This window comes from Neofelis nebulosa, chromosome 18 (genome assembly GCF_028018385.1).
Source record: "Neofelis nebulosa isolate mNeoNeb1 chromosome 18, mNeoNeb1.pri, whole genome shotgun sequence".
NCBI classification, from domain to species: domain Eukaryota; kingdom Metazoa; phylum Chordata; class Mammalia; order Carnivora; family Felidae; genus Neofelis; species Neofelis nebulosa.
This window is the reverse complement of record NC_080799.1, coordinates 4,696,012-4,805,291: the sequence shown is the minus strand read 5'-3', so window position 1 is coordinate 4,805,291 and position 109,280 is coordinate 4,696,012. Positions and strand designations below refer to the sequence as shown.

At 46.7% G+C, this 109,280-nt stretch overlaps 3 protein-coding genes and 2 long non-coding RNA genes across 8 annotated transcripts; 2 read left to right on the top strand and 3 right to left on the bottom strand.

The window, feature by feature from the left end:
- The first annotated feature begins 9,266 nt into the window (after positions 1 to 9,266).
- Positions 9,267 to 31,826, top strand: RAC1 (Rac family small GTPase 1). 2 transcript variants are annotated; one of them, XM_058711093.1, is made up of 7 exons: positions 9,267 to 9,531; positions 19,714 to 19,785; positions 22,461 to 22,578; positions 28,796 to 28,852; positions 30,321 to 30,383; positions 31,151 to 31,310; positions 31,564 to 31,826. In XM_058711093.1, the coding sequence occupies exons 1-7, from the start codon at positions 9,497 to 9,499 to the stop codon at positions 31,692 to 31,694; spliced, it is 636 nt and encodes a 211-aa protein (XP_058567076.1). In that variant the 5' UTR covers positions 9,267 to 9,496; the 3' UTR covers positions 31,695 to 31,826. The 2 variants fall into 2 exon arrangements, with proteins under 2 accessions (XP_058567076.1, XP_058567077.1); XM_058711094.1 differs by lacking the exon at positions 28,796 to 28,852 and having other exon boundaries at positions 9,278 to 9,531.
- Positions 31,827 to 32,143: 317 nt separating this feature from the next.
- On the bottom strand, positions 32,144 to 71,355 carry DAGLB (diacylglycerol lipase beta). 3 transcript variants are annotated; one of them, XR_009256707.1, is made up of 17 exons: positions 71,155 to 71,355; positions 69,258 to 69,409; positions 60,653 to 60,824; positions 59,189 to 59,447; positions 57,416 to 57,538; positions 56,711 to 56,838; positions 55,133 to 55,259; positions 54,278 to 54,361; positions 52,751 to 52,828; positions 49,517 to 49,597; positions 49,299 to 49,426; positions 38,346 to 38,414; positions 38,191 to 38,263; positions 36,551 to 36,801; positions 36,269 to 36,460; positions 34,077 to 35,867; positions 32,144 to 33,405 (listed from the first exon to the last, which is right to left on the bottom strand). XR_009256707.1 is itself a non-coding variant. In XM_058711085.1 (16 exons), the coding sequence occupies exons 1-16, from the start codon at positions 71,247 to 71,249 to the stop codon at positions 33,315 to 33,317; spliced, it is 2,103 nt and encodes a 700-aa protein (XP_058567068.1). In that variant the 5' UTR covers positions 71,250 to 71,355; the 3' UTR covers positions 32,144 to 33,314. The 3 variants fall into 3 exon arrangements, 2 of the variants coding, with proteins under 2 accessions (XP_058567068.1, XP_058567069.1); XM_058711085.1 differs by lacking the exon at positions 34,077 to 35,867; XM_058711086.1 differs by lacking the exon at positions 32,144 to 33,405 and having other exon boundaries at positions 33,492 to 35,867.
- On the bottom strand, positions 49,604 to 52,744 carry LOC131501249 (uncharacterized). Its single transcript, XR_009256708.1, has 3 exons — positions 51,688 to 52,744; positions 51,264 to 51,428; positions 49,604 to 50,994 (listed from the first exon to the last, which is right to left on the bottom strand). It is a non-coding gene; the product is annotated as an uncharacterized LOC131501249 (long non-coding RNA).
- Positions 71,356 to 75,892: 4,537 nt separating the features above from the next.
- On the bottom strand, positions 75,893 to 93,972 carry KDELR2 (KDEL endoplasmic reticulum protein retention receptor 2). The gene is made up of 5 exons (XM_058711092.1): positions 93,765 to 93,972; positions 84,170 to 84,270; positions 80,484 to 80,642; positions 79,157 to 79,409; positions 75,893 to 77,981 (listed from the first exon to the last, which is right to left on the bottom strand). The coding sequence occupies exons 1-5, from the start codon at positions 93,853 to 93,855 to the stop codon at positions 77,947 to 77,949; spliced, it is 639 nt and encodes a 212-aa protein (XP_058567075.1). The 5' UTR covers positions 93,856 to 93,972; the 3' UTR covers positions 75,893 to 77,946.
- On the top strand, positions 80,951 to 85,153 carry LOC131501251 (uncharacterized). Its single transcript, XR_009256710.1, has 3 exons — positions 80,951 to 81,178; positions 84,465 to 84,527; positions 84,905 to 85,153. It is a non-coding gene; the product is annotated as an uncharacterized LOC131501251 (long non-coding RNA).
- Positions 93,973 to 109,280: the final 15,308 nt, after the last annotated feature.

Below are 109,280 nucleotides of genomic sequence, written 5' to 3'. Positions count from 1 at the left end.
GCCTGGAGCCTGTTTCCGATTCTGTGTCTCCCTCTCTCTCTGCCCCTCCCCCGTTCATGCTCTGTCTCTCTCTGTCCCAAAAATAAATAAAAAAAAATGTTGAAAAAAAAAAAATTCCAATAACAAAGTAATGAGTTGGTACAGCTTATTTCTCCTCGTGTTTACAGTCTTTGCTGGACTTGTGGAACACAAAACTGAGAGCACAAGCTTCATGTCATTGTGCAGATGAGCAGAGAAGTTTGGTGACTTAGCAAATCCATAGTCCATTGGTGACAAAGCAGGGGCATTCCTGGGCTCCTACGCTAGAGTTCCTTCCCCTGCCACACTTCCGGCATAAGATGGAAGCGAGGCTAACATGATTAAGACAAGTTGTCTGTTGGAGCGCCTGGGTGGCTCAGTCGGTTGAGTGTCCGGCCTTTGGCTCAGGTCATGATCTCACGGTTTGTGGGTTCGAGCCCCATGTTGGACTTTGCACTGACAGCACAGAGCCTGCTTCAGATTCTCTGTCTTCCCCCTTCTCTCTGCCCCTCCCCTACTCTCTTTCTCTCTAAAATAAATAAACATTAAAAAGACACCCTTATTAGCAAAGATATGGAATTTATCTTTAGTTTTTTTTTTTTTTTTAAGTAGGCACTACACCCAGCATGGAGCCCAACACAGGGCTTGAACTCAGGACCCTGAGATCAAGACCTGCCCTGAGATCAAGAGTGGAATGCTTAATCACTGAGCCAGGCTCTCCAAGAGATATGGATTTTAAACCAGACAGAGCTGTAGAAACAACCCTTGTTAGTTTTTTTCTATCTACTACCTTAGCTTAGAATTCCCTATTTACTAGGGAATTATTATAATTATTAATTCATTAACAATTGTCTCTGTCTAAAATGTATAAAAACTGTCTGCCCTGGTCATTTCATTTGGTCTTTATTTCAGTATTAGGCCTCCGTGCACATGCACATGTAATAAAACAATGTTTATTTGTTTTTTCTCCTGTTTACTTGTCTCATGTAAATTTAATTCTTTTTTTTTTATTTTTTTAAACATTTTTTATTTATTTTTGAGACAGGGAGAGACAGAGCATGAACAGGGGAGAGTCAGAGAGAGGGAGACACAGAATCCGAAACAGGCTCCAGGCTCTGAGCTGTCAGCACAGAGCCCGACGCGGGGCTCGAACTCACGGACCGCGAGATCATGACCTGAGCCGAAGTCGGCCACTTAACTGACTGAGCCACCCAGGTGCCCCAATGTAAATTTAATTCTGAGTCAGCTGGAAGACCCTGAGGGGTAGAGGGAGAATTTTTTCCTTCCCTACTGAGCAGGGGAACAGAACATGTCCCTCATACTCCTTTCCCAGGTACCCAGGCCCCTCCCCAAAGTCAGCACTGTTCCCAGTTGCTGTGTCCTCCTGCAGAGAATGTCAATGCATCGATAAGCATGTATATATAATAATTTTTCTTATTTGGAAGGATCTGTGTTTTTGTCTGCAGTGTAGCCCAGGGCTATTAGAAGACTCTTGCACATTGTTAGTTCAAAGAGGGCCTGGTGGAAAGCCCACACACAAAAGTGGGCTATACCAACAGCTACCAGGGAAATGCACATTAGAGAGATCACTAGAAATCCACCAGAATGACTAAACTCTAAAAGACTGATTAGATAGGGGTGCGTGGGTGGCTCGGTCCGTTAAGCTTCTGACTTCAACTCATGATCTCACAGTTTGTGAGTTTGAGCCCTGTGTGTTGGGCCCTGTGCTGACAGCTCAGAGCCTGGAGCCTGCTTCAGAGTCTGTGTCTCCCTCTCTCTCTGCCCCTCCCCCGCTTGCTCTCTCTCTCTCTCTCTCTCTCTCTCTCTCTGTCTCTCTCTCTCAAAAATAAATAAAGGTTAAAAATAAATAAAAGACTGATTAGATGTAAAGACTGATAACACTATGTGTTCATGGGGATACAGCGTGATGGGAATGTGAAATGGAACCATGAGTTTGGAATAAAGTCTCAGTTTCTAATAAAATGAAACACATCTACTCTATTGACCTGGCAATTCCACTTTTGGGTACTTACACTCAAACAAGTGAAAATGCATGTCTAAAAAGATCTGTACAAGAATGTTCTTCTCAGCTTTATTTTAAATGTTCTTCGCAGAGAGTGAGGGGGACGGAGGAGCTGAAGCAGGCTCCGCACTGACAGCAATGAGCCTGATGCGGGGCTCGAACTTATGAACTGTGAGATCATGACCTGAGTGAAGTGGGATGCTTAACCAACTCAGCCACCCAGCTGCCGCAAGGTTTTCGGTCTTGATGGAGTTTTGCATTACAGCTGCGTAGATTTGTCAAAAGTCAGTGAATGGTAAACCTAAGGTTTGTGCATTTTATTGTATATAGTTTTACCTTAAAAAAAGATAATTACATGTGTGCTAAAGTGTTTAAAGGTGAAAAGTACTGATTTCTCTAACTTCTTTTGAAATGCGGCCAAAAATTGATGAATTGATTGCTTTAAAGTTTATCCATTTATTTTGAGAGATAGAGAGAAAGCAGGGTGGGGGGCAGAGAGAGAGAGGAAGACAGAGAGAATCCCAAGCAGGCCTCGCACTGTCAGTGCAGAGCACAATGCTGGGCTCGAACTTGCCAACTGTGAGAACATGAGCTGAGCTGAAGTCAAGAGTCGAACACTTAACCAACTGAGCCACCCAGGCGCCTCTTGATGAATTGTTAAACGGATAAATAGATATGTGATAAAGCATAAATAGGAAAATGCTAATTGGAGAATTTAGATGGATATGTGGACATTCACTGTACATTCCTTTCAACTTTTCTGTGTCAAAATTTGTATAATAAAATGTAGGGGGAAAGCAAAGAGAAAAAGAGAAGTACAGGGGTAGTGTGACCATTCACATCAAGAACTACTTCTCTATTGTCTCCTCGTTACTTTTTCAGTGTTGTCACATCCTCGTTCTGTCACCAGAGCCCAGCTGGTCGACAACAGTGCTGGTTTGTCTTTCACTATCCCTGGCTGTCCACGCTGGGGGAAGTAGGAGGAAGTGGCCAGGAATACAGACAGCATGTGGTTTATGGCCACAAAATTTCCCCGCTCCCAAGTGGGCCGGTCGTAAAACAGTCACCATCCCCAGGGTGGGGGTGGGGGCCCTTCTCCCCTCTGCTGTGTTGCATCTCTGGCTTCTGCGCTCCAGCTTCTTTTGGTTTATTTCCTCCTCGTGGAGGAACACATGTTCCAGAAGCTTCCTGGGATATGGTGTGTGGGAGATAAAACTTTTTTAAGAACTGACTTGTCTGAAAATGTTCTCATTTCACCCACCCACTTGATCAATAGGTTGGCCGTGAATAGAATTCTCAGTAAAAAATCATCTTTCTTCAGCATCTGGAAGGCATACTGCTCCATCAGGGCAACTGTTGGGAAATCTGAAGCCATTCTATTTCCTGTTTCCTTGGGTTTTCTCTTTGGAAACTTGTAGAATCTTATCTGTTCCCATTGTTCTCAAGTTTTCACAATGATGAACTCAAGGGCGGGTCTATTTTTTATTCACGGGGCTGGCACTTTCTGTCTCTGAACTCAAGTCTGGGAAATTTCCCTGAATATTTTTGTGGATATTTTCCTCCTTTGCTTTTTCTTTGTTCTTTGTTTTCTATTACAGGATATTATTAGGATGACAGTTGGACCTCATCAGCTAGTTCCCTAATGTTCTCACCGTTTCCTATTTTCTATCTCTCCATGTCTTCTGGGTCCTCTGAGAGATTTTCTCATCTTTCTGTTGTTTTTCCTGCTAGTTTTTTTTTTTTGGGGGGGGGGGGTTAATTATCTAAATGCTTCTTTTTTTGTTTTTTGGGGTTTTTTTAAAATTTTTTTTTACTTTTTTTTAACGTTTTATTTATTTTTGAGACAGACAGAGACAGAGCATGAATGGGGGAGGGGCAGAGAGAGAGGGAGACACAGAATCGGAAGCAGGCTCCAGGCTCTGAGCCATCAGCCCAGAGCCCGACGCGGGGCTTGAACTCACGGACCGCGAGATCATGACCTGAGCTGAAGTCGGACGCTTAACCGACTGAGCCACCCAGGCGCCCCTTTTTTGTTTTTTTTTTTAATACCACTTCCGGGGCGCCTGGATGGCTCAGTCGGTTGAGCGTCCAACTTTGGCTCAGGTCATGATCTTGCAGCTGGTGGGTTTGAGCCCCATGTCGGGCTCTGTGCTGACAGCTCAGAGCCTGGAGCCTGCTTCAGATTCTGTGTCTCCCTCTCTCTCTGCCCCTCCCCTCCTTGTACTCTGTCTCTCTGTCAAAAATAAATAAACATTAAAAAAAAAAAAAACAACTTAAAAAAAATAAAAAAAGATTCAGCCTAGGCTACTAGATCCCTTTGTTTTTGTTTTGTTTTCCCAGGCACTGTGCCTGGACTCCCTGCCTATCCCCCCCCACCCAGCCCCAAACCACCCCCCAATCCAAATACTCTCAGTTTATGCTCTCTGGAGGGGAACCTCCAGTCTTTTGTAGGGGAGGAAGAGGGCAGCCACCTTGCCCAGTGGAAGATGGCAAGGGATGTAGACGGCCTGTTGCTGCGTATGAGCTTTTGTGCCATTTCCGTGCCCCGCTCTCCCTCTACCCCAGTTCTGTAGGTGCCTGCTGCTGTCAGTTCCCAGCTCTTTGGTGATCCTCTGGTGTTGATCTGGTGTCCCTTAGCTTTTCCCACTGCTAATCTAGGAGACTAAATCAGTTACAAGCAGTCTGTCTCCTCATCCCAATCTGTTCTAAGATTATGTCTTTTTTTTAAATCCCTTTTCTGAAGTTCTAGTGGGGTTTTGGGTAGAAATTAAATTAGATACTTGTATTAACCCATCATGTAATCTGGAAATGAATACTATATGTTAATTTGCTTACTAAGCATCTCTCCTACTAGGATGTAGGTTTCCTGATGCCAGGAATCTGTTTTGCTCATTTCACACTTCCAACACCTTGACAGTAACTGGAACAGGATAACCGATTGACCTTGAATGAAGGACCTCAGTAGGAGATATGATTGTGTTAACCTTAAACCTAAAACTGCCAGGGGGGCACCTGGCTGGCTCAGTCAGTGGAGCATGTGACTCATGAGCTCAGGGTTGTGAGTTTAAGCCCCATGGTGGGTGTAGAAGTTACTTGAAAACAAAATCTTTAAAAAAATTTTTTTTAAACATTTATTTTTGAGAGAGACAGAGCATGAGCAGGGGACGGGCAGAGAGATAGAGGGAGACATAAAATCTGAAGCAGGCTCCAGGCTCTGAGCTGTCAGCACAGGGTCTGATCCAGGGCTCCAACCCACTAACTAGAGAGATCATGACCTGAGCCCAAGTCGGTCGCCCAACCGACTGAACCACCCAGGTGCCCCTAAAAACCGTATCTTTAAAACACACACAATAAAACTGCCAGTCAAAATGAGTTTATTTGGGAATAGCAGAGAATTGCAATTGAGGACAAGGAGGCTACAGCAAAACCACGGGACAGTCTGATAAACAAAGGAGAGGAACATTATTTTATGGGGAAGGAGGAAGTTGGGAGGTTGTTTTTTTTTTTTTTTTTTTGAGAGAGAGAGAGAGAGAGAGAGAGAGAGAGAGAGAGCACACACCTGCACTTGGGGGTGAGGCAAAGAGAAGGAAGGGTACAGAGGATCGAGGATCCAAAGCAGGCTCTGGGCTGACAACAGTGAGCCTGGAACTCAGGAACCGTGAGATCGTGACCTGAGCTAAAGTCGATGCTCAACCAACTGAGCCACCCAGGTTCTCCAGGGAGAGGTTGTTTTGAATAAAAGCCCACTGGAGAGAAGCAAGAGTTGCCAGTGATGACGATTTCCCATTGGCTGAGTGGCAGGGGTAGTTGATGTCTTTTTTTTTTTTTTTTTTTTTTTAACGTTTATTTATTTTTTAGACAGGGAGAGACAGCATGAATGGGGGAGGGGCAGAGAGAGAGGGAGACACAGAATCTGAAACAGGCTCCAGGCTCCGAGCTGTCAGCACAGAGCCCGACGCGGGGCTTGAACTCACGGACCGCGAGATCATGACCTGAGCTGAAGTCGGATGCCCAACCGACTGAGCCACCCAGGCGTCCCAGGGGTGGTTGATGTCTTATAGGAGATGCAATGTATGTGTCTCCCCATTGGGCCCTGTAATGAGTGGTTCTTTTCTGTTGGGACTCTTCTGTTAGGTGTCCCTAATTGACAATTTTTCCTGTAATTGCCATTCAGTGCTGGGGTTCCCTCTACCAGCCTCCCCTTCTAGCATCTTTTTTTTTTTAAGTCTTTAAAATGTTTATTTATTTTTGAGAAAAAAAGGGGGAACGGTGGAGGGGCAGAGAGAGAGGGTGACAGAGAATCTGAAGCAGGCTCTGCACTGACAAGAGAGAGCCTGATGTAGGGCTCGAACTCACAAACTGGAAGATCATGACCTGAGCCAAAGTCAGACGTTCAACTGATTGAGCCACCCAGGTGTCACTAGTTTTAATTTTAATTTTTTTTTTTTTGGCCCATTTGTTGCCATGGAGAACATTACTCAAGGTCAAACATGGAGAAGTTTTAAATTAAGTTTTATTATTCTTTTTAAAGTTTATTAAATTCAGATTTATTTATTTATTTATTTATTTATTTATTTATTTAGAATAAGCAGAGGAGGGGCAGAGAGAGACAGGGACAGAGGATCCAAAGCAGCTCTGAGCCAACAGACAGAAGAGAGCCTGATGCAGGGCTTGATCTCATCAACTGTGAGATCATGATCTGAGATGAAGTCAGACGCTTAACCGACTGAGCCACCCAGGCGCCCCTTAAACTTTTAAATAAACTCAGTTTTGAATCAGTGTATTTTCATATGTGAGTTGTATGCTGATTTTGTTATTGTATAGACACAGTCAAACCTCTTGGACAGTGGACTCTCACTTTACCAATCTAGAGAAATCATGATCTGAATGTGGGCTGTGTTGCCTGTTGGCTCAGAAACACATGTATCAGAATCAAGTCCGTCCTCAAGGCAGCCTTTGATGACCTCTCTGGATTCCAGACCCAGAGCAGCTCAAAGGCGTGGCTCCTTTGGAGTCACATGTGAGGATGGCTTCTAATGCCCAGGCCTTTGTTCTCACTATGGAAAATTCTTCTTATTCCATCAAGACCCACCAGAAATCCTACCCAGTGCCTCCTTTCCACTCTTATCTTTTTGATGAAAGCCCTTTTTATTAGTGTGAATACAGTTTTTGGTCCCTGATGTCAGCACTATGTTTATACTCCACTTAACAGGGAGAAGAGTGGGCCCGGTATCCTGGCAACTATGTCTCTGTTTCATTTACTATCAGTCCATTAGGCAAGTGCAGCCCTCCACTATTTGTTCAATTGAAGTAAATTATTGACCTGAGGCCCCACCCTTTTATTTGCTCCTGTATTTAGACTGCGTAGTTTACGTTGGTCATAGATTCCCTGGATATTTTGGGGGCACCTGGGTGGTTCAGTCGGCTGAGCGTCCAACTTCAGCTCAGGCCATGATCTTGCAGTCTGTGAGCTCCAGCCCTGTGTCAGGCTCTGTGCTGACAGCTCAGAGCCTGGAGTCTGCTTCGGATTCTGTGTCTCCCTCTCTCCCTGCCCCTCCCCTACTTATGCTCTGTCTCTCTGTCAAAAACAAACATTAAAAAAAAAATTTTTTTTAAAGATTCCCTGGATATTTTTACCAGCAAAGGGGACACTGTTGCTCTAGTACCCTTAAAATTTTGACTCCTCTTTAAGGGAGAGCTTTAGGAACAGCGAAAAGATGTCCTTTGCCCCAGGACCATGTTTGTTTTGAAATAACTGCAAGACAAAGATACTTTTAAAGAAAGAAAAGAAAAAACCCATGTAGAGAAGGTCTGATTTCAGAACACTGTTACTTCAACAGAGTGAATTCTAGAAAAAGAAGATATCCAGGTAAAAATGTCATTGGAAATCAACTCCCCTGGAGGGTCTGTTCTCAAACAGAGCTGATGGGAGGTGAACCAGTTACCACTTTGCGGGAGGGCAATGCAACAACAGGCATGGAAGTTTTAAAAACTCCATTTTGGGGCGTGTAGTCTAAAGAAATCAAACTGTGAAGATTCTGGCACAAACATGCCCAGCTCAGCACTGTTTCTTAAATAGGGACAATTCCACTGTCCAGTGATACGTGGTTAAGGGACATGTGCATAATGGGACTGAATAGCAACGGGCCATTGAAAATGTCCCAACGGTTCAGTGTTTCTACATTCTGTTTAAAACATGTTGTTACAGGGGCGCCTGGGTGGCTGGTCGGTTAAGCGGCCGACTTCGGCTCAGGTCATGATCTCGCAGTCCTTGGGTTTGAGCCCCGCGTCGGGCTCTGTGCTGACAGCTCAGAGCCTGGAGCCTGCTTCAGATTCTGTGTCTCCTTCTCTCTGACCCTCCCCCATTCATGCTCTGTCTCTCTCTGTCTCAAAAATAAATAAACGTTAAAAATAAATAAATAAATAAATAAATAAATAAACGTTAAAAAAAATTAAAAAAATAAATAAAACATGTCATTACAGGTGCACCCGGCTCTCTCAGCTGGAGGAGCGTACAACTCTTGATCATGGAATTTTGAGTTCGAGCTCCACCTTAGGTGTAGATTACATACATGCATACATACATACATACGTACAACATGCTGTTGCATACATAAGTAACCAAGAGGGACTCCTGGCTGGCTCAGTTGGTAGAGCAGGCGACTCTTGATCTCAGGGTCATGAGTTCAAGCCCCACGGTGGACATGGAGCCTGCAAAAGGAAGGAAGGGAGAACTGAAAGCAAATATCCCAAATATTGGCACCTTAATGGTCTGCCTACAGAACATTATCTCCAGAACTCGTACAAAGCATAAGGCATAGTAAACGCTCAGCATGCTGGAAACAAAATGCATACGTGAGCGAACAAATTTCAACACATCTTTGACCTAATGAACAGGAGTTTTCTTTGAAAAATGGTAGTGTGGTATTTCCTTCTTTAGAGTTTCAGGTTCCGAATTTTCAGGCGGAACCTCCTCCTCTCCTAAGTTAAGGATATCACAGAAGAAGGCTAGACTTAGGCCAATCATCAGGCGGCACGAAGATGGCGGCCGGCCGGCCCCGCGCCCCGCCCCCGAGCCGAGCGCGCTCGAATTGAGCCGAGCGCTCCCGAGCGTCTCCCGAGCATCCCCGAAGCCAGCAGGAAGCTCGGGAGGCGCGCGGGCAGGAGCGACCCCGCCCCGGAGCCTGGGAGCGGCGCGCCCGCGCGGGGGGGAGGGGAGACCGGATGTGAGTGGAGCGGCCATTTCCTGTTTCTCCGCAGTTTTCCCCAGCTTTGGGTGGTGGCCGCTGCTGGGCTCCGGCTTCCCGTTGGCGGAGGGCGAGGCGGCGTGGACAGCGGCCCCGGCACTCCGCGCCCCGCCGCCCGCAGCCGCGCGCCCGCCCGCCCGCCGCGCCCCGAGTGCGCCGCTTCTCGCCTCAGCGCCCGGCCGCCGCCGCGGCCCAGCGAGCGGCCCAGATGCAGGCCATCAAGTGTGTGGTGGTGGGAGACGGGTGAGTGCGCGGGCCGGGGCCGGGCGGGTTCGCCCGGGGTCCGAGCCGGCCTCTCTGCCGCGCGTGGCGTGGGTCGCGGGCCGCCACTCACTACCCCCGGGACCGGACGGCACGGGCCTGGTTCCGGCTCCCCCCCCACCTTTTTTTTTTTTTTTTTGGTGGGGGAGGGGGTCGCCGACCCGCGGCCGGAGGGAAAAGTGAACTCCACCCTCCCGCCTTCTGTCGGGCCCGCCGATCGCCGGGTGGGACCCCCCCAGCCGCGCCGCCACCCTCCCTCGTCCGCCTGGACACCGGTGGGCTTGGAGTTGCCTTTCTCAGAAAACGACCCTTTCTGGGCTTTTACATCAACCTCTCGAGCCCGGTTGAGAGCTTCCGTGTGTCCCGGCGGTCAGGTCGATAATACCGGACGAATGTTTGCCTGGGCGGGTTTGGTGGCCCTAAACTGATTTACCACGGGCTATCTTCCGCTTGCACTTGGCCACTTGTTAAGATTTTTTTTTTTTTTTTAGGTGATTATTTTTGCTCTTAACGTGGAGAAACTTCTGAGATTCTAGCTGCGAGGAGTCGGGTGTGATTAAGACTGTTCTTTTCTCTGAACGTGGTGTGGTCATAAAAAAAAAAAAAAAATTGGCTTTCGCTTCTTGCATTAGGTATGGGATGTAGCAGAACAGGCTCCCTGAGCGGAGCTGCCCTGTGACTCAAGGCATTTCTTTTCATTACTGTCTGTGGTGGTTACAGGCCCTAGAGGAAGACAAGACTTGGCTTATGCAGTTTTTTTTTTTTCCCCTCCCATAGAAACAAGAATCTCAGTGTAATCCGAGCAAAATTGTGTGTCTCAGCAGGCCTAGAGTAGTTGAGTGTTAACAAGGAAGCTCCAAGAATTACTACCAGTTTCATGACATTCAGAAGGCAGTGGGTGCATTTTTCAAGTTTTGTAAAGTCGAAGGAAGCGTTCTGGCATCGCTCTATCTTTTGATTAATATTCCCCAAACTTGTCATTAGGACTGATGTGGCTTTTATGCCTCTCCAGTTGTGAATTGGCTTTGTTTAGATTGTTGCAAATTAGACATTCGAAATTGTTTCCACAGCTAATTCAGATGTGGGTACAGTTGAACTGATTTTTAAAAGATGCCCGTCTGGGATTTGTCAGAGTCAACATGCGAAACATTAACACTTCATGGTTCTATGTATATAGCCAACAATTACACCTCCCACCTATTTGGGAATATGTATGGTACCTTTTTTTTTTTTTTTAAACCCTTCAGAAGAAAGTTTTATTTTCATCAGGGTCGGGGGGAATGTTCAGTTATTTAATAGGGAAGTCAGTAAACTGTTTAAGTGAAGTTTAAATTTAAACGTTTATCAAGTTGTCTTAACGCTTTAAGTGAATTTCTCTTAACAATTACAAATGTTGGGACGTCTGGGTGGCTCGGTTGGTTGAGCGTCCAACTTCAGCTCAGGTCATGATCTCGTGGTTCATGAGTTCAAGCCCCTCGTCAGGCTCTGTGCTGACAGCTCGGAGCCTGGATCTTGCTTCAGATTCTGTCCCTCTCTCTGCCCCTCCCCCTGCTCATGTTCTGTCTCTCAAAAATGAATAAACGTTAAAAAATATACCAGAAAATATTAAAAATTAAAAATGTTCAATCAGTAATGCTTAGAATATGAAATAATGCTAGTTTTTAAAAACGCCAAATTGCTGATAATTCAATAACCCTAGTAATATCCTATGTAATATCCTTAATTGAAAATTTCTGGAACTAAAACATAAGCACAGCAGATATATTTAACGCCTACAGATTATGGACCTCTGCTGTTTGTATTGGCTTGTTTATCTAGTCGCATACTTGTTGAACGCCTACTGTGGGATCTGGATCCTTCCTTCAAGTCTCTACCCCGCTGCTTAGGGGGAAACCCTGGGCATATCAGTCATCCCCCACAAGACAGGTGCCTCAAGTTGAATTCGTGAGGATTAAACCAGATGCTGGATACGAAGTGCCTCCCAGGTGTCTGCCCTGTGTGGAGTACGTGCTGTTTCTCTTACTCCGAGGCACTGAGGGACTCTGAGGGGAGTGGTAGGCATAAGACAGTTCTTGGCTTGGCTTAAAGTTTTCAGTTAGTTTTTTTCGTATTTGACATTGATGTAGACTGGGGGGCTAAGAATCCTGTTAGAAGTGGATTAAAAAAATGTAAGGTATTTATTTATTTTTAAAGATTTATTCATTTATTCAGGTAATCTCTACACCCAGTGTGGAGCTCGAACTCACGACCCCATGACCAAGAGTCGCATGCTCTGCCAACTGAGCCAGCCATGTGCTCCCTCTATTACTTTAAGGGACGGCATATAGCAAACGTTACTTCAGTGAAAAATTTAGACACATAATTTTCCATACCAAAAATATTTTCTGCTTTTACCCAAACAAAACATCAGCCTGATGATATGGTTGGAATGTTCTTTCAAAAGTTGTTAAAGCTGTAAATGTAGGTCTACATTTTGTGGGGCAGAGAACTCCATGGTGGGGAATCTGAGGCAATTAAGGGCAGTTTAAGCAGTAAAGGCAAATTGAAATTGCACAAATTGCAAGCTTCCTTATTTAAAAAAATATTCTTGGGAACTACAGTTAGAAGCTATGTCATAATCATATTATAACTAGGATCAATTAGCCTATATTCTTCTTATGAATTATTTTCTATATAGCAATTCGGTTGGCATTGAGTACAAAATGTGAGTTGAAATTTTGACACTTTTTATGCTATTAATCCTTCTCTTGGTCCTAATTCTGTTAGTACTTCTTGAACACGGGGTCTGTCATTCTTATTTAATGGACATCTGACCCCAAGATTCTCTCAGTTTTACTTAGGTAAGACAGCATCTCACATTCAGATATTGCTAAGCCATTCAAAAAAAAAAGTTTTTAATGTTTTTAAATTTTATTTTGAGAGAGAGAATCCCAATCAGGCTCTGCACTGTTAGCACAGAGGCTGATGTGGGGCTTGAACCCACGAACCGTGAGATCATGACCTGAGTTAAATCAAGAGTTGGGAGGCTTGGGGCGCCTGGGTGGCACAGTCGGTTAAGCGTCCGACTTCAGCCAGGTCACGATCTCGCGGTCCGTGAGTTCGAGCCCCGCGTCAGGCTCCGGGCTGATGGCTCAGAGCCTGGAGCCTGTTTCCGCTTCTGTGTCTCCCTCTCTCTCTGCCCCTCCCCCGTTCATGCTCTGTCTCTCTCTGTCCCAAAAATAAATAAAAAACGTTGAAAAAAAAAAAATTAAAAGAGTTGGGAGGCTTAACTGACTGAGTCCCCCAGGTGTCTCTCCCTAAACCATTTTTTTTTAGTGTTTATTTTATTTATTTTGAGAGAGAAGGCATGAGTGAGCAGGGGAGGGACAGAGAGAGGGAGAGAGGATCCTAAGAGGCTCTACACTATCCAGAGCCTGACATGGGGCTCATACTCATGAACCGAGAGATCACCACCTGAGCCAAAATCAAGATTTGGATGCCACCCAGGCACCCCTAAACCATTTTTAATAGTGTTGTTTTGGCTTTGGTTGACCAGGAGGCTGGGAGTGAATGAAGCCCCTCTTAGTTCACTCCAGATTGGGCTAGTGGTCTCTCCAGCCCGGTGTCTAATTTAGGCATTGCTGTCCAGGAATGTTTTTAGTTGAGCATAAAAAATACCTTCCATGATGATGTCATCTTTTTAGGAATGCACCAGTTCCTCTCTACTTGTTTCCATTGAACAATCACTGATGGTCCGATCCATGAATTTAAGTGCTTTGTGAATTGTCTGTGTGTTTTGCCTTCAGCATGGGGTTCCATATGTTTGTGTTTGACCTGTTGTAAAGGTGTTTGAATTCTGCACTGGCTTCTAAGTTTAGATTTGTTTAAAATAATTTTTTTTTAAAATATTTATTTATTTTTGAGAGAGAGAGTGTGAGCAGGGGAGGGGCAGAGAGGGAGGGCTACACAGAATCCAAAGCAGGTTCCAGGCTCTGAGCTGTCAGCACAGGGCCTGATGTGGGGCTAGAACTCATGATTTGTGAGATCATGACCTGAGCCACCCAGGCGCCCCTAAGTTTAGATTTGTTGTTTGACTCCGATCTTGGTGGTTAAAATTATACTTACGCCTTTTTTTTTTTTAACTTTCAAATGATAATCCCAGTAAAAGTTTGGGGTTGGATTCATTAGAGGAGTATCAGGAATCCATTTTTAGAGAACTTAAAGCCACTTTTTATGATGTTCTTTCTTTTGCATTAATCATCTAATGTATTAGTGCCTCCTACTTTTTCACCTCTGTATCACCAGGTAGTTCTTGTAATTTTTAGTCTTCCTAAAAAGGAGATGTTTTATCAGGAATCCTGCTCCCGGGGCAATTACCGCATGTCATCAGAGGAATATTTTTCCTTCCACATCTAAATATGAAAAACTTCAGAGATACAGAAAAGTTGAAAGAATTGTGTAGTGAACACCTGCCACTTAGATTTTGTAATCAATATTTTGCTATATTGATATTGACCTATCTTCCCATTATCAGGGCATATTTTAAGAGGATTTGATTTTGAAGAAGAATGAGGCTATGCAGTTAGATAAAAAGTCTTTTTTGAACTTTTTTGTATCTTCCACAGATCCAGATAATAACTATTCTAGGGTTAGGTTTGGTGTTTCTAGAAGGGGGAGGGGTTCCTCTGTAGCTTAAAGGCTACTTCAGAATTGGACTCTCTTAGGGGTAGCATCTTCAGCCTTGAGGGTTCTAGAAGCTACACAGTTTTTGAATTTTTTGAAGCCTCCAATGGTGATAATGGCTGGTTTTCCTAAGTTGGTTGTGATGTCCCTGTTAGTGACAATATCAAAATTTCACATTAGATTTTGTGTTTTTGTGCGCTAAACTACTCTATTCATGTATTTCCTGAATTTATTCTTTGCATGGTTATGCATTTACTGAAGGCCTACAATTGGAGCGTTTCCAAACCCCATTTCACAGGGTAAATTGAGGACTTTCATTCAGGGTCTTTCATTGATGCAACAAATATGAATATATATTTAATACTTTCACATTCCACTGTGTTCTGTTAATATATCGTTAAGAACTAGGTACCTTTTTAAATTTTTATTGTTTTTTAAAGTTTATTAGAAAGTGTGTGCAAGTGGTGGGAGTTGCGGGAAGGGTTGGGGGGGAGACCATCCCAACCATCAGGCCCCATGCTGTGGGCGCAGAGCCTGATGCGGGGCTTGCACTCATGAGCATGAGATCATGACCTGAGCTGAATTCCGCCGCTTAACTGAGCCACCCAGGTGCCCCAGGATCTAGGTACTTTTAGACAGTAATACAGGCTCCTTATTTTCTCATTGAAGAAATCTGGTCTTTGAGTCCTAAGATCAGTGTATCTTTTTTTTTTTTTTAAACGTTTATTGATTTTTGAGAGAGTGCGAGTGGGGGAGGAGCAGGGAGAGAGGGATATAGGATCCGAAGCGGGGCTCTGCACTGACAGCAGCAAGCCTGATGCGGGAGAACTCATGAACCATGAAATCATGAGCTGAGTCAAACTCAGAGACACTCAGCCTATTGAGCCACCCAATAGGTAGGCGCCCCTACCCTCCAAATTTTAAACGTTTCCTTGAAGTTCTCCTAATGGGAAAATGAAGAACATAATAGGAACATGAGTTACTGGCTTTAATCTTTGTAATTTCTACTAGAGCAGGAGAGGCACAGATAGGCTTAAAAAAATGTTACTCACATGAACTTTCTTTCAGTAGATTCATGTTCATTTTCTACAGTTGTGGCAGCTTTCAAGGATTAAAAAGAGGTTGAACTCAGTGGTAGCATATATAAAAGTGGAAATTCCAAACCAGATAGTAACTTTCAGAGGTTCTTGGCCGCATCAGTCAAGGTTGTGACCAAATGCAGCTTCCATTCGTCGTGTGGGAGCTGTGTTGACTTTGGCCTCTAGAGTTTATTTGTGGAGTGTTTTTAAAAGGAGTGGACAGATAACACTAATGGGAGGTAAATCACCATTATTTTTTTCTTTTTATCTGTTTTTTTTAAAACTAAGTAAATATTTAAATCATCGTTTGGACATGTAGTTAATTAAGTCGGAATTTTATAATTTAATAATTTCTTACAGATTAGTTTATAGCTGTAATGGTTGGTAATAAAATTTCAGCCTATCAGGGTATGCCAATACCTTGAATTCCTTTGCAGTTAAACCTTTCAAAAGATGATGCCTCGGCTAAAGGTGAAGTTTCAGGAAAAGAGATCTTAGAGCTTTTGGTTTATTATTATTATTATTATCATCATTATTAAAAACTGGTTGAGTTTTGGGGCGCCCGATGGCACCATCCGTTAGGCGTCCACCTCTTTTTAAAAAAAAAATTTTTTTTAACGTTTATTTATTTTTGAGACAGAGAGAGACAGAGCATGAACAGGGGAGGGTCAGAGAGGGAGACACAGAATCCAAAACAGGCTCCAGGCTCTGAGCTGTCAGCACAGAGCCTGACGTTGACGTGGGGCTCGAACTCACGGACCATGAGATCATGACCTGAGCCGAAGTTGGACGCTTAACCGACTGAGCCACCCAGGCGCCCCAAGATCTTAGAGCTTTTGAAACAGAGTGGGTCATATTTATAGTAATGGCTTTGTTCCTGTACACATGGAAGAGATTTGGGACAGTATTGTTAAAGGAAGTACTACCATGACGTTTTATCATAACCGTTAAAACCTTTATAGCCTCTTATCCTTGATATTAAGAGGCAGTAACTATTACATTTTCACTCATTTGTAATTTTGAAAAGAGGCTCAGCAATGATGGCCTTAGACTCCATTCTCTTCCTTAGCTACCACATCCAGCCCATGGCTGGGCCATCTTGTTCTGCCGCACGCCTAGGAAGCTCTAGAAATGGCCCACTTCTTTTTATCCTGAATCTCCCTCGTTGGTTCAAACCACTCTCGTTTTTCTGTCTCCAGTCCCAGCTTCCTTCCTCAGTCCTCCTTTCCACACTGCAGTTGGAGGCTGCTTCTGAAAATGCAAATTTAATGGTTTCTTGGCAACTAAAAACTTTCTGGGACTTCCCGAGTAGGATCAAGTCCCATGTCCTTAACAAGAAGAGATGACAGCCTCCTCAGAGTTTCCTTTGCTGCTTCCCCCTTAGTTCTTGGTTCTTCAGTTGTGCTGGGCTTCTGGGCCTCCCCATCAATGCTGCTGTTTTTGCCTAGAATGTTCCTCCTGTCATGTCCCCATTCCTCCTAGGTTTCAGCGTACATTGCGACCTCTATCAGCTCCAAGACTAGGTTAGATCCCTTTGCTGTACATTTCCAGAGCATCTTAAAAATTTTTTCTTTTAATGTTTATGTTTGAGAGAGACAGAGTACGAGCAGGGGAGGGGCAGAGAAAGAGGGCGACACAGAATCCAAAGCAAGCTCCAGGCTCTGAGCTGTTAGCACAAAACCCGACGTGGGGCTTGAGCTCACGAGCTGTGAGATCATGATCTGAGCTGAAGTCGGATGCTGAACCAACTAAGCCACCCAGGCCCCCCCCCCCCCCCCCCGCCTATCCCCCCTCACCTTTTTTAAAGTAGGCTTCACACCCAGTGTGGAACCAAATGCAAGGCTTGAACTCCTGACACCGAGATCAAGACCTGAGCTGAAATTAAGTCTGTTGCTTAACCCACTGAGCCACCCAGATGCCCAAAAAGATTTTTTTTTTTAAAGTAGGCTCTACACCCAACGTGGGGCTCAAACTCAGGACCCTGAGATCAAGAGCTAGAGGCTTTAGGGACTGAGCCAGCCAGGCATCCCCCAGACCATCTTTAGTAACACTTGTCACACCTATAATTTTATGTAATGACTGCACTCTTCATTTTTTCTTCCAGTTTTTTAAAAATGTTTACTTATTTTTGAGAGAGACAGAGCGTGGGGGTGGGGGAGCAAAGAAAGAGGGAGACATAGAATCTGAAGCAGGCTCCAGGCTCTGAGCCGTCAACACAGAGCCTGACACGGGGGTTGAACTCACAAACCGTGAGATCATGACCTGAGCCGAAGTCGGATGCTTAACCGATTGAGCCACCCACGCGCCCCTATTTCTTTTTTTTTAAGTTTTATTTATTTATTTTGAGAGAGAGTGTGAGTGGGGCAGAGAGAGGGAGAGGGAGAATCCCAATCAGGCTCTGTGCTGTCAGTGTAGGGCTTGGTCCCTCGAACCGTGAGATCTTGACCTGAGCCAAGATCAATAGTCTCATGCTTAACAGACCGAGCCACCCAGGTGCCCCATGCACTCTTCTTTTTTTTACTTTAATAACTGCACAAATGGGGCACCTGGGTGGCTCAGTCTGTTGGGCATCTGACCTCGACTCAGGTCATGATCTTGCATCCGTGAGTTCTAGCCCTGTGTCAGGCTCTGTGCTATCAGCTCAGAGCCTGGGGAGCCTGCTTCAGTTTCTGGGTCTCCCTCTCTCTCTGTCCCTCCTCCGCTCACACTCTATCTCACTCTCTCTCAAAAAATGAACAAACAAACATTAAAAAAAAATAACTGCACAAATTCCATGAAGTTTTGTTCCTTGGAATATCTTCAGTACCTGGTATACTTCCTTGCATAGCACATACTTTGTTGGTATAGATTGAAATAGAATTCATGCTTTCAGTAGTTTTGTGATGGAGTTGGTAGTTTCACATCCATTTTATAGTTGAAAAAACTGAGGCATAAGGGAGTTGAAACTTACAAAAAAGTCCAGCCTAGTAAGTGATACAGAGGTGGTCCCGGGTCTCAAATCTAGGCTAATGACTATGCATCTCCACCTCCTGCTTATATAGGTTTGACATTGTAAGCTTTTCACAAAATGTATGGTCAATGAGTCATTTTTGTTGAGAAAGCCTTTAGGAGTTGGGAGCTACTTCCTGATGATGTAATGTAATGTTTGAGTCTGTGAGGTCTTCAGGGTGGGGGAGTTCTAATTTTTAAGCCCTTAATAATGTTATGAGTAAAACAAGTATTGGCAGACCGGGTGGGCCTGTAATCTGTCTTTGCAGAGAGGTTTTTGCCTTAAGCTAAGAGTGCTAAGAAAATAGAAAAGCACTTAACTTCTTTATAGTGAATCCTAATTCATAGTAGTTGCGATTGGACAACAAATTCTTACAGCTCAGAGCTTCATTGTGTGAGGAGAGCATTTATATCGCTTCTCAGCCTTCTGGCTAAGATCAAGGGTAGTAAGGAGAGCATTAGTGAAAACTTAGGCCGGGGACCCAGGCTCTCAGAAGCCCCTGAAGTCACCCTGAGAATGTCACATTTGGAACTCATTTTTTGGCTAAGGGCACAGTGATCTTAATTTGTAGGTGATATATTCTCATGAAAATTTCAAGTGGTTGGAAGACTCCAAGCCACCAGTCTGACCTCTGTCCCGTGGTACACTGTATCCCCCACTAGTGGTGCGGGAGGGCCTTCTGTCTCTGGAGAATTTCTACACGATTCTTTTTTACTTTCTCCTCTTTGCAGCTTTGCGAAGTTTATGCCAGCGTCCCTGAGCCGTTAGTTAATATGTCTGGAATACACTGTGTTAGCCGCTCTAAAGGCTTATGGTGATGTGTGAGGATGGGGTTGCGGAGTGGCAAATGAATACAGATGAGTTAAAGTGAGTTCTGTATGGCTCTTTGTGGCTCACAGTTCTGTGTGCGGTGGTTAGTGACTAAGCACTCTGTTAAGAGAACAGTCATTACTGGTGCCAGAGGGAAGGCTTTAAAAGGTGGTGGGTTTGAGCTACCACTCTGAGGCTGCAAAATGTATTAGCAGCCAAGTGGAAGTTGCAGAGGAAGGCTGTGTTTGCATATTAGGATGCATCAAAGTGATTTGAGGATAGAACTGAAGATGCTCAGATGAGAGACTCCTACACATAGTCGCAGAAGAGACTTTCCATTTTAAACTATCGTTCCTCTTCAACCTGTGCTTAATTAACAGCTGGTTCTGTGAATGCTAATTCCTAAGCAGAGCAGGAAGAAGGCTCCTTTTTGAGAAATTCGAGTTTGTTTACTTTAAATTTCAGGATAGAAAATGTGTAGGCTTCAGTAGAAGGTTACAGAAACTGTTTAATGCTAAGTACTTGGTGTATACTTCTTGATTTTTTCCTGTAAGTTTAACAGAATAATGAAAGAATTACATGCATGTTGACTAAGCAACTTATATCGCTTTTCTCTTTCCTTAGAGCCGTAGGTAAAACGTGCCTACTGATCAGTTACACAACCAATGCGTTTCCTGGAGAATATATCCCCACTGTGTAAGTATCTGGAGTTAAATAAGCAATTTACTTGTGATGTGTTTTTTTAATTCTTTTGACCTTTGTTTTGCTGTAAAGGCATTCTTAATTCTTACGTGAACAGATCTGATCAGTTTTCCACTTAAACGTGAACATTGACCAAAGTCTGATTAATAAGAGAATCGGGCTTTTAAAAACTACTTAATCTGATGTAAAGTTTCTGCGTTGTGATGAAACACACAGCTTTCCTAATTGGTTTTTAGACATTCAGGAAACAAAGTTAACAAACCGAAGCGTGAAGACTGGATACAGTAAGAGTTTCATATAAATTTGGCACTTGAGCATCTGTGTGTGAAGGATCAAGGAGGCAGAACATGAAATAGTCTGTTCTATTGTGATTGGCCTTTTCTGGCAAGTGATCCCAATGGTTCCATGTCACTGTTGAGTTATCAGGCTGTGGAACGGAAACAGGGTGGTGCTGGGGGCGGTTACCGGAGGACGGAATTGGCCACCGAGCTGTTGATTCCCTCTCCGCAGCAGAATTGGGCGGAGATGGAAGTGTTTTTCCGATGATAGGATTACTAGGGAGCCCCGTGTAGCACGTCACCCTGCTCTGTCCTCACAGCTGCCATCCTAGTAGAGGAAGCACCTCAAGTCCCACCCATGCTGACCTTGTCGAGCACAACATGTGCGCTGCAGTGTTGCCCAAAGTTTTGCAGAAGTGGGCTCATACTCTCCGTGTTGTTCTGGTTTTATGGTGGGGACTTTCCTTTTCTACACATGTAGGTAGAACTAAATCATGATCACTGTAGGTGACTTTGAACTACTGTAGCTGATACAGTACACTGGTCATGGGGTTTGTTTGGGGTTTTTTTGCCGTGTTGAACATCATTGCACACGTCTTTGTGCACATGTGATAGATGATGACAAGTGGAGGTGTGCCAAATCCAGAGGGAATGGATATTTCGATTTCTGATAGGTTAACTACCCATGTGCTGCCCAAAGGCTGTACTTGGACCAGCTGTGACTGAAGCCGGCTCCTCTGGTTGGACTGTGGGTGACAGGAGTTGAAAAAGTTACTTTCTCATTTGCATTTCTGATCCCCGGTGGGGTTGAAATCCCTCAAATGTTCACCGGCCATTTGTAGTCTTGTGTGGATGGACTGTTGAAATCCTTTGCTTATTTTTTTTTTGAGATTTTTTTCTTACTGATGGAACTTCTGTGTACAAGAAATATCAATTCCTCTGTCTCTCCTTTGTCCTCTGTCTTTTTGAACTTCATTATGAGGTCTTCTGCCGTAAAAAAGTTTGACTTTTTTTTGTTTTAAAATTTTTTTTTAGTATTTATTTTCGAGAACAAGCATGAACAGGGGAGGGGCAGAGAGAGCGGGAGGGACAGAGGATCCGAAGCAGGCTCCGCACTGGTAGCACAGAGCCCGATGCAGGACTTGAACCCGTGAACTGTGAGATCATGACCTGAACCAAAGTCGGATGCTCAACAGACTAAGCCCCCCCACGCGCCCTAAGAAGTTTGATGTGTTTATGTAAATATGCCACTCTACCTGCATGGAGTTTTATGTCCTGCTTAGGAAGACCATTCCTACTTCAGTGATGCAAAAGTATGTTTTCTAGATTTTTGTGGCTAACGCTTTAATCTTTAATTCATTTAGAATTTATTTTTTGGTACAATAGGCGGGGCACGTGATTCTTTTTCCCAGATAAAAAAAAGTCATGATCTTGTTCATTTGAATAACCTGTCCTTTTCTCACAGAAGCAGAATTAGGATACCCCAGACCTTGTCTTCATGGGAGCTAGTGTGGTCGTTACGTTCGTTAAGCCACATCGGAGCCTTACTCAGACTTCGGCTTTGCCGTCGCAGTTTAGGAAGTCCCTGAGTTTCAGTGTCGAGAGTGTGTGAAGGTGGCTTCTGAAATTGTATCTTACGGGCTGCTGTATGGGGTCCTGTTTGGTACTTGCCCTGGTTTGAATGGCAATGCCAGGTTTTCTTTTTAATGAAGTACTTGGTGGTACTTGTGGTTTGCTTTGGTTTTGTGGAAGTCCACCTTACTTTCTGCCTGTCAGCCAGGCTTTCCTGGGCCTCTGCTTATCGTTAAGTAATCACTGGGGTGACTTGGTATGCATGTAACCCAGTACACTCACTCTGAAACGGTCCACGACAGCCTCTCACATCAGGTTCATTTCGTGTTCCCTTCGCGCTTGGGTCGCAGGCCTGGCTGGATGACCACGACCTGACTAATTGTTGCCCTGACTCAGTGCGGTGGCCGTGCCGCGCCACCTTGCTGAAGATGAGCCACATGTGGATGTGAAAAATCTCAGCAAGTGGGATTTGAAAGAGGAGAGGGACTGATTTTATACTCTGTTTCTCTGGGGCAGAAGAATCTTAATGTCCTGTTGAAGAGGCAGAGGTTCCTGTTGCTGCCACTGCTTTGTTTCGGGTACATTGAGGAGCTTGTCCTTTGTTTCTTGGGCGAGTTTCTCCAGGTGTTGGTTTGTTTCCCTTTCACTCGTCCCAGTTTCCCTCCAACATTAGCTCCGCCTGCTGGCCCGGCAACCCCCAGACCGCACCTGGCCTTGGTGCATCTCCTCTGGGGCCCTCGCTGGGACAGTCACTCGAGTCCCTGATCTGTGCCCAATGCTCCATGGCTAAAGACTAACCGTTTTTACTCCATTCTGCAGCTTTGACAACTACTCTGCCAATGTTATGGTGGATGGAAAACCGGTGAATCTGGGCTTATGGGATACAGCTGGACAAGAAGATTATGACAGATTACGTCCCTTATCCTATCCGCAAACAGTAAGGATCGTGACTGATTTTTAATGTGTCCTTTAGAATATATGATTTCTGAATATGAAATTGCACATCACCTGTGGGTTTGCTTGCACAGTTGGCCCGTGAACAACACATTTGAACTCCACATGTCTGCTTAGATAAGGCCTGTTGGTACATTTCAGTGAGTATGTTTCTTCCTCCAGATCTGAGGGAAATTTTTTCTCTGGCTTATTTTAGTGTAAGAGCGCAGTACCTAATGCACTTAACATACGACTGTTGATGTTACTGGTAAAACATACGACTGTTGATGTTACTGGTAAGGCTTCCAGTCAGTAGCAGGCCATTAAATTTGGGGGAACTTTTGATTGCATGGGGGGGGTCAGCACCCCTCACGCTCCCCCCCCCCCCCCCCCCCATGTTGTTCAGGGGTCTACTGTATCGCCATCTTTGGGGCATCCTGAGTAGTAGCAAGCTCCTGTTAGTTCAGTAGCGTGTGTCCCCTACATGGGAACCCAGAGTTGGCTTGTTCTCATTTCTCTGGTCTTACATGGTATAGAATATGGTGCTGTGCAGTTCACATGCTTCCATTGTTGCAATTTGTTTATTTATGTATTTATTAGAATTTTTTTAATGTTTATTTTTTGAGAGCTAGAGTGTGAGCAGGGGAGGGGCAGAGAGAGAGGGAGACACAGAATCCCAAGCAGGCTCCAGGCTCTGAGCTGTCAGCAACAGAGCCTGATGCGGGGCTTGAACTCATGAACCATGAGATCATGACCTGAGCCAAAGTCAGACTCTTAACCGACTGAGCCACCCAGGTGCCCCCCCCTCTTTTTAAATATTTATTTTGAGAGTGAGAGTGTGTACAGGGGAGGGGCAGAGAGAATTCCAAGCAGGGTCTGCTCCCTCAATGCAGAGCCCAGTGAGGGGCTCGACCTCCTGAACTGGGAGATCATGACCTGAGCCAAAATCAAGAGTCGGATGCTTAACTGACTGAACCACCCAGGTGCCCTGTTAGGATTAAGGTTTTTGAAAATCAAGTTAGTGACTTGTCTTTTGGGTTTAATATTATTTTTCTTTCTTTTTATTTTTTTAATTTTATTTGGACTCCATGCTCATGAATCTGAGATCAAGAGCCATACGTTCCACCGACTGACCCAGCCAGATGCTCTTTAATATTATTTTTCTATGTTACTCATGCTCCTTTTTCTATGGCTTTATTATTATCATTTGTTTTAATGTTTATTTTTGCGAGCGTGGGTGGGGGGCGGCAGATGCAAGGGCAGAGAGAGAAGGGAGACCAAGGATTTGAAGCAGGTTCTGTGCTGACAGAGCCACATGCAGGGCTCGAACTCACAAACCATGAGATCATGGTCTGAGCCGAAGTCAGACGCTTAACCGTCTGAGCCACCTTTGGCTTTAGCACTTACATCTTCTCAGTGTAGAGTCAGGTTTCGGTTTTGTAAAATTATGTCCACAGTGTCCAGTCAGAAAAACTTCTAGATTGTTTTGCATCCATTTCAGACGATTAAATGATCCGTGTACCAAAAGCTAATGCGAGTTGGTGGAAATATGCTTAGAGGCCACTTTTCTTTAAATTAGGAATTGTCTTATTTGCATCGTGTGCTTCTCTCATTACACATTTGTTCTTCGTCTTAAAAGTATTTGAAAATAACTCTGGAGACTCAAGTGGCTAACCAGCCAGAGGAATATGCACTAGCACAGACTCGTTAGGTTTCCACCCTGCGCCCTTGCTTCCCAGCTCTGTGACCCTGGCAGATTTTCTCAGGGCTCTCGTTGTCACCTGTCTCGTCATAGGATTAGACGAGCAGTATGTATAAAGCTAACGGAAGGGTCCAGGTACGTCACAGACACTCCAGTGTTGCTGTGGTGAAGACGCACATCTGGAGAGCTCTTCACATCCCAGCTGGCTGGGCCCGAATGACTAGAAGTTGCTGTGCGTGCTCTCAGCAAGCCCGGATGACCAGAGGGGTCAGGGTCAAGGAGACACCCTGGAGAAGGCAGGTGTCAACCCTTGGATGGACCTGACCGTCACCGTCTTGGGGGCATAGTGTGGGTGAACATAACCATAGTTCTAGTCTTCCCAAATCTTTTGTTTTTAAATTTAACTTCCTGTTTTTAGTAATGATAGTTTTTTATACTTTTGAGTACAGTTTTAGAATGCAACAGTCATTGTCTTCTGTATTTATTTTCTCCTGGAGGAATTGCCAAATCCAGTTGCTTTGAGCTGTAGATTTTTGCTGGTTGTCCTTCAATTGAATTGTAACCAGAACTATAAAATGGGAGGTTTGAATGAGTGATTGCTCAGTTAACCTCCAGCTAAAAATTAACTGATTAAGGTTTGAAAATCAGTTCATAATCACCAAATGGTTTGAGTTCTTCAACCAACATGTTTAGGAAACTCTTCTGTCCTCAGTGGGTGCTTGATAATTCCAGATTTTAAATGGATTTGCTAACCTATTGACAGACAGAGTAGGAGTCTTTAACCCACTGGATCCATCTGGAAGGGTGGGGTGTCACTTCTGAGAAGTGAGAGCCACCTCCTGTGACTCACGGGTCCAGGCAGGGTGTGGCCTTTCTCTCTGAGGGAGTGGCTCACAGTAAGTCAAAGGTGACTTGGCAAGGCCCCTGCTCTGTATGCCAGAACACACGCAGGTAAAGTGACAGATTGAATCAAGCCGCAGGGTGTTGTCCTTCTGGGGCAGGACTTAAACTTTCTGTGTCCCTTCTGTGTAAGGTGCTCTTTTCCTGCCAGACACTTGAACAGCTAAGGGGGTGAGGCACGACTCTAGCCCTCAGATGGCTCACACGTGCTGTGTGACACATCACGCGCCAGCAGACGGGTGTCCTGGGCACTTCGAGCAGAGAGGAGAGCGGCTGTGTAGCAGTTAAAGATGCTCCCGCTGGCCTCCTGCGGATGAGGACGTTTCATTGGCTCCCGCGGGGGCGGCCCCAAATGCGGAGATTGGTGCCTGGGAGGTCTCCTTCCTTTGGGCCGCACTGTCCCCGCAGGGGGAGCAGGCCCGGTGGCTGCCGGCTGGCACCTTGGCAGCGGGGGTGCCTCTGAACTTTGTACTGACTGGAACGTGGTCTCTGGTTGTTGGCTCTACAAGACCTGTTTATGTGGCTTGTCCGTGACCGTGCTCAGACCTCCCCTGAAGGGCCGGTAGACGATTTTGTATCCACATGTCACCCTTAGGGCTTGGTGACTCCCCAAAATAGATGTCATGTTTCCTGTGGGCATTTAATGCTGCTGTCCTCTGTTGGGCAGCTTGGGTGGCGAAGTTAGGTCTGTTGAGGGCATTCGTTTCTGCGTTGTCCAGAAGATGGCAAGCAGGTAGTCCTGTTCAGTAGAGATTGCCCTTGAAAGTTTCATTTTTCTAAATTAAGTAATCCTTAGGGCTTTCCTGTCCTTTAATAAGTCTTAATCTTTATATTCTCTTTTTAAAAACGTGCCGTAATAGGGGCTCATGATGGTTTGGTGGGATAAATGTTGGGCTCTTGATCTCAGCTCAGGCCTTGATCTCATGGTTGGGAGTTTGAGCCCTGCATTTGAAGTAGGCCCGACGTGGAGCCCGCTCTCCTGCATGTTCTGTGTGTGTGTCTTGAGTTGACTTGTCACCGTGGCAGCGTGACCCGTGTAGTGCTCGGGCCCAGCGTCGTGCGTCGTGTCCAGTCAGCTGCATTTGCCTTTTTGTCCAGGACGTGGTGTGAGTGGGAACCTGTGTGCCTCGCTGGGGTGACGAGGCCTGAGCTCCGTGTGGGTCCGGAGAGGCCTGCGCTGCCCGAGGTGCCGGGCCTCTTGTGTCCGGGCCTGCGGGGACCTGCGGTGTGTGTGCGCTCAGCTCGGGAGCCGGGTGGTGGCGCGGAGGCAAGGAGAATGGCTGTGTTTGGCTTGGCCGTTTGGATTTTCACCTGGGTTTTTCTGCTTTGTTCAGGTGGCCGCCTCTACCTGTGGCCGGACACACCTGTGGCTTGAACAAAGTCGGGTTTGTTCCTGTGCCCCAAACGAGACCTGCACCTCGGGGACTGCGGGGTGTGTGATTTGGGTGAGGGCTTGCTCTGGATTGGGTGCTGGCAGGAAGCAGGGTAGTTCTGGGGCCAAATCTGTGACTGGTGCAGACACCGTCACACAGTCTCGTTGGCTGCGAGAGGGGGGCGTTTGGGGTTTTTGTAGTTTGCACGGTGACCTTGTGTTTGTGGTTAGACAAGATTGTTAAGTGGTCTTCTATTCGTTTCTTTACTTTTGGTCTCGTGTCAGCATGGTTGCGTGGTCTGACGTGGGCGCTCTGGGAGATGGTCACATTCGGTGGGAACCCGCTGTAGCCTGGCTCCTGGGGGTTCGGTGCTGTCCTGCTCTTTCTCCTGAGCAGCTTCCCGTGGATGCCACACACACAGCATCTTTGCTCTGTCCTGTTTGCGCCCTGGTCCTTTGCCCAGTTCCTAGAATGTCTGTAGGAAGAACTATTCCAGGCCTGGAAGTAAAAGCCGGGCGGAAGGCCTTAAGAAGAGAAGGAAATGAGAGGGAGAGACAGAGCGCGCACGTGCAAGAGCAGCGCTAGGGTGTTTGGAGTTGGGAGATCCCAGCCACCCCCGAGTCCCCTCCCGTTCTGCCAGGAACCTCTCTGTGGTGCCCTCCGCATGCCTGGTGGAGGCGGTGGACCTGGCCAGTGAGGGAGCGGTGTTTGCGACCCGGAGCAGTCGCTGAAGGCCTGGCGGGAGCCTGTATGGTCGGGAGTCGGTTGCGGGTGAGAGAACAGCGTCCGGGCCAGAGGGAAGGGCAGCCCGTGGCCTGGGGAGGCCCGGGCAGAATAAAGAGGCTCCAGGACACACTGGGAGGAAGGCTGGGCCAGTCCTGCTGCAGGCGGCCCTGCCATGGAGCTCCGGCCTCCGGGGACCCCCGTGGACATTGAGACACCTGCCAAGGTCGAGCAGCAGGAGTCTGTGCGGGTGTTTGGTTGGGAGGCCAAGGCTGCAATGAATCCCTCCTGGAAGAGCGAAGTGTCAGAAGGACTAGACGTTTTATGATTTCCATGTTATTGTTTTAGAAGAATTACCACGTTATTCTTTATACCTTTTTAAAGCCTTATTTAGGCTGGGGGAAGAAGAAGAAGGGAATGGGCAGATGGTGGAATGTTAATGTAGGATGGAAAAGCATGTTTCTTGATCAAAAAATAGGTTTTAAAAATTGAAAAAGGTAGAACAGATGTGGTTGGAGGATATTTTGGAGCTGCGTTTTTGTGGCCAATCCCCAGGGGTCCCTGTGTCACCATAAAGAGTCGGGAGCACAAATCTTCAAAAGTAGCCCATAGATGAAAGTGGCAACTTTAATATTCTCAGAATCGTGGGTCAGAGAAGCTGGAGAGAGAGGAAATTAAAATAATTCTCTTGTTCATCTGTTAAAAGACGTGTGGGGTTCTGTGTTGCTTGAAGAGCAAGTCTTTCTTTCGATTTTTGTTGCAACAGGGGCGAATTGAAAGCCCTGTGGTGGCCGCTGGAGATGCCGTCCCCTCTGGGTGGCCGTCCCGTCCAGAGCTGCTGGGGGGGGGGGGGGGCGCAGTTCAAGGTCTCAGTGCATTGACACCGTTCACTCAGGTCCTCTAGCTCCCTGAATTCGATCCGCACTTGCGGAATTTGGGGGGAGAGTGAGCGCCAGCCTTGTCACCGTCACAGCGCAGACCCAGCAGTGCTTCTTGGGGCCTTTTCCTCCCAGAGGCCCGGTCCTACGGACAGGTGTGCCTCCCGTTGGTGGCTGCTGCCACTGGGCCCGTGTCTCGGAACATGGACAGAGATCTTTGACCCGTGTGTCTCTTGCTAATGGACGCACGGACACGCCTTTGCTAAGGAGGAACGCACGCTTTCTGCACGTTTCCTGAGTGGACAGAGCCCGTGCGCTTCCTCGGGCGGGCGGGCATTTGTGTCATCAGGCATGGTGGCGCTGCTGCCGGAACAGGAACCTTCTGTGTGCTCCTGTGGGTAGCGCCCCCCCCCCCCCCCCCCCCCCCCCGCCAGAGTGTGCCTGACCTCTGTCTTCATCATGGCCTTCACAGGTGTGATGGAGTTTCGGTGGGGTTTGGCGTCACAGATGCTAGACAGTCCTCTGCTTTTGGATCCTTTGGGAGGGTTGAGACAGAATTCTGATGAAGAAGAAATAATGGATTGTGTTGACTTTTACTTTCCTCAGTTTTTACTAAACTCAAACACAGTTCTCATGCATTACTAGGTTGGAGAAACGTATGGTAAGGATATAACCTCCAGGGGCAAAGACAAGCCGATTGCCGTATGTAAAACTTTCAGTCGACTTCAGTTTCAAGCTTTATCTGTTCTCTCGTTTCACTTAGTTCCCCAGGATTTCCTCTCGAGCCCCACGTTCCTTGAGTGCTTTGTATTCACTTCACTCGAGGTTGGGTTTTGCTTGATGAAATGTGCTTTCAGTGGAGCGAGACAGTTTACCTACTAGCTCGAATTAAAGCGGTTTGTGAACTGCTTGCTTCCCTCCTCCCGTGTGGAAGGAGGGACCTTCGTGAGGGGCCTCCCAGGCCGTCGAGGCTCCACGTGACACCCACCCACCGTGGAGCGGGACTGAGCATGGCTGCGGGCGCCTCCTCCTCCGCTTTGGTGTCCCCTGGTGTCTCTGGTGTCCGGGGCGCGGCTCTGCGGCTGAGCTAACCTCCCCCTGCTTCCAAATGATGTAACCCGGTGCCGACCTGCCGCGGTGATTCTCCGACGAGCCTGTGCATGCGCTAGCGTTTGTTAAATGTCATTTATAAAAAGCTGTTTTGTGGGATGTTTCTTTCCCTTTCCAGGTACAAGGGATCAGCTGGATGATTGAAAGTGCTAGCTTGGGAATTGTGTTAGCTTGGGAGATACATTTCACAAAGTAGCAGAATTGCCTTTCTCTAGGAAAGGGATTTATAAACCTAGCATTTTAGAAACTCTTAGGCATTTTTAATACAGCTAAATATTTAAATTTGACTCTTGACACAATAGAGTGGGGCAGAGGTTTTACGTTTAGTCGGAAATGCTTCCCGGTATTTATTCTGCACGGACTTTTCCTCTGAATCTTTATTTCGGCTACGACTGCCCAGCGTCGAGTCCTCCAGAGCTCTGCTCGGGGCTGAGAACCGACAGCCGGGAAGATGCCGCTTACACCCGGGAACCTCCGTCACGGCGGAAGGTGCTCAGCGAACAGCCGGACCCCACTCTGTGCCGGGGACCCCGGTGGCAGTTCTTAAAGCAGTTTAATTGCAACCCAGCGGCCAACTGAAAGTGTACTTAATGTGCACCCGGGGAGCTTAATGAAAAGCGTACCGTTTGTACATGTTTTTTAAAATCGACTCTGCTTTTGAAAAACAGACCACGTTTTACAGAAACGAGTGGCACCTTGACCCTGGTTTGGTCCCTGTATATAAATAAGAGCATTAAAGTTGCCAGTGGGAGTTGGGAATGTGAAGGAAGAAGCCTCCTGGGGGTCTGATTGGAGGCCTCTTCAGCCTCTAGGAAACGCTAGCACATTCTAGTAAATCCTCTCCCCTCTTCTCATAAGTAGCTGGCTGCTTCACGTGCTGGTTCTGGTCTGGGAGCTTCTGACAGAACTGAAGGGTTGTAACCAGGGGGTGAGCTTTAGACACGGACTGCTGGTGCATAACATGCACTTCGTCTCGTGAATCGTCCCCACAGTGTTTACGAAGCAAAGCACGCTCGTCACCGTGAGATCATTTCTAAATGCCTCTCTTTCCTCTTTATAGGATGTATTCTTAATTTGCTTTTCTCTTGTGAGTCCTGCGTCATTTGAAAATGTTCGAGCAAAGGTAAGCGGGGATGTTTTAGACCAATGTTTTGTTACATAGTGTCATCTTTGGGAGGTAAAACTACCATTTAGTGATAGAAATTTTAATGATTTTGTAATTCTACTTTAGGTAGATCAATTTTTGAAATCATTGATTTTATTATGTAGAATTCTAAAGTCCAAGGTCTGATTCAGGAACGCTGCGTCCCTTGTTAAAATAACACTTTCGAGTCCGTCTGATGGAGTCATCTGCTAAAACAGCGGCCATGACTTTCCACTCCTGCGTCTTTCACACACTTCCAGTGAAAAGTGCCATGCGCGGGATGTTCTGTTGTGATCAGGGATGTGTCCAGTGAGAGTAGTGGTGGCAGGGCTGAGACCTCAGTCCACATAATTCATGCTCACTGCTGAATATATGTAGGTAGGATTCTCAGAGTTCATGTAAGAGCTTGACCCATTTTACCAAAAGATAGTTTTTTGGGGAAGGAAGACCTTCCCTTCCTACCACCACCCCCCCCCCCCCCCCCCCCCCCGACAAGTAGAGCCTGTTCTGTTGGGTCTTTAGTCTTGGAATCCTGGTTTGCTGATCAAACACCCACAGGTAGGCAGGCCTGTGGTTCTTGAAAGTATTGAGGCGGGGGGGGGGGGGGGGGGTGGTTCCTGCCAAGAGCGCTGAGGGACTAAGGTGGGGTGGTGGGGTCAGTTGGGCACCCGGATGGGTATCGTTTAGGCAAAGAAAGTTCATGAGGGAGGGGAACGTGTCATGACTTTGTTCTCTCTTGCATCTAGTGGTACCCTGAAGTGCGACACCACTGTCCCAACACCCCCATCATCTTAGTGGGAACTAAACTTGACCTCAGGGACGACAAAGACACGATTGAGAAACTGAAGGAGAAAAAGCTGACTCCCATCACCTACCCGCAGGGTTTGGCCATGGCGAAGGAGATCGGTAGGAAATCCTTGCATTTTCACGTCTGCCTTCTTTGCACGGGATTTATTTTCTTGACAGACTGGACTCCAGTCTGGGGAAGTAGAGAGCGTGTTTTCCGACTCAGGGTCGTGATGACGCTCACCAGGTGGGTGCAGGGTCGGGGCTGCTCCGCTGGGCCACACGTGCCGGCAGGTGGCGGGGCCCGGGGAGCTGCTTCTTCGTCCTTGTCCGGGTGAGAAGAGCGGGGCTGAAAGAGGCTGTCTCCCGGCAGGTGCTGTAAAATACCTGGAGTGCTCGGCGCTCACGCAGCGAGGCCTCAAGACAGTGTTTGATGAAGCTATTCGAGCGGTTCTCTGCCCCCCTCCCGTCAAGAAGAGGAAGAGAAAATGCCTGCTGTTGTAAATGTCCGGGCCCCTCTCCTGCCCTGCCCCCCTCAGAACCTTTGTACGCTTTGCTCAAAAATGGTGGAGCCTTCGCACTCAATGCCAAGTTTTTGTTACAGATTAGTTTTTCCATAAAACCATTTTGAACCAATCAGTAATTTTTTAGGTTTTGTTTGTTTAAAGTGTAAGACTTCAAACTTTCACATTATATTAAAGTTTAGCCCTAAAATGGCAAGCTTTTTTAAAGCCTTATTTTTCAGAAGCCCCTATTCTTGCTCAGATTAAGAGTTGCCAAAATACCTTGTGAACTAAATTGCATTATTGTGCTGAGAACACTAAGCACTAAACCGTTTAAGACCTTTGTCTTCAGAAGAGACCGCAGCCAGCCTCTCAAGTTCGGACAACAGACCCCCTGCTGGCTGGTCTCTGCCGGGAGAGCACCGAGCTGTGTGTCCTCCTGGAACGAGCGTAATGACTCAGCTCTCTGATCAATCTTTTTGATTTTGTAGTGAGATTTTTTTTTTTTTTTTTAAAGTAGTGTATTCGCTTTTGCTGAGATTTGGAACCGCCCTCTGGCTCCCGCCCCTGTGATGAAAGGGTCCGCTGTGGCCGTGGGCACCTGGGGCGGGTGTGCGGGCCACGGGACGCGATCAGAGGACAAAGACAGTATTCTGACAAAACACTACACTGTGCACGTCATTACTAAACTGAAAGTGTCACGGGTAAAATCTTAAAAGGTTAATTTCTGTCAGATGCAGTAAATGATGAAAGGTCGGTACCATCACTAAGTGTTTTAAGCTTTTTTTCTTAGACTCCATCCCTCCTGAGATCGGGCATTTAATTCATCTTTGAACTGGTCGTTCCCATAGTTGCTGACTTAGTGCTTTTCTTATAGAACCCCTTCTTAATGAGCAATATGCCTCCTTGTATTATAAAATCTTTCTGATAATGCATTAGACTTTTTTTTTTTTTGTAGATTAGTGAAAGTGCATTCCTGTTCCCTTGTTACTTTATTCAGAGCTAATAAGCGCTTTCCTTAGTTTTCTAGTAACTAGGTGTAAAAATCATGTGTTGCAGCTTTACAGTTTTTGAAATATTTTAGATATTCCTAAACTATGAACTTTCGTAACATCACTGTCTTGCCAGATCACCAGTACTGTACCTTGACTAATGCTGACCCTCCTCCTCGCCGCCTTCCCCCGGACACACGCTTCCTGTCGCTCTGCCTAATCAACCACGTTCCTTTGGGTCTGTGAGGTTCTGTAAGCCCGTGCTCGTGCTAACCAAGTTCTGTACAACTTACCCGCTGGCAAGAATACAAGGTTGGACCTTTCAACCACTAGAACAAAGTTTTTTAAATTGACCGTTGCAGACTTGTGGAGTGTTTTTACATTGATCTTTTGCTAATGCAATTAGCAGTTATGTTTTGCATGTGTGACTTAATAAATCCTTGAATCATATGACTGTAATACTTGAATTCTTGAGAGCTCGAACAACCTCCTGGGGTGTGTGTTCGTTTGCCTCACCTGAAAATCCTAGGCGCTTGGAAACACATTTCCAGTGCAGGTTTTCATGCTGGGGGACGGGGAGGGGCCCCTCCAGGGGAGAAGCTGAAGAGTCACCAGGGACCGGTGGGGAGTCAGGCTGGGTTTGGGACCTTCGGATGCGGGTGGGACGTCCACACGGGTGCCCGAGCAACTGGGGCCAGAGCTCTGGGCTGAAGCTGGCGGCTGTTGGGAGCCCGAAAAGGGGGGGAAGGAGGCCGATTATGACTTTAAGCCTGAAACTGTACTTCAATGAACAGGTCATGTCAGAATCCATCTTCTAAATCCTTTATATCATTCTGAAGATTGCTTTATTTTTGAGTATTTTTTAAAGATGTTTTTTAAAAGGCAGTTTCAAGACCATGTAGTTCTGACAGTTTGCTACAAAAACCGCTGTCTCCCATCACACCCTCCCCCAAGGCAACCAGTTTGAGTTCTTTTAACCTGTGTTAGTTATTTATCTCCATATGGCTACGTAGCTTTTTACCTCCCAGTTTTTATCACCAGTTGCTGAGCAAAGAGAGATGCGTAGGGCCGGGTGTGGGGGAGAACACAGAGCCCCCACGCGGTTCCCAGCTCCCTCCCCACCCCAAATCTCCCCGTGTTCACCGATCCAAACCGCCAGCTCTCTGGACCCGTCCCGCTGGGTGTCTGGTGGAGGCTTCGTCACAGAGGCGTGTGTGCCTGATGCGACCGCCGGCTCTTTGCTTCACCCTCCGGCCCCTCTCCCCTCCGTGGGGGTCTGGCGAAGTCACAGGACCTTGGTGCCGGCAACTGCAGTTTTCCGTTTCGGCCGTTACCACTGGTCCTCCCGGGAGCCCCGGCTCTTTCCCAGTGGCACCCCGCCCCCGGCATACCTTGCCTTCCCGATCCTGGTTGGTGTTCGCTATTTAGCATCCGTGTTACTGTGCAGATGCGCCTGGCTGAGCCACTGAGGAGGACTGTGCTGCGCAACTACTTGTTTCTTTGAGGATAATTAAGACTATTTGCTCTTCTGTGTGCTTCACGATTTAACTGCAGACTTCCAGCCGATACCGAAATTCCTCAGGACGTTTGCTGAGTTTCAGCAATTTGCATTTTCCTAGTCTCATCCTCTGGCCACCACTTTTCTTACGTGTCGATGTTGAGTTTATTTTTTTGTAATCTCTACCTGCAACGTGGGGCTCAGACTCCGACCCCAAGATCGGGAGGCACTGCTCTACCTACCGAGCCAGCCGGTGCCCCCGGCTCCTTGTCTCTTAACTTGCTTCCTCTTGCTGAACACATTCTCCGGGTGTTTCCTGAGAAAGAAGCATGTGGGGACCCCGTGCTCTCACGTCTTGGCCACTGCAGTTGTGTGGGATGTCTTCCCGCCTCGCACACCCCGTGCGGCTGCTGTCCCTTGTACTTCCCCCTCTGTCCTGCCTGCCCTTCTGCAGGTGGCCGCCGCCTGGCTGCTTTGGAGTTCATCTTTCTTGCTTTTAACTTTCAGGTGTTCTCATTCTCTGCCACTTTTTCAGTCTCCGGATCTGTCTTCTCTGTCCGCAAGCTGTGGTGGGGGTAGCTGGAAGTTTCTCCCGGTCGCTTGTCGCTCACGTGCCTGGTGGTCCTTGGCCCCGGGCTTAAAGGTCGACAGCCTTTACAAAACAGACTGGAAACCAGCCCACAGGTGGCGTCCACGGGCATCTCAGATCTGTCAGCTTTCTGCCCCGAGTGTACAGGAACTGTGTCTAGAACCCAAACTCACAGCAACTGGACATTACCGTGGCATCTCAACTGGAGTTTTCTAAATGGGCCTTTGCAGGTTTGCGGAACCTAAGGCGTTAATGGCTGTGACAGCTCAGAGGCCCTGAGGGAAGGGTCTCCAGAGGTCAGATAACTTGGAGAATCCTCATGAAGGTTCTGGCAGCCAAGGGTGAGAAGCTGAGAGACCTCATCCCCTTGCCTTCAAGTGCGCTGCTGTCCGGGGCCCCCTCCACCCCAGAGCGAACCAAGGGCCAGATTTCTTCCAGCTTTCTGGCAAACCAGCTCACCTGACTAGTCCTGTGCCACCCCCTGTCCCAGGTGCCTGGGGAATCTGAGCTGTAAACCAGGGCAGTTCTGGTCCTTCCTCCTCCACGGAAGATCCTGTTAACTCCAGTCAACCATTTGTTCCTTCTCTTCTTTCCCCATCCTGGTGCATTTATGCTTTTTAAAGAGACCAATTTACCGTCATTTCCTAGCGCTTCGGTGGGGGTTAAATCAGATGCCTCTGCAATCTCAGTCTTTAGCCCGAGCTCCAAGAAAAAAACTATCCAAGAAGACTTCATTTTTGTTCAGACAGAAAGCTTTTCAAACGCAATTGCTGTAAAACTACCCAGTAAAACAGGCCTTCCCGCAAACATCCAGTGGAAGAGTACGTCACTGTATAGACACGAACGACACGTGTAAGTGCTTTATTGTAAACTCCCTCGGAATTCGCTGGCTGACGTCCAAAAGCCAAAGCAATAGGTGAAAATAAAGCAGCTTGATGTTGAGCTGGAGCGCCAAGGAGCAGTGGCCCCAGTTCCCAGCCTGACCTCGGGGCTGACCCTTAGCGCCACCCAGGAGAAGACCCATCCGTACGTACCCTTACAGTGACGCACTAAGATTGTGTAGCCAGGAAAATCCAGTCTGCCGGGTTCAGACTCCTAAACAGTGGTAAGACGAGACCCTTTTCACCCTGTCAGTGAAAAGGTGGGACGGCGGGGTGAGAGTCCACAGACCCGTCAGGTCCTTAAACCTGGCCATGGATCCCAACTTGTGCTGGGACGGTTCTGAGATCATCAGGGAATTGCCCTGGAGCTTCCCGAAGCTTCCTACACGAGTCCCGTCATCTCCGTGTTCTCTCCTGACACCCGATCTTGCTAACACTGTGACCAAAATGACTTCCCAAATCGTTCCGTGATTCAGAAGACCACCAAATCTAGTACCTGTCGGGTTCCTATCGACGGACATCCACCGGCATCACGGACGTCACTCTGCTACTGTCCACGTAAGAACAAAAGTGTGAGTCTGCCGTCCTCGAGCGGTTTAGAGTAGCTCTACCTACACCACGTCCACGTTGGAGCCACCTCCGGGGGGACAGAAAACGTAGGCGGCCCTGTCGGACACCACGCTGTCCAAGGCTTTCATCAGGACGTCGGGCATGTGGTCCGTTAACATCTTCGGGCCGATGAGTATTTTGCTGAACTGTGATTCGTGTGCCCACCTCGCACTATACCGAGCGGCGGCGCGGCAGAACCTGAGACAGACAGAAGCTGAACTAGCGGAGCGCCCCCCCTTGGCTGGAAGCGCACGTCAAGGGGGACCGAACCACGCCGCCCGCACTCACCTCCCTGAGGTGCCTTCTTCCTCCAGGTGGATGATCCTGCCGGGAGGGTAGAGATGGGGGTACTTGGCGGGGGACTCCAGGGGGGAGTCGCTGGAGAAGCTGTATGTTGGGGACCCGTGCGTCAGCAGGCTCTGCTCCCCCAGAAGCGGCTGCGTCAGGTGTCCCTGGGCGCCCCCGTCCAGCTCTGTTGGAAGGTTGTCAGGGTCGCCTCCGAACAGCTCATACCAGCACCCGCGCAGCAGGATCTTGTACTGAGGGGAGAGCAAGAAGGCAGGTGCCTGTTACCCAGTCCTTCCTGGGCCACACAGACCTCGGACCACAGCACTTGCTGCGGGACGGTGACCTCAGAGCTCAAATACCTCCCTGGTTTGTTTAAACCACAGGTCTTAGGAGCGTGGACCTCAGTGGCCCGAACTCCTGTATCTCTTGCACAACGAAGCCACATCAAACTTGAAGCAACAGTAAAAACCACATCATGCAGATTTTGAGAAAAAGTTACCCTTAATTCTTTTTAGGCAGTTCTGCCAACCAGCTCCATTCTTTCCCTTAAGCACATTACTTTTTAAAAATTTGAGGAGTGGGGGGTAGTTGGTAAGGAGAAGGCTTATTAAAAGAATTTTTTTGAAAGTCAGAAAACTTTGTTTTCATAGTAAATTAAATCATCAAAAACTCTACATCCTTGTTACCACCTATCATCCGCTGCCTTGAAACATACCTCTAAGAATCATGTTTATATTACTTCTTTAAATGTTCATTTATTTTGAGAGAGAGAGAGACTGTGAGCCAGGGAGAAGGGCAAGAGAGAATCCCAAGCAGGCTCTATGATGTCGACACCTGACACGGGGCTTGATCTCCTGCACCGTGAGATCATGACCTGAGCCAAAATCAAGAGCCAGATGCTTAGTCGACTGAGCCACCCAGGTGCCCCTGAGAATCCTTTAAAAAATAATAATAATAAATAAATTATATATGTGTGTGTGTGTGTGTGTGTGTGTGTGTGTGTGTGTGTGTGTGTGTGTATGTTTCTTTTGAGAGAGTGAGCTCAATTGGGGGAGGGGCAGAGAGGCGAACAGAGGTTTGGAAGCAGGCTCTGAGCTGTCAGCCTGGTGCGGGGCTTGAACCCACGAACTGAGAGATCATGACCTGAGCTGAAGTGGATCATTTTTAAATCTGCCCTTAAAAAAAAAAAAAAAAAAAAAAAGTGTTTTTTTTCCTCAGTACATCATGGATATCTTTCTCTGTTGGTAAATGTAAATTTATGTCACCATTTCTAATGACTACAACATTCCATGGTATACTAATAATTCTTAAACTCTATTTGGCAGCCTTATTTTCTAAGCTTTGGGACCAAAAGCATCAGAATACTGTTGGTCACAAGACAGGGCAAAGAAAGCGCATCACTGAAGTGGAACAGGGAAGGTTCTACCACAGTCTCTAACCGTGGCATTTCAGGACTGAGCCGTGTGCTTTCCTTGGCATCGGCCCCGAGCCCCAGATGGAAGCTGTACCCCGGGGAGAGAGAGCCTCAGGCAACGGCATCGAATGCGCTGGGCTAAGAGCCTCTGAATTGAGAAACTTCCTCTCGGGGCACACGCAGCCTCCAACTCCTGCAGACCCTCTTCCGGGCACCCCCAGGTTACCTTGGGCTTGTTACAGTGCGCGATCACTCGCAAGATTCTCTTCTTCAAATCTTCCAAGTTGGTCACACTTAACCTGTTTAGCAGAAGACCAGATTGAAGCTCAAAATCCGGTCTTTCAGCTGCCCCGAGCCCCAAGGAAGCGCCGGCAGACTCACCTGGGGATGATATCCTTGCCTAGCACAAGCGACACGGTGAAGTTCTTGGAGTGTTCATAAAGGGATTTGCTGAAATTTCAGAAAGATAAACATTCGTCAAGTTTCAGGATTATATTGCCCACAAAGAGCTCCAAAGAGAAAAACCAAGCAACTTTGCCAGGTGACCGAGGTCAGTTTTCAGAGACTTGGGCTTTTCTCTACCCTTTAAAAAAGGGGAAGAGAAGGTAGAGCGCATCCAATCGGAGCGACTCCTTCCCCGGATTCTAGTAAAGCCACAACAGCCGTCAGCCGGATCGAGGCGGCAGACCACGCGCGTGCTTGTACCCTTCGCCCCCGCAGCCCCGCTTGGAGGGACCTAACAGACACTCTTGCCGGGCTCCCGGGGGGCTCAGCTGCTTAAGTGTCCGACTCCATTTCGGCTCAGGTCATGATCTCACAGTTTGTGGGATCGAGCCCCAAGTCGGGCTCTGCAAAGACAGCGGGAGCCTGCCTGGGAATCAATCTCTCCTCCTCTGCCCCTCCCCGGCTCGTGCAGGGGTGTGCGCGCTCTCTCAAAATAAATACACTTCAAAGAAAAAACACCAGCTGGCAAAAACGGAGAAGGACAGATACAAAAGGCTATCACTGCTTATAATAGCAGAGGCTGGAAACCCCAATGTCCACCCCTGGAGAGCTGTTCAATTCATAAACCACAGCACGTCCAGGGAGTACCGAGTCCTTAGCAGCAGGAGAGTGAGGGTGGCCTGTGCTGCCGTGGGGTGGTCTCAGGACACACGTTCAAGTTACAAGTTACAACAACACCCACGGCAGCATGAAGACTTAGCTACCTCTTATCGAAGAGGAGGAGGAATGCAAAGTTGTATCCGTATTTGCTTTTATATGTAAATAGGTGAGAATTATGGAAAAACGAAGTTAAAAACTAATGGTGACCTCAGGGAAGAAGGATGGAAAGGAGATTTCTCTAAGTGTCTCTTGCTCTGTAGAGTTGTCTTTGGAACCAGGTCAGTGTTTTACATAATCATAAAAATTAAAAGAAGGAAAGCACTTCCTAACATCGAGAGTGAAAGAAATGAACCTAGCGGTGTATTAGCCAAATGGAAGGATTATTTCAGGTGACCTTCCAACAACAGAAGTAGGCTGCCATCCCTGGGGGGGATATTACATAAGAACAAAACCAAGTGTAAAAAAACCCAAACCGCCTGCAGCAATCCTCCCACTATCAGCATTCCGAAAGTGGTCAGTCTGTGTGGCCTCTGCACACATACATAGGTGCGCACACGGCTCTGTGGACCTACTAAAAACCGGGGCTCAAGGAAACCAAGATTTTTAGCATAAGAGAAAAAAAGATACAATTTCGGTAAAAATCCCGATCTTTAAGTTGAAAGTGTCAATATGAAGTAAGGATACATTTTCTCTTTGGGGTAACAACAGCATTTCCTACCTCTTAGCACTGAAAAGGCCTAGAAACCGTGACCCCGCCTGGCAGGAATGGGGCACCCGGTTGCCCGGGTGACAGTCTCTTAATACCATTTCCTACTCAAAAACAACACAGTACTCCATGGAGAGACGGTTGCTGCTTCCAGATGGCAGGACCGGGCAAGAAACCTGAGAAAGTTTTGCGGTGCCAGAAAGGAGACACCTGTCCGGACACCCGGGGCCGTGGCAGGGTGAGAAGTCTGGTTTGAAGGGACTCCGCTGGCCAAAAGGGGACCGTGGGAACATCAGCAACTCTGCTGCAATGGGCTGAGATAGTTTCAAAGAATTAAGGTCCACCTCTGGAGAATGCTAGAATACCGATTCAGCACTCGGCACACAGCTAAGGACAGGGAAAGATTCAAGCATTCATGCATCTGTTCTGCTTAAACTGTGAGAAGCTTATACCTCAGATAACCAAGTACTTGGAAGAAAAGTTTTTTTTTTGTTTTTTTTTTTTTAATTTTTGGCTAATAACTGTAGAAGGAATGCCAGAAAATCAACATCTTGCAATCTCTAATAAAATATGTACATATCAGTTATCAGCTGCCAACGTCACAGAGCCCAGCAGACCGGTGCCTCCTGAGGTGATCCAATAGGAATCACGTACCATTCCCACCACGCATTACTGTCAAAAAAAATCAACCCGAGTCTGTCAAGTTTCTAGACATAATTACCATCTTCTAGGACACACAGCCAGCGGTACGCAGGAACGTGTTACGTGACATGGTGAATATACGAGAAAGGAAATCCAGAATGTGGATTCTCCACAACAAGTAACCTTGTTTCGGAAATAAAGAGGGAAATGAGAAATCTATACATTAAGAGAGTTCACAGAATTTCTGTTGTCTGGATTGCCTGCATGTACACTACTAAATGTGATTAAAAACTAACAACAAAAAAAAAACACAGTTACAAGACAAATCCACTATATCCAATGTGAGAATCTTGTTTGGAATTTATAACTTTTATGAGATCATTGGGAGAACGTGATCAGTTAGTTACCGGTACGAAGAAATTATTAACTTTTTAAAAAAGTGCTCTATGCTATAGAGATCAGCATATTTACAGATAAAATGATAGGTCTCAGATTTGCATCAAAGTAATCTTGCCATGGGATCTGTGGGAAGCAGGGGGTACCTGAAGATTCGTCGTGTTAATAAACTACTGAAGCTGATTAAATGGTGGCTTCTGCTCTTTTGACTTTTTTTTTTTTTATTATTTTTTTATTATTTTTTTATTTTTGGGACAGAGAGAGACAGAGCATGAACGGGGGAGGGGCAGAGAGAGAGGGAGACACAGAATCGGAAACAGGCTCCAGGCTCCGAGCCATCAGCCCAGCGCCTGATGCGGGGCTCGAACTCACAGACCGCGAGATCGTGACCTGGCTGAAGTCGGACACTTAACCGACTGCGCCACCCAGGCGCCCCGCTTCTGCTCTTTTGACCTTGGTTTGAATTTGTAATTTCTGTATGAAAATTCCATTTAAAAAAAAATTTTTTTTTTTAACGTTTATTTATTTTTGAGACAGAGAGAGACAGAGCATGAACGGGGGAGGGGCAGAGAGAGGGAGACACAGAATCAGAAGCAGGCTCCAGGCTCCGAGCCGTCAGCCCAGAGCCCGACGCGGGGCTCGAACCCACGGACCGCGAGATCGTGACCTGAGCCGAAGTCGGACGCTTAACCGACTGCGCCACCCAGGCGCCCCTGAAAATTCCATTTTAAGATGATCGTAAGCACTGAAGAGAGCATTAGTGATGTCGTAAAGAAATCCGAAGAACTATCCAGAAGGTAGCACTAGAAACAAAGAAACAAGGTACGAGAGACAAGTTCACAACGTGCAGTAAGAGCAAGGCAGTAATGCCTGTCTGATGGGAGGCCCCCAAGGAGTGGGAGACGGCAGAGGCAGCCATCTGCCACATGTGACTAGGCCTTCACAGGTTGGGGGATCTCAACCTTTCAAGCAAGATACATTAAAAAGAGATTCTACAAGCACTTAGGAAAAAAGCAAACACCCATGTAACCTGGATGCACCTTACTGAGTAAAAGAAATGCAACACAAAAGACAGCGTATTGTAGGATTCCATTTATGACATGCTAGAGAAGAGAAAACTACAGTGACAAAAAGATCCTTGGATACCTGGGGGTGGGTGGAAGGGACTGACTGCAAAAGGACACAGGACATTTTAATGGTGATCAGCCCCGAAAGGAAAAAAAAAAAGAGAAAACTGTCATTCGTGAAGTTATTATATACAAAAAAAAAAAAAAAAAAGCATCTGCAGAGGAATTCTAATAGGGAAATTTAACAAGGCTGTTGGATACAAGACGAAAGACAAATTTCTATGAGCTTGATCTACGTCAGCCAAAGGAGAAAATGATAAAATTTAATTGGAAGACATCAAAGGGTCCCGGAATATTTGAAAAGCGACTTTATGTTCAAAGGCTGGAAGGCTCAGTAATGTGTTAGTTACCTCCAGAGTGAACTAGAAAGTAAAGGCAGCTGAAATAAGAACTAAGCTTTTTGTTTACGGAACTTGCAAAGTTGATCCCAAAATTGATATGAGGTGCAAAGGGCTAAGAACAGCCACGAAGCTCTTGCAAAAGCAAAAGGCACGGGGATTTGCACCACTAGAGGCCAACACTTTGTGTTGGCAGCAGGGGAAGGGCTACGATGTTGCGCTGTGTGAGGGGGAAATGACTGGATCCCAGACTCACACCGCACACAAAAACGCAATTAAACACAGACTAAAGATCTACCTAAAGGTGAAAGGCCAGACTAAGAGCTGTTGGAATAAAGATGAGCTTCGAATCCTTAGGATAGAAAAAAGATTTCTTTAAAAAAAAATTTTTTTTACATTTATTTATTTTTGAGAAACAGAGTGAGACAAAGCGTGAGCAGGGGAAGGGCAGAGAGAGAAGGAGACACAGAATCTGAAACAGGCTCCAGGCTCTGAGCAAACGGTCACCACAGAGCGTGATGTGGGGCTCAAATCCACAAACTATGAGATCATGACCTGAGCCAAAGTCAGACGCTCAACCGACTGAGCCACCCAGGTGCCCCGAAAAAGATTTCTTAAATAAGAAACAAAAATCATAAATGAAAAGGCTGACAAATGAAGGTTAAAATCAAGAACGCAAGGAAGTGAAGACAGGACTCAATGCAAGTACAGAGCACATTGAGGACCAGGAGAGCATATTCACGACACTTACTTGCAGCTGCAAAAGAACGGACTACATAATATACGTGTTTGCAGATCGAGAAAGCAAAAGACGACCTGACAGAAAAATGGGCAAAAGGAACACCACCAAAGTGGAAACTCAACAGACAAGGAATCCAGTTCTATAAATTCTGAAACCACACAAATCCAAACTGCTATGTGGAGACCTGAATATAAGCAGTAAAACTACTTTTTAAAGCAAAGGAAGAGGGGCGCCTGGGTGGCTCAGTCGGTTAAGCGTCCGACTTCGGCTCAGGTCATGATCTCGCGGTCCGCGGGTTCGAGCCCTGCGTTGGGCTCTGGGCTGATGGCTCAGAGCCTGGAGCCTGCTTCCGATTCTGTGTTTCCCTCTCTCTCTGCCCCTCCCCTGTTCATGCTGTCTCTCTCTGTCTGAAAAATAAATAAACGTTAAAAAAAAAAAATTAAAAAAAAAAAATAAAGCAAAGGAAGAATTTTCACAAAGGTCAAGACGGGGAGTATCTGCAGGGAAGGAGAGGACGCACAGGGAATTCTAAGTCACTGAACACTTGGTTTCTCAACGTGGGTACAGAGCACTGTATTTTTAAATCTACTTTGTTGAGGTGGACACAGCAAAATCACCCAGTGTGAGTGGACAAGTCCTGACAAATGCTTTAACTGCTTAACTGCCACCACCATCACAATAAAGAATGTTTCCAGCACCCCCAAGAGCCCCCCCTGTGTCCTCTGGCCATCAATCCCACCCCCACCCCAGGAGGTGAGATAACTGGAATCCTACAATAGGTCTTGTGTGTAGACTTTTCTTCACATGGCAAAATGCATCCACATTGTAAAGATGTTTGCTTATCCTTCTCAGAAAATGTAAATTTTGTATTGAATGTTTCACAATCTAAAAATTCAGTTAAAAAAGTCATTCCTGGGGCACCTGGGTGGCTCAGTCGGTTGGGCATCTGGCTTCGGCTTAGGTCATGATCTCACAGTCTATGAGTTCGAGCCCCGCATCGGGCTCTGTGTCTCTGAGAGCCAGCTTGGAGCCTGAAGCCTGCTTTGGATTCTGTGTCTCCCTCTCTCTCTGCCCCTTCCCTGATCACACTCTGTCTCTCAAAATAAAATAAAAACATAAAAAAAAAAAAAAAATTAAAAAAAAAAGTCATTCCTGTTGGGGCTCCTGGGTGGCTCAGTCAGTTAAATGTCCAACTTTGGCTCAGGTCATGATCTCGCAGTTTGTGGGTTTGAGCCCAACATCAGGCTCTGTGCTGTCAGCTCAGAGACTGGAGCCTGCTTCGGATTCTGTGTCTCCCTCTCTCCCTGCCCTTGCCGGCTTCCTCTCTGTCTCTCTCTCAAAAATAAATATTAAAAAAAAATTTTTAGAAGTCATTCATGTCTTTTGATATGTATAAATGTATATTTTAACATAAAAAGAGCTTTAAGGGGCACCTGGGTGGCTTAGTGGGTTAAGCTCAGGTCATAATCCCACAGTTGGTGAGTTCGTGTCCCGCATCTGGCTCTGTGGTGAGAGCTCAGAGCCTGGAGTCTGCTTCAGATTCTGTGTCTCCCTCTCTCTCTGCCCCTCTCCTGCTCACACTCTGTCTCTCTCTCAAAAGTAATAAACGTTTAAAAAAAAAAAAAAAAAAGCTTTAAAAATTGGAAAGGTATACAAATATTTATATATAAATATAATGGATGGAATTATAATTACTAAATATAATTATAATTACCAATAGTACCACAAAATGTAAATTTCCATCCATAGAATAAATATGGCATAACCAGGTAATAGAATACTCAGCAGCTACATAAAAAACATGCTCTCAAACAATATTTAAGGATATCATGTATACAAAATATTATGTCCGGGTGACTGGCTGGCTCAGTTGATTGGGCCAACTCTTGACTTTTAGCTCAGGTCATGACCCCAGGGCTGTGGGATCCAGCCCTGTGTTGTCAGACTTGATGCTGAGCATGGAACCAGCTTGAGATTGTGTCTTTCTCTCTTTCTGCCCCTCTCCAGCTTCTGCTCTCTCTCTCAAGTAAGTAAAAAATGTTAATATGTAAAACATAGCCACACACAAGCAGCTAGAAGTAAACAAACCTAAATAGTTACAATGTGATTTCTGGGTAGAAAATCTCTGATCTTTCCACTTTTTTACATTTTCCAAAACTTCCATGATGGATACAAATTTCTTTTTTCCTCCCCTTTTTCCTTCTTTTTAAATTATAGCACAAACTTCTTTTATCATTAGGAGAAAAAATCATGTAGGATTAAGTATGTTAAGTAAGAAAAGAAAAATATACTTTTGAACTTAAAAAAATAATCAGGAAACAAATTCAGGAGAGTTGTAGGCTACAGGACGACTCCGGACATAACATGGGGCACAGTATTACGCAGGTTCGGTTGCAGTAAAGCAAATACTGCGGTACAGCGACTAACGTGAATCGTTTGGTTTCCCGGCGCAGAGAAGTTCTGTTTACACGCGTTGCAGTCTATTAAGTGTGCAACGTCTATTTAACTTTTTTTAACGTTTCTTTATATTCGAGAGAGGGACAGAGCTCAAGCGGGGGAGGGGCAGAGAGAGAATGAGACACAGAATCTGAAGCAGGCTCCAGGCTCTGAGCTGTCAACAGAGTCTGAGGCGGTGCTCAAACTCATGAGCTGCGAGATCATGACCTGAGCCAAAGTCAGACGCTTAACCCACTGAGCCACCCAGGCGCCCCAAGTGTGCAATGTCTATTTAAAGTGTGCAATGATGTGTCTACAAAAACAATGTACACACTATAATTAAAAAATACTTTATTGTGGGCGCCTGGGTGGCTCAGTCGTTTAGGCGTTCGACTTCGACTCAGGTCATGATCTCACAGTTTGTGAGTTCGAGCCCTGCCTCAGGCTCTGTGCTGACAGCTCCGAGCCTGGAGCCTGCTTTGGATTCTGTGTCTCCCTCTCTCTCTGCCCCTACCCTGCTTGTGCTCTGTCTCTGTCTCTCAAAAATAAATAAACGTAAAAAAAATTTTTTTTTTAAATACTTTATTGCTAAAAAATGCTAACCACCATCAGAGCTTTCAGTGAGTCATAACCACCCATCACACGTCAACATAACAAAATAATGAAAAAAATTGAAATACTGCAAGAACCTTTAAAATGTGACAAAGACATAAAGTGAGCTGATGCTGTTTGAAAAGTGGTCCCAACAAACTTGCTTAAGGCAGGGCTGCCACAAACCTTTATTTATTTAAAAAAAATTTAAAAAGTGAAGCAGTACCTGCGAAGCACAATAACACAAGGTATGTACTTGTATACAGGAATCTGTTGTTGGCATAAGCTAATGAGCTATCAGAAAGAAAAATAAGAAAGCAATCCGACTTACAGTTGCACCCCAAAAACACGAAGGAATCAATTTAACCAAGGAGGGGCAAGACGTGTGCACTGGAAACCCTAAGACCTGATGAAAGAACTGAAGACAAGAATAAATGGGAAGGTTGCCATGCTCGCGGACTGGGAGAATTAATACTGTCAAAATATCCACACTACCCAAAGCAATCTAGAGTCAGCTCAATCCCTATCAAAATTCCAATGGCATTTTTCACAGAAATAGACAAAATAATCCTAAAATTTATGCGGAACCACAAAAGACCCCAAATCGCCAAAGCAATCTTGAGAACGAAGAGCAAAGCTGGAGGCATCATGCTCCCGGATTCCAAACGATATTATAAAGCTACAGTAATCAAAATAGTATGGTATTGGCATAAAAACAGACACACACCCCAGAAATAAAGCCAACTAATTTACAACATAGCAGCAAGAATATACGAGGCGGCCAGAACAGTCTCTTCAAGCAATGGTGCTGGGAGAACCGAAGCCACGTGCAGAAGAATGAGCCTGGACCCCTATCTTACACCACAACACAACCCAACTCAAAATGATGAAAGACTTACATATAAGACCTGAAACCATAAAACTCTCAGAAGAAAACAGGCAGTGAGCTCCCAGACATTGGTCTCCATGATGACTTTTTGGATCTGACCCCAAAAGCAAAGGCAACAAAAGCAAAACTAAACAGGGAGGGACCACATCCAACCGAAAAGCTTCTGCACAGAGGGAACGACCGACAAAACGAAAAGGCGATCTGCGGAATGGGAGAAAACATTTGCAAATCATACCTCTGACAAGGCGTTGATACCCAAAATATATAAAGAATTCACACAACCCACTAGCAGAAAAACAGTAAGATTTAAAAATGGGCAGAGGAGCAGAACAGACATTCTTTTTTTTAAGCAATACTTTGTGGTTTTTTTGTTTTTGTTGTTGAGAGAGAGGACACCAGTGAGTGAGGGGCACAGAGAGGGAGGGAGAGAAAGAGGGAGAGAAAGAGGGAGAGAAAGAGGGAGAGAGGGAGAGAGAGAGAGAGAGAGGGAGAGGGAGGGGGGAGAGAGAGACAGAGAGAGAAGCAGGGCTCACCCAAAGTGGGACTCGAACTCACAAACTGTTAGATCACGACCTGAGCTGAAGTTAGATGCTTCACTGACTGAGCCACTCAGGCGTCCAATACCTTTTTTTTTTTTAAAGTTTATTTTTGAGAGATAGTGCACATGCGTACAAGCAGGGGAGAGGCAGAGAGAGAGAGAAGGAGGGAGGGAGGGAGAGAGAGAATCCCAAGCAGGCTCCATGCTATCAGCACAGAGCCCCACATGGGGCCTGATCTTGTGAACCATGAAATCACGACCTGAGCTTAAATCAAGGGTCAGACGCTTAACCGACCTAGTCACCCAGGTGGCCCTAAACATTTTCTTTTTAAGTAGACTCCACACCCAGTGTGGAGCCCAACACGGGGCCCAAACTCACGACCCTGAGATCAAGACTCGAGCCAAGATCAAGAGTCGGATGCCTGACAGCCACCCAGGCACCCCGAATGGACTTTTTTCCAAAAAAAAGACATGCACGTGACCCACAGGTACGTGAAAATGCTCAACATCACTACTTCTCAGGGAAATGCAAATCCAAACCACGACGAGATATCACCTGACACTTGTCCGAATGGCTAGTAAAACAACAAAGGTCCCCAAACAAGAAATAACGAGTGCTGGCGAGGATGTGGAGAAAAGGCAACCCCGGTGTCCTGCTGGCGGGAAAGCAAACTGGTGCAGCCGCTGTGGAAAACAGTGTGGAGTCTCCTCAAAAACCTAAACGTGGAACTATCATGTCATCCGGCAATTACACTTCTGGGTACGTGTCCAAAGAAAATGAAGACACTAACTTGAAAAGAGAGCTGTACCCCCACGTTTACCGCAGCATGATTTGCAACGGCCAAGACGTGGGAACTACGTAAGCGTGCATCAGCACATGAATGGAAAAAAAGTGGTGTGTGTGCACGTGCATGTACAATGACCATAAAATACAATGAAATTCTGCGATTTGCAACAACACGGATGGACACTGAGGGCATTATGCTAACTGAAATCAGTCAGATAGACTTATTTACTTTTATAAATACTGTATGATCTCACTTATATGTGGAATCTAAAAAAAAAAAAATCCCCCAAAGCCAAGCTCACAGACACGGAGAATACAGGCTGGTGGCTGCCAGAGGCGAGGGCTGCAGGGCAGATGGACTGGGTGAACGGAGCCCAAGGGCGCAAAGCCCCAATTATAAATAAGTCACGGGGACCGATGGGGATGGAAGTACAGCATGGTGAGGAGTTACTAACACCAGATGGCACATCTGAAAGCTCCTAAGAGAGGGGCGCCTGGGGGGGCTCAGTCGGGTGAGCGTCCGACTTCAGCTCAGGTCATGATCTCATGGCTTGTAGGTTTGAGCCCTGCGTTGGGCTCTGCGCTGACAGCTTGGAGCCCGGAGCCTGCTTTGGATTCTGTGTCTCCCTCTCTCTCTGCTCTTCCCCCACTTGCGCTCTGTCTCTCTGTCTGTCTCTCTCTCTCTCAAAAATAAACAAACACTGAAAGTTGCTAAATGAATCTTAAAAGTTCTTATCCCAAGGAAAGAAATTCTGTCATGTAAGGAGACAGAGGTTGCCTAGACTTCTTGTGACCATTTCACAACGTATTCTGTGGGACATCTGATGTGAGCCGTCCCTCCGTGTAGAGAGTCTCCGCTCTGTGCCCTTTTGGAGAGCAGAGCTGTGCTCACGCAGGCCTGTGAAAGGCTGTTCGGTGTCCCTGCAACTGTGTAGTGCTTGAAGCAAACGGGCTGAGCACGAGAGATCACGAGATCACAGCTCCAAGACCGGTCTGGAGCACGCGGCACCCCGTCACACGCCTGCCAGAAACAAGTACCTCAGCAACCCCCGGGGCGGGGAGAAGGCGTAGCACCGGAGTTGAGGGTACGAGCTCCTGAGCATGATGGCCAGCAGGGCCGCGGCGCCGGCCCCCAGGCTGTGTCCCACGACCACTAGCCTGTATTCCTGCGGGACAAAAGCAGAACGTGTCGTGGTTAAAACGAAGCAGACGGCAGATGACAACGACGGGAAGGAAAAGAAAAATGAAAACCTCACGGGAGCAATGCTGAACGCTTGGCTCAAGATCCCATCGTTGATGAGGCGCTGGTACACATATCTGGCGGCTTGAGAAATCCCCTAAAAATGCAGACGAGAGAAGGTGACTTTTGACCATCAGACGAAATGAGTTCCGTTATGACAAGTGACAGGCTTACACCGTGCACACTCATTTGTGACGGTCTCCCCAAGGCGGAGACCGGCACCTGGGGATCAGCGGCCACAGCTACCACTCGCCCTTGTGTTCCTGGTTCCTGATGCAGAGTTCGGCCTGGAGAGGGGGCTCCATGGCTGTTTTCATGAACCAGTGAACGGGTAACATCGGGAACACACGTGCATGGCAAGGGGTCTTTCTATGGCTTATTCTGAAGCTATACGATATTTTGCTGTATACACATACCACGGTTTACTTCAGCCAAGTCCTGACGGATTGTCAGGTTTAGATTTTAAGTGGCTGATCTTCTAACATTAGAACATAAAACATTAAAACATAAAGTTCCGAGTAAGTGATATTCGTCAAGCATTCAGTTTTGGCAAAGGCAAAACTAAGACCATCGGAAATGAGTTCTAGGGAGGTCAGATTTTAGTTCCATTTCAAAGAAGAAATGAAATGTAAAACCTCCTAACAAATACAGCTGTCTTAAGAAATAGGCTTCTTGAAAAATGGAGCAGTTTCAATGGAGGACGAGACAAGGCCGGCGTGGCCCCTGTCCTTGTGCAGCTGCTCTCCTAACAAGACCGAAGGGGAGAAATCCTGTGTTCAGATGCGAGAAGCGGGAGAGCCTCCCGAGCTACTGCAAATCCCTGAGTGGGTAACGACTGAATTCTGTGGGAGGCGGCGGGACCTGGCCTCACACGAGAGAGGCCCGGTTCCGGACAGACAGAGCCAAAAGTGACCTGGACACCACTGCAGCTGGCCGAGTCCCTGGCCCGTGTCACACACGCAGGCCAAGACTGTGCTCGCTTGCACGGTCGTGAACTCCAACGACTTCGGCCAGTATCGGGGCCAAAACGTGTAGGAGTGAAGCCAGAGGCGGAGAGCAGCAGTACAGGCCCTTAGGCCTGGAGCTCCAGCAGCCACCTTCCTGGCCCGAGGGAGGAGCTGCTTCTGGAGGGACCGGGACCAGGCTCAGAGCGCATCTTGTGGTCGCACAAAGCCTGCGGCTAGATTCTAAGACCAGAGCCACTACCCAGCCCACTGAACCGCATCCTGTGGTTGGCTAGTGGCTGTGTCTCGGTAAGAAAGTCGAACATTCTCACGTGTCCGACAGTTAAACTGGATTCCTGTGTGACTCGACGCACAAAGAGACAGCTAGGGGTTGCGGGGGAACATTCACTTCTGAGGACTGTCAAGCTTCTAACGGGGGGCAGAACGAAGCCTCCAGTCTGGCCCCGCACTGCGAACTATCCAGGCAGGACACTGGCTCAATCAGCTCCACTCCGGCTCTGACACGTTTATATAAAAACTAAGCATTTTGCTTAAAAAACGATTACTAGAGGGGCGCCTGGGTGGCGCAGTCGGTTAAGCGTCCGACTTCAGCCAGGTCACGATCTCGCGGTCCGTGAGTTCGAGCCCCGCGTCGGGCTCTGGGCCGATGGCTCGGAGCCTGGAGCCTGTTTCGGATTCTGTGTCTCCCTCTCTCTCTGCCCCTCCCCTGTTCATGCTCTGTCTCTCTCTGTCCCAAAAATAAATAAAAAATGTTGAAAAAAAAAAAAAATTAAAAAAAACAAAAAAAACAAAAAAAACAAAAAAAAACGATTACTAGAGAAGTGATACGGGTTTTGGTTGAAAAACCCCCAAGTGCATAAAAACAGCACAGGCCCACCGCCCTCCACCCCGACAGCCCTGGCCCCGGAAGCAGCCGCCATGATCTCTGGGACCGGACATTCCCCCAAACGTTAAAACACCCTGCTCGTTGGGGCGCCTGGGTGGCGCAGTCGGTTAGGCGTCCGACTTCAGTCAGGTCACGATCTTGCGGTCCGTGAGTTTGAGCCCCGCGTCAGGCTCTGGGCTGATGGCTCGGAGCCCGGAGCCTGGAGCCTGTTTCCGATTCTGTGTCTCCCTCTCTCTCTGCCCCTCCCCCGTTCATGCTCTGTCTCTCTCTGTCCCAAAAATAAATAAAGAACGTTGGAAAAAAAAAAAAATTTAATAAAAAAAAAAACAAAAACACCCTGCTCGCAACCGCATCAGTCATCAGGGAAACGTGAACCCAGACCGCAGTGAGACACCGCTTCGCACCCCTGGGATGGCTGTCATCGAAGCCACGGAAGATACGTGTGAACGAGAACGTGGAGAACGGGAGCCCTCACACGCTGCAAGCGGAGCGCCAACTGGTGCAGCTGGGCCGGAAGACGGTGCGGCGGCTCCTCCCCGACTGAAACCCAGCTAACACCCCAAGACGCGGCGGCCCCGCTTCCGGGTGGAGTCCCTACAGAGCGCCAAGGAAGGGCTGCAGCAGTGGCCGGCGGGCCCTCCAGTGGACAAACGGACAAGCCAAAGTGGTCTGTGCACACAGCAGAACGTCTCTCAGCAGCTGCTGAGAGGGGACTGCTGAAGGGACAGTTTGTTCGGGATGATGAGAAAGTCTGGGCACAGACGGTGGTCATGGGGACGGGCATTTGGAATCTATCTACCGCCAGCAACCCGTACGCTTACAAGTGGTTAATGTGACACGTCACATTATGTCATGTCATCGAAACCGTTTAAAAAAACCACCTCTGCTCTAGGCCCTTTGTATTCCTGGAGGAGGAGCCCGCAGCCCCACGCCACCGGCACAGAACCAACAAGACGAGAACTCGTGTGTTGTGTCCTCTGCACAAGAAACCCTCGGGTGACAGGACAGGGCTGCGGGGCTCCTGGGCGGGAGACTCATGTGCGCTGGACGCTCCTTGGACCTCGACTTCCCCACGACAATGTGTGACTTTCATCAAGGGAAGAGCATTCGACTGGGGGGTCAAATGCCGAGCGACACTTATCCTAACAACTGTGTGGCCTCTGGTAAGTCCCTCGATGGCTCAGAACCTGCTCCTTCCTCTTAAAGAAACAAAAAGCAACCTGGTGGGACTGTCGTGGGAATTTGTACTAAAAGGGAAGAGAGCACTCACTCGGCACTGGCTATCTGCTGTACGGTTAGCAGGTTAGCATTCACGGGACAGTCAGACTTGGAAAAACCCTGGCCCCTCTGAGCTTCTCTTGGACGGAACATTCCCGAACACAAAACCCAGGGCTCGTACCTTGTGCGCCCAACAGTCTTGCACCCCACAGTCCAAGTTCAGGTCCTCGCTCTCCGCTGACAGGTCCGTGAGGATGTCCTGCAAAGAGCGCATTGGAAGAGGCCGCCAGGATGAGCTGAGAGCAGACAATGCGGGGCGGGTCCCTCTGAAGGACAGTCTCCTGGGTCAGACTGAGGACTGAACCTCACACCCAAACTCAGGAGGGAAACCCAGGTGGCCAGGAAGCCTGAGGGACCCATGGCAGGGAGGGGGCTGTGGGACGCGTCTAAGACACGCCTTCTGCCTAAGTACTCTGTACACCCCTCTTCTAAGTACCACAGAGCAGAGCCCTGTACCTGGGTTTTGAACAAAGCATGGTTCCTATCCTCAAGGGGCTATCAACGGCTCACAGAAACCTAAGGGAGGGTAAGAAATGCATTGGGGTGGGGGTGCTTCCTGGAGGAGGTGACGCCAGAGACTAAAGGAAAAACTTACTTTCAGGAAACAGAGAGGTGGGCAACCCCAGGTGAAGGGGCAGCAGGCCCCAGCTTGGCTAACCCACCAGGGATGGGACTCCGGAACATGTGGAGTGCCTGGTGGGAAGTGGAAAGGCAGGGGGGCTCAGGTCACAAAGCTCCGACAGAGCCATGATAAGAGACATGAATTCTGTATTAAAAAGCAACGGGGAAGGGGGTGCGGTGAGGGAGGTCCTGAGGAGTGGGAAGATCGGACCCACATTCTGGAAAGAGTCTCTGTGGACGGTATGAGGACTGACTGGGAAAACGAAAGAGCAGGGACAGGGACCCGGGTAGAAAACTGCTTCCCTGGCCTGGAAAAGGGGACGGGGGCACAATCAGGGCTACGGCACTGTGCACAGAGAGATGGCCAGAGAGAGCCGGGCAGGAAGGCAGGACAGACACCGAGGACAGCTTCACCCTTTCTATAGGGGACAGCTGGGGGCTGCTGCAGAATTACCAGAAATCGGGGCCCAGACAGCGGGTCTGGAGGAGGCGAGGTGCCTGTGGTGTCCGGCCAGCACCCCCAGGTGCACCCCCGCCCTGTAGAGGGTCAAGGTCTCTCTACACTTTCTGGGGCAGCAGCAAAGTGGGAATCAGGAAATGAGATTGAGGAACGGCTAAGAACAGACCGAAAAGCACGTCACGGAAACAGGGAGAAAAAAGCCACCCAGCATCTCCCCAGGGCAGGACGGGAGAGGTCTCGGGCTGGGGACAGATAAGTGGCAGTCCTCGAGGCGTCCGCACGTGAGCACCAGGAGGGGACTTGGCAGGCGCCTCTGTAGCAACTTCTTGAAGGGAAGCCCCCCATCTCCCCAACCCCACCAGTCTGTTTCTGAGGCTTCTCAGTGAAAAGGAAAACGACTTCCTGGGTTTTTCCAAAGGGAGTGCCTCACAACCGGGGTCTGCTTCAGCAGCTTCTGTCCCAGTGTTCCCCCCAACGCCTGCTGCCCTGCCTGATGCCGCCTTGATCCTCAGCTCCTGGCGCCCGCGGCTGGCCGTTCGCCCCACCCCTCGTCCCTGGGCTCCATACCTGGAGAGACATGGTCCCTCTCACTGCCACCACGACGGACTCCTTCCTGTGGTCCAGAGCCACTAAAAAGGGAAGCTCGTAGACCTGAGGGTGAGGGAAAGAGGCAGGAGGTCCCGAGGGTAAGAACGTGTGGCTGCGGATACAGAGTTAGGCCGGCCCCCGTTGCTAACGGTTCCGCAGCCACGACTGCCAAGTACAGCTCCCTGTCCTTCAACGGGAGGCAGGCTACATGCAGACACGGTGCAGGGGCATCCGGGGGGCTCAGTCGGTTAAATGACTGACTCTTAGTTTCAGCTCAGGTCATGATCTCACAGTTCGGGAGTTTAAGCCCCTGCTTGGGACTCTTCCTCTCTCTCTGTCCCCGCCCTGCTTACTAGCAAACTGTCTCTCAAAATGAATAAATAAACTTAAAACAAAGCCAAACCAAAAACACAGTACAGTATCTCTATGAAGACTTCTGGCTCCATCTACGTTAAGCCGAAACAGTATGCAAAGTGTGTGTGTGTGTGTGTGTGTGTGTGTGTGTGTGTCTCCCCAAGTACATTTTTCTGGGGAAAATAATCTGTAGGGGCGCCTGAGGGGCTCGGTCGGTTAAGCGTCCCACTTCGGCTCAGGTCATGATCTCGCGGTTTGTGGGTTCCAGCCCCGCGTCGGGTTCTGTGCTGAGAGCTCAGAGCCTGGAGCCTGCTTTGGACTCTGTGTCTCCCTCTCTCTCTGCCCCTCCCCCGTTCCCACTCTGTCTCTCTCTCTCTTCTCAAAAGTAAATAAACATAAAAAAAAAAAATCTGTAACTTCTGTCAGAATCTCAAAGGACTCCAGCACCCCAAAGAAGTTCAGAAGCGCCGTTACACCTACCTTGTCATGAAAGCTTATGTGAATGAAGTCCCTGTACTGTAGCCCTGTCGTCTGCAGGATGGAGCCAAAATGGCAGCTGAGCTGATCACCTCCAACCAAGTCATATTCTGCTGTCCTGGTTCTACAACTAAAAACACAGGCAAGGTTGGTACTCTGCCAACCTGAGCCACTTACCAAGGAACATCGTTCCCCACTGTTCTGTCTTCCCCAAATCACAAGGACCCAAGTTTACAATTTTCAGGCCTTACTCTGGCGAACATATAATGGCCTTTAAAAGATCATTGCATTCCTGTGCATACTTCTTACTACAGCTTTCATCTCTGGAGTTGTGTCGATGTTTTACATATACAAAAAAATCAATATTAAGAATGGGAGATACTTGGGGCGCCTGGGTGGCTCAGTCAGTTAAGCATCCGACTTCGGCTCAGGTCATGATCTCACAGCTTGTGAGCTCGAGCCCCACGTCGGGCTCTGTGCTGATAGCTCAGAGCCTGGAGCCTGTTTCACATTCTGTGTCTCCCTCTCTCTCTCTCCCTCCCCCACTCATGCTCTGTCTCAAAAATACATAAACATTAAAAAAATTTAAAAAAGGAGCGCCTGGGTGGCTCAGTTGGTTGAGCGTCTGACTTCAGCTCAGGACATGATCTCACGGTCCGTGAGTTCGAGCCCTGCGTCGGGCTCTGCGCTGACAGCTCAGAGCCTGGAGCCTGCTTCGGATTCTGTGTCTCCCTCTTGCTCTGCCCCTAACCCACTCGCATTCTGTCTCTGTCTCTCTCAAAAATAAATAAAGCATTAAAAAAAAAGAATGGGAGAGACTCTAAAACTCTAGTAACGGGACAAACTGACCTCTTGTGTTTGCTGATATGATGTAATTCTAAGAAGGGCGCAATACCCCTCATGGGACATTCCTGCCAAAAATGTGCATCTGGACTCTCATCAGGAAGAAACCATCTGACAAATGCAAATTGAGGGCCATTCTACAAAATACCTACACTGTCCTTTCCAAAATGTCAAGATCATGAAAGACGAAAAATGACTGAGGAATAGTTCCAAAATAGAAAAAAACTAGGGATGCACGTCAACTAAGTGCAATGCGTAATCTTGACCTGGAGGAAAAACTGTTACAAAGGATACTATCGTGGCAACTGGAAAACTGTGAATACAGAATATAAATGAGTTGTTGCTTAATGGTAACTTTCTCTCTCTCTCTGCCCCTCACCCCACTTGTACTTTGGCTCTCTCAAATTAAAAATAAAGAAAGGGGAGGGAGGGAGGGAACAGAAATACAGGCTGAAGTAACCGCAGAGAAGGGGCATGCTGATTGCATTACACTTCCAGTGGTTCAGGAAGAAGCTATGTATTTATAGTAACACAGCACATGTGACCAAACTGAGTCACAACTGGTGGCCCCATATAAAGGATATATGGGAGTTCTCAGTACTGATCTTGCAGTTTTGAAATATCTCAAAACAAAGCGTTTTGAAAGGGGAAACCGGATTATTTTTAGGAAATAAAGGACACACTGCGTAGCAAGTGACAACCAGAAGGAAGACGGAGGCCTCAAACCCATCCACCTACCAGTCCCCACCGATCTTGCACAGCCCTGTGAAGGGGTTCCGATAAATGTACAGGGGCCACCCGTAGGCGGCTGCTGCAAACTGCATGTAATGATGGCAATTTTCTAACTCTGCATCTAAATCAGCTTCCTGTAAGAGAAGGAAAAAAAGCTTTTTGTATCAGGGAACCCCTTACGGACAAGACCAACTCACCAAGGTCATAAACCTGAACCCAAACTCCGGAGTCTCCCCTTCCTGCAACAAGTGAGCCGTGAAGACCTGGATGGCTGGATGGGGTGCAGAGAAACGTATACTCCTACGTGCCACCTTTTCTTTCAGAAGCATAAACACCCGTGGCAGGAAAACTCATCAAGCAAAGCTGACCCGTTTCCGCTCCCCAGGCGCAGAGCACAAACACACCCAGGGAGATCCAAGCCCGGTCCCTGAGTTTCTGCCATGTAGACTCCAACAGCCAAGTTCCTAAAAGAGAATGCTTTCAAGATACATGGATGTGAAGCAGCCAGGAACGGGCTCCGCTCCCTGAACTCCGGGTGAGCAAACGCCTTACCTGACGGGTGAAAAACCACAACAGCAGAAGCCACAACTCACATTCCAAGCCAGCTGCTCCTGAAATTGGTGCTGGCCAGGTTTTTCTGTTCTTTGTTTTTTGAAGATACATAAATAGGTATAAATGTCAAAACTCTACAACCCAACAGAACGGGCTTACCTGGGGGGGGCCTGGGGAATGGCTGATGACCTCATCAGGCTCCTGGCTGTTCCTGATGTTGTCCTGTTGCTGATGGAGAAGGGTGAGGCCCGCCGCAATGTCACTGGGGACCAGATCTGTGTCCTGGGTGAAAACAGCGGCTTGTCATAAAACTTAGCAGGGACTGCCCGAGTTCCTCAAAACCCAGTTTTATACAGTTCACATGCACACACAGTTATGTGTAAATGGGTATCTTAAAAAGTATTTTCCTTTCAAGACTTCTGCATGTGAGCTTAATGTTTTTTCCTATCCTGCCCTCAGACAAATCCACTGGAGAACAAAAAAATGTGGCCGAGCTCTTATTTCAACTTTCACTTTAAGTAACTGAACCACTTAATGGACTTCACTTCTTTTGTAAAGCTGGGGAGCAAATGGATAAGTAAATTCACCATCTTTGCTAGTAACAGCTGGTTTTAGGCCAGACTTAGATGCTTGCTCAAGATGCTGTGGTTTTGTGGCAAGAGTCCCTGGGGCAGAGATTCAACACGGAACTTAAATACACCAGCTACTGCAAGCCTCCGGGAGAAGCCCACTCCAGGACAGCAAGAGAGCAAGCCGCCTGCCCCCGACTTTCCCCTCCTTTCTCCGGGTGGGGTACGGAGCAGGCAGGAGTGCTCAGCTGCCTCCAGGCACTTCCAGTCCAGAAGGAGCAGGTACTGGCCACTCAGCCCGAGTCATCAGCTCTACCTGTGATGCAGGTGAAGACACCTGCTGAGAACACTCAGATGCTCTTCTTCCTTCTTCCAAACTTTAAAAAAAAAAAAAAATTTAATGTCTATCTTTAAGAGAGAGAGATTGAGAGAGTGAGTGCATGCACGCATGGGAGAAAGGGAGAGAGAGGGAGACAGAGGATCCAAACCAGGCTCTGCACTGACAGTAGAGCCCCACGCGGGGCTCGAACTCACGGATCATGACCTGAGCCAAAGTCAGATGCTCAACCGACTGAGCCACCCAGGCACCCCCGCTTCTTCCAAATATCTTAAGACTAGGCAGAAGCACTCCTGGGGATTAGTTTAGGGAGACCCTTGTCCACTGTCTACACAGAGGCTGCTGCTACCCGCCTGGTGTCAGCCTACGGGGCCAGCCCTGGACACTGCTGACTTGGACGCCGCAGGAAAGGGACCAGCAGTCACTCAGGATGGCAAGAGAACTCCTGTCCCTTACTTGGTCTCAATACTGAACACGATAGTTTACTAGAGGATGTTACACAAAAGCACTCGATGTGAAAGAAAACCAAGTTTTTCTAAATCACTGAAGAAACTGCTCTAGAGTGAGGACACCTTCCTGCGCTGCAAGGACACATCCCATCGTGCCGTAATGTGGCACACGAGGTCTGACACCACCCCGGATGCAGGACACTGCTTACACCTGCCGGCACCTGCAGCACACCGGCCGGAGGACAGAGGATCCAGGTGACTGGCAAATTACCCGCGAAACACACAGGTTCCATTATTCGCCTCCTTAAAAACTAACTAACACCCTTCACGGTGCAAAGAACCAGCAGCAACGCAGGACACACTGACCGGAGACACGGCGTCCGAAGCGCAGGGCCCCGGCTTAACGCTCCGGAGCCCACGTCCCGTGAGCATCTCCCCTGCTCAGCCATGCACAGACCACACATCTGCAAGAGCTGTTTTATGTCAACGGGGGCGCGGCTCAAAACACAGAGGGCTCATCTTCACGGAGGAGACATTTACTCAGGAGAAGAGACGAAAGCAGACCCCTTCGGCTTACTGAAAAGTAGGTTGAGAAAAGCTCTGCCGTACTCGAAAAAGCAACTCGAGTATGGTCATCTTTCCCGACGCAGCAGCACAGTAACTTGATCCTGGTCTCCCACACGCTGGTAGCTGCTGTCTTGAGGCCGTTAAGTAGCTGGCTCGACTCATGACTGTCCAGGTGGTTGGGGCCAGCGGAGGAATACGGAGCCATCTTCCCCCCCAGTGGGTCAAAGACGACGATAATGGTAACCACAGTGGAGACGATGATAATCCAGCTGCAAAACAGAGAGAGGAGAAGGCGCGATGGCCGTGGGTCCCACGTCCACATGCATGAGCCAGGGCTCCCTCCTCAGGGTTCAGTTTTTACATCTGTACAGCCGTGGCTCTGGTTACTGAGGAAGATGCGGATTTCCCAGAACCAGGCTGAGGTGAGAGACTTGTTTTTTCTAGAAAGTTCTTTATGCATCCACGGCTGACCCAGGCCTCACAAAAATCAGAGCCTTAAAAGTAAAGACCACAAAAGGGGCACCTGGGTGGCTCAGTCGGTTGAGTGTCCGACTCCTGATTTGAGCTCAGGTAATGATCTCGCAGTTCATGACATCCGACGCTGTGTTGGGCGTGGAGCCTACCTGAGATTCTCTCTCCTTCTGGCCCTCCCTGGGTTGTAGCTCATGCATGCATGCGTGCCCTCCTTCCCTCCCTCTCTCTCTCTCTCAAAAAAAAAAAAAAAAAAAAAAAAAAAGTAAAGGCCACAAAAAAGACGTCTAGTAGGTAGAGTTGCAGCCTGTGCGTGGAAGCAGCTGGAACCTGCTCTCCACGGGCCACCAGCACGACCCAGACTCCTCCGTGCCTCAGGGTTCTTCCCGGCAAAACCAGAACTTTGCCACACTGTGGAGGAGTCCAAGAGGTCTTTCATTCATATGTGTGAGTGTGTCCAGACAGCGCACAACATGCCAGGCACTGTGGCTCAGGGAAACGCGTGCCAGCGGAAGACGCGCCCCCATGAGGGGATTCTGCCACCGCTGCCTGGGCGGCTCGGGAAGCCCCCCTTTCCTTCTCTGTAACAGGACGGGAATTAACTTGATCAGTTCTAGGACCATTAGCCTGGAAAACGTGAAAGCCTGACTCCCAGGCAGCAGCCCCCGTCACAATTCCTGGCACTGCGTTTCTACTCCTCTTGCCTTTAGTTTTTGCCCTTGGTTTGGTATCTGGGTTTTCTTCCTTCTCATAACACAAGGGACGAAATGCAGAAAAATGAGAACCAGTGAGAAAGAAAATGACATCAATACATGCATAACGAAAGATGAATTATTTCTCATATATGAACAAGCGTCTCCCAATGACCTACTCAAAGAGGTCCAATTCCTAACGATTTCAGGAAGCCCCTGTGCCATTGGGCTATCCGCAGTAACCCAGAAAGGTCTGTTGACTTCCATCTCACCTGAGACAAGAAGCTGAGAGAGAAGACGGAAGGCCTCACCTGACAACGACAGTGGCAATGATGCCATTCACAACCGTCTTGTCACACTGAATGTCGTTTGCTATCCAGGCGGCCCCCAGAGAAGCCCAGCCCATCTCTGGCAGAAAGAGCGCCAGGCGGATGTAAAGCAGCTTAGCCATGGATTTCCGCGGTCCAGGGTTACAAATGGTTCCTGAAACACAGATGATGTTCAAACTGGTCACCTGCTTCCTCAGACACTTCCTTCCCCCAGAAACAGCAGAGCACCTATTAGCACGGTACCCACCTGGCTCTGTCTACTTGTAACTGGTACTCAAGGCCTAAGACTGACCGTCAGTGACCAATGAGGGGTGGGAACATGACAGAAAGCCTCCAGGTTACTTCCGAGACTTAACTAGGGTTTAAAGATACTTCAGGGTTCTACCTGAGGCGACCATATAATCATTGGCCAAACTGGGACATCTCTGAGAGAGGAAGGAGGGGCTGTTCATAGTTATGCTGGAACGGCTGGCACCAAACAGGGCCGTCCCAGGCCAACAGACCTACACAGTCACCAAGTTCAAGCAGCCACAAGAATGACTCCACCACCTACTCGAGACCTATGGCGTTCAGGCACCATCTGAAACACCTCACGTCTATTCTGTAATCCTCATGACTCTGAAAACAGTTACCATCCCTTTTTTTTTTTTTTAATATTTATCTTTTGAGAGAGAGAGAGAGAGAGAGAGAGAGACACGGAGCACGAGTGGGGGAGGGCCAGACAGAGAGGGAGACACAGAATCCCAAGCAGGCTCCAGGCTCCGACCTGTCAGCACAGAGCCTGACACGGGGCTCGAACTCATGAACCACAAGATCATGACCTGAGCCGAAGTCAGATGCTCAACCGACTGAGCCACCCAGGTGCCCCCACCATCCCATTTTACAAATGAAGAAACTAAGGCTGGGAGAGCTTGGTAACTACTTTCTACAACATAATCCAGGTCTGTGTGGTCCCGGCTCTGTCTCACCAACGAACTCACTTTTGGGAAGTGAACAATTCTGATGCGCAAGATCACATGAAGAGGCCTATTCAGACACGGACTTTTTAAATTTTTTTAAAACGTTTATTTATTTTTTGAGAGACAGAGAGACAGAACGTGAACGGGGGAGGAACATGGAGAGAGGGAGTCAAAGAATCTGAAGCAGGCTCCAGGGTCTGAGCTGTCAGCACAGAGCCGTATGCGGGGCTCAAACCCATGAACTGGGAGATCACGACCTGAGCCGAAGTCGGATGCTTAACCGAGTGAGCCACCAAGGCGCCCCCAGACATGGCCTTTTTACTCTGCATACAAAACAAATCCAAGTATCAAGAGAGAGGCCTGGGTGCTTCAATTCCTGATGTTAAACATCAACTCTCTCCCTTTGGGAAAAAGTTGTGATAAAATACTGATTTAGACAACATAAAAATGCCATGATTAAAACAAAACAGTGAAGGAAAAAAGCCCCCAGAGCAATGATTGAAAACAAGATCTAAAGAATGATTTGGTGAGGAAATAGCTTTTAGGTTCCAAAAACGACCTCAGAGTCACCTTTTAAAATGTTAGACACCATTGGGCCCCATTTTTGGCACAAAGACAAAATAGAAGGTAACCAAAACAACACCGTCTCTCTCTGAGGGACAAAGTGCAGGCATATGAAAACCCAGTGCTCCATTTGGAGCCCGCTACTAACAATAGGCGATCACCCGCAAAACAGGAAACAGTATCTGGGCTCACCCACGGGGCGCACCGGAAGGCAGTAGCTCCGAATAAGGGAATGAATTCCCCAACAGCACCTGGGCCCGAAACTCCCAACGTCCTGATACTATGCGAATGAAATAAATACATAAATAGGGAAGCAGAAAATGGAGTTCTGATTAGGACTCCAAAGAGAAATAAAGACGCTGAAAAAAATCTCCTTTATATAGTCATTCCTATGAAAACGTTTTTATTTACATATAGATCTTCCTCTCAAGGCAAGGGGTCGCCAGGGCGGACTCGGCTGCTGCAGTGCGCGAGGCTGCTGCTGCTGCTGCCTCATCGTGAGCGAGCATAACTTCATCCTTGAATGGAATGTCCTCGGCACAGCCTTGGTCTTCATCAGGCATAGCCATTTATGTAAAAACCACAAAAGGCAGGCCCGTGTCGCAGAATCTTTGGCTCAACACCTCCAGACACTGCCGTAATCTTCTCCAGCACGAAATGAGTGCGAGCTCGCATATAAATGCAGAGGAGATGCAAGGAAATGTCCCACAATCAGGGTCAAACACAGTGAACGGCAGACCCTGGAGGGTGAGGGTGTTCTTCCAAAATGTGGCTGTCACGAGGCTGGACCTTCCCTAATCAAACCTCCTACATGGGACCAACAGCAGGATTTCATCAGAACCTCAGAACCTCAGAGAGGTTCTCAAATCAAAACTGGAAACTACCACAATATCAAGATTCTTCCCGACTACGCTACACAGATGACCAGGAAAAAGAGGACAGGTAGATACACAGGCATCAGTCTTCTGGGCAAAGATGAGCTCCACTGGTTCCAAATGCGTCCTCTGCAACTGGGGGTGTTTCCTTTACAGAGTAATGTCAGCCAAAAGCTACATAAACACCGTCTTTCAGTACAAGTGACAGGTTAATTACCGAGATGCCTCCCGGAACAGAAGGGGCAAAAGAAATTATCCGTGTATCAAGAATAAAATTAACCAATGTGCTATTACAAAATATAACTAAGGTGTGCCTGGGTGGCTAAGTCAGTTAAGGCGCCTGACTCTTGATCTCAGCACAGGTCTTGGTCTAAGGGTCATGAGTTCAGGCCCCGCACTGGGCTCTATGCTGGGTGTGACACCTGCTTAAGAAAATAAAAATAGGGGCGCCTGGATGGCTCAATTAAGCGTCCGACTTCGGCTCAGGTCATGATTCGCGGTCTGTGGGTTCGAACCCTGCAACAGGCTCTGGGCTGACAGCTCAAAGCCTGGAGCCTGTTTCGGATTCAGTGTCTCCCTCTCTCTCTGCCCCTCCCCTGCTTGCGCGCTCTCTCTCTCTCTCTCTCTCTCAAAAAATGAATAAACGTTTTTTAAAAATTAAAAAATAACAATTTACATACATATACAAAACTTACAATTTACAGAAAACTCATCAATTTTGTGCAGGTAATGCATGTAAAAGGAAAAAAGTTCAAACAGTTCAAGTAGGTACATAGTATTAAGCCTCTGTACCCCAGTCTTTCGGTTGTCTTCTCTTCAGGAAAAGGTAGCAAACTACACACAAGGTCCTGTACCTCAGTGTATTGGAAATCACTCCTTGCCTGTCCACAAAGCAGTCCTCATTCTTCGTAAACGTGCAAAGACCCAACCCATGGCCTAGTGACAGGAATGGGGTTTGTTCTGATCTTTCGTACCTACAAATAGCACTGCAATGAACATCCCTACGAGGACATCCTCCCCCCCCCCCCCCATTTTTATTTACATTCTAGCCAGTTAACATACAGTGCAATTATCGGTTCAGGAGTAGAATTTAGTGATTCGCCACCCACACGTAACACCCACTGCTCATCACAAAGGCCCTCCTTAGTACCAACCTCTTGCCTCCCTCCATCAATGCTGTCTGTCCTCTATTGTTAAGAGTCTCTTAACATTTGTTTTTTTTCCCTTCCTATATATTCTCTTTTGTTTCTTCACCTACAAGGACTTGTCTGCACACGTGCAAATCTATACAAAAATACTGCCTAATACACAGTGTACTTCCCAAATCTGGCTTCCAACGTATACTTACAAACAAAACGAGCTGCTTATTTCCGCACAGCCTTGCCAACTCCATGTATTATGTGGGTGACTTTTTGTTATGGCGACTGAGGCTGAACATTTTAGTACATGTAGAAGTCACTTATATTTATTTTACTGTTTATGACCTTTGCCCATTTTTCTACTGACGATCAGTCTTTTTCTTATTTATTGTAGTAGGACCCCTAATACATGAAGAAGATCGGCTTTAAGTCTCATAGTCTCATACGTTACAATATTGTTTTCATTTTGCCTTTTTCAACCTTATGATATTTTTTCTGAAATTTACACTATATATTTTTTAATGTTTATTTATATATTTTGAGAAAGAGAGAGAAGGTACGTGCACACACGCACGCAGGTACAAGAGGGGCATAGGGAAAAAGAGAATCCCAGGCAGGCTCCTCACTGTCAGCACAGAGCCCTATGTGGGGCTCAATCCTTCGAACCGTGAGATCATGACCTAAGCCAAAATCAAGAGTTGAACACTTAACTGAGCCACCGAGGTGCCCTTAATAAGGCATACAATATTATTTGTAACACATTGGCAATTAAACTAACATGCTTTGTAAAGTACTGTTTTTAGTTCAGTTGTGGTATCTCCAGCCACAAGTAACAAAAGGTTTAAGAACAGGAAGGACCTGTTCTGACTTCAGGGACTGCAAGTGCAGAGCCAAGACAGGTGTCACGGGCATTCTTGCTTCTCACGGCTCTGCCCTCCTTTGTGTGTCAGCTCATCCTAGGCTGTGAGTAGAGATACAGCAGGAATTCAGCAGCTTATCCATACACAGAATCACCCAGGGCAAAAACTGTGTTCCTTCTGGATCTTTCTTACAGGAGCAAGGAATTGGGTCACATGTCCACTGGCTCATCCATGAGAATCATTCCTGAGCTGGGTGGAGGGTCAGCTTCTCTGACACACACACTTCCTATGTGAGCGAGGTGGGGAGGAGGGGTATCCTGAGTAAAACTGGAAGAGGCTGCTGGACGGGCAACCTCCCTATAACACACATACAACCAGCACATAATGCTTAACATGTACACCGACATGTTAAAAAAAAAATTTTTTTTTAATATTTATTTTTGAGAGAGAGAGAGAGAGAGAGAGAGGGAATAGGAGTGGGGGAGGGGCAGAGAGAGACAGGGAGACTCAGATCAGAAGTAGGCTCCAGGTTCTGAGCTGTCAGCACAGAGCCCAACACGGGGCTCGAACCCACAAACTGTGAGGTCATGCATGACCTGAGCTGAAGTCAGACGCTCAAACAACTGAGCCACCTGGGCGCCTCAACCCGTTATATATTTTCTGAGCCCTGACCATGAATGTGAGATGGTGCAGGCATTGAGCAAAGGCTCAGGAGGAAGAGCCTCAGTGAACATGGCCATCCATCACAGGGTGTGAAAGTGCCCTGACACCACCAAAAATATCAGGAAAAAAATATTTAAGGGGGAAAAAAAGCTACATTACTGCTTTAAATCTGAACCTCCTGATAGCTGTACACTTGGTCTCCTAACCAGAATATGACATGAACAAAAGGGCAAATAAATGAGATGACGCTACGGGCACCTGGGTGGCTCAGTCAGTTGAGTTTCCGACTTAGGCTCAGGTCATGATCTCACAGTTCATGGGTTTGAGCTCCACATCGGGCTCTGGGCTGACGGCTCAGAGCTTGGAGCCTGCTTTGGATTCTGGGTCTCCCTCCCTCTGTCTCTCTCTCTCTCTCTTTCTGCCCCCTCCCGACTCATGCTTGGTCTTTCTCTCTCTCTCTCTCTCAAAAATAAACATTTAAAAAATTTTTTAATAATTTAAAAAACTAAAAAAAATAAAATAAATGAACAATAATAAATAATAAAATAAATGAGACGACGCCATAGCTGAAATGACACCAATCTAACTACTTCATCTTTCAGAAATTCAGACTTCATTAACAAACTCTTTAGTGCTGGGGCACCTGGCCGGCTCCGTCAGTAAAGCATGCGACTGCTGACTGCCGAGCTAAGGGTCGATTCAAGATCTACGGTGGGGGTAGAGTTTATTTCGAACAAACACAAAACCACAAAGGTACCTCTCCCAGTGGGGAATTACACAGATCACAAAACTGGGACGTTCTTCATGCATTCGTGCTTCCGGGGCCATGCTGAAATAGCCAGAGCTCTCTTTCCTATACATTTCTCTAGGAAGTGGGCACAAGCCACGCTCCCTGGTCATCCAAAACCCTATGGGCTTTCTCATGAGACGCGTGGCCACTGAGCGGCCACCACCTTTTAAGTTTCAGTTGGTCATACTCCAAACCATCAAGACCGTGGTCCTGCCAGCCAGCTTTACCATCTTCATTTGGAGTGTGCAGCCCCCGCAGCCCCACTCAAGCAACGCTGAAATGCACCGGAGAGCGGCACACCGTACGTCCTTGCCTCTGATACTTCCTAGTGCGCCACGCTGCTTGGCTCATCCTATAGGGAAAGTTCCCAACATTTTGGGTGAAGCAACTGGTAAAAACCCTAACACACAGAAAAGAATTATCACTGAAACAAAATTGTTAATCTGTATTTATTTTTGAGAGAGAGAGAGAGAGAGAGAGAGAGAGAGAGAGAGAAAGAGAGAATCTGAAGCAGGCTCCAGGCTCTGAGCTGTCAGCACAGAGCCTGACGCGGGACTTGAACCCACAGATTGTGAGGTCATGACCTGAGCCAAAGTCAGACACTTAACTGACTGAGCCACCCAGGTGCCCCAGAAAGAATTATCATTAAGAATAGGGCGCCTGGGTGGCTCAGTCGGTTGAGCGTCCAACTTCGGCTCAGGTCACAATCTCACGCTCTCTGAGTTCAAGCCCCGCATTGGGCTCTGTGCTGACAGCTCAGAGCCTGGAGCCTGCTTCGGATTCTGTGTCTCTGTCTCTCTCTCTGACCCTGCTGCTTTCATGCTCTGTCTCCATCTCAAAAATAAATAAAAATTAAAAAAAAAAAAAAAAAAAAAAAAGAATAGACAGGACTGGGGCACCTGGGTGGCGCAGTCGGTTAAGCGTCCGACTTCAGCCAGGTCACGATCTCGCGGTCCGTGAGTTCGAGCCCCGCGTCAGGCTCTGGGCTGACGGCTCGGAGCCCGGAGCCTGTTTCCGATTCTGTGTCTCCCTCTCTCTCTGCCCCTCCCCCGTTCATGCTATGTCTCTCTCTGTCCCAAAAATAAATAAAAAACGTTGAAAAAAAAAAATTTAAAAAAAAAAGAATAGACAGGACTCCTGGGGCACGTGGGTGGCTCAGGTGGTTGAGCGTCCGACTTTGACTCCGGTCACGATCTCTCGGTCCGTGAGTTCAAGCCCCGCGTCGGGCTCTGTGCTGACAGCTCAGAGCCTGGAGTCTGCTTCAGATTCTGTCTCCTCCTCTTTCTGCCCCTCCCCTGCTCATGCTCTGTCTCTCTCCATCTCTCAATAATAAACAAACTTTAAAAAAAAAAAAAAAAAAAAAAAAAGAATAGACAGGACTCTTGGAGTGCCTGGGTGGTTCAGTCGGTTAAGCAGCCGACTTCAGCTCAGGTCATGATCTCACGGTCTCTGAGTTCAAGCCCCGCATTGGGCTCTGTGCTGACAGCTCAGAGCCTGGAGCCTGCTTCGGATTCTGTGTCTCCCTCTCTCTCTCTGCCCCTCCCCCACTCATGCTCTGTTTCTCTCGCTCTCAAAAATAAATGAATAGAATTCTTATAACTCACTAATAAAAATGACAAATAACCCCACTTGAAACTGGGCAAAGGATCTGAGTAGACACACCTCCAAAGATGATATACAAATGGCCACTAAGCATATGAGAGGATGCTCAATACCATTAGTCCTCAAGGAAATGCAAATCAGGGCGCCTGGGTGGCTCAGCTGGTTAAATGTCTAACTCTGGCTCAGGTCATGATCTTGCGGTTCATGAGATTCAGCCCCGTGTCGGGCTCTGTGCTGACAGCTTAGAGCCTGGAGCCTGCTTCGGATTCTGTGTCTCCCTCACTCTCTGCCCCTCCCCTGCTCCTGTTCGTGCGTTTCCCCCCACCCCACCCCAAAATAAATAAACCTTAAAAAAAAATTAAAAAAAAAAAAAAAAAAAGGAACTGCAAACCAAAACCACAATGAAGTGCACTAGGATGGCTATGCTCGAAAAGGCAGACAATGAGAAGTGTTGGTGAGGATGTAGAGAAATGGAAACGCTTCATAAACTGAAAGAAACATGGTACAGCTGCTTGGAAAACAGTCTGGCAGCTCCTCAGAAGGTTAAACACAGGGTGACCACATGATCTAACAATTCCACCCTAGGTACGTCCGAGAGACACGAAAACTTCTAGGTACACAAAAACATGGATCTGAACGTTCATAGCGGCATTATTTATAATAGCCCAAAAGTGTAAAATAACTCCAAATCCCCACCAACTGGCAAACGGATAAGTAAAATGTGGCATATACATTCAATGTAATTAACATTACTCAACCATAAGAAGAATGAAGTACTGACACGCTAAACATGAATCAACCTTGAAAACATGCTAAGTTTGGAGCCAGACCCAACGGCCACATGGTGGATGATTCTACCTATATGATCCAGAATGGCCAAACCTACAGACAGAAAGCAGATACATGGATGGCTAGAGCTGAGGAAATCCGGAAAAATGAGGAATGATTGCTAATGGGTATAGGATTTCTTTCGGGGATGATGAAAATGTTCTAAAACCGTGGTGATGGCTGGACAGCTCTGTGAACAGACTAAAAATCTCTGACCTGCACACTTTAAATGGGAGAATTGTACAGTATGTGAATTATATCTCAATCAAGCTGTTAAAGAACAGACAGCAAATAGAAAAGGCTTTACCTTTCATGCTGACACATACGATGGCTGTCAGGGTACATATTATAACTGCTAGGAGGACAATAAGAACAATCAAGTAACTGCTGAGGAGGACCCCGCCAGCACAGTCCAGCTTGCCTCTGTGCAGGAGGTACAAAGTCAAAATGCCAATCCACCTGCCAAGAGATAGGGAGAGTCAGAAATGGAATCCAAGGAACTACTTTGCAAAACATAACAGAAATAAAAGGAGTTAACATTTCTAAATTTTTTTTTTTAAATATTTAAAAATAAAAATTTTAAAGGAGTTAACATTTCCCCAAACAAGGTGAAATTTACTTTGGACTAAAATTTTCTTCGATAAAAGATCTAAAAAAAAAATAATAAAAAATCTACTAAGTCAATTAAAAAGTATGACTTTAAAAAAATTAGCTTTATGCTTTCTGTGCCTACATGACTGCCCTTATTCTATGCCTACTGTAATTCATAAGAGGTATTTAACGCCATACGCAAACATACTATGAACTGCTGAAAAACAGCAACCCTATAATGACTCAGAAAGATGCAACCGTAGGAGCACCTGGGTGGCTCAGTCGGTTGAACATCTGTCTCTTGGTTTCAGCTGACACCACGATCTCGTGGTTCATGAGTTCGAGCCCTGAGCTGGCAGTGCACAGAGCCCGCTTGGGATTCATTCATTCATATTCTCTCTCTCGACCTCTGCCCCTCTCCCACTCAGGTTCCTCCCCCCCGCCCCCCGCCCCCAAATAAATTAATGAAAAAAAGAAATAGGCAACTGTAAATCAACAAAGTACATGCTTGCTAAATTATTAACAAGATAGTTTACTCCTGTGTATTAATGAGAAATTGACACATTGTAATCTGCTGTGTGATACAAACGCAGCAGGCAAGAAGTTATCCAAAGACCATGGATAGTGAACACTGATAAGCGTGAAAGGCCAAGTATTGCGACTTCGAGATTTCAGGGCAGTACTTCAGTGCAGAATAACAATAAAGACGACCCCAAACAAGGCAAAGTAATAGCGACCGGTCCCCAGAGGTATTTCAGCAAAGGGCAGAGCACCCCTGGCAAGAACGTTGTATTAAGGATTCAAGCCCAGAGGTGGAACTGGACTAAATAACATCTTATGCTTTTGTCAGTTTTGTGTTATTATGACTTTGGGTCTGGAAATAATATTGGGAAATGATTTCAGAGGCTCGGCTCTGGAAATTACCAAACTACTGAGAAGCCACTTCCAATATTTCGTGTTTTTGTATTCCTTTCCCCTCAAGAATGTGTTTTTAAGAAATTACAGTGGTGCTGTTTTATTCCCTGCTCAGACCGGTTGGGAACAGACCTCAGGAGCCCAATTCCAGTTCCCATGGGTTCCACACTTGGAAAGACGAGAGGGTACATATTTCCCGAGCCTGAGCCTGACTGCTCCTCATGCATGGAACTCGGCCACAACCGGCTCGGGAACGGCAGCCAGGCTATTATGTTCCATCTTTCCTCTGGCGGACAAAAGATGCCCTGCGTTTCCAGGCCGAGCGCCGTAATCATGCAAGGGCTGCTCCCCGGCTCCAGGAAGCGGAACCGGAGGTCACGGCCTTTGGTCGGCAACGACGTTCCGGAGGCTCCCAGGACCAGGCCTAGGCGCCGCACGCGACGGGCGCCGGTGCCACGGGACCCACCCGGGTGCCCCCGGGCCTGGCCGACCCGCTCCGGCCTCAGTGAGCCCTGCGTGAAATGAGTAGAGCGGCAGCACCCAGGTCCTCGGCGGTGGGGAGGCCCCGATGCGGGAACGTGGGGCCCGAGTCGGCGCGCACAAACCCGGCGACACGGACGCTACTCCCGGACCCGCTCCCTGCGCACCCCGGCCGGCCAGCCGGCCGGCCGCCAGCCCACACAGCCCGCCGCCCTTACCACACCACTCGCAGGGACAGCTCGAAGAACCCCGGGAAGACCAGGTCGTCACTGGCGATGGCCCAGCGCCGACCGAAGAGCACCATCCCGGGCATGGCGGAGGCCCCGCTGCCCGGCCTCGGGCCAGCCTGCCGCGCGCCGGCGGCCACTCGAAGCCCCGCGCCCTCCGGGAACCAACGCCAAACTGACTGCGACTCCGCGCAGGCGCACGCTAGGGCCCGGCCCGGCGCACGCGCACTGAGCCCCCTCGCAGCAGCGGGACGCTCCGCGCCTGCGCAGATACGCTGACCCGGAGGACTCTGGTTGGCTTGATAGCTGTTTTTGCACGGGAGTGAAGTCCGTTCTGACAATATTCCCATTTTGTAGGTAAGGACTCTTCAGGCCCGGAGAAATTGCCCTCCCCACCGAGATCCACGGCTGTTAATGGCGGATCTGAGGCTCATCCCAGGTCTGTGGGCTTCGAGGCGTGTGACCATCGATGCTCCCTGCGGTCAGGAGTGCCGCGTTAGGACGCCTCTGAGTTCCGGGTCTGAAACCACCTGGCGGCTCGGGGCTGGGGCGTGGGGGTGATAGCCTGATCCGCGCCCCTTCCCCGCGAGCAGGCGGTCGCCTAGTGGCGTGGTTTCTGAGCACTTAGCACCTCCACTCTCCTCCACCCTCGTCCCAGCCCCCTTTGCCTTATGCCTGGTGCGATCTCATTGTGCCCCCTCATTCTGCTGTTACTCCCCTCGCCCCCGCCAAGGTATTTCCCCTGAATACACTTTGTGCGTAACATTGACTCCAACCCCCCACCCCCACTCCGGAAAGGTTTTTCCCTGGTAGTCACACATCAAGTCTGTCAGTGCGTGATTGTATGTCTCCCTGGGTTTGGGTTACCATTCTCTCTCTCCGTCACCCCGCTGCCTGCCGCCTTCCCCAACCCCCAACCCCCAACCCCCAAATACAGCAAGTTCATTGTCGCCCCAGGGCTTTTACATTTTCTGTATCCTCTGCCAGGGCTGCTCCTCCCCAGGCAGTTCCATGTCTCTCTCTCAGTTCATTCAGGCCTCAGCTCCAGTGTCCGGGTCTCAAAGACGCCTTCTCTGGCCACCTTATCTAAACAGTTGTACACCCACCTGTTTCCATTCCCTTACCCTACTTTTGTTGTTCTCATAATAATTACTCGGTGACACTGCACCATGTTTGTTATACCTCTCCCAGCTTAGGGTGTAAATTGCATGAGCAATTTACCCTGTCCATCTTGTTGACTGCTGTGCACGTGATAGAGCACATTTCAGGCACTTACTAAATAGTTGATGAATGAATAAATAAATAAATTCATTAAATGTCAAGATTTTCTAAGTCTGAAGTTCCTTCTAAAGGGCAAAATTTCAGGGTTAAATATAAAATTGAAATTGTATTGATGGTTGTGGAAATCATGCAGAGATTGTAAATGGGGATGTTACAAGGTTTCTATAGAAAAGAGAACTATTCATTATAAAATAAGTACTTGAGTACTTGGCGTGGCCAGTGACTTAATCAGAGAGGTCAGGGAGGACTTCCCTGAAAAAGATACTAAAACGAGATTGGAGGAAGAGTAGGAAAAGAGGGTGATTCTGAAGTTAGAGAAGCCTGTGTCTATGATCCGAATATTCTCAAATGTAATACTTCCCTTTTGAAAACAGGATTTGTAAGGCTTAGGAGTAAGAAAATTCTTCTATATAAACTCTTGTTAGTAAAGATAAGCTGTCAACTTAACGTTAAGAACAATAACAACCCACAAAACTATCATTTCAAAGAGGTAGTGTGCATATTAAAAAACGGCTCAGTCGGTTGAGCATCCGACTTTGGCTCAGGTCATGATCTCACAGTCCGTGAGTTTGAGCCCCACATCAGGCTCTGTGCTGACAGCTCGGAGCCTGGAACCTGCTTCGGATTCTGTGTCTCCCTCTCTCTCTGCCCCTCCCCCGCTCATTCTCTCTCTCTCTCTCTCTCTCTCTCTCTCTCCCAAAAATAAAAAAAATTAAAAAATAAAAATAAAAAACATATTTTGAATAGTTCTAATCTCTGCAAGTATGTCCTGCTATTTCCGTATAACATTCCATTGGTTGAATTAGAGCTATTTTATTTTTTAAAGTTTATTTTGAGAGAGACAGAAAGCACGAGCAGAAGAGGGGCAGAGAGAGAGAGGGGGAGAGAGAGAATCCCAAGTAGGTTCCATGTGGTCAGTGCACAGAGTCTGATGCGGGGCTCTAATTCACAAACTGAGATCATGACTTGAGCCAAAGTCAGACACTTCACTTACTGAGCCACCCAGGTGCCCCAAATTAGAGCTATTTAAAAACATTAACTTGGAGAAACAGTGATCTTTCCTTTCACTTTTCCAAATCAACTGATTCATTTCTCCCACTATTCCTTTAGGACTTAATTTTCTTTCATATGAGTAAATCCCTGTCCTGAGTAAAATTAATACCCTTGCATTTAGACTCTGTCAGATGGCTGTCGGGCAATGTTAGCTAGGTGATCTTTCAGGAATTTTGACAGTTGTTTTTCTAAGGCCTTCTTGACAGCCCTGAGATCTTCAATTCTCAGAATTCCAAGTAAACTTAAGTGACTTTTTTAGTTTCGGGGCATACCAGTTTCCCTATTACACAACCATTAATTGTCTTAGAACGCTTATTAGAGGAATAAATACATTGCGTATTTCCATTCTGTTTTGGTAATAGAGTCAAGTGTAGTGTAACATTTGCCTTGAGACTTTCACCTTTAAAGTGCTCAAGGCGATCAGAGCGCCTGGGTGACTCAGTTGGTTGAGCATCCAATTGACTCAGGTCATGATCTCACGGGTCGTGAGTTCAAGCCCCGTGTCGGTCTCCGCACTGGCAGCCTGGAGCCTGCTTTGGATTCTGTGTCTCCCGCCCTCTCTGCGCCTTCTCCACTCATGCTCTGTGTCTCTCTCAAAAATAAATATTAAGGAAAAAAAAATTTTTTTTTTTTTTTTAAATTTTTTTTTTTCAACGTTTTTTATTTATTTTGGGGACAGAGAGAGACAGAGCATGAACGGGGGAGGGGCAGAGAGAGAGGGAGACACAGAATCGGAAGCAGGCTCCAGGCTCCGGGCCATCAGCCCAGAGCCTGACGCGGGGCTCGAACTCACGGACCGCGAGATCGTGACCTGACTGAAGTCGGACGCTTAACCGACTGCGCCACCCAGGCGCCCCAGGAAAAAAAATTTTTAAAAATTAAGTGCTTGAGGTGAAACTAGGAGTGGAGACCTGGAATATTCTAATGTTGTAAAAAAGTGTCCCTTTTTAAAAGATTAGTGCTATATTATGCTTCAACTTTCTTTAAAATCCAATGCTAAGAGGGAATTGTTTCAGAATCAGTAGGAGAAATACCCACAGCACCTACACAAGATGCCGCCACGCTACAAAGGCTAACTCAGAGGGGTGAAGGGAGTGTCCCCTGTGCTGAGCAGGGCGCGTTTCTTGCTAATTCCACATTCAGTCACTAGAGGGCGAAGGACACAGGAGAAAAAAAAAAAAAAGCCCACGTGGAGCCCCATTTCAATCAGCCCTCATTAGATGGCACTCAGGTGGTTTGGGGAAGGTACTTAAGAGTCAAGGTCTGCAGATGCATTGCTCTCCCAACAAGGGCAAAATTGACCAATGTTCTCAAATAGGCCCCAGGAACTCCTGCCAGAAGTGGTTTCCAGCCAGCTTGCAAGGCAGCTGTCCCCAAACTAAGCACAATGGGAGGGGAGCAGGGGGTCACAGAGGTGCTGAGCGCTTAATGTGTGTGCCTCAAGTTCTATTTTGAGCTTCACAGACATGGGCTCATTCACACCTCACAAAAATCCTACAGCAAGAGTCTGCAGGTAACAGAGGGAAGAGACTCGTTAATCCAGGGTCACAGAGCTAGAGTGTGAGGAGCTGAGACTCCTACAACAAGGCTGATCCCAAAGCTTGTGATTTTCTTACTCAGGGTTACCACTAACCACTTAGGATTTTTTTTTATTAAGTTTATTTATTTGGGGGGGTGGGGGAGAGAGGGAGAGAATCCCAAATCCCAAGCAGGCTTCGCGCGATCAGCACAGAGCCCAACTAGAGGCTCAATCTCACAAACCATAAGATATGACCTGAGCCAAAATCGAGTTGGACGCTTGACCAACTGAGCCACCTAAGCGCCCTTAACCACTTTTTTAAAGTTTATTTATTTATTTATTTTGAGAGAAAGCAAGAGAGCACAGTAGGGGCAGAGAGAGGAAGAGAGAATCCCAAGCAGACTCTGCATCGCCAGCATGGAGCCCGAGCTAGAGCTCGAACCCACTAGCCTCGAGATCATGACCTGAGCCAAAGTCGGAAGCTTAACTGATTGAGCCGCCCAGGCGCCCCTCACTTGTGATTTCTATTGAAAGGAAATCTTTGCTTGACCTTTCCAGGGAGTCATCCAACCTAGTGGCATCTTGGGAAAAACTGGACTGGATCTTCTCCCAAGGGTTTCCACCTGCAACCTTCCCCTCCCCGCCCCCCCAACCTTTTCTCTACCTACTTACTCCCCTCGTGACCAGACTGCAAGGAAGCAGGACACGTTACTCTGACAGCAGCTGAACTGGACCAGGGAACGGATTAGCGCCTGTAAACAGCCAGCAGCTTTTCACAGAATGATCACTCAGTGGGCAAACTGGTTAACTTTGCTGGATTTCTCATGCTGTCACTTTTAAAACAAATTCACACAAATAAAACACCTGGATAAAAAATATAATTACCTGATAACCTTTATTGGAGACGTGAAAGGGACTCTGAAACAGTGCTTTATAAAGCGCATCATACAAGGCCTTCGTTTCCTATGTGTGCGGAGACGCGGCCCCAGTCCCGCACTCCCACTCAGCCACCCTATTTATGAAGATGTCATCCTGGTTGGCCACAAAATGGTGGTCCCGTCTCGGCCGGCTTTATTTTTACGTGGGCACAGTGACTAGAGAAGGCGTTGATACTTCCCAAGCCAGGGCGGCCTGCTGAGGTCCCAGATCTTGTCGTCTGCACTATGCTCTCCCCCAAGTGGTCCCAGCTCGTGTTTGATTTACATGCACAAAAACAGTGTGAGCCTCCCACCCACCCCCAGTGTGGGCAGCAAGCAGTCTGCTCCACTTCTGTGGCGGTTTCCCACCCTTCCTCCGTGCTCTCGGAATCTTCCAGGGAGGATGAAAACAAACTAAACCAAGACTAGAACGCTAGAAACATACGGATACACCAAAGCAAAACCATGAGGCATGGAGTGCAGGGAGCAAGATGAGAGAGAGAGAGAAAGACAAGAGGTTAAACTACGCAGTTACACTGCCAGTTCAGAAAGAGGGTAAGAGACACACTAGATAAAAATAAAACCCATCTAGCTCCCTTCTTCCACAAACTATTTTAATACAGCAAGCAAAAATACTACATCCTGTAGTAAGCACTGTTAGTATTCAACACTTCAACATTTTATGGTGCATCACATAAAAACAAAGTCATATGCTTTTGCATAAAAATCAAAAAAATGTAGCAGATCAATAAAACAGCAAAATCAGGAGGAAAAACTCCAATTTTTCCTCAAAATACAGATAGTTTTAGATTCATTAGTGGACAGTAAATGTTTATGGCCCTATATTGAGCTTTTGTAGCCAATCAAAAAATGAAAAAAGTCATCCTGACATAGAATAGTCCAAAAGCCTAATTCACAAAAAAAAAAAAGAAAAAAAAAAAAAAGACAATTTGTTCTATGTTTAATAACATGTTTATTTAGGATGGTAACAAGATAAATCATGCAAGAGCTCAGTAAAAACAAAACAAAAACAAAAAAAATCTAAAGAGTATAAGGAATGGCAATTGGTGCTGCCAGTTAAGAAAAAAACGTAAATCAATTTACTACCCGAAAGTGATACGAAAAACCGTGTGAATCTGAGCATGGACATGGTTGTAGTAATCTTTTGAAAGTGAAAATAAAGGTGACAGGTGACTGCTTGGGTTCCGTTCCTCAGAGGACATAATCAACGTCCCTCACATCCCACACCTGGGTGGCAAGCGGCCTAGAACCCCCGTCCGCCAAGTTCTTCGACATCCTCGGGACAGTCTCACACTGACTCTTCTTAGCAGGAGAAGAGGGCGGGCACCACTGGGGACTCTTAAACCTGACTCCTTCTATGTTCAGAATCTTAAAATTTTGGTAATGAAAACCAGAAGACTTGCAAGCCATCCCTACCGGCCTTACGTGTAGTGTTGTCATGTCCGAGGAACGATGTCCACGTTAGATGGGAAGAAATTTGAAGAGATATACCAAATTCAACATAGTGTCTCAGATTTCAAACAAATATAACTCATCTTTTGGCAAAAAATAAATATAGTGGAATGCAAGTTTGATAGATGGAAGAATATATAATCTACCAACTGTCAAGGGAGTACAATTTCATTGCAGACACAAAGAATCAACAATTTCAAAGAATTAAAAAAAAAAAAAAAAAGGTTGCACTTATTCCTCACAAAATCTTCACTTTTGGAACTACCCCAATTGAAACTACACACTGAATTTATTAATACAGCATTAAGTTCCTTTGTGTAAAAAAATCTTTGTACATAGTAATAAAAAAAGATAAGGCAAGATGCATTAAACAGAAACCTTCTGGCTCTTTTCCTCGGGGTTCCTACAGAGCCACTGATGACTATCTGAACAAAAGAGTTAAGTTTCTGATTTTCCGTATCAAGCATCTTGTGCCTTTGCTGTGGTAAGAACTCTGTCCGAGCACCCTGAGGGACAGATGCTGGTGGTGGTCTTTGGCACTTACGCTGGCAGACTGAGCTTCTTTCCCTTGAGTACTAGGATTTTAAAGAGAGGAAGAGAAAACAAAAGGTTACTGCTATTGATAAGCTTACAGTTTCCTTTTTCCCGTTCCCAGAGGCCTGTCACACTCAAGACACTACAGAATAAGGTCCAAGGAGACAAGCTTTTGGCGCCAACAACCACTTGATTTTGGTGTCAATAAACAGAACCCTCTGAGCTATGAATACGTCATGCACACATACACTCGAAATTTCTTCATGTACCTCAATGCCACAGCAAGTGAATTTAAGAAACACACATTCGATTGAAATTGTCACCAAATTCACAGCAGTGTTTTATGACTTTCTCCCCTGATTCAACATGTATTAAAATGTAACTGTTACTATGTATAAAAGTCTATGAAATATTGGAGGTTAAAAAAGAGAGCAGATCTATGTGCTCTTATATCTAGCCATTAGGAATCATACCGTATAGCTGTTTAGCAAGGGTTCTTAGCCTGGGTCAGTGGCTGCGTTTCAGGGGTTCCTGAATCCCCTAAAACTATATGCTTACATCTGTGTGCACATGCATAAATATGTCTTTTTTCCCCCCATCAGATTATTGTGACATTTGCAAGTCCTATATTCACATAAATGGGACAATGTATATATACAAGGATACTGATTAAGCATTGGATTTTAATAGCAGCTAATGAGTAACAGCCTGAATACCCACGAACAGGGGGCTGAGTAAGTAAATTATGGTAATACACATAATGAAATAGTCTATGGCTACTGAAAACTACGTAGATTTCTATCTACTGACTTGAAAAAATGTAAGTGGGGAAGGAAACCCAGATTACAGAATAGCACGTATATTGTAAAAATCCGCCATCTGTGTATACACATAGACACATCAGGAATTACATTTCCCGAAACATTAACAGCAACTATCTCTGAGTGCTAGGGTTTCAGGTGACTGCTTTCAGAATGATGAAAACTAATTAAATTTTTTACAACAAAAACATGCTGTCACAGAAAAACAATAAAGCTCGGAAAAGAAAAAAGGCTGAAAACCTTGATCCAGAATTTTATTGGATGGTCGTTAAAATGTTTTTCTGAAACGAGCTGTGCTTTTGGAGCGAGCGCCAGATTAGGAGCGTGCTGGGCCAGGTCGCTCCTGAAAACACGCGGCAGGAGGAACAGGGCAGGGAGCACGTAGGCGGAGGTACCTTTTGTGATGTACAAGTAGAAGAAGTCGCAGTACAGAATGGTCTGGACGACGCCGGCCACCACAGCAATGAGGTCAAAGAAGCCCTCGAAGTAGAAGCGCCAGATCCAGTTGACGAGATAGAGCGCGCGGTAGAGGCCCAGGAAGAACAGGTAGTGGGTGGTGATGGTCTCCGCCTCCCCTGTCTTGCTGATCATGAAGAGCTGGGGAAGGATAGCCACGGATTCCAGGTAGATGGAGAAGGTCCACAAAATCTGTAAGAGAAACCACAAGCTTCGGTCAGTACCCACCGTGAGCTCACGGGAAATACTCTTGCTTTATCGTGGAGCAGCTCAAACAGCAGTCTGGGCATCTGAGCACAAACAGAGTAGCTTAGCAGGTGATAAATCACAGAAACTTTAGCTACATTTAAGAGGCACGACACTCCCAATGACAGGCTGGGTAACTGGACGCCTCGGCCGGTGTGAATTTTCATGACCTCGTCTCTCCAACATCTCCTTCCCTGTACAATTTTCTGTGAATCTACAGACACGTTTCTCCCGGATAAGCCTGACCCACTGCGAATCTAGGCTCCCGAGTGAACGCTGCTCTCTGCCGGGGCGCACGACGCTGACAGCCGGGGCCACCCCTTTCCCACTGCTGGTCTGCCTCACCAGTTGGTCTCCTTCCCAGAGGATCTCAAGATTCTCATCATCTTTCTTATTCTTTAGGCTTTTTCGGTGTGGCTAAATCAAAGGGGCAAGTAATGGGAATTGTAATTATGCAAACTCTCTGTCCCACACGCCACTTTATTCATGCCGACGACAGAAGGCCTCGCGGGGAGCCCTGAGTGTCTGAATCCATGAGCGGCAGTTTCCCCAAGACACGAAGGGAAGGGCGAGGCACCTAGGAGCAGGCACGGCTCTGTGCAGCGCAGGGCGCCATGCCAACCACTCCCCCTAAACGCCAGAGCGCAGCAAGGCTGCTGAGGGGATTCGCACATGGTATCCATGCATGACACCCTTACGTGAAGAGGACACAAAAGCTGGGTCAGAGTGGAGAGAAGATCACGTTCTTCCGGCACTCGGATAGGCAAGGCACTGCGCTCACTACTGCAGACGCCTACTTTATGTTCTAGGGGAGAATCTGGCAATAATCCATCAGCAGACACCCAAATACCTGGGGGCTTTATTCCCGTCTGTTGACTTATTTACACCAAATAGTATATGCTGCCCCAGAAGCTTGCCAAACAGAAGACACAAGCGAAACAGAACCGTCCCACGTTATCTGCAAACACAGCTATTTCCCTGGGGAAGGAGACATGCCCACTAACTAGCCCCCTGACTCACCTCAAGAGGAGAGAAATCATGATTGACTAGAAAGGAGAGACCTCCCACGGGGACCACCAGGAACTCCACTCGGAAGGTATCGTGGTTTCCGTCATAGGTCGCCTTGAATTTCATGTAGATCAGGTACACCGTGGCGTAGGAGCAGGCGATATAGATGAGCTAAGAACGAGAAAAGCACCAGGTCACGGATACTTCACGGCGGTTCCAACTCCCTTGGCTTCCTTCTACATCATTCGTATGCTCAGAAAGGCAAGATTTACTTCTTTAGCTTTTTTATTTTGATGCTTAAAGACAATAAACTTCATTTTTTGGGGGTGTATACTTCTGAGTCATATAACCACCACCACGATCAAGACACAGAGTAGTTCTATCTTGTGACCCCCCAAAACCCCCTCATGCCGCGCCTTTGGAGTCAAGCCCTCCCCCCTCAGGCACAACCTCTGGCGATAACTGATCTGTTCTTTCGTTTTTTTTTATAACTGATCTATTCTTGGTTTCCACAGTTTTTGCCTTTTCCAGAATGCCACATAAATGGAATCGTATGGTATGTCTCCGCTTCTTTCACGCAGCTAATGCATTCTTGATCCAACCATGCCGCCGCGTGTAGTAACCACAGCTCTCTTCTGCTGCCCAGGAGCGGCTCACTGCGTGCGTGTTACCACAGTCTGTCCGTCCGTGCACGAGTTACAGGACAGGTGGGTCGTGTCCAGCTTGATGGACGGGAGATACAGTTGCTAGGGACATGTACGTACAGGCATCTGTATGAAACTAAGTTTTCATTACTCTTGGGTAAATACCTAGGAATGGGATTGCTGATCTTATGTTAAAAGTGTACATTTAACTTTGTAAGAAACCGCCAAAGCGTGTATTTTTAATCTCACTTCAAACTATTAGACAGCAGCTTAAGAAAAAAAAACGAACACAAAGTTCACTCAATGCAGTTCAAAACTAGCACACACCCCCTCTGCTAGTGCTTGTGTAAAGATAAGATACCATGTAACTCACATTTGACTTTACAATGACCATTTTTGCTGACAGTGTGTTACTTTAACACAGAAAAGTCAGATCATTTCTATGAAATTTTGTCTGGTAACATAACAAAAGCAAAACCAAAAGCTGCCTGCGTAAGGGAGCTCCCACAGAGGTACAGCTGTTCAAAGGCTTACAACCCAGTTATGTTCTTCCACGTTCAAAAGGCCAAACACCATATATTCATCCAACCCAAAGGAAAAGTCTGATATTTTGAAATTATAGCAATTTTCGGGATGTGGAACTTTAGGCCCAAGAACCAGGGCAGGTTTAGCTTATGGATAGGAACGACTGGGGTATCAGCTACACTGCCTGGACTCCTTATCCCTGGGAAAACCACCTGGTGAAACCTAATGAGGAAACATCTGGGCAAAGGACTTAACAGGAAAAGGAGAGCAAGCATCAAACCCTGTCATATGCTTAACAACGAAACAAAGACACTAAACTGTCCCCAGCACCTCATCATGAAATTATATTTGCAAATAGCCAACAAGGTATTAAAATTGGTCATATCCATATACCAAACTACCAAAAAAAAAAAAAAATTAAGGAAGATTAATATCTTACTTATATTGTGAGGAGTTCTCTCCACATACAAATATGTGTGTGTGTATATATGAATAAAATAACATATCATCTACATGTATCAACAATATATATATACATTTATACACGGAGTCCCCTCCAGCAGAACATCCAACCAAGTCATGCCAAGGTCCCTCCTCAGCACCCGGCCTTCCGCCAGCCAAGATCATGTCCGCAAAGGCTTCAAAGGCTTCGGTGGCCACCAGGGAAAGCAGCTGTTGTCTCCTCTCACCAATGCTTGGCTTTTAAAGTGAAAGCAATGAGGGGCGCCCGGGCAGCTCAGTCGGTTAAGCGTCGGATTCCTGATTTCGCCTCAGGTCATGATCTCACGGTCATGGGATCGAGCTCTGCATCAGGCTCCATGCTGACAGCTCAAAGCCTGCTTAGGATTCTCTCTCCCCCGCCTCCGTCTCTCTGCCCCACTCCTGTGCTCTCTCTCAAAATAAATATAAATAAAGTCAAAGCCATGAGAACATAAAACTTGGCCCTCACATCTCTGATTTTCAGGACATGCCTGGAAACTAGAATCAAACAAGAAGGAGCCCTCTAAAGCTACGTATCCTGAGGAGAATGGAGGAAAATTCTTGCTCACACGCTTCTAATTCCTGCAGCTTTAACTTGCCTGGACAACAGGCAGGGACCTAGCCATTTTAAGTAAGCAAACTATTTCCTGATGACGAGGCTCCCATCACCTAGTAATGAAGAATGGAATGATTACAGGTAACTCAAATTTGCTTTTTAGTAAAGACCTCAGGTCCAAATACATTCTTTGTCTCCCCTACGTGTGTTTACAAAAAATGCTTTTCAAGTGCCACAACAGGCTTCAGCTTAAATGCTACTTCCTCGGGTGTGCCGACAAACGCCGACAACAGGGCCCCGCACACAGGTGCTCAGTAAGCTACGCAGAACGAATGAGGGAAGAAATGAGACTCCTCCTGCACAAGGTGAGAGCCCCATACTTCTCCTTCCCAGTACCCATCCCAAACTGCGGTCATTCATTTGGTGCTGGGATGATCGGTCTACCCTTCCCAACTAGACAGTAGGCCTTCCTTCTTAGCTTCTGCCCTGTCCTCAGTGCTAGGGGAGGGCCAGTGCTGTGGGTGTTCAGGAAGTGTAAGTTTCATGGCCGTGTGGAACCGAGGCCTCTGCAAGTGAAACACGTGCACCCCCAAAGGTCCACAAACATTCTGCATTTTAAATTTTTTTTTTTTTTTAACATTTATTTATTTTTGAGACAGAGAGAGACAGAGCATGAACAGGGGAGGGTCAGAGAGAGAAGGAGACACAGAATCCAAAATGGACACCAGGCTCTGAGCTGTCAGCACAGAGCCCGACGCGGGGCTCGAACTCACAGACCGTGAGATCATGACCTGAGCCTAAGTCGGACGTTTAACCGACTGAGCCACCCAGGCGCCCCAACATTCTGCATTTTAATAACTACACATTTTTTTTCATGTGGATAACGACACTAACGCCATGGATACTAATGCTTAGGACAAGGTAAAAGGTTTTAAGAACACACTAAGTAAATGATGGTACGGATGTTATTTAGGCATGGCAAAAGCAATAAAGATGGCCCATAAAGTTTATAAAACATGGATTTAACAGGAAAAAAAAAGGAGAAGCCTGCACATAATCCCTCGCACAACAGCAAAACAGGCACTGCAGCGAGGAGCGCTGGTGGCTTTCATTTCTAGTTCTGAACCAACCTGCTGGGTTTCCCAGGGAGTCTGTAATTTCCCACTGCTTGAAAACATAATAGTCACCCCTCTTTCTCACAGGGTTATCAAGAGCTTTAGAAGTTTATCATACTCAAGGAATTTAAGATTAAAAAATCTCTAAGTGCAAAGCACTTCAATTAAATAGATTCTGCTTTGAAACAGAAAATATGCTTGATGATAACACTATTCCCACTTCTACATACAAGGTGGTCTGAAAGTGCTTACGTTGAGAACAGCATGTTTAGACATCCCTCTAGAAGACGTTTAAGCACGCCACTGGCCCAAACTTCATAGCTTCCATCAGCCTGTGAACCATGGATAAAATGCATTCTGTTGGCTGTCATACCATACCTTCATAGATGTATTATATAATGAAATAAATGAAGTAAAAAGATCCAGGTAACGAGTTGTGAAGACCAGTGCAAAGAGAAGCTGGCTTTTTCCAGAAATACCTGAAGAAACAAAAGGAGAGTGTTAGCAAAGTGTCTGTGAGAGGAGCTGGCTGTTTCCTGTGGAGAACACTGCAGAAAGGGCACACGTGGGGAGTGGGCACCAGGGTCAGTGGCTCACGTCTGGGAGGACTCCGTAAAACGAGAGCTGCTGTACTTTTCCTTTCACTTAACATTCTTTTTGTTTTCTTTCCCAGTTAACATTTTTGAACACGCTCCTCCGGGGAGGTTCTAACCACTGTGCAGTCTTATCATGCCAGGTAACTACGAAAGTGCCTTAATTATGCCAGCACCAATATACCAGGATGTGTACTGTTCAAATGAACATTATATTTCTCAAAGACTTTAGATAGGAATAATTTCCCTAATTCCGCTGTTAGTGTTGTAACTGGTCTGCTACCTTTAGCATCTTTCTTTCCACTTTAAAACAATGTATCTCATGGTGACAAATCCTTCAGGGGATGGTGTTGGAATCTAACCCGATTAAGCAGATGAGGAACCCAGTTAGGTGCACTGCTTCAGGTAACAGTCTGAGCAGTAACCCCCGGGGGCAGTGGAAGGGCCTCCCAAGGTGGCTTACTTTGCGAGGGCAGCATTTCTTGGACATGTTAACATTTTAAAAAATTCCACCTCTTAGATTCGTCATACAACCATAAAAATGTTGCTGTGGATGCCAGATGCAACGACAGAAGGGTGGGAACCTGCCACTACAGCCAGTCCTCAAAAGCAGCACTTTAAAAAGTTTGGGGGCACCTGACTTTGGCTCAGGTCATGATCTTGCAGTTTGTGAATTTGAGACCCGCATCAGGCTCTGTCCTGACAGCTCGGAGCCTGGGGCCTGGTTCAGATTCTGTGTCTCCCTCTCTCTCTCTGCCCCTCCCCTGCTCACATTCTGTCTCTCTCAAAAATAATAAATAAATAAATAAATAAATAAATAAATAAATAAATAAATAAATAAATAAAATCTTTGAATCTGTTTCCACCTCCAACAACCAGGCCACCTCCAGAGTGCTCTTGCGGCATATGGAGACTCAGCTGGGGGAAGTACCGAAGGTCACATAGCGTGTGCACTAAGCTTTTCTGACATCTGTATGTGGCCAGGTATTTATGTGACAAAGGATGTGAACTATGGGTTTCAGATGAAGATTGAGCGAATTCATGAAGAAAACTGAATCTTTCCAGGTCAGAACCCACCCACCCTCCTCTACATTGCAAACTTCACCCCATTAGACATTGTTTTAAAAAAATTTTTTAAGGTTTATTCATTTTTCAGAGACAGAGAGACCGAGCATGAGCAGGGGAGGGGCAGAGAGAGAGACACACACACAGAATCCGAAGCAGGCTCTGAGCTGTCAGCATAGAGCCCAACGCGGGGCCCAAACTCACGGACGGAGAGATCATGACTTGAGCCGAAGTCGAACGCCCAACTGACTGAGCCACCCAGGCGCCCCACCCCATTAGACATTTAAGTAAGCATGTATTTAGTGGAAATGTTGCTGCAAGTAATTATCGGCAATACTCCTATGGATGTGAAAATCACATTGTTTTCATTTTTTTTAATATTTTTAAATTTATTTTTGAGAGAGAGAAAGAGGGAGACAGAGAACCCAAAGTAGTCTCCCCACTGTCAGTGCAGAGCCCAACACGGGGCTCAAACTTATGAACCATGAGATCATGCCTGAGCAGAAGTTGGATGCTTAGCCGACTGAGCCACCCAGGTGCCCCCAAATCACATTGTTTTTAAATGATATTTTATGAAACACTTTTGCCCATTGTTGAAACTCAAAGCCTGGATACAAGAATGTTACTTACTACCTATGAACATTTGTAGTTTGAGTCTATTTACAAAACACCCAAACAGAAACTGAAGAAAAAGTTGACTCTCTTCCTTCTAGATCAATAGTAACCAATTTCAAGGGTCAAAGGTGGAGATGCAGACATTCTGCTCCTTTTCGTCTTCCCCAGTAATGGGGAGCTTCTTTTTCTTATCAAAGATCAACGTTCCAAAGGAGAATAATGAAGCTGTCATTCACAAAGAGACATGGGACAGAGAGAAGAGAAGGGTGGGGAAAGGAAAGGGAACATGCAGTTCACATTTGAGATCCGTTGAGGCTTTCAGAGAGAAATTCCCAGTTCACTTCCTATATGGTTCTCTCCAACATTTTAAATAAAAAATTATAGGGTACATACAGGCAAGTTTATTATAAAGGATTTATTCTAATCGAATTTTGGAAGCCAGATACATTTGAGATTTTGTCCCCATTTTCAGCATTCCTATAGCAAAAATCCAGGACTCTCATATCGTTTCTACCACTCCCTTTTGAGACCCAATTCACATATCACTTCCCCTGGCAAGCTGTCTTTGAAGACACCTCCCTTGGTGCTGTTTATTCATTCAGCAAGTACATAATGGGAACCAGCAGCTGCTGCCCTAGCTCCTATTAACGGTCTTATAAAATACACTGTGATTATCTGGTTGCCTGTCTTCCCTCTTTCCCCACAGACACGGAGATCTCCAAAGGTTGGGGTCATGTCTTTTCTGTTTTGTATTCTCTGTGCTCAGCAATGGGCTTGACACACAGCAGGGCTAAGAAAATACCTGCTGAATGAATGAACAAATGGTCAAAAAAAAAAAAAAAAAAAAACCAACTCGTTTTATTTTCATGTCATGGGGTAAATTCTCATTTTGGAATAACACTTGCAAAGAGTTTCCAAGTCATACCATCTCTACGACTGTAAATAGGCAATGTTCTTTGGGCTCTGCCCTAATTTACTGCCAACCAGAGGGTAGGAGAGCCCCCTGCGCAGGGCAGAAGAGAGACAGGCGGCGTGTGGCCTGCAGCTTGTCTCGTGGTGCAGAATCCACGCAGGAACTGCTGTGCTGGAAACCTGAATGTACTTGTGCACTTCTATCCCATTCGTCCTGGTCTGGGGTCCTCATTAACAAGCTGCAGCTTTCCCTTTAAAACAGAAAAACAGTCCTGTCTTCACAAGATGGCAGGGATCCCAGCTGAAGACAGAGGGGGCAGGGGCAGGAATCTCCTTGTGGGCGGGGACCTCTTGCAAAACCTGAGGGGCTCCCTCAGTCACTTTCTCCCTGTTTTGAGACCAAAGCATGTGAATACTAGCAGGTCAAGCTCTCAATACTCACTCTAAATGTTTCTGAAACAGCCATCCCAATACCAAATGCACCAAATATCCGTATTAAGGAGTAGAACTTGTTATATGGAAATCAGTCATTAAACCTAACACCATTTCTGTCTTTTCCCATTGGGCCAAGTTAAGTTTCATAAAATCCTACGACTATATACTACAGTGTACATTACTTTAAATTGTGCCGCAGGTTAAAAGTTGACTCTCTTATATTCCCACTGGTTTATAGAACAGAACCCTCAGCCAAACAGAAAAGCTTCCCAAGAATTATTTCTGTCCTGGTAACAGCTGAGCTGCGACCAAGCCCCACAGGTCAAAGCACCAGGACAGTTTGCAGGGCAGCATTCAACAAGGGCCCCTGGCACCCCACTCTGGACCCACTGTCTCTAAAGAAGTCGATCCTCTCCTATCTCCTAAAGGCCATGAACCTTCCCTGGAACAGCAGGCTAATAGTCAGGAAATGATGCATAACACAACTCTTGTGACTTAGGGAAAAAGAGGCTCTGGAGCCAAATGGACTCTGTTCAAACTCAACCCCTGAACACACAGGATAAGCCTGGGCCCATTACCTACATCGCCCCCCCCCCACCTCACTTTCTGCATCTGTCAAATGGGGACAAATCTTAACAACTCGATGGGACTGTTGGAGAAAAAGTGTTTTATATTATACCTGCCACACTGCAAATGCTTGATAAATGACAGCTCTTACTATGTACTGTTTTGTCGTTTTTCTCGTTTTCAAAGAAATACATGCTATTTAATTAAAAATTTCAACTGGATTAAAATATATGTAATAAAAAGCAAAAGGACCTTTTAACATCCCTCCCACCTCCACTTTAAATGCAACTTTCCAGGCTTTTTAAAAGCCCCTTTCTATACATGTGCTTGTATACGTACCTGCATATATGTTTGCCCCTTAATATGGGTCCATACAATCTTTTGCTCTGCAACTTTTTTAAAGGTTTTTTTTTTTTTTTTTTTTTTTTTTAAGATTTTATTTTTATGTAATCTCCACATACAACGTGGGGCTTCAATTTACAATCCTGAGATAAAGAGTCACATGCTCCTCCAACTAAGCCAGCCAGGGGTTCCTACAATTTGCTTTTTTAACTTAACATCTCAGATTTACCTTCTGGGTTTTTTTCTATACTTTACTTTTTTTTTTTTTTTTTTTTTTTAAATTAAGCTCTTATCTTCCCCTGTTAATACTTCTAGCTCATTCTTGTTAGTGGCTGCATAATGTTCCATAGTGTGAATGTGCCAACATTTGAGCAACCACTCCATTAACGGACATTTGGGTTGTTGATGATTTTTGTTCTTATGAGTACTGCACAAACATCTTTTTTATCTATAAACAGTGTTTTGTACATACTTAGGTACAAGGAACATCTTCACACCTATAGTTTGTGCACATAGGTTTCTGTAGTTCAGCTTCTTAAGAATTGTTGGGATAAAATATACAAACGTCAACTTTAAGTTTTGCTGATTTCCCCTAGGAAGGCTATGCCAATTTTCATACTCAAGAACACCAGATGAGAATGCCCTTCTGCACCTTTGCATATATTAGATGTTTTGAACGTCTTTTCCCACCCAGCAGGCAAATGATGGTATGCATTGCTGTTTTACTGTCCAAGTTTCTATTAGTGAGGCTGGGCATTCTTTCATGATTAACGGGCCTTCTGTTATTCTTCTGTGAACTGCCAACTTTGCCTATTTTTCTATCCTTTTTTTTTTTTTTTTTTTTTTTTTGTAGGAATGTTTAGGGGCGCCTGGGTGGCGCAGTCGGTTAAGCGTCCGACTTCAGCCAGGTCACGATCTCGCGGTCCGTGAGTTCGAGCCCCACGTCAGGCTCTGGGCTGATGGCTCAGAGCCTGGAGCCTGTTTCCGATTCTGTGTCTCCCTCTCTCTCTGCCCCTCCCCCGTTCATGCTCTGTCTCTCTCTGTCCCAAAAATAAATAAACGTTGAAAAAAAAAAAAAATATATATATATACATATATTTGTAGGAATGTTTCATTATGCATATTAACTTTTTGTCACTTAGATATATTGCAGATTATTTCTCTCAGTTTACTGTCTTTTAACTTTGATGATATTCTGAATCAGTAAATTAATTTGGGAAGATGAATCATCTTGCTTCGTTACCAGCCTGACTAGTCCTATCCAGGACCAGAGTATGAACATACACTCAGGTCATCTTCTGTGTCCACCAGGAAAGTTTCATATTTTTCTTCACATAGGTCTTACATACTCCTTGCCAGGAAGTCAAGGGTCCTTTCTCTGGGATCCTTCTAGCCATTTCACACCTATTGGATTTACTGTCTACATGGTTTATTTTTACTTTTAATGTTTGTTTATTTATTTATTTAGAGAGACACAGAGCAAGAGAGCGTGCAAGAAAGAGAGCAGGGAAGGGGCAGAAAGAGGAGGAGACAGAGAATCCCAAGCAGGCTCCAGGCCATCAGTGCAGAGCCCGACTCAGGGCTTGATCTCATGAATGGTGAGATCATGACCTGAGCCAAGATCAAGAGTCAGATTCTTAACCGACTGAACCACCCACGCGCCCTTAATGTCTACACAGTTTAATATTTAATACCTTTTATTTTTATCTTTTTACATGTGTCTTATTTCAACTCCATTGCAACTTTCTCGACAGCAGAGACTTTGACAGCTGCTCTGAATTGTGTCCCCAGTGCCTTGCAATCAGTGGGTGGTCAACAGATGTTTGAGAGCAATGATTAGCCAACAGACTGGCACTCAAAAGAAGAGAGGTGACAGCTGCTACAAAGAGGGAGCTAGGCATGCAATACAAAAGCTTCGTGAAGTACACCATGACCACAATAAAAGATGAGATTCTGTACTTCAAAATTATAAGCTATCCAATCATGAGAAATGCAGGGACACTGTATGTTCCTGTCATGTTAGTATGACAAAAGTCTATAAGACGACCTACATAACCACAGCTAACAATAATCAAAGCAGTAGATGCAGGGGAGGGGAGAGACTAGGAGAGGGTTGCTGGGAGTTTAAGCACAACAGATAGAGCGCTATTAATAACTATCAGCCAGCCTACAGGAAAATGTTGCTAGGAAGTTCTTCATCTACAATCCAAGGCTTGTTCTCCCAAGGCTATCCAGGTCAGCGTTTAGGACACGGATAGTGATAACTTCAACATACTGTGGATCCGGTTGCAACGAAGGTTCAAGCATATGAGAAAAGTCACATTTCATTCGGGCACCCCTGTATAATGACAATGGCAGACAAAGGCATAGGAGACTGCCAATTCAACACAGCTATGCTGAGATCAGCTCTCCTGTCCCTACTTTAAAACAGGCCCTTTAAGGTGCTCATTCTCAAATTAGATGCTCAGGAAAACAGAATCTCCAGCTTCCTCACTAACCCATCTCAGCCCTTACTCTAAGGGAAAAAGCCCCACGGTTCTGGCTACAGGCATGTTCAGAACAGGTGCCAAAATCCTAAAAATGAACCCCAATACCAGTATTTTCAAAGCGAGAAACACAACCTGAATGTACATGTCTCTTATTCCAGTTATTTGAGAAACTCCTATCAAATTCTTACTCGTTCAAAAGCCTCTAAACAACTTTCATAATTTAGAATGGAAAAACAAAGCAGCTAGTCAAATTTAGCATTTAACTCTGAATAAATCATCTTGGTGATTCTGATTTTTAAAAGGCCAGGAATCTCATGTATAAGAACTAAAATGATCCTAAGTCCGACAAAGAGAAGCTTAATAATACCCTATAACTAGAGCATTAAGTTGTAGGAATACTTGACAAACACCCGTGAACTTAACTATTTATCTTCTTTATTATTTTGGCAGAAATATTTTCAGTTTTCCTAAATTTCCCAAATGAAAATAGTGAATATTAAAAAATGAACAAAATAGCAAACCCTCTCACTTTCTCTATATAACTCAAGGTTTCCTTAAGAATTCTATACCTGGGGGCCGGGGTGGCTCATTCGGTTAAGTGTCTGACTCTTGATTTCAGCTCAGGTCATGGTCTCACGGTTCGTGAGTTCGAGCCCCACAGCTGGCTCTGTGCTGACAGTGTGGAGCCTGCTTGGGATTCTCTCCCTTTCTCTCTCTGCCCCTCCTCTGCTCACACTCTCCCTCTCAAAAAATAAACATAAGAAAAAAAAATTCTACACCTGGAGGTGCAGTAGCTTCTCCCCAACATCTTAGTTTCGATACATATTTAAGAGACAACATGCTTCCGCACTTAAGGACTTGACAGAGAACGGGTTTCTGAGAAATACGTGAAAGATGAAGGGACTCATACAAAAATTTTGGAGCAAAAATCAAGATTAAAAGTAATATTTTCAGACTGAGGGGTGGATGAAATGGGTACAGGTGATTGAAAGGTACAAACTTCCAGTTATAAAATGAGACCTGGGGATGAAGGTATAGCACAATGACTACAGTTAACAACACTGTATTGTATATTTGAAAGTTCACAGGAGAGTAGACCTTAAAAGTTGTGATCACGAGAAAAAAAATGGTTAACTATGTGTGGTGACGGATGTTAATTAACTAAGCTTGTTGTGACCATTTCACAATATATACATACATCAAATCGCTGTTGCACACCCAAAACTAGTACAATGTTCTGTGTCAACCATATTTCAATAAAGCAGGAGAAAAAAATTTCCTGAACGCAACAAAAACATGACCTAAACTACCGGTCTGCATCAAACGTTTAAACTAACATTACTTAGGCCAAAATGGACGTTGATTCAAAAGCCTTCACTGTGAGCTACGCTGCTTGTGTTTCGATCCTGGCTCTGCCACCAATTTCCTCATCTCCCTTAAGACTCAGTTCCCTCCTCCACAGAACGGGGACAACAGCACTTGGCTCTAGGATGAAAGACTAGGTGGGATAAGCTAGATCAAGCAGTTAGCGTCCTACCTAACGCACAGCAAATGCTTCGGTGCCAGCTATCACAACTGCTGCAATTACTTTGCTTTAACTGGAAATCACACAGCTGAACCTCTCAGAACAGGTACGAAATGCGAGATCACCTCCAGGCCAGACAACACCGGTTTCGGTACATGGACTTTGTAATATCCATTTTGATCGCTCAAAGGTCTCTTTTGCTTTTGCTTACTTCCTCCATCTCGGGTATGTTCTGGGGAGATAGGTGACTCCTGAAGACAGCAAAGATGCGGGGTGTTACTCTAGATGGGGCAATTTCAGAAATCAATCAGGTAAACGGGATCTCTGCCACCCAGGTCCTTCAGGACTCCCCGTCTCTTATGGCCTCTGCAAACATTTAGCTCTTGCACTCAACTTATTTCACTGAGGCCATGGCATCAAAAACACGTTTAAAGGCCACACTGCATTTTAAGACATCCTTGAAAACTTCGCCGCTCTTACGCTTCCAGGGTTAATGCGATGTAAAACTTCACAGCTATGATCTGGGAAAGATTTGTCTCACTGCCTCCCGGCAATGCATGCATGAAATGTGTACTCCAGAGGAGGGAGTCGCCAGCTCACTGGTGACGTGGAGTGAGGATTACAGGAGACCACATGAGACCTCGGCGGTACCCGGCGCCGCAGGCTTAAGAGAACCCGTTATTAGATGGAGGCACTCGGAGTTGGACAAACTAGTTCGTTTCTCAAAGCAGCACTGACGGTCTCCAAGAAATTCACTTAAGAGACCTCCTCACACCCCCCTCCAGTGGCGGGCGTGATCCTGGACCCCAGAGCTGGGGTGAAGCCCACGGCACTCTAGGGACAGGCCTGACCCGACACCCTAACCTAAAGGCCAGTCGTCGAAGGGGCAGGGTGGGGAGCGGGGTGACCTCCCCGCGCCCGCTCCACCTCCCGGGCTGGTCTGGCTGCCACGTCAGGCCGAGCGGGCCGCGGTCCTGCCCATCCTCCTCCCTCCCGTCCCATTGATTCGCGGGCTCCCCTCACCTCCGGCCCCTCCCGCCCCCTCCTCCCCCCCGGCGCGGTGCTGCACCCATTAAAGTCGCGGGCGGGGGGTGGGGGCGCGCCAGCCGGACTCCCCCGGCCCCCGCCCCATCCAAACTTTTCCGACAGAATGGGGCCCAGCGCAGTCCGGCTGGCTCCTCCTCCGCCCCGACGGCTCAAGTTCGGGAGTCGACCCCGCGCCGCGCGGGGCCCAGCACGGCGACACCCCGCCCGGCCTGAACGCCACGCAATGTTCCCTCCCGCCCCGGGTCCGGGCGCCCGCCGGGCCGGTCGAGGGGGGTGTGTCGGGCGCCGCAGGCCCGCGAGCCGCGGGGCGGCCGAGGTCGGCGGGACCTCAGAGCGACCCGGCCTGGCGCCCGAGCCTCTCCGGGACGTCGCCCGCCGCTCACCGGCGCAGGAGCGCGTCTTCCAGATCTTCAGCAGCAGGATGACAATGGCCGCCAGGTGGGACAGGTCCCCGGTCAGCCGGAAGATGTTCATGGCGGCGGCGGTCGGCGCGGCGGCCCCGGGGCTCGGCGGCTCAGGCGGCAGCGGCAGCCCCTGAGAGGAAGCGGCGAAGATGGCGAGAGCGGGCGCGACGTGGCCAGGGACGTGGCCAAACTGCCGGCGCGCGCGGGGCAGTCTGGGAGGGCGGGACGCAGCCAGGCCCCGCCCCGGACCCGCCCCTTAAAGGAGACGCGTCCAAGCTCAGGCCGGGCCCGAAGCGCCTGCTCAGGGGCTCCCTCCCCAGGACCCGGACCCCTCGCCGACTTCCCCCCCTGTCGGTTTCCGGCTCCCCCTCTGGTGCCAGCGATTTCCTTTAATTTTTGAAATGACACTCCCTTGCAAGGGATTCCACCCCCCCCCCCCCCCATTGATTTTAAGAGCTCTGCAGGATTACTGGACGAAAAAGTGTAAGAGGAAAATAAACATTAATCCGCGATGGATTCGCTCAAGATAAAGTCGATATTGGGGGTGCTGCGGAGGATGCGGCTTATGCGGGAGGTGATTGAAGCTTTTACCATTCTGGGGAGTTTCTTTGAGGAACAGTGCAAAATTAGGTGGAAAAGTGAACATTTCTGTAGGGTGAGAAAATGAACCACAGGAAATTACAAACAGAACAAAACTGACAAGCTGGATCCGCTGCATAATTTGCGGAACCCAGTGCAAACTGAAAACGTGGGGTTCCCGGTTCAAAGGCAGGAAAAGAAAATGCTGTTTCAAGGAACCAAAATATAAAGCTTTTCCCTTTCTTTTGCGGTCTCTCTTGGGGTGTTTCCTGTTTGCTATTTAATGTTCTGAAGAAGAAAAAGCCTTCAGTCGTGATCATGAGTTTTACAGATTGTCTTTACATCGGACCATGTCAGTTTTGAATGGAAATACCATAAGACTTAATTCCAATGCTCAGTGGCCAAAAGAACACAATTGCTGTTTCACGACTTGTCCCAGAGCCGGCCAGAGAGATGAACACAGGCCAGACCCAGGAAGGTTGGAAGGATGAAGGGGGGTCCCCAAGGCACAGAGCAGGCCAGGGAGGGCATCTTTGGGCATGGGATTACTGGAGGGGCCAGTGCCACCACTCATGTGAGGCAGGGCCCGTCCTGGACTCCAGTGGCGTGTGCACCTGGGCCTGATGACTGGCTGCTGGTTCCCTCCTCAGCCAGCTGACATTCCTGGGGCAGGGAGGGCAAGCCAGGCAGCTCCCCTTTCCATGCTCAACCCACAGGCAGAGGGCAACCCTCCAGGGTATCGCAACCTCAGTACTAGGACACACAAGGTGCCTGGATCAGGGCAAGGTGACAGGCTTGCCCCTTATGGGTTGGCCACCAAATGGATGGATGGCCACCTGCCATACTCTGCTCAGAGAGGCTACAGGGCACATCAGTTCAACCAGACCCACTCTGACCCAGCCGGACCCACCTTGTACCTGCACCACTTCCTAAGTGGAGGGTGCCAGGGCACAGGGGAGCAGGCAGTTTAGAACCCATCCTGGGGAGGTAAAAAGGCAGCAAGACTAGAGCAAGGCAGGAATCGAGGTTCCAAGTCTCTGCTGTGTATCCCATTGTGCCACAGGACCTCACCTGCAAAACACCAATTCAAAGATAAAATTATTAAGAATTTGAAGACGGTGACTGCAGAGCATCAGGCTTGACTGAAGGGCCCTTCTGTCCCCTGAAACTGCATTGGTTGCTCACCCATGATCTCAGCACAGAATCCTGAAAATACTACAATATTTTTATTAATTAACAACCTTGCACACTTCTGTAATACTCCTACCTCTTTTTTTCACTGTATACTCTTCGGTCACCTCTATGACTATGATTTTGTGTGTGTCCAGGTGTTGGGAATAAAACTTGAACAGTGCAGGGGCGCCTGGGTGGCTCAGTCTGTTAAGCATCCAACTCTTGATTTTGGCACAGGTCATGATCTCACAGTTCCTGGATCGAGCCCCGAGTCGGGCTCTATGCAGAGCCTGCTTGGAATTCTCTCTCTCCCTCTCTCTCTCTGCCCCTCGCCTGCTTGTGCTCTCTCTCTGTCTCAAAAATAAATAAACATTAAAAAAATTTAAAAAAGGGGCGCCTGGGTGGCTCAGTGAGTTGAGCGTCTGACTTTGGCTCAAGTCATGATCTTGCAGTCTTTGAGTTCAAGCCCGCGTTGGGCTCTGTGCTGACAGCTCAGAGCCTGGAGCCTATTTCAGATTCTGTCTCCCTCGCTCTCTGCCCCTCCCCTGCTCATGCTCTGTCTCTGTCTCTCTCTCTCTCTCTCTCTCTCTGTCAAAAATAAATAAACATAAAAAAAATTTTTTTAAAATTACAAAAAACTTTAATAGTGCAGAACACTGTGATTTTTTTTCTATTTTTGTATAAGATATAATTGACATAACATTATATTAGTTTTAGGTTGAATATTCATGATTCAATATTCATATACATTATGAAATGATCACCACAATAAATCTAGTTAACAGCCATAACCACACAGAGTTACAATTTTCTTCTCATGGTGAGGACTTTTTTTTAGTGTATTTATTATTTTTGAGAGAGGGAGAGAGAGAAAGTGGGGGAGGGGAAGAGAGAGAGAGGGAAACAGAGAATCCCAAGCAGGCTCCACACCATCCATGCAGAACCCGACTTGGGACTCAAACTCATGAACCCTGAGATCATTACCTGAGCTGAAAATAGGAGTTGGAGGCTAAACTGACTGAGCCACCCAGGTACCCCTTATGATGAGAACTTTTAAGATCTACTATAAGCAACTTGAAAAAATATAATACAGTATTGTTAACTATAGTCAACATGCTTTAAATATCATTCCCAGAACTTATTTATTTTATTATTAGCAATTTGTACCTTTGACCACTTATGCCCATTTCTCCCACACCAAGCCCTACAATAATTTCAAAATATTCTCTATAGAGAGAACAGAAAAACGGCCTTTTCTCCAGCATGATTGATTGAAAAATAGTTCAATCCATCAGAAATAGTTCAAATGCTAGCTTGGAAATGTTTCTTTCATCTTCCCAAGTTGTCATCATTTACACCATGGAAATTTGTAGGACTGTTGTCACATTTGGGAAAACCTCAAGTTACTTCATATAAAAGCTGCAAGATTTCAGGACAATTCTAGTTTTCTTGTGCAGAGATTTACATGAGACTTTTTGAATTGGTGACACTAATTCACCAGCTTGTTGGCATGTCTTGTTATATTTCATGATTTTGAAATATGTCCATAAATTACTTGATCCTTCCCTTAAGAGGGGGACTTAAGGGGCACTTGGGTGGCTCAGTCGGTTAAGCATCTGACTTTGGTTTAAGATATCTCTCTCTCTTTGTCCCTCCCCACATGCACTTTCTCTCTCTCAAAACAAACTTTTTTTTTTTTTTTTTTTTAAAGAGAGGGGCTTAATCCCTCTTCCCTTGAATGAGGACTGGATTTAGTGACTTGTTTTCACCAATAAATAGGATATGGCAGAAGTAGGGCACCTGGGTGGCTCAGCTGGGTGAGCGTTTGATTTCCACTCAGGGCATAATCTTATGGTTTGTGGGTTCGAGCCCCGCGTCAGGCTATGTGCTGACCCCTCAGAGCCTAGAGCCTGCTTCGGAGTCTGTGTCTCCCTTTCTCTCTCTCTGCCCCTCCCTCCCCAAAAATAAATAAAACATTAAAGCTTAAAAAAAAATATGGCAGCAATGATGTCATTTCCCTTCCAAGACTAGGTCCTAAAGGTATTCTTTTATCCTCCTTATTCTCTCAGATCACTCACTCTGGGAGAAGCCAGCTGTTGACAACAAGGACATCAAAGTTGCTCTTATGGAGAGGGTCACCTGGTAAGAAACTGAGTCTTCCTACGAACAGCCAGCAAGGACATGGGGCCTTCTGCCAACAGCCTTATGAAGGGACTATCAGGGAAGCAGCATCCCAGCCCCTGCCCAGCCTTCGGATGAATGCAACCTCAGCTGATGTATCTTAACTGCAACTGCCAGGGAGATGGAATTCAAAATAAAATCTCCTGCCAACCCAATAAAACCTCTGCTCAAAACGTAGGGGAGAGTGAAGTAGTTCTCTTCTTACACTAAGTTTCTATTGTTTTTATGTTATTTTTTTTTTCCGAGAAAGAAAGAGAGAGGGAGAGAGAATGTGCTGGAGGGAGGGCAGAGAGAGAGGGAGAGAGAGAGAATCCCAAGCAGGCTCAGCACGGTCAGTGCAGAGTCCAATGCGAGGCTATATCCCACAAACCGTGAGATAATAACCTGAGCCAAAATCAAGAGTCTGACGCTTTTAACCAACTGAGACCCCGGGCTCCCCGAAGCAGTTTTATTATTGCATAAGCATCAAAGCAGACTGTGATGTGGCTCACAGGTAATCTGCTTAGGAAATTTCAAAGACAGAAAAACCTCACCCTTTGGTACAGCCGGGTAGATACAACCCATTTACACATGTAGGTTGTCTTTGTCCAAATGGAAAAAAGAAAAGTTGTCATATCTTTTCAACAAGCGGAAAGTTAGAACATGAAGCCAGGCACATAAGCTTGACTCCCACAGAGACAGGGAGACAAGGTGCCATCCTCCTTGGTGTTCACATTTCAAAGACATGGTTCCACAGCCCCCAAGAAAAGACTGTCCTGGGATGCACAACTGGCAAGGGGCTGGTTTCCCTTTTAAGATGATTTATATACATTTGAAAGAGTCAGAAAAGGTTTGAGATTACAGGTTTTCTAAAGGAAATGCTGAAAGAAAATGTACGGGGGGGGGCAGGGTGCAGGAGGGTCTTTTCCCTTTTGACACCAGGGAAACTTTAATTTTTTTTAGATTTTTATTTACCCAAACTCATGATATTTCCTGAGCCAGAGGCAGCCAGCTAAGTCAACCCCAAATTCCTGGCTGTCCAAAACGGTGAGAAAATGTATATTTGCTGTTTTGGGATGCTGAGTTTGGGGGTAATTTGTTACCCGGCCACAGATAACCAAGACAGCAGCGATGCATAAAACATGCATCTCAAGACGCAAGTGATGGGGGCACCTGGGTGGCTCAGTCCGTTAAGCTCAGGTCATGATCTCGCGGTTCTGGATTTCAAGCCCCCCACGGGGTGCTGTGCTGACGGCTCAGAGCCTGGATCCTGCTTGGGATTCCGTGTCTCCCTGTCTCTCTGCTCCTCCCCAACTCGTGCTCTGTCTCTCCAAAATAAATAAACAAAAAATTAAAAAAATAATAAAGACACATGTGATGTCTCACACAGAAGTACAGAGGAATTGTGATCATTCTATTTCCCTGGACTCCCATAAAAACCAACACGAATCATGTGTCCGCAATTGCATAAGCTGGATCTTTGAGTCTATTCACCCAGGAGAGAATTTCCACGGTGATGCAGAGATACAGAACACTCAGCCCTCTGCTTACCATTTTACATTCTTACCGGTTGGAAGGATTAAAAAATAATTTTTTTAATGTTTGTTTTATTTTTGAGAGAAACAGAGAGACAGAGCACAAGTGGAGGGGCAGAGAGAGAGGGAGACACAGAATCAGAAGCAGGCTCCAGGCTCTGAGCTGTCAGCACAGAACCTGATGCGGGGCTCAAACCCACCAACCGTGGGATCATGACCTGAGCCCAAGTCAGACACTTCACCGACTGAGCCACCCAGGCACCCCTAAACACCTTAAAGAGTTCCACAAGTTTCCAAGGATAAGAGTTCTCAATAAAATGTTTCAAAAGCAAACAAACAGCAAAAAAACACACACAAGGAGAAAGCCACTGTGAGATAGAAATAGCAGAATCAAGAAGCTGCAATACCAGACTTGAAGACATTTCAGTTATTAGAATTAGCAGGCTTTAATGTGTTAACACATTAAATGTGTTTAACACATTTCTTTTTTTTTTTTTTTTTTTTTTTTTTTTTATTTTTGGGACAGAGAGAGACAGAGCATGAACGGGGGAGGGGCAGAGAGAGAGGGAGACACAGAATCGGAAACAGGCTCCAGGCTCCGAGCCATCGGCCCGGAGCCCGACGCGGGGCTCGAACTCACGGACCGCGAGATCGTGACCTGGCTGAAGTCGGACGCTTAACCGACTGCGCCACCCAGGCGCCCCTGTGTTTAACACATTTCTATAGATAAAAGAAAAAATATGAATGGGAAGCAAGAGACTATCAAAAATGATCAGGCACCCTTGAAAAGTAACCAAATAGAACTTTTGGGGGAGGGACGCCTAGATGGCTCGGTTGGTTACTCTTGATTTCAGCCCAGATCATGATCTCACAGAGTTCATGAAATCAAGCGCTGACAGCAAGGAGACTACTTAAGATTCTCTTTTCCTCTACGGGGCGCCTGGGTGGTTCAGTTGGTTAGGCGGCCCACTTCGGCTCAGGTCATGATCTCGCTGTCCGTGAGTTCGAGCCCCGTGTGAGGCTCTGTGCTGACAGCTCAGAGGCTGGAGCCTGTTTCGGATTCTGTGTCTCCCTCTCTCTCTCTCCCCTCCTCCCCCGCTCATGCTCTGTCTCTTTCTGTCTCAAAAATAAATAAATGTTAAAAAAAATCTTTTTTAAAAAGATTCTCTCTTTCTCTCTCTCTGCCCCTCCCCCCTCAAAATAAATGAATACACCTTTAAAAATAAAATAAGTTTTTAAAAAAGGTTTTATTTGAAAGCAGTATACACTCAACATGGAGCTCGAAACTCCCAACTTTGAGATCAGGAGTCACACACTCCACTGACAGAGCCAGCCAGGCACCCCCCAAACAGAACATTTATACGTAAAAGACAATAATTGATATTAGAAACTCACCAGGTGAATCAAACAGAGATTAAACACACCTAAATAGAGAATTAATAAACTAGAAGTTAGATATGAAGAAATTAAAGAGAATTTGTGGGGCAAATAGATGGAAAATGCGAAAAAGAGGGTTTGAAAGAGACATAGAGGATAGAGGAAGAAAGAAACAAAGAATCTAACTGGAGTTTCAGAAGGAAGAAAAAAATGGAAAGAAGGAGAGAGAAGCAATATTCAGAGAGATAATTACTGAGAATTTTCCAAAACAGAGGAAATATCCCACTTCTTGGATTTAGGAATCCCAATGAAGCCCAAGTGAGATAAAGTAAAAAATTAAAAAAAAATTTTTTTTTTAATGTTTATTTTTGAGAGAGAGAGAGACAGACAAAGTGTGAGAGGAGGAGGGGCAGAGAGAGGAGACACAGAATCTAAAACAGGCTCCAGGCTTCAAGCTGTCAGCATAGAGTCCGACACAGGGCTCAAACTCACAAACCGTGAGATCATGATCTGAGCCGAAGTCAGACACTCAACCAACTGAACCACCCAGGCTCCCCTAAAGAAAGTAAAATCTTGGGGCGCCTGGGTGGCTCAGTCAGTTGAGCATCCGATTTCGGCTCAGGTCATGATCTCACGGTCCGTGAGTTCGAGCCCCGCGTCAGGCTCTGTGCTGATGGCTCAGAGCCTGGAGCCTGTTTCAGATTCTGTGTCTCCCTCTCTCTCTGCCCCTCCCCTGCTCATGCTCTGTCTCTCTCTGTCTCAAAAATAAATAAACGTTAAAAAAAAAATTAAAAAAAAAAAAAGAAAGTAAAATCTTGGGGCACCTGGCTGGCTCAGTCTGTGGAGCACATGACTCTTGATCTCCAGGTTGTGAGTTTGAGCCCCACATTGGGTGTGGAGATTACCTAAAAATAAAATCCTTAAAAAAAAGAAAAGAAAATATCTTTCTAGACACAGAAGAAGGCCAAGAGGAAGGAGAAAACTTTGAAATTAATCACATAGGAAATACATACAACCTACTGTGCGGGGTTGAATAGTGTTCCCTAGCCCCTCACAAATTCATGTCCACCGGGAAACTCAGAATGTGACCTTATTTGAAAATAGGATCTTTGCAAATGTAGTTAGTTAAGATGAGATCATATTGGATTAGAATGGGTCCTAATCCAATGACTGGGGTCCTTTTAGGAGAAAACTGAGATGCAGACACACACACACACACACACACACACACACACACACTCCTTATGAAGACACAGACACACACAGAAAACACCATGTGATGGTGGGGCACATCTATACGCCAAAATGGCGCCAAAGGTTGTTGGTAACCACTAAAAGGGAGGGGAGACACATGAAACAGATTGTTCCTCAGAGCCTCCGAAAGGAATGAGCCTGGCCAACACCCTTGATTTTAGGTTTCTGGTCTTCCAAACTGTGAGAAAATACATTTCTGTGATATTAAGTCACCCAGTTCGTGGTAATTTGTTTACAGCAGCCCTAGGAAACAAATACACCTACCTTTTACAACAAAATAATTATTAGACGGACAGCTAACTTCTCAAGACCGAAAATGGAAGTCAGTAAGCAGTAGAATGGTCTATCTTCAAATTGATGAGAAAATATAACTGTCAGCCTAGAACCATATACCTACTAAAACCATCTTTCAAGAATATGGGTGATAGAAAGACATTTTCAGATACAAAAACTGACAGAATTTACTACCAATAGGCTGTCATTACAAAAAGTCCTAGGGGCACCTGGGTGGCTCCGTAGGTTGGGCATCTGACTTCGGCTTAGGTCATGATCTAGTTCATTCATGGGTTCAAGCCCCACATTGGGCTCTCTGCTGTCAGCACAGAGCCTGCTTTGGATCCTCTGTCTGTCTGTCTGTCTCTCTCTGTCCCTCCCCCCTCCTCTCAAAAATAAAGAAACATTAAAAAAAAAAGTTCTAAAGTAGGGGTGCCTGGCTGGCTCCATCAGAGGGGCATACAACTCTTGATCTTGGCATTGTGAGTTTCGAGCCCTATGTTGTGTGTGAAGATTAAATACAAGCATACTTTTATAAATAAATAAATAGTTTTAAAAAGTTGCAAAGTAAAATATGTACTTTAGAAGAGTGAACATGATCCCAAAAGGTTCAAGAAGCAAGAAGGGATGACAATTGAGAAGGATGTGACGGTGAGAATTCTTGAGAGGCGGAAACTGGGAGCCGGAGAACAACACCAGAGCTCAGCGGCCAGGATTTCATTAGGCGAAAACTCTGCATCTGGAAGACAATGGGCCCGATTGTTTCCCAGGATGGAGTTTTCCACTTAGCCAAAAAAACCAAAAAAAACAAAAAAACTCACAAACTAAGAAATATCTCGGAAACCGGTGAACCCCCGTGACTCAGCAGTTCAGCTCCTGAATCAGCGTTTTAGTCATTAGTGTCCGTTTCCACAGCCTCTTTCAGAAATACTGGTTGGTACTTAGTGTGAGGAAAGGCTGATCAAGGTTTGGGGATGAATTTCTTGAGCACATGAGAATTGGCTCTACCCTCTTGATACAGGTGCAAAGACTCTCATTTATTTCGGGAACTTTAGATAGTTTTTTTTTTTTTTTTTTTTCAACGTTTTTTTTTTTTTTTTTTTTTTATTTATTTTTGGGACAGAGAGAGACAGAGCATGAACGGGGGAGGGGCAGAGAGAGAGGGAGACACAGAATCGGAAACAGGCTCCAGGCTCTGAGCCATCAGCCCAGAGCCCGACGCGGGGCTCGAACTCACGGACCGCGAGATCGTGACCTGGCTGAAGTCGGACGCTTAACCGACTGCGCCACCCAGGCGCCCCTAGATAGTTTTTGGTAACCATGTAATGTGTCTTCTGCACATATTATGTATTTCAAGTACTTTTACCAACTGGTAAGTACAAATCTGAGATCACTCTTAATACTTTGGGTCACTCGTTGGCAAACATAATTTTTTCACTGACCCTCTATTTTTGGAGATCCTGGCTGCTTCTGATTTGACCTACTCCTTGGAAAGCGTCACAAAACAGATGGAAGCTGCTGCCAATTATATAAATATTTACACGCAGCCTACGCCTGTATATTTCAGCAGTGGCACAGGGTCCTATCACCTATTCCACTTTTCATTCACAGGCATGGGCAGATTCAACAGCTTCCCATCAGAGCAATACAAAGTTAAACACGGAAAGTATTTAAATACTTTGAAAAAGCTGTCCTCTGCTAATCTCTCCCTCTATTTGAGGTACAGTGTGTATGCCTTTCTTGGTATAGAGTAAGCTTTGGCACGCTTTCTAAAAAAATTTTATTTATTTTGAGAGAGAGAGAGAGGCAGAGAAAGAGGGAGAGAGAGAGAGAATCCCAAGCAAACTCTGTGCTGTCAGCGTGGAGCCCACCGCAGGGCTCGAACCCGCAAACCGAACTGTGAGATCGTGACCTGAGCCGAAATCAGGAGTTTGTTACTCCACCAACTGAGCCACCTAGGCGCTACACCCTTCTTTTGTGTATAAAATTCTAGCACCTAAGCTCATATTGACAGTAGCTCCTAAGAGATTTATCATTTTTTTTTACTCTTTTGTAGAGCTTATGAGATAAAGCTTCAGCTTTAAGTAAGCATCATCAAAACTTTCCGCACACATTTCAGTTTGTTACCGAATGCAGTGATATAACATCGTACCTCATTTTCTCTTCTCATTTCTCTTTTGTGTGTCATTTGCTGCGGAGATGCACGTCTCTGAACGTGAATGAGGTTATATCTGAGATTTATTTCTGCCTATTGTATATCTGAGCCCATGCTGACTTCAGAAGAACGATGAATTGCTTTCTACGTGTGTATACACATATACATACATAGATATGCCTCAACACACACATGCATGCACATGCTTTTGAATAATATGAAATTGTTTGAGGACAACTCTCTGCAGATTCCTTGACCAGTGAGGATGAAATCAGTGTGTTTAAAGGCCCTTGGCAATCAAGGATAATTTCTCATGGATTAGATTTAATGGCTGAGAACACTTAGAGATGGCAAAATGGAGGGGCACCTGGGTGGCTCAGTCGGTTGAGCGTCTGACTTCAGCGAAGGTCTTGATCTCGTGGTTTGTGAGTTCGAGCCCTGCATCGGGCTCTGTGCTGACAGCTCAGAGCCTGGAGCCTGCTTCGGATTCTGCATCTCCTCCTCTCTCTGCCCCTCCCATACTCATGCTCTGTCTCTCTCTGTCTCTCAATAATGAATAAACGTTAAAAACTTTTTAAAAAAGAAATGGCAAGGGGCGCCTGGGTGGCGCAGTCGGTTGAGCGTCCGACTTCAGCCAGGTCACGATCTCGCGGTCCGTGAGTTCGAGCCCCGCGTCGGGCTCTGGGCTGATGGCTCGGAGCCTGGAGCCTGTTTCCGATTCTGTGTCTCCCTCTCTCTCTGCCCCTCCCCCGTTCATGCTCTGTCTCTCTCTGTCCCAAAAATAAATAAAAAACATTGAAAAAAAAATTAAAAAAAAAAAAAAAGAAATGGCAAAACATTAAATTGCATGCACCTTGCTCTTCTCTCTTCCTCTGCAGACCGGTCTCTGCATCTCTGCCCCACCTGGCAAGTTGACGTCTCTCCTGTTCTGGAGAGCAGCTGTAATGAGCCTGAAATCTCTGTATTTATTTAAAAATCTCCTTGGGTGGGGTTCTGATTGGCTCAGCTTAGGCCAGGCATCCCTCAAAGTCCAACAAACCAGCCAAGTGGGCAAAGACGCATTGTGGAAAATGGATGCCGAGGGTCTGTTGGGTTTATTGGGTTTATTGGGACACCCAGGGGCACTGGGTGGGGTCCACACAGACAACCAACAGAGCTGCCCACCACATGCCGTGGGTTGAGGGCAGGCTCCCTGCCTCCTCTGAAAATATTCCAGGCATCGTCTGGCTTCAGAATTCAAGCAGAAAGAATGGTCGTCTTCAGCCCAGCATCAGGCTTGCTCTGATTCATTTCAGGGCCCAAGACTCACCTTTTCAAGGATGACCAATAGTACGATTTACCTTTCCATCAGGAGAAGACTCATCTCCCAGAAAAGCGATCCCATGGAAGTTAGCATTTAGGCGTCCCCCAGTGTCCACGTTGTTCAGTTCTGAGCAGCGGTGCCACAGACATGGACGACCCAGTCCAACCTGATACCCGCCCACACTTCTCCTTCTCCTCCCCTCATCGAGACTTCAAAAAACTCATTTCAGGGGTGCCTGGGTGACTCAGACGGTTAAGCGTCCTACTCTTGATTTCGGCTCAGGTCATGATCTTGCAGTTCGTGGATTCAAGCCCCACATCGGGCACTGCTCTGACAGTGCAGAGCCTGCTTGGGATTCTCTCTCTCCCCCCTCTCTCACGCTGCCTGACCCTGCTTGCTCTCTCTCAAAGTAAATAAACTTAGAAAAAAAAAAACAACGCCTCATTTCAGCCAAGGTCATCTTGTTACATCCAATTTTGTATATTTTTTACTTATTATATCATAAGCATTCTCCCATGACTTAACTCTTCAACATTTTAATTGCTACGTTCTATTCCAACATGGGACTGTCATATATTTTATTTCACAAATCTTTTTTGTTTCTGGACATCCTTGTCGCTTCAGATCAGCTCCACAAACAAACAAACAACCGTGTGTCTCCATGTCTATTTGCATTTCTGACTGTTTCCATGGGGTCAATTTCCTAGTAACTGATACGACCCATTTCACCAGACCGGGGCATGCGGTGACTCCATGTGGGTTCCTTCTGTAGAAAGCACACTATCCCCACATGGTCCAAGAACACACAATCGGGAATCCATCAAACTCTTTTTAGAGAAAATATTTTCCCTCCCTTTCAGGATGCTGTCAAGGTAAAGATCTAGCTAATTTGCACAGCTCAACAGACCCTGTACCTTTTGGTCTGTGGAACAGCATTTGGTTTCATGGTAACTCACAGTTTCCCGCCTCTCCCCTCCCAACACTGTGTGGGGCCCACCTTCCTGTGACTGAACAGTCCATGGAGTGAATTTGCTCAAACAAGGGCATCTTCAAAATAAGGCAATCAGCATCTTTCCATCCGGAAACTGGAACCGCCAACGAGCCCCAAATGCAGTTCCCTTGTTAAAATTTAAAAACGTATCAAGTCCTTTTGTATGGGGTACCCCACTATACCCCAGGGTGGCATGAATGTGTCAGCTGGTAACAGATGCTTTATTTCGGGGGTTGCAGATTCACAGCTGGGCTCCATCTGGCTCACAGAAATGTTTCCTCCGGCTCATAATTGATCATCTCCATTACAGTTTTGAACTGGCTGCGAACATTTCACCAGGGCATTTTCAAATTAAAAAAAAATCTGGATTTCTAGCTTCCTTTGAGAAAGCCTGCCGGTCAGGCATCACGAGGCTTGCCTCCCCACCTGGAAGTTCCACAGGCTGGAGCGGAGCGGAGGGTCCCCCTGCAGACAGGGCATCTGCTCTCCAGCAACCCCCCACCCCCACCCCATGGTCTCTACTGTTCTTCTGTGTCAACCACCCTTCTCTCCTGGCCTCCTGTGGATTTCCTGCACCTGCCCACTTCGTATGTTTGGACTGTTACTTTGCAACACTTGTTTAAGCCTTTCAGATACACGTGGCCAGAGTACCTTACAGAGAGACGTGGGTTAGTCCCTTGAGCAGCTTAGTGGCCCCGTGTCCGTGTGTGGATGTTACTTCAGTTTGATCGAATGGGTAGTTATGGAGCCCTCGCTGTGTGCAAAGGCTAGAAGCAGCTGGGCCAGTGGGAAATCAAGCTGATGACGGGGTTATCGGTGCATAGACGCCTGGTAGCCGAAGCCTGGGTGTGTGAGAATTTGCCAAGGGAGGGTAAACAGCGCCCAGGGTTGCTTCAATAAAGGCCAGTTAAGATAAGAACGGCAAGCGACAAGCGTGCCCTGTGGCTTCCTGTCGGGGAGATAGCAGGTTGAGGGGGACGATGGGAGAGAAAGCCAGGTGGCCAAGTGCCGAGAGGTGAGTGGATGGTGGGGACAGAGGCAGGGACAGTGGACAACAGTTCAGAAAGATGGGCTCTGAAGGGGCACTGACCAGACATCAAGCACTGGGGTCTAGACTGTTCTGGGAGGGCTGCAAGGGGAGCGGGAGGGGTATTTACAGGAGACTGGGAAGGAGCCTGTGGAGAGTGATTTGTGTTCACAGAGCGCCCTGGGAGACTGGGGACACAGGAATGTAGCACAGACGGAGAATTCACTCCGAGTTGGAACTGAGAGCAAGGCCTGAGCATGGGATGAAGAGAGGGAAGGTGGGAACATCCCGCTCAGAAGCCTCTATTTTTTTTTTAATGCTTATTTATTTTTGAGAGAAAGAGAGACAGAGCATGAGCGGGGGAGGGGCAGAGAGAGGGAGACACAGAATCTGAAGCAACTCCAGGCTCTGAGCTGTCAAGACAGAGCCCGAAGTGGGGCTCCAACCCACGAACTGTGAGATTATGACCTGAGCTGAAGTCAGATGCGTAACGGACTGAGCCACCCAGGCTCCCCAGAAGACTTTCTCTTTGAAGCATCAGATCAGTCCAGAGATTTTTGAGGCCTCCTTGGGATCCGATAAGGGACCTTAGAACGTGAATGCATTTGGACATGGGGTCTTTATTTTTATTAAAAAAATTTTTTTTTGTTTTTAATGGCATTTGTTCGTCATGTCTGAGTGGAGACAAGACCTGTTTTATTTTTAAAATTTTTTAAATGTTTATTGTTATTTTTGAGAGAGAGACAGAGAGACAGAGTGCAAGCAGGGGAGGGGCAGAGAGAGAGGGAGACACAGAATCTGAAGCAGGATCCAGGCTCTGAGCCGTCAGCACAGAGCCCGACACGGGGCGCGAACTCACGAACTGTGAGATCATGACCTGAGCCGAACACTTAACAGACTGAGCCACCCAGGTGCCCCTGGAGATGGGGTCTTTAAAGAGATACCTCAGGTTAAATGAGGTCATAAGGGTGGGACTCTATAAACCCAGAGGACCGGGGTCCTTATAAAAAGAGGAAAAGACATTAGGAATGTGCACACGCACACAGAAGGGGCCATCTGTAAGCTGAAGAGAGCAGCTCAGGAGAAACCAGACCTGCTGACATCTTGATCTTGGACTCTCAGCCTCCAGACTGTGAGGCAGAAAACTCCTGTGGTCTAAGCCACTTTGTGGTATTTGTTGTGGCAGCCGGAGCAGACTAAAGCAGGAAAAACAGGAGAAGCGAGAAAAGAGCTATATAGGGCTTTATGTTGAAGTCACCAGCATCTGTGGCCCTGGAAAGACTAATATATATACATACACATACATATATATGTATACACATATATATACACATATATATATATATGCTCATATATATACACATAAATATGTTTGTGTATGTATATATATATTAATATTTTAAAATTTATTTTTGAGAGACAGACAGAGCATGAGTGGGGGAGGGGCAGAGAGAGGGGGAGACACAGAATTTGAAGCAGGCTCCAGGCTCTGAGCTGTCAGCACACAGCCTGATGCGGGGCTTGAACTCACGAACCAAAAGATCATGACCTGAGCTGAAGTTGCATGCTTAACTGACTAAGCCACCCAGGTGTCCCTATATGTATTTTAATTGTGTTGAGGGATGCCTGGGTGGCTCAGTCGGTTGAGCATCTGACCCTTGATTTCAG

What these genes read in the sequence shown, in the direction of transcription:
- RAC1 (XM_058711093.1), top strand. Translation starts at nt 9,497, where the DNA reads ATGCAGGCCATCAAGTGTGTGGTGGTGGGAGACGG. An exon ending in GGAGAATATATCCCCACTGT is followed by an intron (nt 19,786 to 22,460) that starts GTAAGTATCTGG and finishes TCCATTCTGCAG; the next exon opens with CTTTGACAACTACTCTGCCA. An exon ending in GCAAAGACAAGCCGATTGCC is followed by an intron (nt 28,853 to 30,320) that starts GTATGTAAAACT and finishes TCCTCTTTATAG; the next exon opens with GATGTATTCTTAATTTGCTT.
- DAGLB (XM_058711085.1), bottom strand. Translation starts at nt 71,249, where the DNA reads ATGCCCGGGATGGTGCTCTTCGGTCGGCGCTGGGCCATCGCCAGTGAC. An exon ending in ACATAAGCTTTCATGACAAG is followed by an intron (nt 54,362 to 55,132) that starts GTAGGTGTAACG and finishes CCTCACCCTCAG; the next exon opens with GTCTACGAGCTTCCCTTTTT. An exon ending in AAGCGTTCAGCATTGCTCCC is followed by an intron (nt 49,427 to 49,516) that starts GTGAGGTTTTCA and finishes TTTGTCCCGCAG; the next exon opens with GAATACAGGCTAGTGGTCGT.
- KDELR2 (XM_058711092.1), bottom strand. Translation starts at nt 93,855, where the DNA reads ATGAACATCTTCCGGCTGACCGGGGACCTGTCCCACCTGGCGGCCATT. An exon ending in ATGATTTCTCTCCTCTTGAG is followed by an intron (nt 79,410 to 80,483) that starts GTGAGTCAGGGG and finishes TTTCTCTTACAG; the next exon opens with ATTTTGTGGACCTTCTCCAT. An exon ending in CTACTTGTACATCACAAAAG is followed by an intron (nt 77,982 to 79,156) that starts GTACCTCCGCCT and finishes TTAAAATCCTAG; the next exon opens with TACTCAAGGGAAAGAAGCTC.